The sequence below is a fragment of the Camellia sinensis genome, chromosome 8 (assembly GCF_055761805.1).
Source record: "Camellia sinensis isolate YWXY chromosome 8, ASM5576180v1, whole genome shotgun sequence".
Lineage (NCBI taxonomy): Eukaryota > Viridiplantae > Streptophyta > Magnoliopsida > Ericales > Theaceae > Camellia > Camellia sinensis.
This window is the reverse complement of record NC_138968.1, coordinates 194,422,582-194,544,477: the sequence shown is the minus strand read 5'-3', so window position 1 is coordinate 194,544,477 and position 121,896 is coordinate 194,422,582. Positions and strand designations below refer to the sequence as shown.

Here is a 121,896-nt window from a genome sequence, read left to right as displayed (position 1 = left end):
GGAGTTCCAACAAAATGCCCAGCGCGTCTACAACACAACCTGGGATAAATTCCAAACACGCTGAAATCGCGTAAGGAACGGGACACTCAAACCACGCTGAAATCGTGAGAGGAGGTCCAACAAACCGCCCAGCGCGTCTACAACGCAACCTGGGATAAATTTCAAACGCGCTGAAATCGCATAAGGAACGGGACACTCAAACCACGCTGAAATCGTGAGAAGAGTGGCTCGAAAACAAACAATCAGGAGCGTGTTCCACGCAACCTGAGATAGCCCCAGAGGAGAATGATCCTAAACGCTGCACAACATGAAAAGATAAACGATACAAGATAACACAAGATGCAAATAAATGCAATAAGTGCAATGATACAATACATGTTACAAGCAATGTAGAGCATGACGTTTAAGGAATGCAATAAACAAACAAAGCGGTACTTTAGAAAGCACCTCATGGAGTGAATGGCGGTAAACCGTTTTACTCTGACGGGGAATGGTACTCAAGGAGAGCACTTCTGATCGCCATTCTGGCTTGAAACAGTGAAACAGGCAACACGGTGTTCTGTTCACTTTGAACATACAGCTCGTATTAGCACGCTGCTCATTCTGAACACGCAGCTCATAACACAATATTCTGTTTAATCTGAACACACGGCTTATAAAGACGGAACTTGCATGAGTTGAAACACACTCAGATGCTCCAAATTTTTCCTCTTTTCTTTTGCTTCACAGTGCGGAACCCATATAGCTTCAAATAGGTCCTGGTTCTACTGTTTTGCCATGACCTGGGTTGAACTTTGCGGTTTTATGAAAGAACAAATCCTGTTTTGCACAAATATGGAGAACGACACAGCACTCTGAGCACAAAACGATTCATTTTTTAGATTGAAATGAGAAAAGGATTCTCAACCGGGTATTGAGCCTACAACTGACCATAGCCAAAACGACTCAACAACGGAAAACAAAGGTAGAACAACCTAAACACAACTCAACAAAGGAAAAACAAGGTAAAACAACCTAAACACATCTGTTGACAATCAAACGACTCAAAACAAGAATCAAGACAAACAAAAACACACAAACACAACACTCAGCTATGTTACAAAAGCAAGAGACCTCTCGATGCACGAGGAGCCAGTTTCTTCGGGTATTATTTCCTACCCTTTTCTCATTTGTGATTCTCACATCACTCGGCCTTCAAGCTCTGTTTTTCTAAAAAAAGCCCTTTTCTCACTTTTTCTCTCAGCGCACATCTCTCTATTCTTCAATCTCTCATTTTTTTTATCCCTCCCCTGAGTGGTTGACGGATAAACAGAAAGTTACGGGCTCTTGCCCCTAGCATTCCGCTAGATTCTTCTTCTTGTTCACAACAGTGAGTTTCTCCCACAGAGGGGCTGCACTACAACTGTGTGTGTAACAAATCTGCAGCTGACATCGGTTGACGATGCTCTGCTGGGGAGTTTAGACGCAATCAGATCTACCCAAACAAGGAAGTGGAATATCTTAGCCAATTCCAATTCGTGCTTCGCACTTGGCTTGATACCTCGTTGCTTGGAGGATGAGAGAGCTTTTTGGCCCTTTCGCTGTTAGCTTCCTCTGTGCCCTTCTTAGTGAATAGGGTGCCCTTTCTGGCAAGTATGTTGACAATGGGGGAAAGACAGAACGCCTAACTCAACTGTGCCCTAGTTCATCATTTTGACCATTTTTTGTTTTGGTTTTAAAACAATTTTGACCAACATGAAAGTTAGATTAACATGCTTGTTCAACTTTTTGATTTTGAAAATCATGCGAGTCAGGCTGTGAGCACTGAAAATTTTCCTTTTTTGGGTCCAAGAAATGGTCCAGTTTTAGAAAAATAGAATAATTTTCTAGAGAATTAGTCAACCTCAGTAAAAATTCTCAAAAATTATTTTTGCAAACGGCCACTGCTCAACGAGCACAGAACCTACTCTTGAGATGCCCAACCTCAGGTCCAAAACAAATGGAAAATTGCCCCTTGTCTGAAGGACACTGCACGGCAACGGAAAGTTGCCCCTTGTTGAATAGCACCGCAGCACTTTGAAAGGCAACGGAAAGTTGTCCCTTGTTTGAATAGTATCGCAGCACACTGGACGGCAACGGAAAGTTGCCCCTAGTCTGAATAGCGCCGCAGCACGTGGCAACCAGTCCTCACTAGCGCCGCAGCACATGGCAACCAGTCCTCACAGTGACAATTACAACCAAATTCTCGGATATAGAGAAGACAAAGATGACCAGAACCATCACATGGACACAGTCGAATTTGAAGTGTTTTACGGCTGGACTTCAGAGTGAAGTTGCCTACGTATCCCAAAGATGGGAATCAAGCCTTACGTAGTTCGGGGTAAGGTACACTCGTGTATTAACCCACACCTTTTGCGCTCTAACTTTTGCTAAGGCCGCCCTTTGTGGGTTTTCAACCTTGCGAGCTATGTTCTTCAATTCTTTTTCATTTCTTTTCTTCTTTTTTCATTTCTTTTCTTTTTTTTCTTTCTTTTTTCTTTTTTCTTTCTTTGCATTTTTTTCTTCTTTTTTTTTTCTTCTCTTTTTTTTTTGCATTCTTTTCTTTGCTCTAACTTTTGCCTAGGTCGCCCTTTCGGGTTTTTAGCCCAGCGAGCCTCTCAAGGGTAAAAGTGAAGTTTTGTCCATGTCAAATGGTTTTGAGATCGTGAAGTCATCTAAATCCAGGAGAATGGCTACTGTTCGCTGATGATGTAAGAGTCCATCCAATGGGGCTGAAATTGCCCCTAGTGTTGTGGATAGGAACTCAGTTGTCCTTCAGCACAAACTTTCTTCTTTTCTCCCTTCTGGGATTTGGCATTCTTGCCAGTCTTCATTGATTTGCAAAATGATCCATCTTCGACTCTTCGAGCACATCTGACATTTTTTTGCCCCTAGGTCGAGGGCTGCTTTGAATCTGGCCACACAGGCCTCACATTGCGATTGGCCGTTGAACATTCTGAGTTAAGGTTCAAGGTTTGAAAGCAAAAGGGGGTCGAGTCTCGAGGCTAAGAACAATCCTAACCTGCACAATCTCAAGAGCGATTCCACACAAGTCTTCGCAGGACTGCGCAAAACATTTTTTAAAATCTTTTAAGAAAGCGACTAATCGCTCGCGCGGAAGACAATGTAGAACCAATCTAGATCAAGCCAGGATCCTTCTCGGTACTCTCATTAACAAACATGATTTTATTCATTAAGGGCTTAGCATGCCTCTTTTTCTCTCAATTGATCAAATTTTTGCAAATCTCGAGGAATTCTTTCCTCTTCGTTTTCATCACAGTGTTCAAAAGGTTTTGAAAAACTTAGGTCAATGCAATGAGTTTGAGGCACAAAAAAGTAGGCGAAAAGCACTGTCATTTCATTCAGAAATTCTAGCACAACTGGCACAAGGCAGAAGCGGACACAAGAATGTGAAAATCACTACTGTTCATTCAAATCTGTTGGCATTACTGGCTCCAAGGCAAAAATAGACTCAAAAGAAAATGAAAAGACAAACACAAAACAAACAAGTGATGTCCAAGGTAACACCCCCGAAATCACCCGACTCCAACAAAATAGGACTGACTCGGTACAACAAGACAGACCCAACTGACTCAGAAAGAAAAGACTGACTCTATACAAAACAACAAGACTGACCCAATACCCAAGTCAGAAAGTACAAATTAACAACATTCGCAAATGTGCTCAAAACAATGCATGCCATCCACCATATCTGGAGTAAACTGAGTGTCATCCGCAGGCGGTTCATCCCCTGATCACATGGTCACATTATCCCCCAAGTTCACCGATCCAGTGCCGATAGACTTTGCAGAGCTTGGCGCGGCAATGACCCCGTCGTCAATCAGATCTTGTATTTCGTGGCTAAGACGAAAACACATGTCATTGTCATGGCCAGCTTGTTGATGGAAGGCACAGTATTTGGCTGGATCATGGGAGGGAGGAAGTTTATTCGGGAGAGGCCGAGGCTCCAGGGGTTTGAGATGGCCTTGTCTTATAAGGATTTGGAAAGCTTTGTACAAAGGCATGTGGAGGGCATGGAAGACCCTCTGACCTCGGGATTGGTACTTCAAAGTTTGTGGATTTTTACTGGATACACCAGCAACAGGATTGATGGGCGCCGACTGGGTTTGCTGATCTCTTCTGAGTGCAGGATTATAGCTGAAAGGAACATTTCTGATACAACGACCCTTCTCCCGGCTTGGCCTTTGATTCAAACTGCTCTCATTCTGAGTGGCAAAAGCGCCATCCACAATCTTTGCAACAACTGCAATTACTTGCTGTTTATTCAGCCCTTCGGCTTTCAAAGCCTCCACAGCCCACTGAAGGTGTTCATGGGGACCAATGCCTGCCCCTACCTTGTTCTTACCACCTGCCTCCACTTTGCCAAGGGTTTGGCTTTCTTCAAATGCAGCCAGTCCCAAGATTGGGGAGCATTTTGTCATGGAATTCCCGGTATGTGATGTGGTCGATGAGGGGGCCAATGTCTCGGAGGCCAGATTTGTCATAGTTCTCTGAAGATCTTCGATCATTCTTTTCAGCTCAGAAGTAGTGGGCTCATGGATTTGAGATGATTGGGGTCCAGGTGCATCCATCATGCATAAGTCCATGTTTTCTGGAATGAACACCTCAGGCTTGGGTAGATGGGTTGGGGTGATGTATATGCTGGGGTTGAAGGTGGATGGCAGTGTATGGATGAGGTTGAGGTGGGGAGGTGACGAGTCAGTACTAACCTGAGGTCCTTTGGGTGGAGCTAGGGTCTCTTTATCAATAAGATCCTGAATCTTATGACGGAGGCGGATGCAACGGTTCGTATCATGACCGTGTTGTTGATGATAGGCACAGTATTTAGCTGGGTCATATCTTGGTGGAAGAGGATTTGGAAGGGGTTGGGGTTCTAGGAGTTCTAGGTTCCCTTCTTCTTGCAGCTTTTTCAAAGCTTGGAAGAGACTCATGTAAAGAGGGTTGAACTTTCGGGCTTGGGGCCGATTTGAAGTGGCAGGTTTTTGGCCATTGAGGGAAGTGGTGATAGAGTCTTCTTCTGAGCATTTCACAGCTGCGCTACCATCAGTAGTAGCATTGGAACTGCGAGCAACATTTCTCTTCAATGGCCCATTATCTTCTGCAAAGATCCCTTGTCGGATGGCATCCTCGATTTGAACCCCCATTCCATGAAGGTCTGGAAAGGTAAACAGTGGTAGTATGATCATTTTCTGCAACAACATGCCATGTAAATTCCGAACAATCATCTTGATCTGATCTTTGTCGGAAGGCCTTGTAGTCATCATTGAGACCTTTGCTCTCCATCTTGTCACGAACTCTGAGAAACCCTCCTTTGGTTCTTGGCGGGTGACTTCAAGATCACGAGTTATGACCTCAATCTGTGTGTTGTAGGAGTATTGAGCAATAAAGGCCTCAGCCAGCTCTTCTCAATTCCGTTTCATAGAGTCCTCCAATTTCGCATACCAGATTGCGGCTATCCCAGACATGGTTCGGCCAAAGAGAGACAACTTCTGAGCTGTGGTCAAACCCATTGGCCTCAAGATATCAGAAACAGGTGGAGGTGCACCCTTGGGTCTCCAGAGCCGTCAAAGCGATCGATATGCGGCATTTTAAACCGCTCCGACAAGGTAACTGCAGATTCAATATCCCCGTTCTCTAAATCCAGGATGGAGTTCACTCCTTGTGCCCACTTGAATAACTCCTTCAGTTTATTGACCTTAAGTGCAGTTGAGTCAACCTTAAATTCAAATGGAGCCTCGCTTTGATGGACAAGAGCTTTAGAGGTCTGTACTAGGATTGGCTCCGCCGGATTGCCTTGAGTCTCTCGAACATTAGCAGTATGGGCAGTGGCTCTGGGTGTCAAGTTACCTATGGGAGGTGCATGAGATATAGAAGCCGCAGCCTGCTGTGGCTGTTGTTGTTGTAGCTGGGTTATCACTTCGGCCTGCGAGCCATGACTTCAACCTGGCAGACTGCGTCCTGCTGCAATGCCTCGATTGTTTGTTGCAGATACCGCATCTGTTCTTCCATACTGGCTGAGGGATACTGAGCCATGGGAACGGGTGATTGATCTTGTGCTGAGTTGAATACAGACAACTGTTCCCAAACCAAACTAGACCTGGGTGAACTGAGGTGTGACTGCTGTAGAAACTGTACTGGTGAATTCTGCCCAAACCTCTTTCGTCTTGTAACCGGTGGGGGTGAGGCAAACACAGGTTGCTTTTGAACTGATTCTGACCTGACAAAGTTTATCAATATAAGTCCAGTGTACTCGGGGGATATTGGAGCCTTCTGAAGCTATGGTTCCAAGACTACCTAGCAAAAGAGAAAACATACAGCATCTCAACCTGATTTCACTAGAACAGATACGAGCATAGCTGAATGACTGCACTCGTTACTGATTTCTGCCCCAAATTCTGTTTGTGAACTGATATCCTCAGGTAAAACTGATTCTCCCAAATACTGATGCCCGCGGGCCTGATACCCAGACTTGCAAACTGTTACATGCATTCCTGTAGGGACACACCCTAAAAGCACATAGTAAGCAAGTGAGAGCCAAAACACCCCTATGTTGGGGTAGGGTTTCCCTGTCCTATTTTGTCAGGAGCTAGGGTTGCACTATGCACGCAGCGGTTTCAAACAACCTATAATCGGGTAAGCAACCTGTCCTAGCTTTGGAATGGTCACTATGGATTCCGAATATGCACTAGGTTGAATGGTCAAAAAGGGTGCCCCAGTAAAAACTGGGATTTGTGTTCCCGTCGTGGCAGAGCCCACAACCGGTCAGCCTTATGGCACGCTTCTCGAAGCGGGCCTCTGGCAAACCGTTCAGGAATAGCATACGGCAAACACAGTGTCCTAGGCGCACCAATGCAAATGCAATGCAAAGAGACACATAAGTATAATCAAAACAAGATATCATGAGTTCAAGTCAAGTTCTCTAAATCCCCAGCAGAATCGCCAGAAACTGTAGACGTCCCCGAACGTCCCGGGAGGGAAATCCCGTTCTGTTCATTTGGGCTCACTACAGTTCAGGACTCAAATGTCACGGTCCTGTATCTAATCTCGTAGAGTGCAATGCAAGACCGATGAATCATCAAAGAGTCCAAATCCAGCAAATCGTTTTTGAAAACAGATTTTTTTTTAAAGAAGTGCCAAACATGGACTGCTTTGCCAGATACAGAGTCGCCACCTAAATATTTTATTTTGGGGAATTTAGGAAACCCTGACTCGTTTGCCTAAGGCCACGTGTCCGTCATTACCAAAGTTGCCTCGGCTCGGGAACTTAGGTACGATTAGGGAAGGTCACTTCGTGAGCACCCCCGCTCTACTAACCATGATATTGGGTTTTGAAAACATTATGCATTCTTATTCTGGTTATTAGCCTAGATTTACTAGGTGATGCGCACGGCATACAATTATAGACTAAATCGCCTGAATTGAAACAAAACATCTCATGTTTGTTTATTTGAAAATGGTTTGATGGTGCTACTCGTAAGTAGGCTAAGATGTGGATTTGCCACCCTCGGGTGGGCTTAGAAAACATGGTTTTGCCGTTATCTAATGGGCTTAAAACTCGCAATCAATGAATTATTCCAATCTAAGTAATCCAACCTTCACCCACAGGCATTCAAGCAGTTATATTACATAAGCAGTTAGCCTCATGGTAAGCATGCTATCATGGTAGTCACTCACACACATGCAAGGATGCTAAAGCATAAACACTTATCGAGTACTCCGAGTCAAAGAAAAAAGCTAATTAGGAATCATGCATGAATCCTAACTATGCTGACATACCTAATGCAACACATGCAAAAATACAACTAAGATAGGCTCGGCTATTCTAAGATGGCATATGAAATACAACAATTGATACACGTATTCAACTTGGAATTGAAATACAATGCAGTTAGTATGATACGCCGAGCCCGGTGCATGCAAGACAGATGAATGATGCAAACATGCAAGCATAAGTATGCTAATTGAAACATGCCCTAATCTAACCATCATAAGCCGGTAAATAAAAGAGAGAAAGACGTGGGGTTGGAAGACATGCATCACACACACGCACACTTATTACAATTGTGCCCTCTCTCGGAGGGTCCGAATGAATATTACACAACCAATATAAATAACGAATTATTACACAACACTAATTACATAACAAATGAACTAGGTAAGCAAAGTAAACTAGCATGCTATGCTACGTGCAATGGACTGCCTTAGCTCTGCTCGGAATGATGGACGATGTATGCATGCTCAATTTGCCTTGTCAGTAAATTCCATAGCGATGCCTTGACTCGCCTTTGTTTGCAATTGAATCCAGAAACTTGCACAAAGCTCCGAGAGGCTGAAACTCCACTCTGGGAAGCTGTGGAAGGGCCACCGACCAGCTATTGGGCTTGGAGACCACCCATCGACCAGTTTATGTGGGAAAAACCAAAAGGGGTGGTCGGCCTGCCAGAAAAGCTGGTCGGCCGACCAGTTCCTGCCTCCAGTTTCTGGCTTTTCTGCAACAAAGACAAGAGAAAGAGAAAGCAAGTCATTTGCAACACATGTGTGCACGACCACTCTCCCTGTCATTGCACAAGCTCTAGGGAGTGTGGTCCTCGATTCTCGTGCCATCAATCACGCATCTCGATGCATGATGGCCGAGGAATCGAATTGCATGACTCGATGTGAAATGAATGCACATATGAACGCAACAAGGCCTAAACTCCATCATGGATAATCCGAAGCGTCGGTGGCCAGGAATCGAGGCACGTTTCGTCACTTGGAGTACGAAATGTCCCTCGTTTCCCATGTTTGGACTAAACCCTACTCCAAACACAATGCAATATGCACGATATGCATGAATGCAATTCTAATATGCAATCCAAGATGCAATGCCACTGAATGACGCAAACATGCAAGGGATGAAATGCAAACATGCACCTAGCAATGCTAACACTACATGGCATGCATAATGCTCATGAACTAAATGCGACTAACAACCTATGGCATGCTCAATGCGACTAACAACCTAGCATACACAATGCGAGGAATGACATGGCATACACAATGCTAACAACATAACATGCACAACACATTGCAACATGACATACACAATGCAAGGTGGACTTAAACCAATATGAGTGGACCTCAGCCACACTCAAATCAGTGGCCATATGATGGAAATGAGACAACCGAAACACATGCAAACATGCATGATGCAAGGGACCGATCCTAAGGCATCAAACGCCACTCTACCAAAGCATGGCAAGGGATGAAAGATGGCATACAAACATGCAATTTCCAGCTCTGAAATAAGATGCTCAATGGTCCGAAATCATGGAAACATGTCACCCAATGCACGAAATAAGCCCCGAAACTCAAAACTAGGCAAACGCATTGAACCACAAGTATGCAAAGCAAGCATTATTTGACCATGAGGCATGAAAACAGAGCCAAGGCAGTCCTAAACATGCACCAAATCAGTTTAAGGTATGGCCAAAATGTGCTAGAATCAAGGGTCAACAAAGCATGCAAAGAAAGCTAGTGAACCGTCAGTTACATTACAAGTATGTGAAGCACATGAGGGCTCACCGAACCAGCCAAAAATAGAAGTATGCCATGCTAAAATATCCTCAAATAACCATTGAAACACGGTCAATGCATGCAAAAATGATAGGCTCCTTTGGAGGGCCATGCAAGGGGTTTTTCCACACCTATATGATGGGCACACCAAATGGCAAAACCAACTCTAGAAATAGGTTATGAGGGTCTTAAAACCCACCAAAAAGGCCCTGGAATGGGTCAATGAAGCATGCAAATGAAAGCCCCTTTGAAAGGCCTTGAGGAGGATTGCTCCACACATGCATGATAGACACAAAATATGGTCAAAGGGGCTCCGGAAAGAGTTAAGGAAGACCTAAAAACTCACAAATAATGGCCTGAAACAAGACTTCAAAGCATGCAAAATGGAGCTCCTTTGGAAGGCCAATAAAGCTAGTAAAGAGAACAAGGGGTGAGAGGGTCACCCCTCTATGATTTTGAAGCTCAAAGACACATTTAAGCCATTTCAGTAGCTAAAAGGCCAAACCAAGGCCAATGCAAATGCTCAAATGCATAGCTCAAAACATGAGGAAATGAAGCATGAAAGGAGGTAGATGACCCCTAACAGAAAAATGACCTTAAGAAAACATGTTTATAAGCTCAAAAGAAAAAAAAATTCAGTTTATGTTGAAACCCAAAAATGCTTGCAAATAGGGCTAAACTATGGAGCAAAACAATGTCGAAATAGGAGAAATGGGGACTTACCCTTGAAGAGAAGAAGGCCAGCAGCTTCTAGACCAAAATACTGAGTCTTCAACCTCTGAAAATCAGCCCCTAGGTGCTTAGGTTGATAATGGAGGTGTTTTGCTTGGAGGTATAGTGCAATGGAACCAAGAACAAGGGTTTTTGGAGCTTGGAATATAGAGATATGGAGGGAAAGTGTATGTATGCTCAAAACAGGTCCTGAACCCTAGCAATGAAAGAGGGCCCTTTCCTTTATAGAGGAGAAAGTCTAAAGCTTCTCCAAGAAGCTTAAAAGCTAGCTTAAACATCCTCCATACACGTGTATGGAGGATGCATTTTGAGACTTCCAGCTGGTACAGCTGGCTTCAACTCATTAAGACAAAAAAGGAGAAAGCTGGCCGACCAGTTCAGGTGGTCGGCCGACCACCTTCCCTAGTTTGCTGACCAGGTCAAAAGGTTCAAGTGGTCGTCCGACCACCTTTTCTGGTCGGCCTGCTACTTTTTCTGGTTTTTCAGGATAAAAAATTGGTCTATCGGAAAGAAAGGTGGTCGGCCAGTGATTGGGAAGTCCAAAAGTGGTCGACCAGGTGTCCAAATTGAAGCCCCAAAAGTTAGCTTTCTAATGGCACCAGCCTTGCATCAAAATTCCTCCTATGCAAAAAGTTATGCCTGTTTTGGTGAAGCCGCGCAGATTCGGTCCAATCGGAGTGATGCCTACTTCAATCAACCATATCTCCCCCGTCCGAACTTGGATTTAGGAGATTCTTGAGTGAAAAATGAAGCCCCAGAAGTAAGCTTTCCAATGGTGGTGGCTTCATAGCTTAAATCCAAGTATGCGAATGAATAGGCCTGATTCAGCGAGGACTGCTCGTCCCTCTCTTAACGGTTCATGCCCATTTTCTCCCCCAACTGTCTCTTCTTTTCTTCAACTCCAAACCCCTAAGTAAGGTGTTTTGAAATATTTTTCAAATATCTCATCTCTCTTTCATTCATTTCCACTTTGTCCTTGCTCGGTTTATCGAAAAGCGCAACATTGAACGAAATGCGAGCGTCGGAACATCGTAGGAACTTTATTTTCAAAACATTTTGAAAAAAAGGGTTTCAAGGTCCAAAATCTTTTAATCAAGATTGTTTCGGTCCAAAAGGGGTGTGAAGTTGAGATTTGACTCTCTCCTTGCCGAAGAAACTGAACCTTTGCCTTGCACACCTTTCTCCACCAAGTAAACCATCAGTAGTGCCCAAGTCTTAAGGGCGATCAAAAATGGGGTGTCTACACTCACCATTGTTTTCCAATTTCACAAGAGTAGAGCAAAACCAGCATAACAGATAGATAGCAGATAGATAGCAGAGTTGTCCCAACTATAAATCAGCACAACCCATAGCACTGTAAATATCCACAGATAGTAGAGAAGAACAAATCATTTTACAAAAAACACACCCAGTTCCTTAGATTACACATTGTCTTTAACCAATCCAATTAGAACCAGATCAGGTAAATAAGACAGCCATCCCTTCAGATAGTCAACACTTCCATGAACTACTACAGCCCAACAAACAATTCAAGCACACTGCCTAAAACTACAGCAGCCCTTCAATCAAACCAAGCACCAAGTGCAACAATAATCAACACAGAATTGCAGAGCTTCATCCAGCAGATCAACACATCAGAGGCAGCATGAATGTAATCAACAGATCAGACAGGCAAGCAAAGGCAGCAATTAGAGGCTTTCAACAGACCATGAAAGACACAACTGAACATTGACCTACTGAAAGCATCTGAAACATCACCCAAAAGCCAAAATACAGACTCAATAGCAACAGATGATTTGCCTCCAATTGAGAACAACATCTACCGTTGAGAAAGGAAAGTCCTTGAGAGAATTTTTAAGCCAAAAAGCTAATCTGAACTTAATGAGATCCCACATATTAGCTGGGTTCGGATTAGCATTGGAGAAGACACATTCATTTCTAAGCTTCCAGAGTGACCATAGAACTACAAGTGCAATAGCTCTCTAAAATTTCTTGAGAGGGCTCTTAAATTTGACACCCATCTACCAGCTGAGGAGATGTGCCACTGATTCTGGGATGCACCATTGAAGCCTCCATTCAAACAACACACGAGACTAGATGGACCAAGAGAATGGGCAATGGAGTAAAATATGCTGAGCAGATTCAGGGGCAGAATTGCAGAAAAATAGCAGATGGAAGCAGAGATAACAAGGATGCCAAGGTTTTGCAAGAACTCAGCAGTTTTGACTCTATTTTTCCAGGCCAGCCACCCAAAGAAATGGACTTTGGGTGGTAAAATGTTACTCCAAATGAATTTACTAATACTAAGATTAAGACCATGAAGAGAAGTGCTGAAGGAATATAGAGAAGACACTGAGAAAGAGCATGAACCTGCAGATACAGAATCCCAAACCAGACTATCAGCACTAATTGGGTTCAGGGAAGGAGCAGAGGATAACAAAGCAATTAATCTCACTTCATCAACCAGCTCCCAAGCATACAGTACTCTTCTATAAAGGAAGTGTCAATCAGAGTTGCTGGTTTTCCTAGCAAAAAAAATGTTGGAGAGAACCATTCTTTTCTATAGAAAGGTTGAATAGAGAGGGGAACACCTCCTCGAAACAAGAGACACCACACTACCTATCATGCCAAAATTTGATTCTACTGCCATTCCCGACCTTGATTTTATAGTTCCCCAGGAAGAAGTTGAAGATGTTACTATTCTGAGACCCAATGAATGAAATATCCTTCCACACCCTAGAGTGTTTGTAAAAAGAAATGACAGGAGGATGCCAACTATGTACTTCAATTTTGTATTTGCTGCACACAATTTTCCTCCATAGTGCATTTATTTGATTCCCAAATTTCCACTACCATTTGAGAAGTAGGCATACATTCACATCTCTAATCCTCCTAATACCCAGACCTCCCTAGGCTGAACTCTTTGTGACCTCAGTCCATTTCACCAAATGAACTTTTCTTTTTAGTTCATTACCACCCTACAAGAAAGCAGCTTCAATCTTTTCAAATTCACGAGTCACACTTTTAGGTATCTTTAAGAGAGAAAGGTAGTACACAGGGAGGCTTGATAATACAAACTTGATCAAGGTTAATCTTCCAGCAAAGGATAGCACTTTCGTCTTCCAGACTGATAGTCTTGATCTAATGATGTCAAGCACTGGTTTAAGAGTGACTTGATCAACGTCACTCTTATTGCTACTTAATAAAAAAATCATGAACTAATTATGATAATTTTAAATTATATTTAAAACTTAAATAAATCATGAAATAAATCATTATAATTTTTAATTTATATTAATCGATTGTTTTCCATATTTAGTTGTCCTCAAATTTGAATTTTGAAATAGATTAGTATACATTTTAATTTTTTTAGATTTGAAAGTCATAAACCAAGGGATATTAATTTTTATTTTTCTTATTTTTTTGCTTGAATGAGAGCTAGCCTATAGAAAATTATTTAAATTTTTAAAAATCAAAAAATTAAGAAATTTGGATTGGGATATTGGAGCTTTTGGATGTCTTATAGGTTAGAAATCTCAATTTCCTTCTGTAATATATAGATTTAGCTACCTATAAAAAAAAATGAATGCATTATTAATTCTCACTAAAACAAATTAAAGTTTTTGAGACAAATTTAAAGATTATTGTCAAAAGTATCTTTGTATTTTTTAGCGACAAAATTAAACATTTAGTAATGAATTAATAGTATCATTTTGGAATCAAAATTTCCATCTAAAAAAATAAATATTTTACTATAAAATTATTTTATTTTAAAAAGTGTATTTAATAGTAACATCATCAAAATTTTGTCAACAAAATTTTGTACCCAAAAAAGTCATTGTCTCTGTCCCACACACTTGCACAAAAATTTAATGACAACAGAGAATTATACCAATCATATCAATTAGTAAGAGCGGCAAATAAAATCAGTGCATTAATGTTCTCCAAAAAGGCATTTGTAGCCAAAAGCGATTACTGTATGAAGGGAATAGACGGAATGGAAAAGCTACCTAACGTAGCACTAAAACTCAAACCCAAGCATCTAACAAATGAAGAAACGCCTGATTCACCTAACAAAACCACACTTGGTCCCAGCACTACACTTCATGGCTTTGCAAATTTGAAAGTAGTGCATGCTCCTACTGGGAAAGTATCATTGCTTCTATGCCCATCCCCTCTTTTGTTTACATAACCTGGATAATCATATCTTGAGAACCATGCTTCCTCAACCAAGCACAGACCAACCTCCTCTGCTAACTTATCTATTTCCCAAAGATTGAAAGGGTGAGCCGTCTTGTGCGTCACGTGCACTTCTCCATTGTCTGTCAACATCCCACTGGCGCTACTCAAGAAGCCCTTCACCACATCCTGGTGAAACCTGAAAATGCATTAAGGAATTTGAAATAGATGATCTCAGTGTCCTCTTGATAGTTTCACTTTCAACATATGTTAAAACAAATAAATATAGAACACAAAATCCAAATACAGAACTAAATAGATAAATTTTTTGAAATGTAGGTTCCGTCAATAATCTTGTAAAATGTTGTCTATTCAAGTGTTTTTTGTGTCGGGTTCTGCATTTGGTTTTTGCGCTCCTTGGACACCAGAATATCAAACAATGAAAGAAAAAGGGAATGATTAGTGACCATGAGGCCCTATTACTTTTTAGTTTAGAAGAGAACTTACATAATTTGGATCGATGAGTGTTCACTTAAAGTGAATCCTGCGTGAGGGAAATTAAACACAATTCTGTCGAATAACTGGAATCCAAGTCGAGGGTGTAGGCTCATGGTGGTGCCATCAATTTCATGTAAAATGGTGCAACCAAGGTCCTGTAATTGCTTCAAGTTGTCGCTCGCAGTTGGGTACTTCATCATCAGAGACTCTTCGTTTTCGTATTTGTATATATCTCAGTTAATCAATATTCAACATCTTGTTCATAAATATATATATATATATATGGAGATGAATCATAAAAACTTGTGACTATATTGGCTTTTGAAAAAAGTTCAAATCTTCACAAACACAGACTATTAATTTTTGTGAGTCCCACAAAAATCAAAGAGTCAGAATGTGTTTGTGACATTGTCAGTGAATGTCGCTAATGGCACTGTATAACTGCTAGGTATTGTAGTGAACCTAAGGCATACCTTGAGAGTCAAGAGAGGTAGCCACCATGTTGAGAGCAGAGCCAAAAGCAGTGGCTAAGCAAGCAGCAAATGAAAAATCTCCCTCACCAACTAGCAATATCTTCTGAGAGCTGCTATAGTGTTTTATCCATCTCTCTTCTTCTTTGTTAGTACTATAATTTTGAGAAAAGTCCAATTCCATTTTCTACTCAACTTAAAAATCACAAACTCAACCTAAATAGCTGCTGCTGCTACCGCTGCTGATAATGCTATTGTAGTATGAATTTATAATAAGAGTTGAAGGAGTATTTGATTAGCCACCAAGGATTTAACAATCATTATTGGGATTGTGAATTTATGGTGATATATCAGCCTCTTTGAAATCAGAACTTAATGATCAATTCATTCACTATTTCCAAAGAGTTTCTTTACAGTTCCCATCCATTGTGTATCCTTGAGATGTAAAATAACTGATTGATGACTCTTTGAGTGCTACTACTCTGTTTTGCCCTGGAGAGAATCTAAATTCTTGTACTGGCTACAAGCATGCAAATTCACTTCCTTCCATTCAAACATGAAGTATTGATTAACTACGGGTTTTTTTTTATTATTATTTATCTATATATTATATAAAAAAAAATAGAATTTCTAACCCACAAGCCTTGTGGTACATCAATATCTCAATCTTAATTTTTTAATTTTTTTATTTAAAAAAAAAAAAAAACCTCAGCATTTATTGATTTCTTCTCACCCACAAGCCTTTTTGACTTCTCTCACATACCTATTGTTACACAATTTTCAACTTCTTCTATATACTATGGTTAGTGATGAGATTGTTAAATTATTTTTATAAAAAATCTATAAAAAAAATAATTTGTATATTAAAAAACTATCTAAAATAAATATAAATTCTTATTAAATCTATCTATCTATATATTATGTGAGTAAAAAGGGAGTTTCTAACCACAAATCTTGTGGAGTTCCAATATTTCAAACTAAAATTTCGAATTTTTTGATTTTAAATAATTAAAAAAAATCCTCTATAGCTCTCATTCGAGCAAAAAATAATAATAATAATAATAAATAAATAAATAAAATTTAAAAAAATGAATATTTCTTGATTTATTACTTTCAAATGGAAAGTATATCAAATATATAAAATAAAAAATATAAAGTATACTAATTCATTTCAAAATTTAAATTTGAAAGGCGCTAAATATGGAAAGTTGCAAAATATCTATATACTATTATAAATTGCAAAATATTATCATTTCATTAAGGTTGAAAGTTGTAATTCTTTTTTCTCTTTTTTTTTTTTTTTGTTTAATTTTTCGTTAATACGTGTTACAATATGACTGGTCTATAAATTAATTTATATTCTTAAAATAAAATTTCAAATTTGGATTCTTACTTAAATTATGTTATTAGAATTGAAATGAGATCAATATTCATTCCTTAAATTTTGCATCCTTTATTAAATTATAAAATAAAATTTCAAATTTAAATTCTTCTTCAAATTATATTACTACAATTAGAATGAGATTAATATTCACATGTATCATAATAATATATCATAATATTTTATTGATCTAAATATAATTTGTTTTAAATACATGTATTCAAATTATTAATCGCTATTAATTTTTTCCTTTTTTGTTTTAAATTTTATTATAAAAAAAATTATATCCTTCTAACCTATAGGACTTAAACAATAATATTTTTTAATATAATCTCTCTCTTTTTTTAACAAAAGAACAAAACATAACTTTTTTAGTACTTAGCAAACATGGTGGATTTTGTTAGACCTTTTTTTTTTTATCTCAATTGTCAATTAAAAAAAATTAAAATAAAGAATAAAAATATCTTTGGCTTAAATTGTTAAAAAGTTATTTTTGCTAAAATAAATTAGAAAGACACGTTAACTTTTTTTTTATTAGAAGTGATAGTTCGTTAAACCTTTTTTTATTTTTAAAAAAAAAGGTTATAGATGATAATTTATTGTTCATCTATAATTATTTTCAGATTAAATGAAAATATCATATTAAATTTTCTTCTTACCTTTTTTTATCCAAATACTTTTATTTTGTAAAAAAAAATTGTTTTTATTCTATTTAATATTTTATTGTAATTTTTAAATTAAAAAGAATTTCTAAAAAATTATATTTAAATTATTTATGCCATTATAAAAAGTAATTTTTTTTAATATCAAGTTAATGATAGTTTTGTTTTTGAGAGAAACATAGCGATAGTTTGAGAAGTACAAAATAAGTTTACTTTTATACTTTTTACGAAAATATGTACAGAAAAATAGAGATGTGATATGATCCAAAAAAATAATTAAGTATACTTTTTTATTTTTTTACGAAAAAATGTATAGAAAAGTAGAAATGTGATATGACCTAGAAAAGATAAATAGATAAAAAAAAGTAAACTAATATGGCACTTCCCAAACAACTCTTTACTAGATGATTTCTTTCTAAAAAGTGCATTTTTTAAATATTTTCAAGAAAAATTCTATTGAAAATCTTAAGTATATTGTCTTTTCTTTTGTTCATTAATATTAAACTTTTAATTAATTTTATTTATTATTTAAAAAAAATAAATTAGCAAATAATTTGTATATTTATATATTTAATTTTTTTTTTGGTTGCTCAGGTTTTTTGGTGGGTGTTGCCAAAATCCACTTAAATTTAATTTGAATTTTTAAATTCCTGTATAGGTCCTCACTTAATTAAAATTATATTATTCAATTTTTTAAAAATTTTAAGCTCAACTCAAGTTGATTGAGTTGAGTTCACCTAAGTTTATAATTCTAGCAAAAGAAGTTGAAAGTTACACGATTAAATTTGTGATAAATTAAAAAATAATAAATAAATGGGTAAATTACAAATACACCTCTTGAGGTTTGTTTAAAGTATAGATTATCCCCTGTGTTTTGAAAAATTACAAATACCCCCTTGTTAGTCTTTTTTATTTAACGAAATTAACTAAAAAAATGAAATTCATAATTGTTCTCTTATACAATAATAAAATTACCTAAATTATTAATTGAAACATATTTCTAACATTATTAAAAATTATTAATTTACTTGATGATTTATTAATAAAAATGGCGATTTGTTATGAAATTAGAAACCTCAGGAGTGAAATGTAATTTCCAGAAGTACGGGAGGCGATTCGTATTTTAATCAAACCTCAATGGGTGTAATTGTAATTTAACCTAAATAAATTATGATAAAATTATGGGACTTAAATTGTAAATTTCAATCTTCTTTATTTTTATAATTTGGATACAAAAATTTAACTATTTATATTATTTTATATAAAAATATATTATTAATTTTTTTAACATGCCGATTACCACTAGTTTATTTAATACTAAAAAGCCCATTACAGCCTAGCCTGAGAGAAAAATGGAATGGAGGTTTGGGAAAGACCAAAATGCCAACGTTTGGGGAGTGGCTATTTTAGTCAAAAAGTCAAAAAGTCAACTAAAACTTGTCACATCACTTCTCTACTTTTCTGCACATCTTTTCATAAAAAGTTAAAAAATTACTAAAATAATTTGTTCCCAAACGAGGCCTAAGTAATTATTACACACCGACATTAGGTGAAAATGTCATGTGGGATTCTTACCATTTACAAATGATCATACCAATGTTGTTTTTCAAATATATACATAAATAAGATATATATATATATATATATATTAAAGGTACTTGATGTGGGCCAAAAAGTACCACATTGAGATTGCTTAAGTTATATTTAGGAGTTGTTTAGGGTGTCCTAAATAAGTGTATTTTTTGACTTTTTGAACTAAAAAGTTAAGGGAAAAAATATGGTTGTTTGGGTTAACTATTTTGACTTTTTTAGAAAAATGTGTATTAAAAAATTATATAAATTAGTATGTAGGAGAAGATTAGGAGTGTGAGTTGTACAGTCGTACTATATGCTCAGCTGAATTGATGCTAAGAAATGATTGGCTACATTTCGGGCATTGCACTGGACGATGCTGTTCGGCCCGTAGGGGCCATCACGGGTCCCGTTTTGATAATCTGAACCATTCAATGTGTAAAACTCGTCGAGTACTATATGTTTGTAAAACCTCACATTAATCGAATATCGATAGCTATCTGATTAGATTAGTTTTTTTTCAACCGTTACCTATAACACCATCCATTTTTTTATACAAAACTGATTTGATCATTTAGTTAGCAGTATCCGATCAATGTGATTTTTTATAGGCATATAGTAATCGACATGTTCTACACATTGAACGGTTCAGATTATCAAAACGAGACTTATGATGGACCCCAACGGGCCAAACAACAGTGTGTTAAAATTACACCCCAACTATGCAATTTTTCTTAAACAACGCAACCACAGATCTGAACCAGTCAGATCTGTCTTGTAATTTTGTGTGTAACATTAATTTTTTAATATTTTAATATTTTTTTTTGATGAATAATGATAACTTTTTGACTTTTTAAGTAACTTTTTGACTTCTTTTTTTTTTTGGACATGCTAAACTTGGCCTTATAGTCTTTCAATTTTGTTTAATTGGTGGAGATGATGTGTTTTGTGCAATTGTACAGATTTGACAAGAAATCTGTAAATTCAATCAAAAAAGGGGTGCGAAAGCAAATTCTCTGTGCAAGAAACGAAAAAGCCGAGCCAGCCACTTCACCGCACGTGCGGCCCACATGGGTGCTCAACTGCCCACCTAGGGATGCGTGCGTAAAATTTTAATACTCTTTTGCTGGGAATAAAAGGAAAAAGAGGGGACTAAAAGGGGGTTTGAAAAATAGTCTAAGAAAAGGAGAGGCTAGGATTTGAAAATGAGATTTTTCTTCAAGCTTGAGGGACAACTTCTATGGGGGCTTCTTCATCTTCCATCTCTTCCACCTTTTCCCACTTCTCCATGAGTGGCTAACTTATTCTTTTCTAAGGTTTTAATGAAACCCTAGCTATGTAATGAGGTTTTCTTTTTGGATTTTGATTATGTAAATGTTTGAACAATTGTATGGTGCTTTAGAAGTTTTAAATACATATTTTTCATTATCTCTTTGAGTATTCGACTTTCTGTGATTGTTAAATACTTTCCATACAATAGTTTTCTTTTCTTTCATATTCAAGGTATGAGACGAGCCATACTATGAGGGACGAGTCGTTTTACTATCCTAGTTTAGAGTGAACGATTCGTACTATAGCGATTCCGGATTTTGTCCCTTGTTGTACAGTGATCCGGACTTGGTTTCGTGGATGTTAGCAGTTATTTATATCTTGTTTACATCCTTTCGTACTTTGTATTTGAGTTATAGGATGTGTTGGGCGTGTTCTGAACAGGTAGGTTGAGTTTTGGTCTCAAGTGTAGTTGCCCAGGTTTTTGGTGTTACGCTCGAGCAGATCATGCTGCGCTCAAGCAGAGTTTGGTTTTTGGGTTGTTCGCTCGAGCGGGCCTTCTTGCGCTCGAGCGTGGTTTACACCCTTCCAGTATTTCGTGCCCCTGCAAAACTTCTGCAGGTGTGTTTTCTACGCTCAAGCGGGTTTCTTGCGCTCGAGCGGGCTTGTTGGAGCTCGAGCAGATAGTTCTTTTCTTGAAAAGTTCTAGGAGATGAAAATCTACTCTCGAGCGGACTTGTTCTTCGCACTCGGGCGGATGTGTTTTGCTTTTGTTTCTTGGAGCTCGAGCGGGCCTTCTTGTGCTCGAGTGGGTCCAGATTTTTGTGCTTGACGCTCGAGCGTTTTATTCTCCGCTCGAGCGGGTCATACGTATATGAGTCATCCGCTGGGTAATTTTAAATCCTTTTTAGTTTTCCTTTCTCTCTCTTACTTTCCCAAAATCATTTTTGAGAGCCTCTCTCTCTAGGATCTCCCTTCTCTCTAGGGTTTGATCTAGTTAGAGTGTCCCCCTTCCCTTCGGCCTTTGTAAAAGGTGTGTGGATCGTCGAGGGCTTCGTTTTGATCCGTGGATCTTGAAGTTTGGAGCATTTTGTTTTTCTTCAACTTTCCCGTTTGAGCTCTAACTTCGAGGTAGGGATATCCTACTCCTCTTTATGAGCTTTGTCTTTAAATTTTAAAATTTTGATATATTGGGGATTGTTGAGTAATTTTGAGAAAATTTAGGCCTTTGTGTAATTTTACAAAAGATGGGGTTTTATTTATATAAGCCTATATGCATGTTTAGCATGGAGAAATGAGATAAATGTTAGGTTATTGATAGAAATGGAACCTTATGGTTGTTTTGTTAATTATGGGAAATGCCCTAATTACATTGACGAATTAATTTGTGAAATTAATTTTGAGAAATGAGAAGTTGAATTGAGAATATTGAAATTGGGATCGTATGGAATCAAAGGGTGTAGTTGGATCATTTATCACTCACCTAGTTGAAATGTTGATATTTTATCCATTTGGTGCATTTATTTTCTATTTAGAAATAACTGCTTTGGGCTGTCGGTGGAGGATAGTCTTGATTATTGTAGACAATGCATGATGATTAGGCGAACTAAAACTAATCGATTGAGTATGCTATCGAGTATAGAGGTTGGAATAATACATCAACTTTATGTATTGATTGATTGTGTATATGATCTATGTTTATATACATTGTGTGTGGGAGGAGATAGGGGATGTACTCCACGGTTTAGGAAAAGATAGGGGATGGACCTCTAAACCGGATTTCGTGTGACATTGATACAGCACTACAATGTGTATCAAGTGTGGATTATGGAAGTGTTTGAATTGATTTGATATAGCACTAACATGTATATCGTTATCAATTGTGAAGTATAGAAGTGTTTCTATATGTTATTGATACAGCACCAAAATGTGTATCCATCATGAATTTTGAAAGTGTTTAAAGACGAGTCTTAATCTCATTAAGTCATTTGGCTAGATTTTAAGCCTTGTTTTCAAACTCAAAGTTGAATAAGAAATGGAAACTGAAGTGTGCCATGGGCATGATTGCCGTGAAACGGTAATATGTTATACGTTGGAATACAAGTGTGGACCATCTATTGTATGCTATTATTTTAGTCATTGTTTATAGTTGGTTTAGTATATTTCTACTGGGCTGTGGCTCACCCTTTATAGGACATCATTTTCAGGTACAGGTAGCATGCCACCTCCAAGGACATAGCTTGGGAGGCTAGAGACAGACAGACTGTTTCTGTTGTTTTGTATTTTTGATTGTATTACATGTATATCAAGCCAAGGGCTTTCTGTGTATAGAGTTAGTACTCCCTTTTTGTAACCAAGTGTTGACTTGGAAAGTTGTAAGCCCATAGGGCATTTACTTTTGATGTCAACATGTAATACATTTTGTAAAGACTACTCTGATGGAATATATTTATGCTTTATTCACTTATGTTTAAGCATGCTATTGTTTGATGATTTATGAGTTTTTTTTGGGCGTTACAAGTACTACTTGAGATGGTTTGTGCCTATACATTGAACGTGATGATTTTCTTAATAAATGCTTCGAGCTTGTAGTTGCGAAGTATTATTTTCAAACCGTAGCATAATTGATTTCAAATTGAAACCTTATTTACATAACTAGTGGTGAACACATTGCCTTAGGTTTTTCCCCAAATTAGTGCATTCATCTTTATTTATAATTGCTAGTTTAATCTCTTAGTTTATTTTATTTATTATTAAATTAGTTTATGAATCAACCATCTCTTCGATCGAAATTGAATTAGGAATTTAACAATTAAATTAGTTAATTTCACAATTGTCCCTGTAGATCAATACCTGGACTTGCCATTATTCTAAAAGAATTTGGTATAATTTAGTGTTTATATTTAGTGTGTGTAACGACCCATGAAATTTTGGCACCGTTGCTGGGGACTTCTGGCGAAATTAATTAATTTAAAGATATATTCTTATTTTAATTTATAATTTAGGATTTTATTTATTTTTATTCTTGGTTTACTACTCTCTCTCTCTTACTAGTGTCTACTTGTGTAGGATTCTCGCGTGTCTACACAGCAAGTAAACAGCCCGCAAGCCCTGAAGATGACTTTCTTTGGAAGTACCTTTCTTGGTCCTGAGTTTTCAATGAATGAGGATTATTTGAAAAATATGTCGGCTTATTTTAAATGGAAAGAATCGCAACCTCCATTTAAACTCACTCTTCTCAAAAGAAAAATATTAAATTTTACTCAGGAAGAGGGAGAGTTATTTTGTCATTGTTGGGAACGATACAAGAGCTATGTAGATGCTTGTCCACAGCATGGCTACAAAATGACTCAACTCATTGCTTTCTTTTACAATGGGTTGAACTCTCAAACAAGTCAATTTGTAGACACAATATGGGCAACTGAATATTTTGAGATGTTCCCAGCTGAGGTGTGGATTTCTTTTGACCAACTCGTTCAAGACTTTTATAAGAGTGCATGCTGTGAGATTTTTGAAAAAGAGCTGCAAATTGAACCTAGTGAAGCCACCACACATCTCTCCAATGATCCAACAACTGATATGGGGTTGGTATTTTTGTCACCTGAGCCTATAGTTGCACCCATAGATATGACAGAAACTCTGCCCATAGTTTTGGCCCCTTATGTGGAAGAAATTGAAAGGGATTTAACTGTAGAAACTTATAATGATAAAGTAAACCAACATGGATGGGATTTTATTTTTGGTTTTGATCTTAGTGTGTCCACCCATTGTAGACCGCCCGAACTCCGCTCCGCGCGCGAGGGCGTGAATCGTGATTCTTAGTTACTACAGTTCGGACTCATGTCACAGTTCTTAATCTAATCTCACAAAGTGCAATATGAGACTGATAAATCACCAAAGAGTCCAAATCCAGCAAATCGTTTTGGAAAATAGATTTTAATCAAAAAGCACCAAACATGGACTGCTTTGCCAGATTTCAGAGTCACCACCTAAATATTTTATCTTTGAGAAATTTAGGAAACCCTGACTCGTGCCTAAGGCCACGTGTCCGTCGTCACCAAAGTTGCCTCAGCTCGGGAACTTGGGTACGAGAGGGGAAGGTCTTGAAATGAGCACCTCCGCTCGCCCGATCAAAGATCGGCCTCTACTAAACATGATATGTTGTTTTGAAAACACATGTGTTCTTATTCCGGTTTATTAGCTAGTTTACTATGTGATGCGCACAGCATACAAATATAGACTCAATCACGCGGATTGGAACAAAACAACTCATGTTTATTTTTTAAAGTGGTTTGAAAGTGCTACTCGCAAGTAGGCTAAGACGCGGATTTACCACCCTCAAGTAGGCTTAGAAAAACATAATTTTGCCACTTCAAGTGGGCTTAAAACTCACAATCATCGAGTTATTCCAATTCAGGCAATCAAACCTTCACCCACAGGCATTCAAGCAGTTATAGCAGTTAAGCACATAGCCTCATAGCAAGCATGCTAATATGGCAGTCACTCACACACATGCAAGGATGCTAAAGCATAAACACTCACAGTGTACTCCGAGCCAAAACAGAAGTTATGTTAGAAATCATGCATGATCCTAGCTATGTCAAGAATGTCTAATGCAACACATGTAAAAAATGCAAGACTCGGCTATTCTAAGATGTCATGTGAATGCAACTTGATAACATATATTCAAATTGGTATTAAAATACAATGCAGTTTGTATGATGTGCCGAACCCAGTGCATACGAAACAAATGAATGATGCAAACATGCAAGCATAAGGATGCTAATTAAAAATGACCCTAAACTAACCATCGAAAGCTGGTAAGTAAAAGGAAGAAAGAAATTGGGGTTGGAAGACATGCATCACACACACGCACACTTATTACAACAGTTGTGCCCTCTCGACGGAGGGTCCGAATAATAAGCTAACTAACTAATCTAAGCTAATTAAACTAATTATTATAAAACGCAACTAATTAACTAACAAGTTAACTAATTGCAAACACAAATGAATAGCTAAGTGCGTTAACTAATTAAGTACAAAACCAAATAGTTAACTAGCTAAGCAAAGCAATTAAAAGGAGCCTCGGGGCGAGAAGTGCATGCATGCTCGGTCGCCTCGTTTGGAAATCCATCACTATGTCCCAACTTGTCTCTGTTTGCAATTGTTCTCAGGACACTGCACAAACCTCCAGATAGCTTCTACTCCAACATGGAGACTTCCAAGAAGGTTGCCGACCAGAAAAGGGTGATGTAGACCACTTGCCGACCACTTAAGCATGCTGCAGACCAGAAAAAGTGGTCGGCCAGCTAATTTTTCTGATCTGCCGACCAGAAAATCCTGTCAAGCTTTAATTTGCTGCAACAGAGAACAAAAAGGGGCACAGCAGTGTATTTGCAAGGTATGTGTGCACAACCACTCTCCCTATCATTTCTTAAGCTCAAGGGAGTGCGGTTCTCGACTCTCGGGCCACCAACCGAGCATCACAATGCACGATGGCCGAGAAGCCAAGATTGCACAATTCAATATCAATGAATGCACAAATAACACATAAGGGCCTTAACCTCTATCATGCATGATCAAGAGGGTCGGCGACTAAGAAATGAGGCACGTTTCATCACTTCAAGTATGAAACATCCCTTGTTTCTCGTGTTTGGATTAACACTCTATCCAAACACAATGCAATGCAACATGATCGACCTAACAATGCTAATGGCATGCACAAGATTCCAACATATGAACAATGCATGCATAGCATGTTTAAGAGCTAAGGTATCAAGACAAGTGAAGTGTATCACACATGAAGCATGCAAGACAATGCACAAATGGCCAAACCAAACATGGACAGACCTGAGAAACTTCAAAACAGTGGCCAAAACTCAACAAAACCTAGGCACAAAGAGCATGGAATGCACATTCAACTCATGGCTCGCAAGCAAGGCATAAAGGCACAACTCTTAGACGCAATTAAAGAGTGACATGCATGTGAATATGGCAATGCCACATGCTCTGAAATGAAGTGTTAAATGATACCAAATCATCTAAACAACACAAATGAGGCATGTTAGGAGGCCTAGAGCATAAGGCTAGTTAAGAGCAATACACAAAGAGCATGCAATACTAAGCTTAAACCATTAAACCAACTCTGGATAGAGCTTAACCATGCCAAGTTAAGGGTCAAGAACATGCTGAAATGGAGCTCAAGAGCTTAGGCAAACATGCATACACATTGGCTCACAAACAATGCATGAAGACACAACTTTCAAACACATTGAAAAAGTGGAAAATGTGAGAGTGTGGCAATGAAATATGCTCTGAAATCATGTGAGAACTGAGGCTATACCATGCAAACATCACATTCCAAGCATGCTAGAGACTTTGAAACTCAAAGCTAATGAGCAAGATTGCACCATGGCTATACAAAGTAAGGCATACATGACCCAAAACACTTAAAACAGAGCTTAAGCATGGCAAAACATGGATAAAATCATGCTGGAGTGTAGTCAAAATAGGCTAGAATGATGGTCTAGAGTATAGAGCATGTTAGGCTCGCAATGTAGAATTACACTACAAGTGTATGAAGCACTCAAGAGACTACCAAACCAGCCAAAAACAGAGTCATATCAGGTCCAAAAAGTCACAAAAACAAGCTTAAACAAAGCCACAAAAGAATGTAAACACATGCTTATTTGATAGGCCCTCTATGCATACAAACAAGACAAAAGGAGAGGGGACCACCCCTTCTCATTTTAGGCCTCAAAACCACATTTCTACCACCAAAAATCCACTGGAATTCAGTGGTTAAAAGGCCAAGAGAAGGTGATCTCAAAGGCTTAAAGAGATGGCTCAAAAACAAAGCAAAATAAGGCACAAAAGGGGGTAGACCACCCCCAACACTAAAGAGGCCTCAAACAAACATTTTAAGCACTTGAAAATGAAGCTTTTTTTAGTTTAAAGTTAGGCCTAAAACATCATGAAAAGATGGCCAAATGTTTAAGCAAAACAAAGCTTAAAGAGGGAAAACACTCACCCTTGAAGACCAACTGGAAATGTAGAGACCCTAATTTTTTTGTAATTACACTTGAAACCCTGAGCCTTAGGTTAATAGCATTTTAGCCCTAGTTCCGTGAAAGTCTGCGTAAGGGCCCAAGTAAAGAATAATTTCTCCGTGTGTTACCATAATTAAATCATGGAACACCACTTTATAATTGGAACTATCCGAAAACTTGGTTTTATTTATTTTACCTCATAATTTCTAAATTAATTCACAAATTTTATTTTTTATTTCTATTTTTTTTTTTTGTTCTTTCATTTATTATTTATTTGAATGGAATACTATTATTTATTTGAATATATACATAGTTTAAATATATATATATATATATATAATATGTTGGTTGAAAAGTTGATTGCATAACAACAAACCAAAAATAAAAAAACAAATATCTAGATATTTAGTTCCCTTAGCCATTAAGCTACTCTTATACTCTATAAATTGAGAGCTTGTCCAAATCCATTCCTACGTTTTTCAACAGCCCAAGGAGAGGGTGAGAGAGGGAGAGTTGGCTCAAGGGAAGTAGAGAAGTAAGGAGAAGAAAGAAAAAAAAAAAAAAAAAGAAGGAATTCTTGCAGGTAAGAACATACCTCTCCCTTATTTTCTCCAATCCTTTCCTTATCTCATTCTATTGTCTAGTATGCCTATTGTGTTACAAATTAATGGTAAATAGGTTTTGTTTGGTGTGTGTGAAGGTGTGGGTATGATATAGTGTTATTGTCTTGCAAATTTGTGAAATTAGGCACTGTTGCAACTTCTCTAATTTAAAAGAAATATCAAATCTATCTAATTCTCAAATCTGAATTTATTGTAGGATATTTTATGTGTTTAGAGCTTGTGACAATTTTATTAGCTCCTAATTGTGTGTTTTTAGGGCTTGGATAATTTGTTGAAAAATATGGTCCTGAATCTCTAAAAAACAGTCCACTTTTAGAAATTTTATAAAATTCTAGAAAAATCATCTCATGTTGGTTCTTCTGTCAAAATTTAGAACTCTGAGTCCTCTTTCCAACAGATTTTATTTTAGTGAAAACCGCCGGGTAGATTGAGAGAAAAGCTAGTTTTCCCAAAGGGTGACAAATCTGGACAGGTTTTCAAATATAGTTTGTAGATGAATTTTTGGAGGGGCTGTGCAACTTCTGAAAATTGGAACTAAAACTAGACAGATTGAATACTATTTCTGTGCAATTTCAGCCCCTAATTTGACCTAGAAGTATTTTTACCAAAGTGTTCTTGTTAGCCCTGTCGAACCAAACAGTGCTGGAAATTGTGTTCTATTATGTTATTTGTTTCTAAGTGTTTCAAAGCATTTCTAATGTTGTTTTCTTGCCTTACTATACTTATGAATGATGATCATGGACTATATTTCCTCTCGTATGTTTTTCTCATACTCTTTTATATGACCGAATTATCGAATGTGACTAACTTACCTAGCAAAAGATCTAATAAACGAGAAATAATAAGGGGCTGGCAATGGGTGACGTTCATCTTAGTGTTTTAGAACACTTTTATACATATGCATGACATGAATTATGATGAGATTAATACCAAATGAATTAAGTCTTGTGTAAGCGTTTTGAGCAAGCCCCCAGGTTGACACAGACGTATTCAGACTCTATGCGGTGATTTCAGGGTGTAAGCGAGCCCTTTAGTATGGTATGTGCAGGGTGTAAGCGAGCCCTATGCATGATTTGGGGTGTAAGCGAGCCTACTTGTTTGGCCGTCCCTTTTGAGGTCCATCGATATCGCTGACCGGTAAATAACCGGGAGGTGGGCATGGATGGTAAGGTTTGCAAAGCAGCAAAAGGAGGAGTTCTTAGTAGTCTAGTGTTTAATCTTGTGGTTGGGTAGAAGGATCTCTTTGGGGGGTTCTAGATGCCTAGTCTAACTACTAATTCATAAAACCTTAACGTAAGTATGTTATGTTTTCTGATTTGTTTTGTGTATGGTTGATTAATTGATAGAAGATATAGGGGTGTATGTGGTTTTACTGGGCATTCCAAGCTCATGGCGTGTTATGCCATGTGAAGAAGCAGCTTACGACGGGGAGAGTTATTCCGAAGACAATCAAGATGAAGTTTTAGAGCCGTGGTTCACTTGAAAATTTTGAACTAATAGTTTGTTTTTGTTTGCTCTCTCCTTTTACCTTTTGGTTTGACAGTGTTTTGTAAACCTCTAATGGAACTCAAATCAGTTATCTATGTTATAACTCTACTTATATGTGTATATTAAACTATTGTGGTTATCTCTTTTGTTTGAGTTGTACTTTATGTATTTCTCCTGTGGTCTCAAATTTTGGGGTGTGACAGGAAAACAGCAAGCTCTGAGGCAAAAACCAGCTTAAAACCACTCAAATAAAGCTTCCAAGTACCTCAGCAACAAGAGGAAGGTATTTGAGTAGATGTTTGTGTGCAAAGGTATGAAAAGGCAACACTTTAAGGCACAAATATATATATATATATATATATAGAGAGAGAGAGAGAGAGAGTAAACTTTTGCTCTTCAAGTTTCTCAACCTGGAAAAGGGAGAGAGAGCCTCCCTCTTATAGAACTCCAAGCTTCAAGCTTCTTGGAGAAGCTAGAAGCTTGGTGCAATCCCTCCATATATGGAGGATGCAATCTGTACTCTCCAGCTGGCACAGCTGGCATCCACAACATCTGCAGAAAATGCAGGAAAGCTGCCGACCACTTGAAGTGGTCGGCCAGCTACTTACACTAGTCGACCGACCAGGAAAAGTGGTCTGCAAGGAGACCAACTGGTCGGCAAGGGGGAGAATTGGTCTGCACAATGAAAGCAATGTGGTGGCATGGCTGCTGACCACTTTTGGTAGTCCAAAGACCACCAAGACCAGCTGGCCGACCAGAAAACTGGTTGGCGGGGAAGAAAAGTGGTTTTCAGGGAGAGAAACTGGTCTACAACCCATATTCCACCCTCCAAGAAAGGAAAACAAGGTTAGTGCCAAAAACAAACCAAAAAGGATGCAAGACAAGAGTCCGCGGGTCAAGGCACGCAGCTGAAAACCTCGAAAACTAGTCTATGGGCACCAAAAGTAGTCTACGGGAGGGAAAAGTGGTCTACAAGACCTTTGTGTCCCTCTAGACCAAGGCAACAAGGCATGATCCAAAAACCAAGCCAAGAGGAGAACATTAAGAGGTCCTAAGCCAAGGCGCGCAACCGAAGACTCCGGAAACCGAAAACTAGCCTACAGGAGAGAAAAGTGGTCTACGACCACAAAAAGTGATCTACAGACCCCTCTCTCCCTCCAGGCAAGGTCAACAAGGCATGGTCTACGAACCAAGCCAAAACACAAAGAGTTTAGAGGCCCGGAGGCAAGGCACTCAGTCGAAAACTTCGGAAACTCAAAACGAGCACAAACAAGCACAATCATCGAGCACTCAAACGATGACGTCTGAGTCTTAAGGTCGGTCAAAAATGGGGTGTCTACACCCATGAGATTACTTTACACACTATACTTTTCACACACATATTTCTCCACTCTGTGAATCGTTTTCCCACAAGTCATTTACAACCTAGTCTTGCACTGTTGGACGGGTTAATTTATTTTCGTTACAAGGACCCATATGTCATAAATTGGAAGAAAAGACGAAAATAAGTTTGTATTGATATTTGGTTGAAGATAATAAATTTAGCTCTTCGCGGAAGGAAACCTGAGCATTTTAGTTTTATTTATTTATTTATTATTGTGTGTTTTCAGTGTGGTGTGTCAAAAAAAAAAATAAAAAAAGAGTGTGCGTGTGTTTGGTATGTCCTTGCCTCGCTGGATGTACCCCTACGCCGTTTGGTAAGATCCTCTCTCTCTCTCTCATTTTACTATCCACTTTCCACTTGCTTACATTGAGGACAATGTTGTATTCTAGTTGGGGGTGAAGGTTTTTGTAAAAATAATTCATATTTGTATTTGTTGCACTTGATTGCACCATTTCACTTGATTTTCACTTTGTGCCAGTATGGTAGTGATTTGAGCATATGTTAATTGGAGAACATAGTAGACTTATATGAAAAGGATTTATTGGTAGATACTCGCATGTGATGTTTGCACTAGGAGAATTGTTTGTATTTGTGGTATTAGTACACTTATCATGAGTATGCCTCGATTCACATGAATACACTTTCATAGCAGTGACCTCTCTATTCTAATCCCTAGTGTACATCATTGATAATTGCTAGTGTTGCAGAAAAGAATAAATGAGTAGCCAAGATTCTTTAAAAAAAAAAAAAACACTTGACTTGTTTGGGTTCGTAGCCTCTTTAACTCGAGTTATTAAACCCGTAAGGGTGTCTTTACACTTAGTGCCCTAAAAGCGTCTGGTTTGGGAGTCATTGGCCCAATACTTGCTACATGGGTTAATTAGAAAGCTTAAGGGACCTAGACATTGCACAGTTAAGGAAAAATAAGGAGAATAACTTATTCGGATTCGTAACCTTTTTAGCTAGAGTTATTAACCCCGTAGGGGTGTCTTCACACCTAGTGTCCTAAAACCGTCTGGTTTGGGAGTCATTGGCTCAATGCTTGTTACATGGGTTGATTAGAAAGCCTAATGACTCAAGACATTGCACAGGCTTTCCAAAAAAAAAAAATTAAGAATCTTGGTTGCAACAGTTTAGTCTTTCTGTATATGTTAGGTGTTATTGTGAGTTACATTAGCAATTATAGTGGACAGTTAACTAGTTATGGGAAATGCACTTTACACCATGGGCACTTATGATGGGTTTACTAGCATTCACAAGTGCAGGGGACTTAACATTTATATTAATTGAATTGTGGTTTTGACTCAATAGATTCCTTCATGCTTGTCCATTGTGCCTTCAATGACTCGTCATATTTTAATATCACACTGTAGTGGCACATAAGTTGATTGTTAGATGGAATGGTGTGGTTAATTGTTGTTGAACAGATATGAATATGTTGATGATTGTGAGTATCATTTCTGGAAACCCTCACGAGACTATACTCGTCTACCTGGGATAACCTTATGGTTGAAAGGCTTGTTGCATATGCTAAATGTAATCGTGATTCATACGAAAGTGGTTTAGAGTTATTTTACTTCTCTTATTTGTTTTGTTTTGCTCGAGGACTAACAAAATGTAAGTTGGGGGATGTGATGTGGGCCGAAAGGTACCACATTAAGGTCGTTTAAGTTACATTTATAGTCTTTCAATTTTGTTTTATTGGTGGAGATGATGTGTTTTGTGCACTTGTACAGATTTAGCAGGAAATATATAAATTCAATCAAAAAAGGGACACGAAAGCAGATTCTCTATGCGAGAAGTGAAAAAGCCGAGCCAGCCACCTCATCGCACGTTCGGCCGAGCTTCACCGTACGTGCGGCCCACCACTACTCGAGCGGCCCACATGGGCGTTCAAGCAGCCCACCTAGGGATGCGTGCAATAAATTTTAATGCTCTTTTGCTGGGAATAAAGAAAAATAGTGGACTGAAAGGGGGTTCGAAAAATGTTCTAAGAAAATGAGAGACTAGGGTTTGAAAATGAGATTTTTCCTCAAGCTTAAAGGACAACTTCCATGGGGGCTTCTTCCTCATCCTCTTCCCTCTTCCATAAGTAGCTAGTCTTCTTTTCTAGGATTTTGATGAAACTCTAGCCATGTAATAAGATTTTTTATAAGCTTTGATTGTGAATCGGTTTGAATCAATGTATGGATGATTTAGAAGTTTTTAATCATTGTTCTTTTCATCTCTTTCAGTATTTTACTCTATGATTGTTTAATGCTTTCCATGCATTAGTTTTCTTTATATTTGTATTCAAAGTACGAGACGAGTCATGCTACGAGAGACGGGTCGTGTTGCTACCGTAATTTAGAGCAAACGCCTCGTACTACTTGGAATGATTTGTGCCTGTACGTTGAATGCAACAACCCTCTTGATCAATATTTCGAGCTTGTAGTTGTGAAATATTGGGTATTTCAAACTGGATTGCAATTATTGGCCGATATTTAATATCGTTTATATGGTTAGTGATGAATTCTTTGCCCTAGGATTTTTTCCCAAAAATCAATTTCTCAAATCTTAATTTTAATTGTCAATTTAATTTCTCAATTTTATTTAATTCCTGTTTAATCATAACATCTGTCAAACCCCAATGTTATTTTTCAAATATATACATAAATAGGATATATATATATATATATATATTAAAGGTACTACCTCAACAATAGGCAAAATTTGCTCTAACTCATTTGGCATCACTCTACTTTTGCTTGCACAGCTTAATACCACCCAATCATGTCATAGCATCATGTATGGTTAGGCATCACTCTACTTTTGCTTGCACAGCTTAATACCACCCAATCATGTCATCGCATCATGTATGGTTGGAGGTTCTCATGGTTTGTGCATGGCTGTGATACACATGGATAGATTCCCCTAGGGTTCAAAAAATATCCAGAAGACGGCACCAAGAAAATTCTCCAATGGTAGATAGCTCAAATTTTCTTAATTCGAATGACTCAAAACGGCATCATTTTGAACTTAAAACAACATCGTTTGACACATTTAAGCCACTTAAGCCACACAAATTCGGACCACCAATCATTTTTTAGGAAAATTATATAGCATTACCCAAAAGACTGCAAATGATCATAAGTCAATCCTTCTAGATATGCACACAACTGATCCACAAAAGTAATTTACTTCGCTTGCATCTTGCAACACTATACATAATTTGCTCATATAGAGGTCTTCAACTACATACCACTGTGTACACTAAATACCCCAAAGTCAAGTATGGTTTTTACCTCTATATTAGTGTTCTCAACACAATTCTAGCAACAAAAGTGCACAAAAGCAATTCAGCTGTTTTTCACAAACAAGTTTCAGTCCGATTCTCACTCACAGCTGGTGATCAAGACCCAACAAAGTGTTCTGCAACCATGCTGATCTCACAACACTCAGACGTTGAAGCTCTTGCAAAATGTTTATGTAACCGTTCAAGTCTCTTCCCTGCACTTCTGTATATCTACGAAAACCAAGCTTCAGTGCTTCATGAGCAGAATTATACACATCGCAATCAGTTCTTCCAAATGTTTCCAAGATATGGTTGAAGTACTCATGGAAGATCCTGGAGCATTCATTTCTGACATCAACTGGGCTGTCATTCATATATGTCGTGAAATTTGTTTGAGGAAGTCTGGATTCAAAAGAAATTGGCTGTTGCAGTGTTTGAATTGGCGTATCTTGAAGATATCGAGGTGTTCCATCGTACCCTGTGATGTTATTCATACATGCTGTGAAATTTGTTTGATGCAGTCTGAATTCAAAAGGAATTGGCGGTTGTAGTGTTTGAATAGGAGTATCTTGAAGAAGTTGAAATTTTTGGTGAGACGTATCCAAGTTCCTCCGAGCTTTCAGTATTTTCTTAGCAGTCGGTGAGAATCTGAATTTGAAGGTACTGCACTCTCCTAAAGGGAAGGGCTCATCACATCTCAAACCAGCACCCCTCTTATTGTTGTAACCGGGGTAGTCCTCTATTTTAAAATCAACAAGGTCAATTAATGCCAAAGAATTTTGAGCTGCGAGTTCCTCAAGATTCCAGTGGCTAAATGGAGGTGTGGTTTTGTGGTTTACATGGATTTCGCCATCAGCACGTAGCATGCCACTTGCATTCCTGAAGAATCCATGCACAAGACATCTATGCATCCTGTATATTGCATAAAACAGGTAATGAAAACGTACAAAATAAGGGAACCCAGAAAAAAATTAAATCAACATTAAAGAAAGAAAAACAATAAGCCTAATGATACATAAGCAAATTCAATGTTTTGAAATGCATATACTAATTTTTTGTGGATAAATTGAGGATACTTAATGAAATGCCAAACAAAAACACGTGTGCGTCAAGGGTTCATATGCTCTATGACCCATGTCCATATTCATTTTGTTGCATGCTGGAAATCTTGTATTATTGTGAGAAAGTAAGATGCATTAATGTCCTTGTTAATAAATTGTTCGACACAGATGGAAACAACAGGATTCAGTTTCTGTAAGGTTCAAATGTCTTCCCAGTTCCATAAATTGTATTACCATGGGATGGGCAATTGAGATTAGTCACCCAAGCCCCCAACACTTCAAATTTGGCATATGATAATTAACACAAAAAGGAACCACATCATTATCCATAATGTCATAAATGCGAATGGACATATGGACGTGCAAACATGCAGTTTTTTTCTTTTTATGTGACTAAATACGGAGTTATAGTAGATGAAGTTACTGTTAAAACAGATGTATAAAAGAAATAGAAAATTGTATTATTGAATAATGTATGCTTGTTGTGTATATTACAAATGGTGAGTGGCTCATTATATAGGAGAGGGTGAGTGTAGTAGGTGAGGAGTGGGTGAGGAGTAGGTGGTGGTAGGTGATGGTGGTAGGTAGTGGTGATTTACTATTTACAATTTACATTTACATTAACAGCCCCCCTCAAACTCAAGGAGGATAGGCACTAGCCAACTTGAGTTTGGAGAGAGTCACAAAACAGAAAAATAAACTGATAAATATAATAAAACAGGATAGGAGACACAGTATGGTTGTGTCAGACCGTTGTAGAAGACACGGTATGGTCGTGTCGGACCGTTGTAGCAGACAGTTTACGGGGTCATGTCGGACCGTTGTAGTAGACACTGTGTGGTCGTGTCAGACCGATGTAGCAGACAGTTTATGGGGTCATGTCGGACCGGTGTAGCAGGACAGTTTACGGGGTCATGTCGGACCGTTGTAGCAGACACTGTGTGGTCGTGTCAGACCGATGTAGAAGACAGTTTACGGGGTCATGTCGGACCGTTGTAGCAGGACAGTTTACGGGGTCATGTCGGACCGTTGTAGAAGACAGTTTACGGGGTCATGTCGGACCGATGTAGCAGGACAGTTTACGAGGTCATGTCGGACCGTTGTAGAAGACAGTTTACGAGGTCATGTCGGACCGATGTAGCAGCTGACCGGAATCAATGTCGGGACAGTTTATGGGGTCATGTCGGACCGATGTAGAAGATTGTGGTAGTGCACCAAGGGGGTGACTTAGGGAGTGCGCCATGGGCGACTTATACATGATACTGTGTATAACCCCCCCTCAAACTCAAATAGGTGTGAAGATAGAAACCTATTTGAGGTTGAAACAAGGGGATTGATAAAGCTGACCGGTGTAGAAGACACTGTATGAGTGTGTAGATAGGCTGCCCAAAAGATAGACATGGATGTAGATATCGAGTCCTCAAAAGTCGTGCCCTCAAAAAGTGTGCCCGCACCCTCAAAAGGCGTGTCATCAAAAGGCGTGCCCGAGGCATCAAAAGGCGTGCCATGAAAAGGTGTGCCAGGTTGTCGGCGTCAAAAGGCGCGCGATGCGCGTGGCTGCCTCTGTGTCATGGTCTTTATAAACCGAAGCGGAGGAGGCAGAAACTGAGACAGAAAAACTGAGAGAAACCTCTAAAAAATTCTTCGTTTTGCTGAGAAAGAGAGGTCGTTTTGCTGAGAGAGATAGTCTGTAACACTCTGTTGTGAGAGATATTCTGTAACACTCTGTTGCCCAGAAAATGGCCTCGTCTTCCCGTGGGCTGCTTACTCTCTTTCCCGATCTCAACGAGTCCACAGGAGAGAGAACTGGTGCGGTGTCCCGTGAACCTCAACCAAACACCACTGGGTTTGCTCCGTTGAACTTTCCGATGCAGTCGGTGGAGCAAAAAATGGCAGTGCAAACGGATGTGGAGGCTAATCAGTATACTTTGAAGGCATGTGTGGAGTCCATGACGGCGGTCACAAACTTGTCGCACCGGCTGCAGAGTAGGACAAATGAGGTGCAGCAATTAAACTCCCAACTGGCTCTGCTCCAACGCATGTATAAGGATGCGCGAGCAGAGATAAGCGTGCTAAGGGCAGAAAACAAGGAGCTGAAGCGGAAGGCCACCGTGATGTTCCGATTTGGAGGGCCGCCATATGCTACAGTGGAGGAGCAGGGAGTAGTGATCGTGCCCAGTGGAGTGGGAAACACGGAGGCAACACCGGCAAGGGCCGCCCAGGACGGAGGCAAGAAGAAAAGACCGGCGGCAGAGTAGAGAAGAAAAATCCCACTGTTCGGATTTGTGTTGGTTTTGTTGTGGTTTTGTTGTGGTTTTTTTTTTTTTTTTTTTTTTGTGGTGTAAAATGGTGACCGGGATGAATCCCGAGATGAATAAAATAAGTTTGGTGTGCAAAAAAATAAAAAGGAAATGTGAGATTCAAACGTTGTGTTTTTTTTTTTTTTTTTTTTTTGGTGGAATAAAAAAAAAATAAGAATAATAGTAATAATAAGAATAAGATAATGAAAAAAAAAAAAAGGTGATGCTCACTAACGAGTGGTAAAATAATGAAATATTGATGGAAAAAAAAGAAAGATAAAAATAAAATAAAATAAAATAAAAGTAGGGGGAGTGGAAATATATTAGAATAAAAAAAAATATAGATATATATATATATATTAAAATAAAAGAAAAGTATGAAAGTGGAACCAGCCCATGGTTTGGGTGTTATGATTCATTATTTTAAGAGATATATATATATTAAAATAAAAGTGTGATAACGGGGGTGGTTGTGTTGTGTTTTTGTTTGATGATTATGTTTTCAAAAAGAAGATTATGATTCATTATTTTAAGAGATATATATATTAAAATAAAAGTGTGATAACGTGGGTGGTGTGTAAGCCAGGTGAGGTGTCGGTTGCTTTTCAAACAAATGGAGTAGAATAAATATAAAAAAAAGAAAAGAAAGTGGAAAGATAAGAGAAGTTGATGTAAAAATATTAAAAATGTGTTCCTCATTGGGTTTGCAGATGAGCTTGGTAGAAAGGTAGAGCAGCAAGCGGTGCAGGTGGAGGAACAGAGTGGCTGGTGGAGTAGTAGCCGGCGGAGCTGGGGTGGAAGTAGGAGACGATGCCGGAGCTTGGCCTCCAACGCCGGCGACGAGCCAGTACGCGATTGCGAAGTTCATCGAAGAGAAGCAAAAAAGCTCATCTGCGGCCGAATTTCAAGAAGCTTTTGCTCGTTCAGTTGAAGAAGCTCGTCGCATCTGAGAAGCTTGTGAAGGTTAAGAACTCGTTCAAGCTGTCTTCGGCGGCAAAGCCTGTATCAGCCGCTGTCAAGAAGGCTCCTGCTGCGGCGGCGATAGTGAAAGCTCCCGTGAAGAAGACGGTTGTTGCGAAGGCGAAGGCGAAGGCGGTTACGCCGGTGAAGACAAAGAAGGTTGAAGAAGGGAAATTTCAAGGTATGTGCAGAAAATTTTAGCGGACTAGGTTGAGGTCCGGCGGGCGGCCAAGGCGAGGTTGCCGCCCGCCGGTGAAGCGAAAAATACTAAGTTCTTAACTTAGCTCTGATACCATGTTAAAACAGATGTATAAAAGAAATAGAAAATTGTATTATTGAATAATGTATGCTTGTTGTGTATATTACAAATGGTGAGTGGCTCATTATATAGGAGAGGGTGAGTGTAGTAGGTGAGGAGTAGGTGGTGGTAGGTGATGGTGGTAGGTAGTGGTGATTTACTATTTACAATTTACATTTACATTAACAGTTACAAACCCAAAGTAGCAAAGCATGCATTCACAAAATTGCAACGCAGATAAAACAATACTTTTGGATAACATTCAAATCATGGAAGTGTCACCAAGTAGTAGAATGGTACTTTCGCCGTATCAGATGCTTAAAATTGTCAGCACATGCTCAAACCACAGGCATGTCCATAATCAAAAAGTTCATTTAATTACATTGCATGGAAAACAAGAAAAAAAATAATGACTATGCTGAGTATTGATAACAACACGTGAGGAAGATTACATAGGCAAGCTTAATACACATAGACAGATGTGTTTATCATACTTGATAAAGAACGATTGAGGAAATATAAAAGAATTCACAAGAAAGCCACTCACTTGATGAGATGGACCATGTCTTCTTTTCCATGGAAGCCTGCATGAGGAAAGTTAAAAATAATCCGATCAAACTTCCGCATTCGGAGATCGGTATGACGCTTCATTTTGGTTGCATCGACTCCATGTAAAATGGATGCTCCCCACAACTCCAATTTTTCCAAATTTGACTTCGCTTGCTTGTACTTCTTGATCAATGTATCTAGTTAAAGAGATAAATAAAGAATAAAAATGCCAAGAAGAAAATATCAATACCGAGAGACCAAAATATATAAAGAATATGAACAAATGTACTCAACTTGAGAAAGGCAAAAATCAGTAGCACACGAATCAACATCAGATGATGAAATGGATATCTTCCCAACATAAGTCATCTAATTGATACAAAATTTAAAACTAGTCAGCTTCTATGATGATAAAAAATATTTTGAATTTAAGGCATGACATACTAGGGCCTCCATTCAATTGAATATGATATGACCCATATGAGTAAGAGGCAAGTCCTTTTCTAATTTTCTGGACATTAAAACAACACCAAACATGAGAATCAAAGCCATCCTTTTCAGAAGGATGGAAAAACGGGTGAGGGAAACAAAAAAAAAGCCAAAGAAATGGGGTATGAGTTTTGGAGAATGAAACCTAAGCTAATTGTTAGTGGCTTATCCATTAGGCAAGTGACTCTGCTGCCTAAGGCCTCGTATAGAGAGAGCCTCATATTTTTATTAGTTTTAAGTAGCTTTTATTCTTAACAAATCTCTTTACAAATATATGATTCCAAAGGCAAGAAACATAAGCTTTGAATAATAATAAAAATATGATGAAAACTAAAGAAGCCCATTTAGATTTTTGCCTTGGGCCCAAAAAGAGTGGATTATCTGATGGTGTTTTCATTGCCTTGGGCCAGGATGTATGTCTCTGGAAGCTTAGAAGAAGAAAGAATTATAGGCTAGGATGGAGATCTTCTACTCTCTTCACACTGTGTGCTCTCCTAGATGGGTTGAGTATCAGAATATGCGAGATATCTACACCTGATCATCCTCTATATTGAGCTATCCTTAAGATCTTTTTCCCATCAAAACATGAAGAAAAAAAACCTAACAGATGTGAGATTAGATCACCGCTACGCCTGAACAGAACAAACAATAACCAATTTGACTTTTCCACAAAACAAAATCAATTGGCATATTGACCAACATTAGGGAAAATTCAAACAAAAAAATACCTACACAGTTACTACAGTACATGAAACAAGAAGTATTGTATATCACATTTTTGAGAAATGTTAGTTGACAGAAGAATCACCATAGCCATTACAGAAGAGAAAAGTAGCATAAACACAGACATACAACTATACAAATATCTGACGGGTTTTGCCATAATACATTCTTATAAGCGAAAGATCCACTCACTGATCAGAGACGTTAGTCAACTTCTCAGACAATCATCATCATCATAAATTAAAATCTTGAATTTGAAACATGAGATATAATAATAAGGCCTCCATTCAATTGAATATATAATACCCATTCCTAATTTTCTGGAAAAATAAATAAATAAAACCAACACACAAACAAACCTGAGAATCAAAAACCCTTTGAGAAGCAAAATAAAAGAAAGCCAATGAAATGGGTAATAAAAAACCAACATTAAATGAAACAAGGAATGTATCAATTTCTCTGAAAACGAATCACGATTTCCATCACAGAGGAGAAAAACATACATATATATATATATATATATATTATGGGTTGGGTTTTTTTCCATTTACATTAAAGAAAACCCTAGTGGAAACTCCAAGAAAACGATACAAGAATCGCATATCCGTACGTACCGATGAGAGAGAGAGAGGGGGGGTTACCATAGGAGTCGAGAGAAGAAGCGAGGATGTTAGAAGCAGAGCGAAAAGAGTGAGCCAAAGAGAGAGAGAAAGAGAAATCTCCATCACCAACTACAAGTATCTGATGAGAGGATTTGTAATGCTTTACCCATATCTCACTTTCTTCATCTACTTCTTTGACCACTACCACCTCTGCTTTTTCCATTAATGGCTTTTCCGTATCGCACACGCACTCACTCTCTCTCTCTGTCTCTCTCTCTACTCCGCACAAAAAAAGATAGGGAAGAGTTGCAGAGACGAGAGAGAGAGAAAGTACACGCTCGTTATATTGCAGATTTGCGAGTATTAATAAGAAAACGACAAATTCAAATTTGACAGAATGCCCACCCAAGTCTCGTGAGAATAACAGCTGTGCCACTATTACCAAACGTTTGGTGTCTGTGACGAAATGGGATTTTAAAAGGGTAGTTTGGGAAATATCGGATTTTACTGCGCCGAGGAGAAGCGTACGTAAGAAGTTGCTAAGGAAGAATTATTTGGTGCTCCTATGCGTCACCCATTGCTCCTCAGGTGTTTTGGGAAGTTACTTAAAAATTGATTTTTTTAATTTTTTTTTTTTTTTTTGTGTTTTTAAGAATAAAAAATATGAGAGATAGTGTGATGTAAAATAAATTAAACGTTTTAACCAGCTTTTCAAATAAGCTCAATATATTATAGGCCTCCGTTTGGGAAGTGGGTTAATTTTTTAGTTTTTTTGGCTTTTTTGATTATTTTAGTCTGGGGTTAAAAAGTCTGATTTGGGAAAAAAATTTTGAATTTTTTGACTTTTTAGCTTTTTAGTGAGGTGTCTTCCTATTCATTTACCAAAGTGCCCTTGTTGTTCTTGTTGTTTTTTTTTTTTTTTTTCTTATTTTCCGTTTGGATTTGGCTTTTTTTTGCTAACTTTTTTTTTTTTTTTTGATTTTGGGTTTAGGTTTGGCGTATTTTGCTTAAATTTTTTTATTTTGGGTTTTATTTTGGCGTATTTTGGTAAAATATTTATTTTTTTATTTTGGGTTTGGATTTGCCATATTTTGCTTTATTTTTTATTTTTTTTAAATTTATGTTTTTGTCATTTTTTTTTTATACATTAATTAGTTCTTGTTTTTTAATTTACGTTTTTTGTCTTATTTATTTTTATTGGTATACAATAACATTTTTTTTATTTATGTGTTTCATTTATTTGTAAATTACGTGGCGAATGGTAATTTATGTTTTTATGTTTTTTTTTATATATTTTTGAATGAGGCGTATTTTTCTCGTTATTTTTTTTTAATTTACGTTTTTGTCATTTTTTAATTCGTACACATTAATTTGTTTTTATATTTCAAAAATGGGTTTTCATGTGTTTTATTTATTTATAAATTAAATGGCAAATGGTAATTTCTGTTTTTTTTTTATCTTTTTGGATGAGGCGTATTTTTATCGTTCGTTTTTTTTTTTCAATTTACGTTTTTGTAATTTTTTAATTCGCACTAAATATTTTTTAATGAAGCGTATTTTATTTAAAATAATTTATGTATTTTAAGTTTTTTTTTGCAAATGGTTTTTTCATGTGTTTTGTATTTTTATTTTTATGTTATTTTCATTTTCTGTGAAATGATAAAAAGTGAGGTTTTATTTTAGTATATTGTGTAATTTAAATAATTTAATTTTAATTTAATTTTAATTTAATTTAAAATATTTAATTTTAATTTTAATTTTATTTTTATTTTATTTTTATTTTATTTTTTATTTTAATTGTAATTTTATTTTAAATATTTAAATAATGTAAATAATCTAAAAAATTTAATAAGCAAAAATTTAAAATAAATATTCAAAAAAATTAAAGCGTAAAAATTTAAATAATTTAAATATTCAAAAAATTATTTTAACAAAAAAATTTAAATAATTTAAATATTCAAAAAATTTAAATAATTTAAAATGTTAATATTTTAAATTTAAAAACAACTCTACACTCAAATCGTAACCAAACACATAAAATAAAACTCAATTAATAAATTATTTTTAAAACTCATAACCAAACACATAACTTGAAACTCTATACTACTTTCAGAAGTCTACACTGAAATCATAACCAAATACATAACAAAAAAATTAAAATATTTAAAACTTTTTTTTTTTTTGGATGAGCCGTATTTTTGTCATTCTTTTTTTAAAATTTTTCCCTACACACTAATTTATACAATTTGTTAATACATATTTTTTCATAAAAAATCAAAAAGTTAACCCAAATATTCATTTTTTTTTTTTCAATTTTGTATTCAAAAAAGATAAAAAGTATACTTATTTAGGACACCCTAAACAATCTCTTAATATAATATTTTATTTTATTGAATTAAAAGTTTTATTTTTATTCTTTTATGATTATTTTAGGGGGGAAAAAAATCCAAAATCCTTCCATGTCAAAAAATAGTGACAGTGCGTCAATACCCCAAAAGTCACGCTGAGGGAATAATGCCAAGAATAGCTTCTTCTCTTTTCAGGGTGTTTTGATAAATTTACCCCACAAGGGATTGAACCTAACACATTGATTTCTGTTTTGTCTGGACGTGGCTAAATAAGCCTAATTTGTCCGAACGTGGCTAAAATAGCCTCAGTTTTGCTTCCCAAACGGTACCTAGGTTGTCTTGGGAAAATAATTAAAAATTGACTTTTTAATTTTTTTTGACTTTCTTTAAAATATATATAAAAAAAATATGAAAAATAATGTAACATAAAATAGGTTAAAAGGTAAAAGATTGCTTTTACTCATCTTCCCAAAACGAGTCTATTTTGTTTGGGAAGCAAATATATCTTTTCTTGTTCTCCTATCATTTAATATAAAATTATAGGCTCTATTTCTTCCACCAATTACAACACCCTTGAGGCATTACTTGACGAGTGTTCTAAGACTAATCAATAACCTCTCGTTGCTAAGCCCGGTTTGGTCCTGACTTTTTATTTTTGGTAAATTACATTCACTTTGTGAATGTTTGGGAAGTGAATTTTTTTGTAGGTTTTTTTGTTGTAGGATATTATCGGAGAAAAAAAAATTTGTGCTTGGAAAGATAGTTGGATTTTTTTGTGGTTGGATGTGATGTTTGTGAGAGAAAAAGTAAAATGATTATGGGGTTTGATATGATATTTTGTTTGTATTTGTTTTTTTTTATTTTATAAAACATTTGTCTTGTAGTAAAAAAAATAAAAAATAAAAAACCCAAAAACTAAGTTGCCAAACACCGCCTTTGTTTGGTTTTTGTTTTTCAAACTTGGGGTTTGTTTGGGGTGTCCTAAATAAGTGCACTTTTTGACTTTTTGGATTAAAAAGTATAGGGAAAAAAGATGATTGTTTGAGATAATTTTTTATCTTTTTGCGAAAAAATGTGTATTAAAATATTGTATAAAATAACAAAATTACATTTTTACCCCTACATATATAAATATGTATTGACAGTGATGATACGTGAAGACAGTACGGTGGCAGCAAGAGATATAAGAAAAACTTGCCTACGGTGCTGTTTACACAGGGTGGTGATGTTCTGCCCGTGGGGGCTCACCACAGGTCCCGTTTTGATAATCAGAACCGTTCAATGTGTAAAACTCATCGAGTATTATATGCTTTTAGAAAATCACGATGATCAAATATCGATAGCTATCTGATCGAATTAGTTTTTTTGTCAACCGTTACTTTGTGCATCGTTTATTTTTTTATATAAAACGGATTTGATCATACAGTTATCGATATCCGATCAACGTGATTTTAATAGACAAATAGTATTCGACGAGTTATACACATTGAACGGTTCAGATTATCAAAAAAAAAGACCTATAATGAGCCCCTACGGGCCAAATAGTACCGTGTTATGTAATTTTTTACAACTCCCTCTTTTCAAACTCACCATCACTTCAGACCATCACTTCAGACCACTGTGTCACGTTCAGCCATGATGTTGGCTTGTACCTTTTTTTGGGAAATTTATATATATATATTTTAAATAGTCACTTTTTAATTTTTATAATAATTTTTTGACTTTTTTCGAACACTCCAAACCAACCTTTAATTTTTTGAAAATTTTGGAGTTCTTATTTGCTTATTCAAAAAACTAGAGAAGTTTTCAAAATGCCATGGAAGTACCTTTTGATGTGACAATTTTTTTTTTTAATTGTTTCTCCGCCTATGAAGGGAAATTTTTATTTTCAATTGTACATTTTTTTTAAAACCAAATAAATATTCATTTTTAAAATATATTTTCAAATCACTTTTTGAAAAAATAATTCAAAAAAGTGAAATCTAGCATATAGAATATATACATAAAATCCTATGAGAGTACTTTTTGATGTGATAATTTTTTTAAAAATTATCTCTCCACCTATGGAGGGAAATTTGAATTATAAGAGCATCTCCAATGGTTCATCAAATTTTTCATCAAATTTGAATAAAAAAAAAAAGACAATTTCCTCTATTTGATATTGCTTGCTCCAACGGAGAAATTTGGCTTTTTATCAAACTATCAGTCGACTGGCCAGTCAACCAGTCAATGCAAAAAAATGAAAAACCTGGTTCTAAAACAATTGGGGTTGTTGTGTTGTGTTGTATTGGGGCTATTCTGAAACAATTCAAAAAACCTCCCTCACTCTATTTCTCTCTTTATAATCCATTTACAGACGAACCATTTTTATCATACTAGCATCAACTCTTTCCTTCTCTCTCTTCACTACATCAAACTTGAGTGAAAATTTATAGAAGTATGAAGAAAGATTCAGTTTTTGTTTATCGATTTCAGATTTAATGGAGTTTCTGCTTCTGGGTTTTTTATTATATATCATTACGGAGACTTATATGTGTTTGTTTGGCTGATTTTTGATTTCTTCTTTAGCTTTGCTACTGAGGTATACTGTCCACCTTTCTCTCTTCCCCTATTTTTTGTTTATTGAGAAAACAAAGAGGTGGTTGACCGAGGGGTCGACCTCCTAGTGTAAAATTTTCATAAAATTTGGCTTAAGGTGGTCATCTGGAAGGATGTCCGGCTGAACGTCTGGTCGATCGTCCAGTGGGTCTACACTCATCGGCTACGCACAGTAATTTACTGAAAAGTGCAACACATCTTCAGTTTTGTGAAAATTTGGGACTGTTCTCAGTTTGATATTAGTTTGATAAAACCGTTGGAGTCAAAAAAGATATATTTTTTCACCAAATTTAAATTTGGTGATGCATTTGCTTAACCGTTGGAGATGGTCGAATATTAAATTTTGTTTGAAAATCAAACAACTATCCATTTTCAAAATATTTCAAATCACTTTTTGAAAAAATAACTCAAAAAAATGAAACCAAACATGTAGATTAATTTTACTTGATGTTTTCAACAAAAAAAAAAGGAAAATTATCATTTAGGATGATCCAAATAAGTACACTTTTTAACTTTTTACGAAAAGATGTGCAGAAAAGTAGAGAGGTAATGTGACCAAAAAAAGATAAAAAGTACACTTTTGTAACTCTACCCAAACAAAAAAATATTATTTAATTAGTATTAATTTTGATAAAAAAAATTTATCGACTTGTAATTATTTTTATAAAAATACATTGATACGTAATTTTTTTTTTTTTTTTTTTTTTGTAGAAAAATGCATTCAATTTCAAAAGTTTGACATAATTATAATGAATTTTCCTGATTTGTGTTTGTATTTGGACAAGTTTTTAGAATTTTTTTTTGGCAATAGGCTAACATCAAAATATCATTACAAAAAAAATCTACTATTATCTCTATTTGTTGACGGGATTGACTTCCCTCCAGTCCAATTACTCCTTCTAGTTCAATTTGTGATCGGATTGAAGGGTGATGTTTGGCCCGTGAGGGCCCACCATGAGTCTTGTTTCAATAATCCAAACCGTTCAATATGTAGAACTCGTCGAGTATTATATGCCTGTAAAAAATCGCGTTGATCAAATATCGATAGCTATTTCATCGGATCAACTTTCTATCAACTGTTTATTTTTTCATCATCCATTTTTTTTAATACAAAACTGATTTGATCACGTAGTTATCGATATCCAATCAACGTGTTTTTTAATAGACATGCAATACTCGACGAGTTTAACACATTTAACGGTTTAGATTATCAAAACAGAACCTTTGGTGGGCCCCCAAGGGCTTAACAACACTCTCCAGTCCGATCACAAACTAGAGAAAAGTTAAACCCTTTTTCGACACATATTTTTGTAAAAAATTAACTAAAATAATCAATTTCCAAAATAACCATTAGAAAGGAAAAGAAAAGGTGATCCAAATAATTCAAACATAACTTTAATATTTTAATTTATATAATACTTAATATTATTTTTATTAATCATACAGATAAAAAAAATATCAGAGCAAAATAGGAGAAGCGTACGCAATAAGTTGCAAAGGAAAAATTATTTGGTGCTCATATGCGTCACTCCTTGCTCCTCAAGGTGTTGTGGGAAGTTATTTAAAAATTGACTTTTTAGATTTTTTTTGTCTTTTTGAGAATAAAAAATATGATAGATGATATAACTTAAAATTGATTAAAAGTCAAAAAGTTGACTTTCAACCAGCTTTCCAAATGAGCCCAATATATTAGAGCATCCCCATTGGTTCCCTTAAATCATTCCCTTACCTATTTTAAGGGGTTGGAGGTCTCTGATACCACCCCGTCAGCTCCTTTATAAGCTACCCTAAACTAATATTTGTTATAGTGACTCTCTATTTGTAGAAAGTCACTGTAGCTCCCTCATATCTAACAATGGTCATCCACCCGGATGTCCCAGATGAGTAATCTGGGCAAAACTTGCTTCACCTGTTGTCCACCTGGATGTCTGGTTGGTCAACCTCCATGACGTCTGGCCGGTTGACTGGCCGATCGACCACGCATTTTTTCTCCTCGACTGAGTTACAGAGAACCCCATGCATAAGCTTATGTATAAATCATTTATGTGTTTACATTTTCAATAATGCTAGGGGTCATAAAAAATATATCATGAAATTCATCATGAATATTTTTCATCCCTTGATTAGCGTGTGATTAGTGTGTGGTGTTTTATTGTATGGATAATCTAAAGGCGGAGATTCTTTCATAATCATCTTCATGATATTTTTTTCATGATTCCTAACATTACTCTTACATTTTATACTTTTCATTGCAATGATGTGTCTACACTGTTTACTTTCCTTTGTGATTGGTTTAGACCCCATTGATATTAGCTGCAATGAAGATTTCCTACGTTGAAAGGCCGATTCAAGCTGGATAATGAACATCATCCCCAGTTAAGAAGATGAAAAAGTGAGGGAATAGTGAAAGAATATTTTAATAATATTTTAAGGAAAGAATAAGGAAAAAATAGGGAGTTTGTTGAGAGAAGTAGATAAAAAAATTATTCCTAAAATAGAGAATAAATTTTTTAATAATATTTTAGGGTAAAATATAAGGTTATTGATGGAGATGCTCTTATGGGTTATTTTGAGAAGATAGTTAAAAATTGACTTTTTAGTTTTTTTGGATTTTTTTAAAAAAAATTATAAAAAAATATAAGAAATAATGTGACATAAAATGGGTTAAGAGGTAGAAGATTGCTTTTAACCATCTTCCAAAAATAAGCCTATATCTTTTGTTGTTCCCCTATCATTTAATATAAAATTATAAGCTCTATTTCTTCTTCCAATTACAACACTGTTGAGGCATTACTTGACAGGTGTTCTAAGACTAATCAATAACCTCTCGTTGCTAAGCCCGGTTTGGTCCTGACTTTTTATTTTGGTAAATTACATTTACTTTGTTTGGTTTCTATTTTTCAGAATCAATTTTTTGAAAATTTTAGGTTACGTTTGGTAGAACTTTCTAAATATGATTTGAGAGTAGGAGTTGTATTTTGAGTTTGTGAGTTTTGAAATTATGATTTGAGTGTGAAAATTTTGTTTGGTGAAAGAGTTTTGAATTGAGTGAGAAATTTTTGATGTGACATATAATATTTGATAAAAAAACTTACAACTCATAACCAAACACACAACTCAAAATTCTATTAAATATGATTAAAAAAATTTAAAAATTCAAAAAATATTTTTTTTGAATATATAAAAATTAACATGTGTGAATTGCAGAAAAATAAAAATAAAATTGCACTGTGTAGCGATCTGAATTTTTTTCATAAGCCCTTATTTATTTATTATTACATGATTTTATTTTTGGCTTTATTAATTACGTTAGTATATAAGAATTTAATGTGATGTTTAACTAATTTAATTGTGTTATTTATTATATATAATTAATTTAAATATTTATATATATATAAAGGTGTTATGTATATATTGAGTTTATTTAGGATATTTATATTTATATTTATATATGTTATATTTAGGTCAAGTTTGGCATCCTCCAAAAAATCTAAAAAGTCAAAAAGTCACTATCCTATTTAAGTCACATCATCTTATTTAAGTCACATCAACTCTCTAACACATCACTTCAAACCCAACCCAAACCCAACTCATATTTCATAAAAAGTCAAAAAGTGCACTTATTTAGGCCAAGTTTGGCATGATTAAAAAAAGACAAAAAGTCAAAAAGTCACTATCCTATTTAAGTCACATCATCTTATTTAAGTCACATCATCTCTCTAACACATCACTTCAAACCCAACCCAAACAGAACCTATATTTCATAAAAAGTCAAAAACTGTACTTATTTAGTCTTCCCAAACTAGGCCGTCTTCCCAAACTAGGCCACCTTCTCAAACTTGGCCTTATTATAAATTAAACTAGATTGTTGTAATAAAAAAGGTTTAGAGAACTTTTTGTTCAAAGTAGCAACCACGGAAAGAAAGGGAGTGCGCGCGCGAGAGAGAGAAAGAAAAAAAGAGTGTTTAATCAACAAAGAGAGTGCTGTGTGCAGCGTGAGAAAGAGAAGGACGGCGGGAGGAGAGTAGCAAAAGAGAAAAAAAAGATTAGGGTTGTATTTTTGGGACACTATTCAGTTTGGTTGGTTGTGTTTTTTTAAAAATATTTTTTAGAAAATTTTACTTTCTTATTTTTAATATTTTTTTGTTTTTATAAATTTTTTTAATATTTTAAGTAATTTTTTTTACTTTTTAAATATACCTAAAAAGTAAAAAATTTGTGAATTTTTTTTTAAAATTCACTAAATACTAAAAATATAAAAAAAAAATACGATAATTCAATACATTTTTTTTTTATATTTTTGGTATTTAGTGAATTTTTAAAAAGTTTTTTTCACAAATTTTTTACTTTTTAAATACATCTAAGTAAGGTGGATCTAAAAAAGTAAAAAAATGTTTAAAATTTTAAAAATATTCACTAAAAACATGAAAACCAAAAAACTGAGTTTTCAAAAAATTTAATTCAAAAAACTCAAACCAAACACACTGATTAATTTTTTAAATAATTTTTTGATCTTTAAAAAAAATTGTGAGTGTAAAACTCACTTCCTTTGATTTATATTTAGTTCGTTGTTTTTATTTATTTATTTTTATTTATTTGATGTTGAATTGATTTCATATTTGCATGGAGATGATTGATTGACTTTAATTATTTTTATTAATTGGATATGTAAGGTTTATGATTTTTAGATGATTGATTGATTTTAATTATTTTGTTTAGTTGTGTATGTAAGGTTTAGGGTTTTTAGTTGATCGATTGATTTTAATTATTTTGATTAGTTGTGTATATCAGGTTTAAGATTTTTATCACACTTATGGTTATATGAAATTAAAATTAATTAGGAACCCATAGATAAATTCCTTATATTCCATCATGACTCCATGGATTGTTATTTTATTTGAGTGTTGGTGAGAAAGAGTGTGTAAAAAAATGTGAGGATTATGAGATTTATTTGAATGTCTTAGGCTTGACATTGTTATGTTTATTCTCTTGAGTGACATGTTTTGTATATGTATATTGTTGCCTCGTTCTCATGAGTAAACGAGTGTTTCGATTTACGCACGTACGTATATGCTAACCATCTGGGGAGTGTGAGTCAAATTCGAGACGATATCCTTGTGCAAGTTTGGCTTCGGAATGGTGTTAGGTATACGGGAGGCACATGAGATATATGTGTAGGCCGGAAGGGAAAGGCTGAAGTGGTGGAGTTAAGATACAAAGAATTTAATTATGAGTTTATTATTATAGTGTGAATTGTATTGATTTGTACATCTTGAAAAATAGTAAACGATATCGATAAATTATGAAATTTGAGCATAGACATGTATACGTGATTTCTAGACAACTTTTGTGTTTTAATTTTTTATTAAAAGATCGATTAGAACTTGTAATCGGATGATATTGGTTATTGTAGTTTTGATTCATTTTAGCAATGCAGATTTTAGAGACTGTTTTAACCCACGAAACGAGCTTATTTTTATTGGATTCATGTAAATTGAAGTAAAACATTATTTTGAACACTTTTTGTGTTTTGAACTTTTCTGAAAAAATCCATCTTACAGCAGTTTCTTTTCATTTTCAGTTCCAGATTTTTCGATCGAAATTCGGTTATGATTTTCTATTAAGTTTTTCTCTCAACCTGTTCAGTTTCTACTAAATTCGTCCGCGCTACATTTTAGAAAATTTGATTATGTACAATTTTTTTTCTTTGAGTTTTGGTCAATTCAAATTATTTAAGCATGAAACAGTGCATTTTTATACTTCTTGAACAAGTTACTTATGATTAAATTATACTAACTTTGTTTTTTTTGTAAGATAGTGGGTTTTACTAATTTTTTTATACAGGGCTGACACACCATATTTTTATTTCTATTTTGTTTATTTTATACTCAATTTATATTTCGTTGTGTACGGGCAATAAATTAAATGTCACCGTGTCTCGAGAAACTATTCATTCGTCTCGGTGCAGTTAGAACTACTTGTCTTGTCCCGTAACAAGAATTAAATGTATTTTTGTTTGTGTCTGGTGGACACGTGGGTGTTAAATCTTGTACTCATACTAGTATACTTGTATACTGACCCGTTTTGTCTCTTGGCAACTCGGGTGCGTTCTGTTTGAGCGCAGCCGAGCTTCCTTCGCAGAATTAGTTGGGGCTACAGTGGCGACGTGGAATAACTATAGTTGTTGGACTTGTCGTTTGGACTTTTTTTGTTTTCTTGAGTTTAGGGTTGATATTTGTTTATGTATTTATTATTTTTTTATGACTTTAGTATTGGGATAATATGGCATAATTTGTAACTGTACATTATTTAAGTTATTTTGACTATTTATTGTTACTTTAATATTGGAAGTATTGGATAGTTATGAGATTATGGTGGATGGTTTGGTTGGCGTTTAGTTTTTTTTGTTTCAGCCCTAGGATTTGGATGATGGAATATTAATTGAGGTTTAGTCATAATTTAATATTCAATTATCCAAATTTTGGGGTGTGACACACTATTCTGGTCAACCGTCGGACGATCGGTGGGACATCCGGTGGGACAATCAGTTAGCCCAAATTTTCCGTCCTTCGACCGAGTTTTCAAAATTAAACGTGGAATTAGCTTTTGAAAATCGTAAACAAACGTCATGTGACATTCCAGAGTTTTACCAAACACAACCTTAGAGTCCTTATCTGGTTATTCAGACAACTAGAGGAGTTTTCAAAATTCTATTAGAGTACCTTTTAATGTGATAACTTTTTTATTTTTTTTAATTGTCTCTCCATTTAAAATGAAAACTATATTTTTTTAATTTTTTTAATTTTTTTTGAAAACCAAATAAATATTCATTTTAAAAATATAGTTTTCAAATCACTTTTTGAAAAAATAATTCAAAAAAGTGAAACCTAGCATGTAGAATATATACATAAAATTCTATGAGAGTACTTTTTGATGTGATAACTTTTTAAAAAAAAAAATTGGAGCAATTTGAGAACTTGGTAAAAAGTCAATTTTTTGGTTTTTTATTAAGTTTTCCCAAAAAAATCACAAAAAAATCGATTTTTTTGTCAAAAAAGTCACCAAAAAGGTCAAAAAGTCAAAAAATTTACTTTTTTCCAAAACACCTCTCTCCACCTATGGAGGGAAATTTGAATTTGTAATATTAAATTTTGTTTGAAAATCAAACAAATATTCATTTTCAAAATATTTCAAATCACTTTTTGAAAAAATAACTCAAAACAATGAAACCAAGCATGTAGATTAATTTTACTTGAGGTTTTAAAAAAAAAAAAAGGAAATTACCATTTGGGATAATTCAAATAAGTATATTTTTTAACTTTTCACGAAAAAATGTACAGAAAAATAAAGAGATGGTGTGATAAAAAAAAAAGAGTACATTTTTATAACTCTACCCAAACAAAAAATATTATTTTAATTGGTATTAATTTTGATAAAAAAATTTATCGATTTGTAATTATTTTTATAAAAATACACTGATACGTAATTTTTTTTTTGTAGAAAAATGCATTCAATTTCAAAAGTTTGACATAATTAGAATGAATTTTCTAGATTTTGTGTTTGAATAATGTAATTGGACAAGTTTTTAGAATTTTTTTTGGCAATAGGCTAATATCAAAATATCATTACAAGAAAAGTCTATTATTATCTCTATTTTTCGATGGGATTGACTTCCCTCCAGTTCGATTACTCCCTCTAGTTCAATTCGTGATCGGATTGAAGGGTGTTGTTGGGCCCGTGGGGGCCCACCACTGGTCCTGTTTCAATAATCCGAGCCGTTCAATGTATAGAACTCGTCGAGTATTATATACTTATAAAAAATCACATTGATCAAATATCGATAGCTATTTCATTGGATCAGATTTCTGTCAACTGTTTATTTTTTCATCATCCATTTTTTTATACAAAACTGATTTAATCACGTAACTATCAATATTCAATCAACGTGTTTTTTAATAGACATGTAGTTAGGGGTGTGCATAATACCGCCGAAACCACATCGAACCGCACCGCTAAGGCAAATTCGTTATTATTTGTCAATCGAACCGCCGGTTTTTGGTAAGAAAAATAGCAAATTCTAGTGACACTTTTATCAATCCGCCGGTTTCTATTTTTCTTCCAAACCGCACCGACCCCCACCGCTATTAAATCATGTTTTATAGGATTCTAAAAATTCTTTTTTATTTAAGTTTGCTTATTGTTCTATACCTTAGAATATAGTATTACATTACTGCTCGAGGGAAATTTTATGTATTGTATTTGATCATTGTAGCTTCCACAGATGCTTGTAATGAACTGATGGCATAGTCGTTGATATTATCATGTTGTTGCTACACTTGCTGCATCAGAAGAAAGTTTCGCAAGATGCTTAACATCACGATATCTCTCGTCTTTTTTTTACTCTTTGATTTAAGTTTTGTAATTTGAATTATATTTTTTATAAACCACCAATCCGCCCGAACCGCCAAGGCAAATCCGCCATTATTTGCCAACCAAACCGCCGGTTTTTTATAAGAAAAATGGCAAATTCTAATGACACTTTTATCAATCCGCCACCCGCCATACGGTTTCTATTTTTCTCTCAAACCGCGCCGACCCGCACCGCGCACACCCCTACGTGTAGTACTCGACGAGTTTTACACATTTAACGATTTAGATTATCAAAATGGAACCTATGGTGAGCCCCCACGGGTTTAACAACACCCTCTAGTCCGATCACAAACTGAAGAGAAGTCAAATCCTTTTTTAACACGTGTTTTTGTAAAAAATTAACTAAAATAATCAATTTGTAAAATAACCATTAGAAAGGAAAAGAAAAGGTGATCCAAATAATTCAAACATAACTTTAATATTTTAATTTATATAATACTTAATATTATTTTTGTTAATAATTTATTAATCATACAGATAAAAACAAAATATTGCCGCTTTTTTTATATTATTAGTATGTTTATATATCATTTGCATTAATTATATTTTAAGCTTATTAAAAATGGGTAAGAGTAATTTACCCTTTTTGCTTTCTTTAACAATTTTTTCTTCTATGTTATAAATTTATTTGCTATGGTTGGTTTGGGAATAGGTTATTTTAATAATTTTTTGGTTGGTTTGAGAATAGGTTATTTTGATAATTTTTTGATTTTTTTGTTAAAATATGAGGGGAAAAAACTAAGTATGTTTGATATAATTTTTTAATTGTTTACGAAAAAATGTACAGAAAGTAAAGAATTTTTTTTTTTTTTTTTACTTTTTGTATAGTTCTTCAACTTTTTTATATTTTTAATTTTTTGACTGATAGAGTTAAGTTTGGTTCCAATAGATTATTGAACACAATTATATATAAATTAATATTTATTTTTTAAAAATAATGCTCGCAAAGTAGTCTTCAGTCATTGTTTTATATTAAAATTGTGTAAAAAAATAATTTAAAAATGATGAAATTTTTTAATAAGAAAATTTTTGAATCAAAGAATATAGATTATTTTTAAAATCTGATTAAAAATTATTTATTAGATGTGAGATTTCTAAGATAGCAATTATATGAATATTTTTAAAAGTCGAAATTGTGAGACAAAATTTCAAACAGTTGTTCTAGCTTTATGCTCAATACTTTCTTAGTGACTAAGCATTGACACAGAAACAGAAGAAAAACAAAAAAGTAATCAGCTATCTGGACAGGAGTACCGCGTGGTTGATCATATAATCCATATACAAAATAGAATCAAAGCCGTCCGTTATGTATCAATTCAACGTTTTAATGGTCAAACACAAAATCCATCAGCAGAAATTCAACAAAGCACAAACAGCTTTGCCCTTTTGTTTCGAGTTATTCAAGCACTGCTTCAACTACAAAAGCAAAATCAATCAATTGAGTTGTCTCAATTGGTCAGAGTTTATAACTTTAATGAATCAAATTAAAATTTTAATTTTTTTTTTCTGATGAAGACTTTTAATATATCGATAATTACTTAATATACATGATATATATTGAACAGAAAACTACATATTATTATGCATTAATTAAAATAAAATCTAAAAAATCGAAACTTTTATTTCTATTCTATACACTATTTTTTGCTGGTCCATATACCCGTTTTAGTTCAGCTATCAACTACAAAGCAAAAAAATATATTCAAAAAAATCAACTTTCAAATAAAGATTTATGGTTTAGATATCAACTTCTAAACCAAAGGTATAGCCAAACCATGAGTTTTTTGTTCGAAATTTGACTTTTAAACTGTATAATTTTATTCGGTAATTGATAACTAAATGAAAAAATATTTGAACTACAAAAAGATGGTGTGTGGAAATTGGAATTGAACAAACCCTCAGGCTGCACTAGAGCAAAGCAAAAGCAAAACAATTCAAACACAAACACAAACCCCTATGTTGCTCAACTTTAATTCAGGCCCCACCTCCTTTTGTAAATCTCAACAAAACATATAATATTGCTCCCACTACCTCTGATCTATCAAAGAAAAGCTTCATTTTTCTTTCACTTTCCTCAATCCCTCCACTTCCTAGCTTATTTCATATTTAATACCCATCTATGTTTCATGTCCTCCCGCATTACTTTGTTTCACAGGTTTTGCTTCAAAAAACACTTCTAAAATGCCTTCCCTTCCTCCTCCTCCTCCTCCTCCAGCCCCAAACCAAACCACCACGTCCACTCGTCTCAACCAAATTGTGATACCAAAACCCGTGAAACAACAGATTACTTCAGCACCAGAAATTCCACATGTCAGCACAAGAAAAGTGATAGAGCAACCGATTATCCGGCAGCAGCCTCGCCGGACCAACCCGGTAGTGTGGTGTGGAGCAATCCTCTGTATGATTTTCAGCATCCTCCTCATCTTCTTCGGAGTTGCAACTTTGGTGGTCGTCCTCGTCATCAAACCGAAAAACCCAGTGTTCGATACCCCTGCCGCCCGCCTCAATCTCATCTACTTTGACACGCCTGTGAATTTCAACGGCGATTTCACCTTCCTTGCAAACTTCTCCAACCCAAGCCGAAAACTTGATGTCAGATTTGAGTACGGAGATGTGGAGCTCTACTTTTACGACAGTCTCATCGCAAGTCAAGCATTCCAGCCTTTTACACTGAGACGAGGTGAAGCAAGGTTGGCCTCAGTTCACATGATATCAAGCTTGGTTTTTTTGCCCCCAAATCTGGCACTTGAGCTTCAACAACATGTACAGAGCAACAGGGTTATCTATGATATAAGAGGAACTTTCAGAGTGAGAGCTAACCTGGGTTTGATTCATTTTTCTTACTGGTTACGTGGGATATGCCAGTTGGAGATGACTAGTCCGCCCATAGGTGCTCTGCTCGCCCGAAGTTGCAGAACCAAGAGATGAAAATGAAGAGCATGTAAATCAGTTCCTCTGTTCTAGCCATTTTCTCTTCCCTATACTGTTTTGGTTTTGGCGTAAATGGCAGTTTTTCAAGTACTAGGGTGTCCAGGGCTTTGTCTGACTGATTTTCAAGTACATGTAGTCCCTGTTTTACATATATTGAGTAATTATTGGGCATAAGCCCCAAGTGGTCTCAAGATAGAGTGTAGAATGAAACCACAGCCATTGATACACCCTTGAGAAGTACTTGGGGACAGTTTTCATGTATCTGATATACCTATATAATATTATAGATACAACAATTCTTTTTGGATTGTACTTGAACAAGGAATGTTCATTTACAATTGCAGAATTAACAACTGGAGCCAAAAAACTTCACTTTTGTATTATATCTTTAGTATGTTTGTGGATTCGAACTTGAAGGCAGCTATTTTGTACAAATTATGTTTAAAGTTGGATATATACTCAATCTATGCCTTCCCCATTCAACGAATGCTAAGCCTGTGTTTGGCAAGTGGGTTTGCAGGCTTTTTTGGCTATTTTAGCCACAAAAAACAAAATAGGCTATTTTAGCCATAACAAACAAAACATCACATCCAACCCATAATCATTACATTCTTCTCTCACAAAAAAACTCAAAAAAGTCAAAAAGTCAAAAAGTCAAAAAGGCCTTCCCAAACCAAGCTTTTAAGCCCAGGCTAAAATAGTCAAAAAAGTCAAAAAGCCAAAAAGTCAACCCACTTCCCAAACGGAGGCTTAAAAATCTTTCTTACTGGTTCTAGTTTAAACAATCACCAGACAGATTTAGGGACAAGAAACCAGATTATTTCATCTAGATGAGCCCTCTGATAATATTGAAAATTATTGGGGGGACTGGTTTGAGGAAGTATTTTACAACCTACTTTTTGAACTGTAATTAACTTGTCAGAAATTCAAAGCCTTTTTTATCATTTTTAGTTGTATGACATCTTTTGAGGGTTCAAAGAGCAGGAGTTCAAATTATTAAAAAGACTAGTCAGTGAGAGGAATCAATAAAGATTCCCATACTGAAAACTTTTGTCATTTCTTATTCCATAAGCTTTCATTTTATATTGATTACTTTGCTATTTATTATTCCTAAAGTTTTAATTATATTACTTAATTCACTAATGGTGTATTGTACAATCTACTTTTAACGTCTATTATGTCTATTAAACCCAGAAACATATCCAATAGTACAGCTTGATCTAGGATCTCCAAAGAAGATACTTAAGCAGGATCATATCAAGATAAAGCACATGACCCAATTTAGAACCACTTTAATCGTAAAAGATTTTCTCTAGATTCATTTTAATCCCTCAAATTTATTTTAATAAACTAATATTTAAGTCGTGTGATAGTCACATGATGAATTTCCATCCATCTTCTACACAGATGTTGACGGTTTAAAATTGCATCTTAACCATTCTCTGCACATAGGGTCACATGATATTCCGCATACACCTATTTCATCTCCATTCCATAATTGTGTTACTCTCTTTTCTGCATGAAGAATTCCACAATAAGTAAATAAATATATGTGGATTATGGACTCTGCACATTCGCTACTAATAACAAAATAATTAGCCATAAAACCTCACATGCCACAGTAGCTACAGCCATGCCAAATTCACAAAATTATGTCTCAAGAACAAAGCATACTAACAGAAATGACAAATATCAACAGAAATATGCCCTTTTTTTCTCAGTTATATACAAACATGACTATACGCGAGCAAGGATCTAGAAAAACAGTACACATTTCCAAAACCACTCGATGGAGTTTTTAGGCTTCTACAACCCCACAAAGAAAGAGGGGAAAGCAGTCATCCAGTGGGAAGTTTGGATGATTTGCTGGCTTCTCCAACCTGTTAACTGAAGGTTACTCCAGGCAGCATATAACAATTTAACTGTTCCGATCCTACTCTAGTAACATTGGGAAATATGACACATGGTCTCATATAGAAAGAAATACGGCATAATCAACACTCAAAACACAGGCTGTGGGTCTAAATACATAATAAGAAAAGATTTACACATCCCCATCTTAAAGAATTGAACAGGTTTCCAAGCAAATAAATATCAATAGGAGGTTCACAGGTCATACAAAGCTCAGAAACAGGTGAATAAGCCTAGGTGGCAACAAATACTAAAAGAAAACAGACACAAGGAGACAATGGGTAGAAAAAGAAACAGAGATTTTAAAGGCCCCCATAGTTTTCTGAACAGACAACTGTAATGATTATAGGTGTTAAGAGCCAAATAGATTACTTCTTAGTGAGAAAAGTGGACTGCCTAAAATGCAATGATTGTAAGGTGATTCTTGGAGAGAGCCTGACCTCTCAACATAGAATTTTGGTACTAGATTTATGTTTTAGAGGGCAATACCAAGTTAGGAAGGATGGTGGGCATCGTAGGACAAGATGGTGGGACCCAAAAGGGGATAAATTAGAAATATTTAAGAATAAAATGGATAAGGAAGGTACTTGGAACTTGGAAGATAATGCTAACACTATGTGAAACTCGATGGCCAATTGTATGAGGAGAATCTCGAGGGAAGTGCTTGGAGAGTCGAAAGGAATGGTACCCAGCTCTAGGGAAACTTGGTGGTGAAGGGAAGAGGTTCAAGCGGTAGTTAAGGCAAAAAAAGAGTGTTTTAAAAAGTGGCAAAAGGATAGAACTGAAGAAAACTTCAAGAGCTATAGATTGGCTAATAAGGAGGTCAAGAAAGTAGTGAGAGAGTCTAAGTTGAAAGCTTATGATGACCTATACACTGGACTAGATAGTAAGGAGGGAGAGAAGAGGGTATACAAACTTACTAAGATACGGGAGAGGAAAATAAGAGATTTTAATCAAGTAAAGTGCATCAAGAGTGGGGATTCTAAGGTTTTGGTAAGGGATGAAGAGATTAAGGAAAAATGAAAGAACTATTTTGAGAAACTATTAAATGAGGAACATAGAGATACAACAATAGGGAAAGACATAGCCAGTAATACGATAAACCAAGACTATAAGTTCCGTCGCAGGATTAGGAACTTTGAAGTGGAGATTGCACTCAAGAAGATGAAATCAAATAAGACTTTAGGACCAGATGACATCTCTATTGAAGCTTGGAAGTGTTTGGATAAAAAATGGTTGCTTGATTGACTAGGTTGTTTAGCAACATTTTGTTGACTAGGAACATGCTAGATGAGTGGAGGAAGAGTATTTTAGTGCCAATCTATAAGAATAAAGGAGACGTCCACAATTGCAACAACTATAGAGGAATCAAACTAATGTGTCATATAATAAAAGTGTGTGAGAGGGTGATAAAACGCCGATTGCGAGATATAACAGAAGTGTCAAAGAATCAATTTGGATTTATGCCTGGCAAGTCAACAATGGAAGCGATCTATCTTTTTAGAAGAGTAATAGAAAAGTATAGAGAAAAGAAAAGAGAAGAGACACTCATATGGTGTTTATTGGCCTTGAGAAAGCATATGATAGAGTGTCCCAGAATATAATATAGAGGGTGTTAGCGAAGAAAGGGGTGACAAAAGGTTACATTGATGTGATTAGAGACATGTATGAAGGGGTGGCGACCACTATTAGATCGCCTGCTGGAGAGACAAATGAATGTCCTATCACTGTAGGGTTACACCAAGGATCTACCTTAAATCCTTATCTTTTTGCTTTAGTTATGGATGAGTTGACGAGAAATATCCAGGATGACGTGCCATGGTGTATGTTTTTTGCAGACGATATAGTGCTGGTGGATGAGACTAGGGAATGAGTTAATACAAAGTTGGAAATTTGGAGAAAAGCTCTTGAATCTAAAAGATTCCGGATAAGCAGAACTAAGACAGAGTACACAAAGTGTAAATTTAGTAACAGTAAAAATGAAAGCAGAGGAGAAGTGAAGATTGAGAACCAAGAATTGCTTAAGAGTGAACATTTTCATTATTTAGGGTCGATTATCACAACAGCGGGGGATATTGCTGCGGATGTGGCCCATAGGATTAAGGCGAGATGGTGTAAGTGGAGAAGTGCGTCTAGGGTACTGTGCGATAAACGAATACCCACTAGACTTAAAGGTAAGTTCTATAGAATGGCTATTAGACCAACGGTGTTGTATGGGACGGAGTGTTGGGTAACTGAGAAACAACATGTAGATAAGATGAGTGTGGCTGAGATGAGAATGCTAAGGTGGATGTGTGGCAAGACTAGACAAGACAGAATTAGCAATGCGTGTATTCGGGAATGGGTAGGAGTAGCATCGATAGAATATAAGTTGAGAGAGAATCGATTGAAAAGGTTTGGTCATATTCAACGGAGACCAACAGAGGCAATAGTGAAGAGATGCGATGCTGTAAAGATAGATGGAAGTGTTAGGGGACGGGATAACGTTGGTTAGCGTTGTAAATAGAGATATAAATCTACTTAATTTGACTAATGAAACGGCCTTTGATAGGGCCGTGTGGAGAAGAAAGATTCATGTAGCCGGCCCCATTTGATGGGACTCAAGGCTTGGTTTGATTTGGTTTGGTAACTGTAACAACAATAAAAAAATCTTGAAGGGAGTTTTTTATTTCTTTTTTCTTTTTTTTTGGGCAAGTAGCTTTATATTACCAGAAAAGGAAATGCAATGAAGCTCAAAACTCGCCCCAAGACACCCAACTCTCACAGAGACAAATAAACCAAACTTGAAGGGGAACATGAATCAGATTAACAATAATGGAACAAATTTTCTAAAAAAAATTCAGTGTGTGTGATACGTGCCAATGAGGATGCACAAGGTATCCAAATGCAAACCAACTGTAGAGGGTCAGAAATTAAGCTCCAAATTAAATATGGGCCTAAGTGCTGAGGTCGCCCTTGGAATGAAAAAAGAGCATGGGCTAAAGCCCAAGAGAAGTGGACCAACAGAGGGCCGAAGAAGGTCCGACCCGTTAAGGGGTCCAAACGGACTCCACGAAGGAAAATGCCGAAGTCAAGTTGCAGAGGCAACACATGCAACAGTCAAGCTGCGGAGGGAACACTTGCAGCGGTCAAATTGCTGAGGCACTTTGCCTCAGCGCCGCCATTACGCAATAATGTTGGTTCAGCCATCATCTGAAGTTGCTGATGGAAAGAGAAAGCCAAAGCAATTAAGTTGCAAAGGCAACACTTGCAACGCCCAGTTGAAGAGGCACGTTGTCGGCGCCATCTCCAATATTGTCGGTTTTGCCATTTTAACTTGCCACGGGAAAAGGCTACCACAACAACTATAGCCGCCGCAACCAATTTGCGAAGTGAACAACCCGCCAAGGTGATAGCAGCCTTCGGGAAAAGCTTCCCCTCTGCAAGAAGAGGCTAATGCTTGGCGCTGATAGCAGGCCCCAAGACTTACTGGTTGGAGCTGATAACAAGCTCAGAAATACCAGTATACCGCAGCGATCCCACGAAGATGGGAGCAAGATAGCCTGAGTGTAAGGGACTCCCTTTCCATTACCCAGGTCATGGGAAGTCCCCCTGGGCTTGGTACTAAGGCACAGCATGGCTGATAGCAAGCTTGGCTGGGGCCTTCGCCCTGAGAAGCTGGGGAGTTTGTGGTTAGGTGGCTAAGGGTGGAGGCTTCACTGAGGTGAGCACAAACATAGTTGATAGCAGACTAATGGAGTCCTGAGAATGCATGTACTGGCCAAGTAGACCTGAGAAGGCAAGTATCACAGCAAGGTTTACCGCTGCAAGTGCACTTACTGAGGTTTGAGCTGAGAAGGCAAGTGCAGCAGCAAACGCTCCCGCCGCAACTGCACTTGCTGAGGCTCAAAAGGGAGTTGCAGCGCCAAGCACTCCCGTCGCAACTACACTCGCTGAGGTTCAAAAGGGTAGTTACAGAGGTAAACAAATAGGACAGAGTATATGTAGAGAGACACGTGGCACCTTCAGCCTGGTGGCTCAAGGCAGAATATTCTATGTGATCCTTAAGGACACATGTCTTCTCTCTATTTGGCCACTTGGTGTCCTCTTAGTACCAAGAAAGAGCCTATAAATAGGACCCATTTCCCAAGGTTCAATCACAGGGAATTTTGGAGATTTGGAGGAGATGCTGCCCATTTGTGCACTACTTTACATTTCTTTTTGAGCTACCTGCTTCATCCTCACCCAGCTACACACTCTCCAACTCCCAGAAAGTTGTTGTTGCTCATTCTCCAGCCACTTCCACCATTGTTGGACCATTAGCATAGTTTCGCCTCTCTAATCACCTTCCTAACCTTGAACCCCCTACACCAACTAAATCTATGTTTCATTGAGGGATTTAAGGAAGAATTTGGAAAGGTAAAAAGAAAAATGTGTGAAATTAGGTGAAATATAAGTATATTTTATTCACATTTTACCTATCTTTTTTCTTTTCCTTTCCAAATCCCCCAACCAAATACAGCGTAAAGAAAAATTCAGCAATAAAATTTCAACTACTTACAAAAAATAAACTAGATCTAAATGAAATTTCAAAGAGTGGAAGTGATCAAAAATGTAAAAGAACGTCACCAACAATGAAGAGCTCCAGTCATATCATCATACACTCTGAAAAAACTTGGAGGAAAAGATGTGAGATACGAATACCAATGAGCTTGGACAAAAAATTGTCCAACAGTATAACCCTTCTCAATGCCGCGCTCAAGCTACTCCTTCACAGAGTACAATTATGTCAAATATCAACTCAACAAATGAACTAAATGGAATCCAGAAGAGCCTAAAGCTCAAACCATTGCCACCCATCAAGCCATATGAATTTATTCCTTCACAAGGTTTACAAACATAATAAAGACTATTCAGCAACATATTTACAAGTCTAACGCAAAATGGATATCAAGAAGCATATCTAAATTGGTATACAATGTAATATTTGAAGATCATAAAAGATGACACATCACAAAGATACTCTGAAATGGAATTTATTAAGCATTAATATCAACCATACAATGCTATCACATCCTCCAAGTTCTATAAGGTACAATGCTTGTAAAAATTTAAAGAGCATAAATTGATCACCGGACTAAAACGAACAAAAACAAAGAACTGAAAAAAAGGAACCTCTCTCGCAAAAAAAATTCACCTCCCATCGACTTCAGATGGTGTCTTTGCCTCAATTGACAATGCGTGCAATCCACTCTGCAACTCATCTTGCAACAAATCATAAATTAGCCTATGTCTCTTAACCAAACTCTTGCCTTCAAACTCTTTCGACACCACTTTCACATTAAAATGTGTTTCACCATCACTGCCCCTAACACCAGCATGCCCTGCGTGCTGATAAGATATATCTTCGACTTGCAACTCAGTAGGCCTAAGCTCTCTCTTCAATTTCTCCTCAATTCTCTTTCCTCTACCCCCCAACCCAACACCACCGTCTGAATTCGATTCTAAATCATCAATTGCTGATTCAGAACTCAATCCAGCTTTCAAATCCCCAACACCAAACCCATTTTTCGAGCCTGAATTTGAATCCACGACCGGGTTTTCTCCGCTCCCCACTGCTTCGCTGCCCGATTCACTGGCCTTTTCAGCTTCCACATAAAGCTGTATAGCCTTCTTTTGCATCAATTTCAACATATTCAAAAACCCATTATTCCTAGATGGAGTCAAACTCTGTTGTAACCCAAGAAGCACTACGAAATCAGGCGAAACCCTCAAAATCTCCCCAACAGGCCGGCCCGAAAGCCCCTGAACTAGCAAAGCCGCGAGTCCCTTGGTGAGAACCGAGTCAGAATCGGCCTCAAAGACAACATTTTTCTCCGAATCGAGATATGCTCTGACCCAGACCTGAGAGACACAACCCTGAACCTTGTTCTCGCTGGTCTTGAATTGGGTATCGAGGGGATTCAAATTTTTCCCATAGAACAAGAGCTGTTCGTACTTGGCCTTGGGTTCTTGGACGGCTTGGAAGAGCTTCACGATTTCTTGGAGCTTCGGAGGGAGTTCTTCAATGGGTTGGAGAGAAACAGAGGCTGAAGATGATGATGATGAAGCAAGAGGTTTTGTGGGGAGTCTTTGAATTGAGATTGATTTGAAGAAAGAGAGCTTTGGGGTGATTGGTGGTTTTGATAGAAGGAGGGTTTTGAAGATTGGGGTATTGGGGTGGAGGAGAGATTGTGGGAATCTGGCATAGAATAGACGAAACGAAGCTGAAATTGCCATCGCTGAGAAGAGAGAGAGAGAGAGAGAAAATGCTGCGCACAAGCGAAGAGAGAGCAGAGTACAGATTCGGATTGAAATTTACTTTGTGAAATTATACTTTTCCCCCTTGGTCTGTTGTGAAATTATTTCGAACCCCTCACCTTTTTTTTCTTCTTCTTCTCTTTGTGTTCTACCCTCGTGAAAAATGTCTTGCAATATTTGTTTTCTTTTTATTTTAATACCTACTTTTTTTCTTTCAAATTTGGTTGCGTTTGGATTTGTCATACTCACAACTAATCATAGAACGGAAATTGATGGATATAAAATTTTTATTAAAAAAAACTTAATTAGAATTATATCTCACTAGTATTTTTATTAAATTACAAGCTACAATGGCCAATGTTTTTTTTGTTTAAAATTAAACAATACAAAAAATCATATTATTTCATATAAAAAAATTTCAAAACAAATTATTTGTATAATATTACTTTAAATGAAATAATAAGAAAGATTAGGAGAGCCCAGTACCATATAAATTAACTTGGTCCATATAACAATTTACTTTGGGGCACTTACCAGCCGGTCCCATGCAAACAAATTAATACCCACCAAGTCCTGGCCTATTTTAGTTTCCAATTTTACCCCTGAATGTCACACCACATGCGTGAATCAAAGAGCATATCACGAGGTCTACCCTGTGCGCGTGAAACACACGCTCCTTCTCAAATGTTCTGATTTGGAAACTATTCTGAAGCGATTTGGAAACCATTCTGAGGCGATTTGCAATTTGAAAATCAAAACAAACGAAGAGATTTTCCCTGTATCTCCCATCGTTTCCAAAAAAATCACCTCTGTTTCGATCAATAATCTGATTCCGAACAGATTTCCAGCAAATCCTTCACCGTTTCGATCTACATTCCCTGTTTCGTTCATCTTCAACAAACATGCGAATGAAACGTGAGTCGTATTCATCTTCCGTTCTTCTTTTATAACTGTAATTAAGTGATATTGAACTTCATAATAATCACATCTTCATGTTCATTTGCTATACAATAACAGATTTGCTTATTTTGCCCAATTCAGTGAGAAAATTTGCTATAAGAATGATAGATTTGCTTAATTTTCTTAATTGAGTCATAAAATTTGTTATAATGATGGATTTGCTTCCCTTCTTCGTTCATAACTGTAATTGAGTTATAAAATTCGCTATATAATGATGGATTTGCTTACTTTTGCTAATTCAGTGATAAAATTTGATATACAATAACAGATTTCATTACTTTTCCCAATTCTGTGAGAAAAATTGCTATAAGAATGGTAGGTTTGTTTAATTTTCCTAGTTTAGTGATAAAATTTGTTATAATGATGGATTTACTTCTCTTCTTATTTCATAACTACGGATTTGATTCCCTTCTTCTTTCATAACTATAATTGAGTAATAAAATTCGACTTGAAACTATTTTCAATAATAATCATATCTTTATGTTCATTTGCTATACAATGATGGATTTGCTTACTTTTGCTAATTCAGTGATAAAATTTGATATACAATAACAGATTTGCTTACTTTGCCCAATTAAATGATAAAATTTGCTACAACAATAATAGATTTGCTTAATTTTTCTAATTCAGTGATAAAATTTGTTATAATGATAGATTTGCCTCCCGTCTTCTCTCATAACTATAATTGAGTGATACAATTCGACTTAAAGCTATTTCTAATCTGTACCATACAGTATTAATTTATGAGCGATATTCAACTTCATAATAATCACATTTTCATGTTCATTTCCTATACAATGATGGATTTGCTTATTTTTGTTAATTCAGTGATAAAATTTGCTATACAATGCCAGATTTGCTTACTTTGCCCGAATCAGTGAGAAAATTTGTTATAAGATTGACAGATTTGTTTAATTTTCCTAATTGAGTGATAAAATTTGTTATAACGATGGATTTGCTTCCCTTCTTCTTTCATAATTATAATTGAGTGATAAAATTTGACTTGAAGCTATTTTAAATCTGTACCATACAGTATTAATTTATGAGTGATATTCAACATCATAACAATCATACCTTTATGTTCATTTGCTATACAATGATACATTTTCTTACTTTTGCTAATTCAGTGATAAAATTTGCTATACAATTGTTCTCATCTTCATCATGATACTTCATGTTCTTTTGCAATTTGGAATCTAAACTTTGTTACACAGTTATATATTTGCTTAATTTGCATAATAGATTGATAAATTCTACTTAGTTTGCCTAGTTCAGTGATAAAATTCTTCTTAATTTTTAATATTCATGCTCAATGTTTTTGTACAGATGTTGCCAGCCATTATAAAAGATTACGTCGTCGAGAAACAAGTTTCTCAAAGAAGAAAAAGATTGAAAAAGTTGAGTTTCTTATAGAGCCAACAACACATGAAAGTGAAAATCAACTAAAAGTTAAACCTGAATCTAACATTGACAATGAGGAGCCCAAACAGGAACAACTGAAACAACCTACAGAGCTCCACAAACCAAGAGGGAAGAAAAAAATTGATGGAAGAAAAACTAGGACTGAACAGATACATGATAATGAAGCAAAGTATGTCTACCGTTCCAACATTCAATCTCTTATCAAATTTTTCAAGACAACAAAACTCAGAGAGGAGCATTTGACAGTATTGAGAAAGACACCTTTTTCACTTCTGGTTGATACATTGAGTGAAAACAAGGTTAAAAGAAGAGATTTAATTAAATATGAGCAGCCCACAACAAGATGACATATCGTAAGTTTATCAATAACAAAACACTATTATTAAAAAAAAAAAGCAACAAAACCAAATTATAATATTTTGTTTTCAAAATGTTTTTGTAGGCTTGATTGCGGAATCCTTATTTGCTACATCATAAGGAAATATGTTTCCAATAAAAACATAATGCCTACTTTTACCAAGGAAGAATGCAATCAACTGAGAGCTGATATGTTAACTGTCTTCTTAACTGACCAACAAGCTGCTCAATGACAAATACCTGATCAAAACATTGATGACTTGCCTTTGCAATAATCAACACATCTGGAATAGAAGAAAACAAACGGACAGTGTTACCTGTATTTTGATATGTTACAGTCTTACCTGTATTTTGATGATTTTGGTTCTTACTTTAATCCAATGAATATTACAATGCTTGGTTGTTACAATGTCAAAGTTATGGACAATGCTTGGTTGTTACAATGTCAAAGTTATGGACAATGCTTGCTTGTTACAATCTCAAATTTGCTTCAATGAAACATTCAGTCTTTTTTAGCCATATCGTTACCAGACCTGGTTTTTCATATCAGTCTTGTTATCCAAATTTCATTCAAAAAATTGATTCTAATCTGAGTATTGAATTTAAAGGTTAATAACAGGTTTGGAGTCACTATACTGATAAGTTTATTTTTTATAGTGTTTTGTTTACCCTGATAAATTTATCACTGTTTCAACAAATTTATCACTGTTAACACTAATAAATTTACCAATGTTCAAACGAAAAAACCAGCGACTCTCCTCTCATTCTTTTTCCCCAATTCAAGTAAACAAAACACTATAAAAAATAATAAAAAATTTACCTAATTAAAAATTAAAACACAAGCACTATTACATTGTCCAAATTGAAAATTAAAATACTGTTACAATTTGTAGATATTCCCAACTTTGATAATGAATGTAAGAACATGCCATCCTTGGTGATTTCTGAATAATCAAAACCATTTGATACTTCAGTTAAACAACTCAAACATCCAAAGCTAGTTTCTGAGTGACCACAAAACAGTATGCAGACTAAGAACTTATTGCTAAACCAAATAAACATGGTAGTTGATTTAAAAAATTTTGCTTTTTAAAGCAGTTAACACAACAGATATGCAATTATGTATTCTAGAGATTTGATCTACACCTTTGTATTGTGGAAATTTTTCCTGGGAAAACTAGATAACTCTATACAATGATAAATTTATCACTGAAGAAAAGAACATTTGCTTGGATATGATAGTGATAAATTTATCAACCACTGACATAAATGTAATAAACCATCAACTCTTCCCACACAATAAGTGATAAATTTATCATTCTTCAAAGTAACAAAATTCAAGAACCACATTAATGGTACATTTATCATTCTTAAAAAAAATAATAATTCATCAACTTGTCCAAACCAACCAGTGATAAATTTATCACTTTATAAAACACCAAAAAAAAGCAACTACATTTAACCCAAATCAAATAACATAAATATGTGAGACTTAATCCTGTAAAAATATCAGCAAAAAATATAATTTCTGATCAACAAATTCCTCAATCATTCAATGCGAGTACCAAAATGATACATCTTTCAAAAAATACTCAATCATTCAATACAAGTAGCACCTCTCAACTCTCAAACAAAGTAATTCAATTAAAATCAATACAACTAAAACAAAGCTTGTTTACATGTCTTCCGATTATGAGTTCCCATCTTTCCACACCTACTGCATTTAATTCTCTTGATTTCGCCGTTAGAAGGTATTCTCTTCGTTCTTGGACGTCCAGCAGGTCTCTTACAAAAAGGAGGTAAAACAACGTCATCATCAACAACTACATTTGGCTTCCACATATTAGGAACTGGATAGATAGAATGTGAATAAGAATCACAATAACTACTAACACGGTAATAATCATCAAGAAAGCAATTCAGATCCTTCCCACTCCTCTTTATAGCACAAAAACCATGTTTGCAAGGAAAAGAATCAATTTCCCACAATCGACAAGAACAACAACGTTTCCCAATATCAACCATAATTGAATGATCCAATTGGATTTCATAAATGTCATCGCTACATTTCTTAACTATCCATGATTTTGTATCATTAAAAGCTTCTTCCAACTTTTTCTCTGCAAAAGAACAAACAATACGATTCCACTTATTCCCAACTTCTCTCCTTCTTGAAAATTGCTCCATTAGTTTCACCCGTATAGCATCAACAAGACTAGTTGAAAACAAATGGCGTTCATCCCTAATCCATGAATTAAAAGATTTTGCAGCATTTGTGCACATTTCACCATACCTCTTGCTTTGAAAATAAGCGTTACACCAACACTCATTAGGCAAATCCTCAAGAAACCTCTTAACACTGCGACCACAACGACCCTTAAATTCTTCAAATAGCTCATTAAACAACTCAATAGTAGAAGCATATGCACATCTACTAAAAAGAGTAAGCAAATACTCTTTTGATTCACGACTCTTCACTGACAAATAAGTCTTCAAGTTTGTCTTCAAATGCATTAGACAAAAAGAATGACAAGAAAATGGAAAGACCTCAGCTAAAGCTTTCAGCAAACCTCCATGTCGATCAGTAACAAACGCAATATCCCTCTCCGGAGTCAAAATACCTAATAACTTTAACAAGAACCAATGCCAACTGTCATAACTTTCACCATCAATAATCACAAAACATAACGGATACAAACCTACAAACAAAATATATATATATATATACAAGTTATTAGTAACAAATTAAAAAGATTACAAAAAGAAAATCAAAACACAAAGTATATAACATATAGCAATAGCCATAGATAAATTTATCACTATATAAATATAAAAATTTAACAAAAAGTATACAGCATAAATTTATTACTAATAGATTGACCATACTCAATTATCAACACTCTCCAGTAACAAAAATGATAGAATTATCACTATTTCAATAATAATAACACATAAACACAAAATATACCTTGGTTACCATCTTTCGCCGTAGCAGCCAATAAACAACCTTTGCGTCTTCCTTTCAAAAAAGTTCCGTCAAGCATCAACACAGGCCTACAATACTTGAAACCATTAATACATGCCTCAAAAGCGAAAAACAAGCATTTGAAATGTCTTCCTTTACTATCAATATCAAATTCCATATCAAAAACACTCCCCGGATTGCAAGCATTAGCAGCATCAACATACCAACGAAGATCGTCAAATGATGATGAATAGTCACAAAAAACAAGACCCCTTGCTTTTTCAACACCCATCCAAGCTCGCCGATAAGAAACTTTTGTTCCATAATAGTCCTTGAAATTACAAACCACCTCACTAACTGATGTCAAAGCCTTGTTACGAATATCACTAGAAATTAGCCCACCAATCATACTTGAAGTCATCATAGCATGTTTAATTGTACGAAAAGAAGATCCACAAGTATGAACATCATCAAATTGTTTAATAACAAAAGTTTTACTATAATTTTTCACTCTAACATGCACGCTCCATAAACATCCCAAATCAGCCATTCTCTTACAATGAACAGTGACACGATCCTTTTCATTCTTAACAAAATCAAAATTAAAATCGGAATTAATAGAATACTTTGACAACGCATCTCGAAATTCAACAACTCCTTGAGCAAACCTTTGTCCCACTCCTTTCATACAATTAACCCACCCATCGGAGAGCAAAGGTTTCCGTTGATTTGAATACAATGAAGGCAAAAAATCAGTTTCACAAACAACACTACTACTACTACTACTAGCTTCACCATCGCAAATTATATAACCTTCACCCAAAGAACAACACTTTACAAAAACATCAATACGATGAATATCACAAGAAAGTGCCAGTCCAACCATAACCTCCAAATCCTCTTCACTTTCTAGACCACAAGAAGAATGTCCAGCCATTGAATACGATATATTCAAAGAACTACCAACTAACTCACTCCACTTTGCACACAATTTATATACTAAATCCTTGAAATTAAATCTATCATTATACTTGATAACCAATGTCACACCTCTAAACTTGCACATAAGAAACAAATAATTCTCCATCACTATAAATCCTGCAACAAACAACAATTACATTTCAGAAAACAACTCAAACACCCTAAAACAAAATCAAATACAGTGATAAAATTATCTCCTATTCCCATACTCACTCATAAATTTATCACTGTTGAAAAAGTTAATCCAACATTACCCTCAAAATACACAGTGATAAAATTATCACTGTATAAAATAACAAACCAACACTTGTGTTTAATCAACACAATTTCGTAACAAAAAAAAAAAAAAAATCTAAAATTCAATCAACAAATACATATCTCAAAACTTTCAATATCATGATCAAAACACAAATTCAATCGCAACAGAAACAACAGAGTAACAACAATATCATCACAAAATCAAAATCACCAACTCAAACTAAAAAGAACCAAAACATTGAAATTGAAATCAAAATCAAACATACCAGTCGACCTAACTCCACAACACCACAAATCAGAAAATGTAGCTACACACCAAACGCGAAATCGCAAATAAGAAGAATCACCAAACACGCAATCGCAAATCACAAATCGCGAAGCTCCACAAATCGCGAAATCAAAAATCACGAAGCTCCACAAATCGCGAAATCAAAAATCACGAAGCTCCACAAATCGCGAAGATACAGCAGCAAATCGTGAAGTTCCACAGAAATCCAAATCACAAACACAATATTTTGATGGAAAATCCAAACAGAAACGCGCCAGAACAAAAGAGGGGTAAAACGGTACCAAAAAATAAGTCTTAGGACCTATTGGTGCACAAGATCAAAAGTCAAGACTAAGAGGGGAATAAGTGAAAAACTCAGGACCGGCCAATAAAAAACTCATTTACTTTTGATTAACTCACCGGAATTCAGAAGTCTAATTTTTTTACTAAAATCCCCATTTCTTAACTAATTATTGACTCAAATTTAAATTTGAATAACAAACGCTCCAAACCCTTCTTCATTTCTTAACTCAAACTCATCTCCAATCATACCCAATCCAATTTTGTCCATTTCTTTATTCAAATGAAGAATGCTTCAATCTTGATGCAAATGTCATTCCTACACTATGATGAGAATTTTTTTTAAAAGTCAAACTTCTAGTATTGGAGTATTTCATATCACCGTTTGAGTAAATTTGGGTAAACCACTTGAATTGGACATTTGAGTGAATCACCAAACAGTACACAATTCGACAACCAAAAGTGCAGTTGGCAATCTTTACTTTAATGGAAATTTCTATTGATAAAAAAAAAAAAAAAAAACCAACCATAATGGTAGAGGTACACCAACCCAACCCAACTCCATAGCCCAGGATCCATCCCCTTTTTAACACAAAGACGGACTGACTCTCCACTAGTTGGGTTGGGTTGGATTTTCAATAGTCAACCCATATCGTCCCAACACAAAGCTTACATTTAACCCAACCCATCCTTGGGTTTAACCATATGAAAAACTGATAATGTCCACTGCCAAAACACACATTATTGGTCAAACAAGTTCGGCTCACTATGTAACTCTCTGTTAATGATCACTGGGCAACATTGTAGAGGATGAATGGAACAATATAACATTAAAAAAAACTCCCCTAATTGAACTACTGTAGAGGAGGAACCACCGATTGTTGGTGATCATCATCTGTGCAAAAATATCGGTCTCCAAATTCACCCATGCCAGGGATAACACGGTAATCTTTATTCAAACCAATTTCAATCTCCGAGGTCACGATCTTTATTCTGGGGAAGCGTTTGCAAACCACGTGAACTCCTTGAGGTGCCTGGTGACATTAAGGAGAAGAAAAAAAAAACATTGAAAATCATACCATACCTTCTGCGGCAATTCAACATTAGTGAAGTAAAAATGAATTTGTAATAAAGGGTGAATAAAGCAAGGGGCTAATTAACTTACGGATATGAGATTAAGGAATATGATGTTGGACTCTGGAACACCCTTCTTTATCAGTAAAGAAATAGCTTGAACAGCCGAATTCCCTAAGAATGGTTTAATAATTAGAATGGATGGACAAGGGTTGGGGACAATGAGCACTCTTTCCCATGACAGCTGGGTGAATGTTTTATTTCTTTTGTTATTTTTTCAACAAGTACACTTGTATATGTGCACAAATATATATATGTGTGTGTGTGTGTGTGTGTGTGTGTGTGTGGATATCTACAGATATTAAACAAAAATAAGACCAGTTTGACGAGAAATTTTCCACCATGAGAACAGACAAACCTGTGCCTAGGATAGGATCCAAAAGTAGCACATGCCTATCTGAGATGTCCTTCGGCAATTTTTCATATATCAGCTGCTTAGCAATTGAAGCATCAGGATAACAGTCAAAGGATTAGGAAACAAGAATACAGAAGCACACGTGCACATCTCGTGCGCACACACACACACAGATATATATAGAGAGAGAAGAAAGGGGGGGGGGGGGGGGGGGGTTGGTGGAGAGAGAGATGCAAACCTGTTGTCCATTGTCACCTTCTCTATGAATCAGAATCTTTCCAATCTTAATACCTTTACAACATGCCCGCAAAGCATTCTCCATACTCTCACCACTATCACAGTAAATGATATTTGAGTAATTACATGACTCCAAATGTGCATTTATGTTTGGCGTGTTGATTATGGGCTAAAATACTCACAAAAAAACAAATAGGCTAAAAAGCTAATACGATAAAATGTCACATCCAAACCATAATCATTTCATTTTTTCTCTCACAAAAGTCAAAAAAGCCAAAAAACCTATCCCAAACGAGACTTTTTAGCCTCATACTAAAATAACCAAAAAGCCAACTCACATCCCAAACGAAAGCTTAAACTTAATTTTCTTCTATGAAGACAAATAGGACAAGAACAAAAAGAGGGGGAATGAAAAACCAAATATCATTCATAACTACTAAATTTTGATTTAGTTCAGCAAAAGAAATTTGATTTCAATTCTCCCCCCAAAAAAAATTGATTTCATGCTATAAGAATCTCTTCTCTTTTTTTCTATCTTTTGATGAGTATAATAATCTCTAATATGCTAACATATTAACATCATCAATCTTCTCCACAGCAGGGCCTAACGAAATCAACTAAATACTTTCTCAAGAATGTTTAACAGAATCATGCAATAGGGAGACCCAATGTCCTAAGCAAGTTAAGTTTCATGTTAAATCGCTTTCCTTCTTTATGTTTACGTGATTTGTGTGTGAATGACTTGATTGGACCATCATAACATTGTAATTCATTAATTGTCCGAGGTTGGTAATATTTAAATTGGCAATAAGGAATCAAGATTTGGCCTAGTCACCACTCTCTAGGCAGAAACTAGAACCAACTCCACAATTTCATGCAATAATTAAAAGATCATCTCATTCATCATTTTTTTCTCAACATAATTAATAAAATAGAGCTTGCAGAATCTAACTCCAAACCCACAATAAGAAAAGCAAAATGTGTTCATTTGTTATTGTTCTAAGTCTGTTATATATGTTTAATAATTAAAAAAAAAATTCAATTTTCCGTGTTGAAGCTAAACTAGATGCATGCATATGCAGTGGAGATGGTGCCAAATATGGCAATAGAACTATAGCAGATATATGAGTAATTGTCATTTTAGATTGTCATTGGACAGGTGGTAGAAGGTGCAAGGTGACAAAGCATAACAGGGTGGTATACAGGCATACCAAGATGACAAAGCATATCAGTACAAAAATGCCAAACGCTCTCTGATTTTGTATATGATTTAGTAATATATAACCCCATTGTCTATATATACACAACCATATATATATCACATAGAAGCATGCTTGCTACATTTTGTATGTTTGGATGTGCACAGTTTGTCTGAGTTCCATGTATAGGGAAAAGTCATTAACATAAACAAATAAAAAATCTTAATTCAGCACCTCCAATATTGATGCCAGAAATTAAAAGTACCTCCTAATTACGGAGACACCGCATAACCTTTTACAGAAATCCACACCAGTATATACAGAACCTGATTAACACAGAAGTAAATGTCACAAAAACAACAAATTAGTGATAATACTTGCAGGCCACATAAATAATAAATGCTACCCATGCAAAACAGAACACATCGGGGTCAAACTCACATATAAGCAGGCAGAATATGGACAACATTTTTTTAAGTACTTTAACATGGCTGTAAAAGAAATTTAAAGGCCTTCCATTTCAAAAATAAAAAAAATTTAAAGGCCATGCATAATGGCAAATATAGGATAATTAAGTAACAACAGCTTACCAGTTGGAGTGATCACCTGCTTTTCTGTAAATGGCAGATGTCCCAGGCCATGCTCAACAACCTGGGTGAGATGGGATAAAATTGCCGAGTTAAGTCCTAATTATGTAATCAGGAACTATTAAATGGACCCATCTCACAGTAACAAATACCCACCAAACGAATTAACCGATCAGCATAAAAAACAAAGTCATGTTTTGTTGTTTGAGCATCACGTATAAGTGTATGCATGCCCCGTATCTGGATGAAACAAGCAAAAATATAAGAAGCAAATAAAATGAGATGAACCTCCCCCACCTACAGATTAGTGCAACATTTTTCACAAAATTTACGAACAGAAGCTCTTATTTTCATTTTATGCAGAAAAGAAAATAACTGTAGTGAATTGATCCCAAAAGATCATATACTAATTTGAGGCTATCAAGCATAAAACTAAATAAAAGTATAGAACTGCAAAAATATAGCCCTGCGGGACTGATAAAGTACACAAGTGCATGAACTAAATTAGCTAATAGGGCAAGAAAAGCAGTACCTGAAAAGTTGACTGAATGACATAAAGATTAGGATATATTTTACAAAGATCATGTTGACCCAGTTTTGTACGGATATGTTGGACAATCAAATCAACAGCTACATGATTGTCTCCACCACGGGGAATGATAATGTCTGCATACTTCTTCGTTGGAAGTATAAAATCATCAAAAGCAGGCTTCACAAATTTTGAGTACTGCATCAAAAATAAAATTTTAAGAAATAGATAAACTCAAAAATTACTAAATCAATATAAACAAGAGTGTGTGCACACTTGATAAGTGTGGCAGTGTGTTACACAAATCTTAGGAGACCAAACCCTAATTGTTAGACTGAATCTGAAGAATAGAAAACGAAGCAGTTGAGAGAGGGCTGAGGAATCAAAAACTAAAGAAGTTGCTAAAACTTGGGAGACATGAGAGTTAATTAAGGGTGACTCATTTTCCATATTTGCTCCTTTAACAAACGAAGATAGAAATCATTTAAACCATATACAAGCTTCCTTAGGGTAATTTTGGCACAGAAAATATTGGTGAGTCTCAAAAAAAGGGGGAACACCAAAATGGTATTGTGTCAATGTGAAACAAAGACAAAGAAACAGAAGCAAGTGCATAAAAGGCTAGATGATGAAGTATGGAAAAAAGAACTAGCATTTTTTAGCTTGATTCAAGTAAAATAGTGCTAAATAACTAAGGCAAGAAGGGGAATTTTGAAATTGTAGTTAATAAATAATGTTAAAACAATGAAGTTGCATATCTTTCACCAATCCTGAGACACAGATTAATCTAAGGGCAAAGTTCACCAGAGTGGTTATACAGTATAACCTGTTGAACAGTGAAACTTAACATATGATTCCCTACTTAACTCATATAGAATTAAGCTTTTATAAAACTTCCAATCCCTAAGTCTCAACTCCACAGCCTACTTCTAAAATGTAAAAAGCTTGTCATCACTTTCTCCACTAAGCTGCCTTATTTAAATATGATATACCATTATGACTGAAATATTTAGATATTGAATCAAAGTTTACAGGCAGAGCTCATACATGTTTACATGAAAGTAATATATATGAATGAACACACAGATAGCTATAAAAAAGTATCCATTAGTCACTCATGTATTTTTATTTTCACCATATTCTTGCCATATTATGGCCATATTGTTCAAAGTTCCTCCCATATTTTCTTGATTTTCCATTTCAAGTAACTTCTCATGGATTTCTGAATACTCATACTCACCCAAATCTGGTCATATGGGATGACTGTCATTTTAAATCTAAATAAATCTAAGATCATACATTTAAACTCAAGACTAGACTCAAAAGAAGAAGAAAAAATCTGCTAACCTGATCAAGTACCATGTTGATATCTCTACCTTTCTCAACTATGTCACGCCTTATTCTCCTCGCCAGGCGTACATCAGCATCTGTGCTGAAAATTTTCAAATGTGAAGATCATAACTGTAACAGTCCAACTTACTAAAACTACGAAGTGACCTACATGTTGCATGATAAAATAGCTCTTCATACCTCAATTCTAATTTCAAGCCATTGTTCAAGAGAAATGGCAAGAAAAGTACTTCGATTTTAATGAACAAAGATAATAAAGCACTCAAAAAAATTGCAACAAGAGCAGTGGAAGAAAAAATTTGGTCATGCAGGGAATAAGGGGTCAAAAAATACATTAGGGCTCATTCACCGAGTAGTGGAAAAAGATGTGGCCATTTAGTAAAAATAGAATCTCAATGTAATAACAGGTAGCAAAAAAATACGATTGCATTTATATCTTTTACAAACTGAAATACGCACACTGCAGACGAAAATAGTGACAGAACAAAGAGAATTCAAAAGGAAAAGAACTACGATTTGGCCAATAATAAAAGGCACATGATGCCTATGCCATAAGGCTGGCCTCTAGCTGAGGCACAACCTTTCTCATCAGGGAATCGTGCCTAGTGAAAGTGGCAAACGTGAAAGATATTCGTCAGTACACCCTAAAACTATATGCTTACGTGTCAAAGAAGTTCGTAATATAAATTTGTTTAGTACTAAGGATTTGAGATCCTTCGCAGAAGGCAAGTATGTAAAGGCTTCCTATATGATGTTGTGAGCATCTAGAGTTCAAAGACCCATACAAGCAAACACTCAATTGTAATGCACAATATGAATTGATCACAAAATAATTTAACCTTCAATTGTACATGTAAAACTGTACGAAATCTACCAGTCCTAGCACTCTTCATTGGTGAGACCACACTATTCAATGGACTTCTTATATTTGGAGAAGGTGGATCATATTTGTTGGGACACTAAGGTGGATCATATTTGCTATATAAAATAGTCAAAATAGATACAAGGCCAAAGCCAGCATATCACTTTCTTTGACTTTTGGCAGACAAATCTGCTGGGACACTAAGGGCCTGTTTGGTTGTGTTTTTGTTTCTTATTTTATGTATTCATTTTTCAGAAAACACAGAAAACTTGTTTGGAGAACTGTTTCCGAAAGCTGTTTTGGGGAAAATTGTCTAAAACAAACACTTTTTAGGAAACACCAAAAAGTTTTTTTTTCCCAAAACACAAAAAAATGAAAGCACAACCAAATGCCCTAAGTATTTAAAAACGGATGTGATAGAAGCCAGAAAAGATTCAATCAGTTATCACTGTTCAAGTTTACACAACTGAATTCCCCTCATTGCAAAGTTGCATGTGATCTCATATCAAGAATCCATCTGTAAACCATGCCGCTTGCCCAAACAATACCCATGTGACCATTTCAAGAGGGTACCTAGTGATTAAAAGTCCTCTACAATCTCTTATAAACAAAAATAAGAAAAAAAAATAAACTTCAAAATATGAAAACAATCAAACTATAAAACCACACTAATTCCCTAAAACAAATGCAAATATTGTAAATAATATATCTTGGGTTGTGCAATTAATTCCAACATGACATAGAGCCAGTAGTCAAATATGAGAAGCTAAGGAAATAAGGTGTCTGAGCATGAAAAAAGGAAGAACGAACCTGTATCAACAAAAATCTTCATATTCATTATATCCCGGACACGAGGATCATGGAAAATCAGTATGCCTTCCAATAATATTACATCTGAAGGATTCACCTGGCAAAATTTCAGAGCAGCAGTAGTTGGTGTTGGAGATAAAACATGAGGATAACTGTATTTATCCAAAAAAAAAATGAGGATAACTGGTACATGAGATTCCATCAGTTACAACCTAAGAAGGTAAAGGTTCACTAAAGCACCAAAACAAGACCAGTTATACAATAAACTTGTACAATAACATGATTTGGGTTGCACAATATGGGCATGTATACCACATCATGGATGTAAAATAATAGAAAAATAAATCAAAGCAGATTCATTAAATAACATCATCTATATACTCAATCACATGTTTCTTATTCTCCGTGTTTAGAGAATTGTACCCTTCGAGCTGGAAACACGTCGCTTTTGTAACTCTTGAAATCATACTTTGGAATATCTACTTCTTGCCCATGCTTCAACTTCTCCATAGCACATAATAATTGTTCAGTGTCAAATGCATCTGATGAAGTGAAGAATTTACATATTAAAAAAAGCAATAAAACCATTAAAACAAAAACCTCCAGCATGCAGCTGATTTGAGTTACATGAGTTACTAGCACAAGGTGAACATTTATTACATGCTTACTTTCAAATTAAGGACTTAATTACAAGCTTTTGGAACTTCGTCACAACCAAATAACATGTTAGTGGTCCAGGAAATGAATATCCCCGAAGCTTCGAGATGTAAAGTGTCCAAATCAATGTGATCCAGTCTTCAAGTTCCAAATTAATGATCAGCAAGAAAACAGGAAAAAGTAATTAAAAAAATGGAAGCAAAAAGAAGACAGAAACTTGAATGGAAAATTCCACATGCCACAGGTTGTAACTTCAAATTTTAATTTAAATTTGAGAAGTAAATTAACTTATCCAACCAAGAGCACAGAAACCAAGCAAAGAATTCAAAAAACTGTCCAATGACAAAACAGCATAACGTGCCCAATGTGACAGCCAGTTGATAAATAAAAATATAGTTCTTACTAACAAAGTGAGTAGTAATCTAGATGTATATTTTCATAAGCTTACATTCTTTACAAACAATTAAGAGGAAAACATTTTCTTTGGGATTAAGAAGAAACTGAAAAATCAGTTGAAACTTTTTTCACAAAATAAGCAATACCAAATGATGAAATATTAAAAGTCAAGATACAGAACTGACCAGGGTGGTCAAAGTTGTATTCATGAACTGTTGTAAGTTCCTCTGGAGTCAAATTGTGATAAAAGGAATCCTGCCAAATCATCCATAGGAAGATATTTATTTGCAAGGAAAAATAGATCACCTCATCAAATAAATCAAAGATGGCACATATATGTTGTCAATTTTGGCAGGGAACGAATGTAGATGAAACTTCAAATCCATAGCATTTATAAGACATTCAAAAAATGTCAATATGAATTGCGCCATATTAACTGGTGTCTGTGTTCTCCGCACAGCTTGAATTGTGCAATTAACAAGCATGTCATTCTTTTACAAATCCTATTTAGCCATTAGATGATACATAATACTATGATAGCAATGTGAGAAAACAAGTGAAGGTCTACTAGATACATATTTCTTTAGGGGGGAAAAGTTACTGACTCCCCAGCAGCCACATGTATTAGTGTCCATGAGCAAACAGGTAAAAAGGAAGTTTATGATAAGACTCAACATAAAGGGCATTATTTTCAATCCAACAGAAATGTAAAATTGACATTGGAAAATCTACTCATGTTTTCGAAAACTTAAAATTGGAAGAAAAATAATAAGAATTCAAAAACCTGAAAAGAAGAATACAAAGAGGAAAAAGGAGGTGATGACGATGAAAAACTTATACCGACAAACTTTATCTATTTGCTCAATGAAGAAAGAGAATACTAAACTTCAAATAGGAAGACGTATCCGTATTGGATACTAATACTCATTGGATACTTATGGATACGTATCAGATACTTATTAAAAGTATCAGATTCTTCTTAATTAATTTTTCATTAATTTTGAAGTATCAGATACTTAGTTTTGAAGTATCGGATGCTCCAAGTCACATATTATCGGATACTTCTTAATTAATTTTGAAGTATCAAATGCTTCAAGTCGCATATTACTCCTTTTACGAAATTAGAATTGTATCATTTCTTGCATAACATCATAATATAATATAATTGCGAGGATAAATAGAATATTTTTACAATACTTTGCTTAATTTTTTTTTATAAAAATAACATAGTGTAGACACCCTATTTTTGACCGTCCTCAAGACTTGGACGTCACCGTTTGAACACCCGGTGATCATCCATGTTTGTGTTCGTTTGGAGTTCCCGGAAGTCTCGGCCACGCGCCTTGCCTCAGGATCTCCGAACTCGACTGTTTAGTGTTTGGTTTTGGCACCAAACACTTGTGTTTTTGCCTTGAAAGGCGGGGAATGGCTTGTTGGCCATCCCCACATTCCACCGGCCTTCCCCTAGCATCACTGGCTGTTTAGGGGTGCCACCGGCCATGATTTCTTAAAATCAATGACCGGTCGGCACTATATTTGGCCGGCCGGCACTTTGTTTTGCCGGTGACCTCTTTTGCTGGCCGGTGTGACCAGTGTTTTAAAAAGCGCGCTTAGGCGAGCGCCTAAGCTCGAGGCGCAGTGAGGCGCAGCCTTGCGCCTCGAACAGGTCGAGGCGAGGCGCAACTTAGGTACTGAGGCGAGGGCTTTTTTTTGAGGCGCGAGGCGCGGACTTCATGGGCTTTACCTTTTTTTTTCTTTTTTTTTTGAAAAAAAAAAATAAAAAAGTGCTTTTTTTGTGGGCATGCCTATAGGGATTCAAAACTTTTCAATATAAAATGACCAAATGTGGTCAAAAGAGAGCAAAAAGTGATACCTATTATATAATATATAATATACTTATATATAATTGATTCATATATATATATATATAATATTATATAATACCTATAATATCTATTATATAATATATAATATACTTATATAATATATAAAATAGAATATATTCTTATTTATAGTAATAAAAAAATAAACACATGTATGTAAAATAAAATAAAAAAAATTAATTAAAACACATTATGTAAAAAATATAATAAATAAATAAAATAATATATATATTAAAAAAATTAATTATTTTTTTTCTTCTTCTCTTCTCTTCTTATTAAAAAAATTAATAATATACATATTAAATACTTTCTATGTTGAAAATTGTGTTATATTAATATTTTGCTTAACTTTTATAACTTGCGCCTCGCTTTGGTGAGGCACGCGCCTCGCCTCGCGCCTCGGCGCTCAGGCTCCAGGTGACCTTGGCGCCTTGATGCGCCTAGGGCTTTTTAAAACACTGGGTGTGACTCCTTTGCACCCTTGAGGCATGGTGTGTGCCAGCTGTGCCAGCTGAAATGCACCATTACTCCTCCTCGTGCAGTTTTTGGCTGGTGTGAACCTTTGACCCCCTTTTTCTTCTAGAAGCTTGAACCCTTTGGCCAAGCTTCTTGGGGAAGCTTGGCCAGCTGTTTTAGCTTCTCCAAGAAGCCAAGACTCTTTTGCACCCTTTGCCCCTTTCCTTAGCTTCCTTGAGAAGCTTAAGTCTTGGCCTTTTGCCTATATAAGCACTCACCCTCTCCCTTTGTAGAGGGTTAGAGCTTTTAGACCAAAAAAGCATAGCTTCTATATCTATACATCTGATATATCATCCTCTCTCTCTATATCTCCCTCTCTCTCATCCTTAGGGTGTGTTTGGAAGCCTTAAAGTGCATTTTGACCTTACTTTTGCACTAAAACACACGCCATTACACCTTGCTTCCAAGATTGAGAGGCATTGAGGGTTGTTTGTTGAGGTTTTGGACTGATTTTGATCAGTAGAGAGTGGCTGGATCATCTGTTCTTCAAGGCTTCTTCAAGGGTGAGACACTTGCTTTAGTTTCCCCAATATTGCACTAGTTTTCTACCTATCTTGCATGCTGATTTAGGCTTTGTGTTTAACATGAAAAAGTCTTGTATTTTTGTGCTTAACATCTTTCATTAAGGGTGTTTTGGCATTGGGGGTCGAACTCCTCCCCTTAGGCCTCTTTTGGCCTATTTTAGTGCCCTTTTCTTTAAGCTTTGTTTACTTTGTTGTGTTGGTCTTCTCACCACTGAAATCCAGTGGATTTTCAGTGGTGATGGAGTGACTTTGAAGTCTTGTGTAGGGGAGGGACACCCCTCTCCCCTTTGTCCTTCTTTTACCTTTGTTTTGGTTTAAAAGGGCAACATGCATGCTTGTTTTGGGTCATATTATATATCTGTCCAATGGTGGTTTGTTAGCCCTTAGCATGCATTTTATACTTGCTTTGTAATTCTCCATATTGCCTAGAAGTGTGCTATGTGTTTAGCCTAGCATATCCTCTTGTTTTGACTTAACCTTGTGAAGTATTTGGCCATGTTTTGTCATGCTTAGGGTCTGTTGGCCACTGATTTTGTCATGTTTGGCATACTTGATATAGTTGCTTTGCATTTTGGCTTGTAAGCCTTGGTTGTATGGGTCACCAACATGCCTAGCATAAGCTTGTTATCATCATTCAGCATCATTTAATATCATGTTTCGGTCCATATAATGTGATCTTACATTATCATTTGCGTCTCATTCATTACCTTGAAGTGTTGTAGTTTTGCGCCTTAAAGGGTGGTCATTATGTATGCTACCATACTTAAGCATTTGGGCTGCCATATCATGGGGCCGCGGGGACTCATTTCACATGTTAAAAACCTTTTTTTTTGTTGCTTAGTTCATGCCATGAGTGGCCTTGTTAGTGGTAGCAAAGTGCTCCACCCTGTGCCTTAGTCCTTAGGCCTATTGGCATGCTTGTTTGCATTGGGTGTTTGTCCACTTTTTTTGGACATTTTTGGCCACTGTTTATGGCAAGGTTGGGGTCTGCCATTTATGGTTTAAGTCCACCATTGCATGCTTATCATATGCTTGTTACTTACTTGGCTCATTACATGTTGTCCCATGCTAGCCTTAGGGCATACTTGTCCATGTTTGCATTACATTTGCATCTCATATGATTAGCACTTTGCATACTTAACATGATAGGTTGCATCATATTTGACATGTTTTGCATCTTAGCCTCATGTTGCATAACTTGAATCACAAGTGCATACACGCATGACATTGTTTGGTTTGGGGTGTCAAACCAAACTTGAGGGATGAGGGGTGTTTGTACTTCGAGTGACAAAACACACCTCAACCTTCGGTCACCGAGGCCCTTGACTTTGGCATGATAGGATCTTGGTCCTCATTTGTGTGTTGCATGCATTTTTACATTGAATTGCAACCTTGGCTCCTTAGGCTATCATGCATCAAATGCACAATTGATAGCCCGAGGGTCAAGGGCCATACTCCATTGAGTCCGTTACATGATTGGGAGAGTAGCCATGCATACACTTGCTTGAAATTCCATGCCATACACTGTTTGCCCTTGTTGCTGTCAAAAACCAAATTCTGCAGGGATTTTTGGCCGACCGGCAGTATAGAGTACCGACCGGCCATTGGTGAATGGCCGATTACTTCATCAGCAGCCGATGGATATTTTCAATGGCCGGTGGACATTTCCTTCAGCCGATGGTGTTTCACAGTGTTCAGGGGACCTGTCCCAGGACTTTGGCAATTTTCAGAGAAGCAGGGCAGTGTAAACCGAGGCGGCAGTGGTATGGTACGGACTTTCCGGGCGAGACGAGTTCGAGCATGCATCATTCGCGCATCCCGAGGCGGGGGCTGTGGCCACCTTTCTTTTTTGCATTCATTCTATTAATTAATTAGAAATTCTGTAAATAATTAATGTATTATTTATTCGGACTGTAATATTTATTTGAACCCTCCGAGTGAGGGCAATTGTGTAATAAGTGTGGGTGAGTGTGTGCATGTCTTCCAACCCCCACTTCTTTCTCCCCTTTTATTTACCTGCTTATGATGGTAGATTAGGGCATGTTTAATTTAGCATACCTTATGCTTAGCATGCGTGCATCCATACGTTTGTCTTGCATGCACCAGGCTCGGTGCGTCATGCTAACTGCATTTGTACTTCAATTCCGAATTGAATACGTGCATCAATTGATTGCATTTCACATGCCATGTTTAGGTTAGCCGAGCCTACTCTAATTGCATCATGTATGTGTTGCATTAGTTAATTTGACATGAACTAGGACCATGCATGTTGGCTAACTAGTTTTTTGTTTTGGCTCGGAGTACTCGGTAAGTATTTATGCTTTAGCATACCGCATGCGTGTAAGTGTTGCCATAACAATATGATTACCATGTGGCTAGATGCTTATGTGATAAACTGTTTGAATGCCTGTGAGTGAAGGTTGGATTGTCTGAGTTGGAAAAACTCGTTGAAATCCGTATTTTAGCCTACTTGCGAGTAGCAAATTCCAAAATATTTTCCAAAAACAAACGGATATGCAATGCTTATTCCCAAATTAGGCAATCTAGTCTATACTTGTTTGCTGTGCACATAACATAGTAATTCTAGGCTAATAACCGGTTTAAGAGCACTTAACGTTTTCAAAACAGAATATCACGGTTAGTAGAGGCCGGTCTTCGGACCAGGCGAGAGGGAGTGCTCATAGCTGACCTTCCCCGATCGTACCCAAGTTCCCGAGCCGAGGCAACTTTGATGATGACGGACACGTGGCCTTTGGCACCGAGTAAGGGTTTCCTAAATTCCCCCATAAAAAAAATATTTAGGTGGCGACTCTGTATCTGGCAAAGCAGTCCATGTTTGGCACTTATTTTCAAAAATCTGTTTCTCAAAACGATTTGCCGGATTTGGACTCTTTGGTGCAGATTTAGAACCGCAAACAAAATCGAGTCCGAACTGTAGCGCGGGGTTCCTCGCGGACGTGCTACACATAGTAAGCTAAAGTAATAGAATTCGTCAAATTGACAATATCTTCATTGTATCATGCATGTCTCCTATAACTACATAGAAGTAAGGATTAAGAAGATAATATAACAATAGTAAAATTAAATATCAATAAATAAACAAGCAAATAAACTTGCATAGAATATTTTTGACTAGTGCAAAAGGAAAAAGCATAGGGTCAAGTTGCGGATTGTTTTGATATTATAATATCAACATATTAGACTTGATATTGAAATGAAATATTTGCAAGACCTATTGAAAATTAAAAATCTAAACTAGCTACTGCCTTAAATTAATACATAATTCTTAAAGATTAGTATTTTGCATCATAAAGTTACTGTGGTTTCTCAACATTCTTGAGCTTACGTGTAACTCAATGCTAATAATTTATTTATTTTTTATTTTTTACAATCGTATCCTAGCCGTACCCGTATCTTACTTTTTTAGGTTTTGCTGCATAGTCGTATCCGTATCGTATCGTATCCGTACCTCGTATCCGTATCTTCTAGTCTATATTACATGGACTCAGGTGGCATGTTGCGTGCGGGTATGTGTCTTAAGTATCTCGTTCATCTAATTCTCATGTTCAAGGACACTAAGATGTGGCTGGATCTCATACAAGTAGGAAATTTATTTATCTTTTTAGAATAAAAGTGGTATTTACAAACTAATGTAGGGAACTTTATGCAAAAAATTGGAGTCTAATGCATGGTTATATAGTTACCTTGACTTTAAGCATGAGTATTGGGTGCATGTCCAACAAACCATATTGGATATATAACCTTTCTCTATGTTGAGTGTCCGACACGGTTATTTCATAAATTTAAAAGAGTTGATGTAACAAGGTACCTGGTTAACAAGTACAACACGCTGATCACGAAGCTGCTCGATAATCATATCACAAACTGTAGTCTTTCCCGATGCTGCACCTCCAGCAACTCCTGCCCCACAGAATGTTTAATAGAAACGTGTATTAAGCAAAAAAGAGGATCCTTTTAAAGTTCAAAAAAAAATTAAACAAAAAAGAGGATCGAATAGAAAGAGAGAAACATAATTTATAAAAGCAAGGAACAAATTTCCCTCATGATGTAATATATATGTCTGTAGGTTAAGAACAAATCACCGAAGAGAGGCCAATAACAACTCTTGGAAGTAATACAAAAAAAGTAAAGATGTTGAGCAAATTTTAAATGGGGAGAAAAGGGGGGGGGGGGGGGGGGGGGGACATATGGTGCAGCAGTCGAACACTTAGACTGCAATTTGGATGTTTAGATTTGCCGTCTCATGCCAAAGGGCTCCATAGAGCTGGGTCCAGAATGTCCAACTTCAATATACTGAACCCCATCAGGTATATCCACACTTACCACAAGTGGCATGTACAGTACAGCCATGCTCCAATAACAGTTTGATCCTTCAGCCACACTTAATAATACTCCCAATATTTCCACAGCTCAATCTCTCATGCCAAGGATTTTAGTTCTACTTTCAATGGACTTAAAAGGCAATTGGATAAAACAACCATGGACTAAAGTGCTACCATAAAATAAAATAAGAACAAGAAAGAAAAAAAGAAGAAAGGTACTGATGCTGACTGAAATTCCAAGTAGTTTTAGACACAGTTTTTAATATTTGTAAATATTCAATGTGAATTTTGAAAAATTCAGATTCAGATCAGACCACAGAATTCAAACTAACATTCTGGTGAAACAGTTCAGCACAGATTTCAAATATTAATCAAATTTGAGAATCTTTAATTTGAAAGTATGTACTGCTTTATAGTCTTGATTTGTAAGAATTACCCAAACTTCAAATAAAACCAAAGACACTAGGCTGAGTATTTAAGAACTAATCTGAAAAGTTTAAAAGAATAGACTACCGTCTCAATTTTCGAAATTCATGCTCAATGGTGAATTATTAGTTCAAATAAAAAATTCATTATGTAGTGTCCTGAAGGCTGAAGGGCCAGCTTAGCGGTAAAGCTACCCCTTGTGACCTGGTGGTCATGGATTTGAGTGGCAGAAACAGCCTCTCCGCTGAAGGCTGGAAAACCCAGATGCAACAAACAAGACAATAAGAGGGAATGATTAAAATGATCTGTGCTGTGCCTAAACTTACCAATGAAAAAAGGTTGCTTATGCACATGTTCAGCTGTTGATGTTGTCGGTTGATCCACCTCTGAATTTCCTGGCTCCAATCGATCCAAGTGAAATCCAGAAAAATGAACCCCTGATGAAGTTTCTATGAAATCAACAACTGATTTAGAATTAGAACCCATGTCGTGAGCCCTCCTACAACCCTGCATGTTTGAAGAATAAAGGTTAGTGAAGTCGTTTAAGGAATTAACTGTTCACAAAGTCAATAAGAACGGCATGTAGTTCGCACTCAAGCAGGATCACTCAGAACTATAAGTCATAGTGTTTGTTGATTACCAAGAATCACTCAATCTTGACCACATTAGCTTTCAATTCCAATGCAATAATAGTCAAGCCAGGCAATAAAAGGCAACAATTTCATCACTCAATGTTTTTTGAGTTACACATAAAACTTTTTCAGATGTAGGAAAACCATTCATCAGAGAATGAGTTAATAGCAGGCAACCCTTGTTATTGCCGCTGTTTTCATCAAATAAATCCCGAGGCACTTACCCAGAAAATAATCTTCCAAATTCTATTAGTATCAAGTTCAAACTAAGAAGCACCTCTACTCTTTGAAAAAAAAATTCACTCAGTCTCAGGATTCCCCTATGTATAGATTACAGAAAAAAGAAAACATTGATCAATTTATCAAATCGTATAACAATGAAAAGAAACTCAATAATGCATAATCGAACACAGACAATATTGAAAACGAATTATTTCTCGCATATAAGATCAACTAACGTACAAATCAAACCAGTTTCTATTCAAATGAGTATGTAGATCAAATGGAGTGAATGATCATAAGCAATCACAATCTTAAGGTTCAATCTGAAATTGCAATAACGAATGTAAATGATCACCATAAGCAGCATAGACTAAACATATAAACGCATACACACACACACACACATATATATATATGCATCAAAATGTAGAATCATGGATATACTTTGGGACTGGATTTGAGATTTGGAGGGTATTGATCGAGAAAAATGTATGGGAATTGTAAATATATACGCCTTTAGGGCCCTTCTTCCTTTATTTGTTTACGGCTGCGGATTTAGAGAGAGAATTGAATTTATAGGAAAAGTCGAGCAGGAGGGAGACTCTTCACCTGAGATTCATGCTTGGTTACAAATAATTTATTGAATTTTCTATTGTGTGATAGGTGAAAAATTTAATAAAAAAATTTGATAAATTATTTGAATTTTATTATATTTTTTAAGAATAAATTATAAATACACTCGTAATATAGGTTGTCCTTATAATTTGAAAAATTATAAATACCCTTTTATTAAAAAAAATATTTAACGTAATTAATTAAAAAAATAAAATTTATAATTGTTCTCCTATACAATAATAAAATTATCTAAATTATTAATTGAAATAGATTTTTAATATCATTAAAAACTGTTAATTGACTTGTTGATTTATTAATAAAAGAGGTGATTTGTTATAAAATTAGAAATGTAATTTTTAAAACTACAGGAGACGAGTTGTATTTTAATTAAATTTCAAGGGATATATTTATAATTTATCTGTTTTTAATTAATGGTGCGTTTATTTCTTGTTTGGGATGTCCTAAATAAGTATACTTTTTATCTTTTTAGACTAAAAAGTTGAAGAAAAAAATATGGATGTTTGGGTTAACTTTTTGACTTTTTATGAAAAATATGTATTAAAAAATTATATAAGTAAGTGTATAGAAGAAGGTAATGATGAAAAGGCCGTACTGACTAAAGCGTAGGGGGAGCGCGGCAGATGGTAGGGGTAGGAGATCGATTCTCTCCTTTTCGGGCATAAATTGGCCGGTATTGTTCAGCTCATGGAGGCCCATTACGGGTCCCATTTTGCTAATCGGAACCGTTCAATATGTAGAACTCGTCGAGTACTATATACTTGTAAAAAATCACGTTAATTGGATATCAATAACTATATGTTAGTTTTTCTTGTCAACTGTTAACTATAACACCATCTATTTTTTATACAAAACTACTTTGATCATGTAGTTACCGATTTTTGATCAACGTAATTGTTTAAAGCCATATAGTTTTGGATGAGATCTACATATGAACGGTTTGGATTATCAAAACGGGACCCGTGGTGGACCCCACGAGCCCAACATTTCTGTTCAACTTAGTGATTTTATATATGTAATTCTTTTATTTTTCCTCACACGGTGCTAAAGGGTCAATTTAGCCCCAAAAAATTGTGTAATTTTGTTTGATTAAAATATTATGTATATTAATTTTTTAATATTTTTAATTTGTGAATAGTAATAAATTTTTTATTTTTTTGTAATTTTTTGACTTTTTTAAAATACCCCAAACCAGGTCTTGCGGTGGTACAATGTCGTAGTAAAAATGTCTTTAATCGGCTCTTTTTTAGATATCAAAATCTAAATTAGATAAGATTGGAGTATTTGTTAAAGTATTTGCTATATTTATGTTAAATATTTATTAATTTAGAGAGTTAAGGTCTCGCTTGGGAACAGGCTAATTTAGTAATTTTTTGGCCATTTGGCTAAAATATGAACTAAAAAAACTAGAATGTTTTTTATTACTTTTTGACTTTTTACTAAAAGATATACAAAAAGTAGAGAGAAAAGAAAATCTTTGACTTTTTGGTATGAGTTGTTGACTTTTTGGTTAATTTAGTAACTTTTGACTTTTTGACTAAAAATGAAGGTTTCCAAACGAGGCCTAAGTGTTAATTATGTAAATAACAGTTCATTCAAATATATATATATATATATATATATAATAATTATATATTTTTAAAAAGTACAATGAAATATACAAGTAATCTATTTATTCATAACTCTTTGAGACAAATCAAAAAAATTTATTGATTTATTTGAGTTATATTATTTTTTAAAATTTTTTATATATCTTAACTTATAAACTATGTATCTAAAATTTCATCAATAAAATTTTTACTTTTTAAAAATATATATATATATATATATAAATAAATAAATCACGTGACCGCTTCTAACAAATAAGTAAAATAAGCTGCTCAACTTTCCAAACTCAACCTAAATGGGGCCTACCCAATCCCTTTCTCTCTATTCTCTCTTGACAATATTCGCAATGGCACAAGCTCATTGGAGAATAAAAAGATAAATGTTTGTTTGTTTTCTGAACTAACGGCCATGGATTATTTTAAAAGTTAACTATTTTAATTGGATTATTATTTTTATGAAAAAATATTTAATAAATAAAAAAAAGAATTGACTTTTTAAAAATAAATTTTAAATCTGTTAACTATTTTAAGTAGGGGTGGGCGCAAGTCGGTTGCGGTCACGTAACCTCTAATTCGTCATCCGTCTGCCAGATTGGCGGTTTAGAAAAAATCAATCCGCATCCGTCCGCCAATTTGGCGAATGTGGATTGAGCGGATTGGCGGTTTGACGAATGGATGCAAATCGATTTGGCGGTTTCAAATTTTATAAATTTTTAACATAATTCAACTTGTGCACTTCCTTAAAAAAAAGAAAAAAAAAAAAAAGAAAGTATTATAGTCAACGACTTAAAAAAATATTTGGCTCACCCAAAGTAAGAAAGTTTAAAACTTTAGAATATTACAATCACTACATGCCTCATCCATATACTACAATCACAGTATGTCCCATCTACATAAAGTATTACAATCTGTGATTCTTAAAATATAAAAACAATTCAAACTACTAAAACTATGAACAGAGCAGTAGTAGAGATTGTATGTCTCTGTATTGTTACATCTATATTTGTTTTTGAAAACAAAAACCAACAAGCATATATTATATATTATATTTTCTATTTATTATTTTTAAAGATAGATTTTAAAATAAAAAAATATAGATAAATAATACGTTTATTTTTTTCAATTTAAAAAAGATATTCAAGTTGAAATTTTTTTTTCAACAGAACATTTAAACTCTTTTTTAATTGAAAACAAAAACAGAATATTTAAACAAACTGAAAATACAAAATCTTATAAATTACTAGGGGTGCTCGTGGTTTGGCGGTTCGGTTGCGGTCAAAGGAATCTCAAATCTGCCATCCGTCCGGCAGATTGACGGATTGGAGAAAATTAATCCGTAATCGTCCGCTCGTTATCACGCATCCGTCCAAAATGCGACGAATTAGTTCGGTTCGATCGATTTTGACGAATCGATATATCCGCTGTTCACCCTAATTTTAAGTGATTTCCAAACTTATGGTACTACTATGATTCTTAACAACAGCTCAATAATAATAAAATATTTTATTTGTCAAGTTTTTCTAGTTCTAACAAGTAAAAAATTTAAATAAATCAAAAATAATTTTATTAAATATTAAAAAAAGTTTTTTTTTTAAATTAAGGTATTTTAGTCCGGTAGCATAAAAAATGAAATATTTTTTACTAGCCCAAAAAAATACAAAAAAATAAAAATTATAAAAAGAATAATTATCGAACCCTATCTAAAATATTTATACTGTTCATGAAATAAATAAATAAATATATATATATATATATATGATAAATGAATTATAAAATTCCATTGAATCAGTATATGACCACCTAATGTACCATTTTTATGTAAAACTAATTTTTAAAATTTGAAGCAATTGCAATATCTAACCTTTTTTTTCATTAAATTTAAATAAAGGTTCATCTGGTATTGCGTGTTCTAATGAAATAATATAAAATTTCATCAAACCACCAATCGACCCGACAGTGTAATTTTTTCACAAATTTTTACAAGGAAGTGGTCATCCAGGAGACAACCGGCCGAACATCCGAAGATAAAAATGACTTGTAACTACAATAATTACGAACAGTTAATTGATAAAAATTCCCACCTATCCTTAATTTGGTGAAAATTTAGCATCTTCTTGATTTAATACTTATCTAGTGAAATGATTGGAATAGTAAAAGAGATTTTTTTTCGAAGAGTAATGTTAGAGATTTCAAATAATCTACCAAATTTTTTACCAAATCCCTTACATGGGTGTGGGACCTACACCACACTCATGTGTGTTTGTGTGAGTCCCACACCCATATGAGATGTTTAGTAAAAAAATTTAGTAAATTATTTGGAGTCTATAGCATTTTCTTTTTTTGAATAATGTTGTATGAACCAATTAATGTACTAACTAGTGTACCAATTGATGATGTGTCATAATTTAAAAGATTTTTTATATTTGTAATTTGTATAGTGAATGAGGTCAATAATAATGTCATTACTAGTGTTAGTACACTAATTAATACATTAATTAGTGCATGTAGCACCGCCGTTTTTTTTACCGAATTTAGCTTTGATTATTACAAAAAATCAAATATTGAGTGCTCGTTTGGCTAACATTTTGGGACTAAAAAAATATAAAAAGATAAAATAAATTATATAAGTCAATAGGATAAAATATTATTTTTTACTCATAATTATTATAATTTTTTTTTACAAAAATTAAAAAATCTCAAAATAAAAATTAAACGAGACTAAAAAAATTGACTATAACTAATGTCAAATCCCTCAATATGTCTTGTTTGATATGTGTGAGGAGGTTATGTTTATCCAAAATAAAAGGAATATACAATTGATCAAGGATACACATCGGCACCGACTCGGATGTGGGCCGAGCTGACTAAACTAACCGTTGGCATGGTTAAATTAAGGGTTGGTTTGGGATATCCTAAAAAAGTGTATTTTTTGACTTATTGGTGGGTTTGGGTTGGGTTTGATGTGATGTGTTAGAGAGGGGATGTGATTTAAATAAGATGATGTGACTTAAATAAGATAGTGACTTTTTGACTTATTTAACATTTATTATTTATTTTAACCTTTCATTTTTTGTGTCAATATCAGAAAATTTAACAAGGGTGAGGGTACATTTCTTTCTAACCAAAAAAAAAAAAAAAAACATTTTAAAGAATTGTTTAAGCAATTATAAAAGAGTGATGTTATATAAATAAAAATTTTAAATAGTGTCATATGATATTTTGAATTCTTTTTATTTTAAATTAAAAGGGAAGACACTTATATTGTGCCTAATTAATTTTAAAAAATAAAGAAATAAAAAATGTTTATTAAGAATGTGCAAAATATACAGTAAACTAAAGAATCGAACTATTTAAAACTTTTTGGGATTTTGGTTCAATTTTTTAACACATTAATTTAGTTTCAGATTTTCAAATCATCAATCTTATTTACTTGAATTAATTATTGATTTAGATCTTACTTAAATTGAATCAATTGGAGAATCAAGAAGGTCCAAACTTCATCTCGGTTATCAATCATTAAACCAAGTTTTTTCTTGAAGGTAGTACATGTTGTGTCGTATAATATTTGAAAATTTTTACAAGGCTATACAAGTAATTACAATAAATAAGTATATTTTTTCTCACCACAAGTTTTATTAAACTATTATTATTATAAAAAATAAAATAAAAAACAAAAACACAAAAAAGCAGGTATGAAAAAATGTGGACGATAACAAGGTGATGGTTAGGAATCAGGATCCTCTCCTTGCAGCCTCCGTCCTTGCGCCCGTCCTTGCAGGCTTTCGGATCTACTTTTAGACCTAATTTTGATAATCCGAACAATTCATATTTTTTGATTTATTCAGTATATCATACATATAAAAAATCAAGTTGATCGGATATCAGAAAGTATGTGTTCGAAAAATTGAACTAAAAACTATTTTTTAAATAATTTAATAAACAGTTTTCCGAACACATACTTTCTGATATCCGATCAATTTGATTTTTTACAGGTATGATATACTAAATAAATAATAAAATATGAACGATTCGGATTATCAAAATTAGACCTAAAAATAGGTCCGAAGGCCTGTAAGAACAAACGCAAAGACAGGACTGCAAGGAGAGACTCTTGACTCGATGATCCCCCCCCCCCCCCCCAAAAAAAATTGTGATGGTGAGCCTTGCCGTGGCCAAAAAACAAAAACAAGTCAGTCCTTAAATGGCTTTTTGTTTGTATGTTACAAAAAAGTGGGTCCCTCCACTCACATTCCCACGAGAGTGATATGATATCTCAGTCCAAGTTGTATATTTATTTATTGTTTGTTTGCTAAATTAAAAGGGCAATAAATCAACTCTAATAAAACATGTGATATCCCTACCCTTTTTCCATTTTTCCTGTCCGTTGTTTGGCAAAAAAAAAACAAATGTGTTATTCCGAAATTCCAAAAAAGTTTTAGATTCGTAAAATATGACTTCTAAATTTATTTATTACTAGTGGTTACTCATGTAAAAAAATTAATAATATATTTTAATATAAAATAATATAAATAGTTAATTTTTTTATATATAAATTATGAAAATAAAAAAGATTAAAATTTACAATTTAAATCCCATAATTTTATTATTTTTAAATTTGACTCAAATTTAATCATATAACTTTCAATCCCTCTTACTAGAATTACAAACTTAGGTGAGTACAGCCTAAACAACTTGAGTTTAGCTTAAAACTTTTTAAAGATTGAACAACATAGTTTTTAATTTAGTAAGGACCTAGGCAAAAATTCAAAAATTCAAATTAAATTTGAGTCGACTTGGACAGAAATACCAAATAACCTGAGCAACCAAAATAAAAAAATATATATAAATATATAAATTATTTGCTAATTTATTTTTTAAATAATAAATAAAATTAATTAAAAATTTAGAATTAATGAACAAAAGAAAAAGAAATATATTTAAGATTTTTAATAGAATTTTTCTCAAAAATATTTTAAAAATACACATTTTACAAATAGATCATCGAATAAAGGGTTGTTTGAGAAGTACCATATTAGCTCACTTTTTTATGTTTTTTGAGTTACATCACATCTCTATTTTTCTACACATTTTTTCATAAAAAATAAAAAAAATATACTTAATTATCTTTTTTGAGTCACATCATATCTCTACCTTTCTGTACATATTTTCATAAAAAGTAAAAAAATATACTTATTTAGCACCTCCCAAACTACCACTAAGTTGATCTTAAAAATATTTACTTTTTATAATGGTATAAATAATTTAAATATGATTTTTTAGAAATTCTTTTTAATTTAAAAATTACAATAAAATATTAAATAGAATAAAAATAAATTTCTTACAAAACAAAAGTATTTGAATAAAAAAAGGTGAGAAGAAAATTTAATATGATATTTTCATTTAATCTGAAAATAATTCTGGATGAACAATAAATTATCACCTATAACCTTCTTTTTTTTTTAAAAAAAAAAGCTTATCGAATTATCACTTTTAATAATAAAAATAATTAAAGTTTGTTTCTAATTTATTTTAGCAAAAGTAACTTTTTAACAATTTGAGCCAAAGATATCTTTATTCTTTATTTTAATTTTTTTAATTGACAATTGAGATAAAAAAAATAAAAAATCTAACAAAATCCACCATGTTTAGTAAGTACTAAAAAAGTTATGTTTTATTTTTTTTAAAAAAAACATTTATATTAAAAAATATTATTGTTCAAGTCCTTATAGTTTAGAAGGATATAATTTTTTTTTTATAAAATTTAAAACAAAAAATAAAAATAAAAATAATAGCAATTAATAATTTGAACATGTTATATTTAAAAAAAAATTATATTTAGACCAATATATTATGACACAAGTGAATTTTGATTTCATTCTAATTGTAGTAATATAATTCGAAGAAGAATTTAAAATTGAAATTTTATTTTATAATTTAATAAAAGATGCAAAATTTAAAGAACGAATATTAATCTCATTCCAATTATAATAGCATAATTTAAGTAAGAATCCAAATTTAAAATTTTATTTTAAGAATATAAAATTAATTCATAGACCAATTTTATTGTAGTACATATTAACAAAAAATTAAACAAAATAAAAAAAAATGAGAAAAAAAAATTACAACTTTCAACCTCAATGAAATAACAATATTTTGCAATTAGAATAGTATATAGATAAATTATGCAATAGATCATTATCTAAAATTTACATATTATGAGATAAATCATTATAATTTTAAATTTAAATTAATGGAATGCTTTCCATAATTAGTGCCCATCAAATTTAAATTTTGAAATGGATTAGTATACCTTCTATTTTTTATTTTATATATTTGATATACTTTCCATTTGAAAGTCATAAATCAAGATATATTATTTTTTTTTTGGCTTAAATGAGAACTATAGAGTATTTATTTAATTATTTAAAATCAAAAAAATTAAAAATTATAGTTTGGGATATTGGAACTCCCACAAAACTTGTAATTAGAAAGCTCATTTTACTTATATAATACATATAGATAGATAGATATATTTACTAAGACTTTATATTTTTTTAGATATTTTTTTAATTTTTAAATTAATTTTTTTGGATTTTTTATAAAAATAATTTAATAATCTCATCACTAATCATAGTGTATGGGAGAAATTGAAAATAGTGTAACAATAGACATAGGAGAAGACAAAAATGCTTGTGAGTTGAGAAAAGTCAACAAATACTGGATTTTTTTTTAATCAAAAAATTAGAAAATTAATATTAGGATATTGGAGTTTCTACAAGGCTTGTGTATTAGAAATCCTCTCTTCCTTATATAATAGATAGATAGATAGATGATGTGAATTATTTTATTAATTTATTTAAAATTAATAAATTATGATACAATTTCCTATCACAATAGAAGTAAATTTATGAATCATATTTTAAAAATCTCTAACTACAAAAGTTACTTGCAATCCGGGGATTTGGTGCAATCTTTATAAATTTTATTTTTAATGTTTTTATTAGGTTATTTAGTGTAATTAATGTTTGGAAAATTTACCCATAGGTCCTAGTTTTTGAAAAGTTGAACCATTTAGTCCTAAAAATTTTCTTATGCTCCATTTAGTTCCATTTGCATATCAATCTAATGTTCGAAACATTAATCTGATGTTCGAAATCTAATGTTCGAAACATTAATCTGATGTTTGAAACATTGTAATGGGACCTTTCAGTCTATAAGAAAACTTTTAAGACTAAATAGTGTATAAGTTATTAATTTGAGATTTATTGGTGCATTCCCCTTCATGTTTATAAGTTATAAAGAAAAAATATCTTGAATAAATTTTTGAAAAAACGATCATTTAAAAATTAGAAGAATAATACTTTAAAGTTATAGTTTTGAGTTGCCAAGTTTATAATAATTTGCACCAAATACAACAAGTGCATGCTAGTTTACCCTACTTTTTAATTTATAATATACATTTGAAAAAAAAATGGTGATTCCCACGTACGACTTTTCTTCATTACGTGTTTATCATTTAATAATTATTTTTGCGTTTTCAACACTTCAACATGTGATTAACGCACATGTGGCACCCACTAATTTTTATGTATAGCACAAATGGAAAATTTGAACCACGTAGTAGAAGAAAATTTATTTATTATTTTTTATTTCGTTTTAAAATATTTTTATTTGCTTTTTAAAATAAATTTTCACTCTCCTTTTTTCCCAAAACATTTTAGGCAATCACTAGTCACTTGCAGCCATCTAGGGATACAATTTGAGCGGATTCGAACAAAGTAATCCAAATTTGATTTAAATTTGTTTTAGAATTTAAGGAGTGATTTGGAAAGTCAGTTAAAAATTAATTTTTTGATTTTTTTTTTTATTTCATGTGTAAAAAATGTGAAAGGTGATTTGATCCAAAATGCGTTAAAAGCTAAAAGTTTAACTTTTTTTTTGGCTTCCCAAATGAATAACAAATTTTTGGATTCAAATTATATGTGTCTCTATAGAGTATCCATTTAAGAGACCTTTTTTATGTTACATGTAAGACAGGGATGGTCGGTGATTCGAATATAGAATTGCAGAGGTGTTTTATTGTGTCTATGTGTTTGATAATTTTTTCTAATGTCGTATACAAAATTTATTTAGAAAAATTGTAAATTAATTCAACCGTGAAAAAATATGTTTACTATAGATGATTTTTTTGTGTTGCAACTCTAATATACATGAAAAACTTAGAATAAACGAATAAAAAATTTACACCATTACAAAAATACAAATGAAAAATAACTTGTAACTCGAAACTCCCAGGCTCGAATGGCTCGAAATGAAAACGACATCGTTTTGATTTCGATTTCGATTTCCTCCCCCCCGATTTTATCTGTGAAATGCAACAGAGGGAATGAGGGAGAAAGAGAGAGAAGAGAGAGAAAGGGAGGACGAGGCTCATGCTAGTTCTGCCGCTGTCGCCTCCTCTCACTCTCGCCTCATCCCTCTCGCCTCTCTCGCCTCATCCCTCTCACCTCTACGAAGGATGACGGAGGACGACGAACGACGACCCATATTGCCGATTTCTGTGTGTGCCGACGAGGTTGGTGCTGCAGCCAACGAGGCTCGTGCTGGTTTGCTGCTCTGTGTGTGTGTGTGAGTTTGATTTGTGTTTGTGTGTGTGTGTGGGTGGTTTGATTTTCCAGATGTGTGTGGGGGGGGGGGGTTTTGATTTGTGTGTTTGATCTCCAGATGTGTGTGTGTTTCTTCCTCTTCTTCTTTCTTCTTCTTCTTCTCCTTTCTTCTTTTTTTTCTTTTGAGTTATGAAGAAAAGGGGCAAAACAGAAAAAAAAAAAAATCCCAAAACGACGTCGTTTTGGGATTTCGAGCCGCTCAAGCCACAAAAAATTCGAGCTACAAAACGGAGTTGAATAAAAATATGTAAACATAAAATTTCAGAACATAAACCTTACACTTTGGATCATTTACCATGTGTATTATCAAGAGATCAAGACAAAATGACATACCTGAATCCATTGATGAACGGTTAAACGAAAGCGTCTGATTGTCAATAAAACCTTAATATTGACTTTGTTAGAGCCTTCTAATCCTTTCCCTTATGTGCCTTATGTTTCTCCTTGAGAGGATTTAGAAAACAAAAAAGTATTCTTGTTTTTTTTTTCACTCTTGGGAAGGAATATGGACCATAACCTTTTAAAGGTTGTAATTGGTTTTCATAACTGAAAGGTAATGAAAACCAATAAATTAACCATTATTGGTTTCATAACTGAAAGGTAATAAAAACCAATAAATTAACCATTATTAGTTTCATAACTGAAAAGTAATAAAAACCAATAAATTAACCATTATTAGTTTCATAACTGAAAGGTAATAAAAACTAATAAATTAACCATTATTATTATTGGTTTTAAAACTGAAAGGTAATGAAAACCAACTTTAACCAATATGTTTTAATTTCTATTTCTGCCCCTCATAGAAATAGAAATTATACAACTAGTATCTACACATTAGGTCCATAACACATATACCCTTAAGCCTATTAACTAAATTGAATCACTTAAATTGTAGGCTTCTTATAAATGATAACACCACATTTAATTATGTGGTCCCATTGAGACATTATCTAACAATCTCCCACTGGACCACATATGTATCCTGAAAAATGTGCTTAACTTTAGTGAGCTCAGAAATTTGTTATCATAACTTGAGGGTATCCAAACAATCTTGTCCATTAACTATATTAATATAGGATCAAAGCGGTCTTCGTTACATCAATCGTAACTCGACCCACCAATGGTCACGTATACTAATACAGCTAAATGACATAGATCAATCATGGATGCGTAGCATGGAAATTACATGTGATGTGATCCATACATGCCTATTTCCAACTGGTCCTACTTAACTTTATTGAGATCAATACTTCACAATACGTAACAGAGCGTAATAAACTGAATACTTCATTTCTGCAGAAATTAATCTAATTACATAGATAAAACTCAAGACTGACATAAAGCAGTAATATAAATACAAACTCCCACTAAACCAGAATGTTCTCAAATAGAACAACACCCATCTGAGCAGTGTGCTTATGAAAGACCTTGGGTGGTAGTCCCTTCGTAAGTGGATCCGCTATCATGGAGTTTGTCCCAATGTGCTCTATGGAAATCTGTCCACTCTGCACTCTTTCTTTTACAACTAGGAACTTGATATCAATATGCTTTGATTTTGTTGAGCTCCTGTTGTTATTGGAATATAAAACTGCAGACTTATTGTCACAATATATCTTAAGTGGTCTTTCAGTGCCTTCCAAAATACGCAACCCAGTGACAAAATTCCGCAGCCATATCCCTTGGTTTGATGCCTCATAACATGCTACAAATTCTGCAGCCATGGTGGATGAAGCTATGAGCGTCTGCTTTGCAGACCTCCAAGAAATTGCTCCGCCAGCTAACAGATAAATATAGCCTGATATGGATTTCCTACTGTCTTGGCATCCAGCAAAATCGGAGTCGGAATATCCAATGACCTCTAACTTATCCGATCTCCTATATGTGAGCATATATTCCTTTGTTCTCTGTAAATATCGCATAACACGCTTGACTGCTTTCCAATGATCCATGCCAGGATTACTTAAATATCTGCCTAACATGCCAACTATAAACGCAATATCCGGACGCGTACATACTTGAGCATACATTAGACTCCCTATAGCCGAGGCATAAGGAATCTTCTGCATTTCTTGAATTTCAAGACTGTTCTTCGGGCATTGGCTGAGACTAAACTTGTCTCCCTTAGCAACCGGGGTTTCACCTGATTTACAATTTTGCATGCCAAATCTAATGAGTATTTTTTCGATATAGCTCCTTTGTGATAATCCCAGAATACCTCGAGAACGATCTCGGAGTATTTCGATTCCTAATACAAAGGAAGCATCACCAAGATCTTTCATTTCAAAATTCTTAGATAGAAATCTCTTGGTGTCATGCAATAAGTTTATATCGTTTGTGGCAAGCAATATGTCGTCAACATATAAAACCAAAAATATGTGTTTACTCCCACTGAACTTGTGATACACACATTTATCAACAACGTTAGTTTCAAAACCATACGAAGTGAGAACTTGATGAAATTTGAAGTACCACTGACGAGAAGCTTGTTTGAGTCCATAGATGGATTTAGTCAATTTGCAAACCATATTCTTTGGGTCTCCTGACACAAAGTTTTCTGGCTGCACCATATAAATTGTTTCTTTAATGTCACCATTAAGAAAAGCTGTTTTGACATCCATCTGATGCAACTCAAGATCAAAATATGCAACAAGCGCCATAATTGTCCTAAAAGAATCTTTCGAAGAAACTGGAGAGAAAGTTTCTTTAAAGTCAATTCCTTATTTTTGAGTAAAGCCTTTAGCTATAAGACGTGCCTTATACCTCTCCACATTACCATTTGAATCCCTTTTGGTTTTAAATATCCATTTACAACCTACGGGCTTCGCACCAACTGGTAATGAGACAAGTTCCAAAACTTTATTGTCTTGCATAGACTTATATTCTTCATTCATGGCTTCTATCCACTTATGAGAGTTGGAACTTTCCATGGCTTGACGAAAGTTGATTGGATCATCTTTCGACATTCCATTTTCTACCTCATGTTCCTGGAGATATACAATATAATCATCTGAAAATGCAAATCTCTTTTCTCTGGTGGATCGCCTTAATGGCACAGATTCTTGAGTTTGAGGTTGTAGAGTTTGTTCCTTAGGAACAATTACCTCATCTTGAATGGGGGTTTGAACTATATTATCTTGAACAACATTGTCAGGTTCTCGAGCAATGACAGGTATAGGAACCTGTGATTGGTCAAAAGTAGTAGTAGGAAGTGGGATTACTCCTGCTTCCTCCTCAAAGACAATATCTCTAACTGGATTTCTCCCCCCAAACTCAACATCCTCAAAAAATGTTGCAATTTCCGTCTCAAATATTGACCTATTTGTGGGATCATAAAACTTGTAACCCCGTGATCGTTCGGCATAGCCAATAAAGTAGCTGCTAATGGTTTTAGAGTCCAATTTTCGTTCATGAGGTTTATAAGGCCTCGCCTCAGCAGGACACCCCCACACATGCAAATGTTTTAGACTAGGCTTTCGCCCAACCCAAAGCTCATAAGGTGTTTTTGCAGCTGCTTTAGTTGGCACCCGATTTAAGATATAAGTTGCTGTCTTTAGAGCCTCACCCCAGAGGGACTCTGGTAAAGTAGAATGACTGATCATACTTCTTACCATATCCTTAAGAGTCCGATTTCGTCTCTCAGATACACCATTCATGCTAGGTGATCCTGGCATGGTGTATTGTGGGACGATTCCACATTCCTCCAGGTATTTTGCAAACGGTCCTGGACATTGTTCACCTGATCCATCATATCTGCCATAGTATTCACCACCACGGTCAGACCTGACACTTTTAATCCGTTTGTTGAGTTGTAACTCAACTTCGGCCTTAAATTTTTTTTGAATACGTCCAAAGACTGTGATTTCTCATGGATAAGAAATAGATACCCATATCTGGAATAGTCGTCTATGAATGTGATAAAATATTGTTGACCATTCCAAGACGCCATAGGGAATGGGCCACAAATGTCCGTATGAATTAATTCTAAGACATCTGTAGTCCTATGGGCACCATATTTCTTTATTTTGGTCTGTTTTCCCTTGATACACTCAACACAGACATCAAAATCTGAAAAATCAAGAGAGTCCAAAATTCCATCAGACACAAGGCGCTCAACTCTAGATTTAGAGATGTGACCTAGGCGTTTGTGCCATAATGAGGCTGAATTTTCCTTAGTTAATTTACGCTTTGTACCTCGTGATTCCACGTGCAAGATTGCATTATAAGATGCAATAGTTTCGAGCAAATATAGATTATCAAACACATTAAGTAAACCAGTACCAACAACATTGGAATTAATAGACATACTAAACTTCATATTTCCAAAAGAACAATAATATCCCAATTTGTCCAATACAGAAACAGAAATTAAATTCCGTCTAAAGGACGGTACAACAAAAGTGTCTAATAAATCCAAATAATAACCAGTTTTCAGTAATAATCTAAAGTGCGCTATTGCCTGCACTTCTATCGACTTGCCATCACCCACAAAGATGTATCTTTCAGCATCAGTTGGCTTTCGGTAGTTCAGGCAACCCTGCATAGAAACACATATGTGAGCAGTAGCACCAGAATCTACCCACCAAGTGTTTCTTGGTACTGAAGCTAAATTTATTTCAGAACAGACCAAAACATGAAATGGACCTTTCTTTATACGCCAGGCGACGTATTTGGCACAATCCTTCTTTCTGTGTCCGGGCTTGCCACAAAAGAAACAACCATCCTGCGTTTTCTGTTTCTTTGGTTCCAGACCCTGAGGAATAGCAACTTCCTTTCCCTTATGCGTTCTTTTGCCCATATGCTTGGAGGTGCTTGCCAGATGAGCACTTTCAGTCCTTTCTTGCACACAAAATGAAATGAGCTCATTGAGAACCAAATGCACGAGCAAATCATCAGATAGGTCGAGCTTTAGTGCCTTAAGTTTTGAAGCAAGATGAGACATTTCCATGATGTACTCGCGAACATTACCCTTGCCTTTATACTTTATTGAAATCAAGCTTGCTAAAAGCGTGCTTGTTTCAGCCTTATCGTTTTTAGCAAAACGCTTTTGAATTTCTGAAAGAAATTTACCGGCAATGGTAACATCCTCTGTTATTGCACCCCGAAAAACTTCTGGAATCCCACGCTTCATGATCATAAGACTTAGCCTGTTAGAACGATCCCACTTTTCAAAGTACACAGTTTCCTCAGGAGTACTTTGTGCAGTGAGAGCATTCGGTTTTGGCATTCTTAATGCCAAGTCTATGTCCATGCAGCCGAGAACAATCAATATGTTCTCTTTCCAGTCCTTAAAGTTTGTTCCATTTAACATTGGAACATTGTTCATGTTGGCAGAGATTGAAGTAGTCGACATTAAAGCTGAATAGACAAGAAAATAAAAGGAATGCTCACATTAAGTTACCAAACAGATAATCTCTAAATAAAAAAATAACAACATCTCAAGATACCTAGCACAACATTAATACCAAACCTTTGGGTAGTGATATTAACTGTAAGTGGTATTCTTGTTGTAATGATCAAACATTGACAATAAGTTATGTCAAATAACAAATCTATCTTTTGATAGATTTATTATTCACATTAGGTTTTCTTGACAATTGGCACATGTTTATCACCACAAAATGTGTGTGTAATTCTGCCAAGTTTTAATCATGTCTTTGGACCGATAAATACCCGCATGAGATACACAGACATGAACTTCAAAACATTCCATATAAAACAATCTAGACAAGAGAGATCACTTTTGTGACATCTTGTTTGAATTGACTTATATTGAGAATGTTAGAAAATTAAATTTCTGTAGACGTTGTATGAAATTACATTAAATTTAAAGATTTCTAAATTTGTGACCCCGTATATGTTATATAATCTGAAGCAATTCCAATTATATATATACATATATAAATAGAATTGATGGGTCCAAAAAAAACTGCCCACCGAATCATTTTACAATGCCAGAAAATAGATTGCCATTTTCACAGAACAAAACAGGAAAAAACAGAATTTACATCCATAAGAAAATTCAGAATCTGATTCCAGGAAACTAAATAGAATGAATAAAGCATATCAATTCTGATAAGACACATGATATGTTGGCTCTGATACCACTTGTAAACATAAAATTTCAGAACATAAACCTTACACTTTGGATCATTTACCATGTGTATTATCAAGAGATCAAGACAAAATGACATACCTGAATCCATTGATGAACGGTTAAACGGAAGCGTCTGATTGTCAATAAAACCTTAATATTGACTTTGTTAGAGCCTTCTAATCCTTTCCCTTATGTGCCTTATGTTTCTCCTTGAGAGGATTTAGAAAACAAAAAAGTATTCTTGTTTTTTTTTTCACTCTTGGGAAGGAATAGGGACCATAACCTTTTAAAGGTTGTAATTGGTTTTCATAACTGAAAGGTAATGAAAACCAATAAATTAACCATTATTGGTTTCATAACTGAAAGGTAATAAAAACCAATAAATTAACCATTATTAGTTTCATAACTGAAAAGTAATAAAAACCAATAAATTAACCATTATTAGTTTCATAACTGAAAGATAATAAAAACTAATAAATTAACCATTATTATTATTGGTTTTAAAACTGAAAGGTAATGAAAACCAACTTTAACCAATATGTTTTAATTTCTATTTCTGCCCCTCATAGAAATAGAAATTATACAACTAGTATCTACACATTAGGTCCATAACACATATACCCTTAAGCCTATTAACTAAATTGAATCACATAAATTGTAGGCTTCTTATAAATGATAACACCACATTTAATTATGTGGTCCCATTGAGACATTATCTAACAAAATATCCTTTTATCGTTCTTCTGATTCGTAATTGAGTAGTGATTGGATGCACGGATTAGACATCAAAAACAGGTCATGGTAACTTTCTTGTGTTGAACTAGTGTGCCATGGATCACGTTTTGGATAGAGAATTCGAGACTTGGAATTTCCATATTTTAGCAAATATATATATATATATATATGTCATGAAAAAATAAACAAAAAGGTACCAAAAGGAAGTGATATCTCCTGTAGCAGTTTCTTTGAAAAATCCATACCCTTGCAATCTTATAGTCATCGCTAGAAATTATGTAACATATAATAAAAATCGCTGAGATACTTAAAAAATATAGAGGATGAATAAAAATAAATTATGTTTCACTCTAAAAGTGTTATGATCTCACAATAATCAGAAAAAATTATAGACGAGAACTAGATGAACAATTGTCCTCAATTATGTTTACATAATTATTAGTAGAATTGACAAACATCAGTGGTGTAAAAAGGCGGTAGCAACAATAGTAATGATAGTGATAAAAATAATTGCGGCATGGTTAAAACTCTAATTTCAAAAATATTTTCTTCCTCTTCAAAAATAGAAATGTTTTTTTGGATCTAAATTGACTCATTATCACAATGGTGTTAATAATATATACATTTTTTATTAGAGATGGGAGTTGTTGGGTCTCTGTGGGTCAACTACAGAGGCCGCATTGTAATTTGATCAATTAACTATTAATATTCAATTAATATGATTTTTTGCAATAATGAAATACTCGACGAGCTCCACACATTAAACGGTCTGAATTATCAATGCGGTTTACATGGTGGGCTCACGGAATTCAAAAAATAAAAAATTCCGTATTACCCTAAACCCTATTACCCATTATTACCCATTAAATTTCCGTATTACCTTAAACCATATTACCCATTACTACCTACTAACCTAAACCCTACCATAGCAAACAACGACCTAAAGAAAAAATTTGGGCCCATTATTATCCATTACTACGTACTAACTTAAACCCTACCACATCACATAGCAACCTAAAGAAAAAATTTGAGCAAGAAAGAGAGTTTAAATTTGGGCGAGAGACAGAGTTCACATAAAGTAAGATAGAATCTTGAAACCTTTCTATCACAACGGTAGCAGATTTGGGATAGAATTTTAGAAGAAAAACATTTCAAAGTTTATGAGTAAATCATTTATTTTTTAATATAGTGATTATATTTTTAAATTGATTAAGAATGACTGTATTCATTATGTTCACATAAAATATTAATTATTGATTATGATTAGATTGTATTTTATGATTGTGATTAAAACTTTGTTTATTTTTTAATATTTTATTTTTAATCTATGTTTTTTGGGGAAAAAAAAATAGATTGTATTCATTAGGTTCACATAAAGTATGCACTATTGATGATAATGATTATATTATTTTTTGTAATTGGACTTTTTAACTCACAATATTTTTCAAAAAAAAAATGGTTGTGCTTAATTTGTGATTGGGTTTTTAACTCATTGTCACGACCCAAACCTGCCCCTAAAAGTTTAGGCCATGACCGACCTGCACGTAGGCCTCAAAACAAAAATTTGAAATATTTAAATCATATTGGGGCCTAAAGTGGAAGCAAAATAAATAATAGAATGTCCATTGAGCAGTACTTATATGCCAGAATTAATCATGTCATATAAAGAGTTCATATTCACAGTTCTTCTGTATACAGATCTAAGTTATATTGATATATATAAAAAGTTTACAACCCAAAATTTACATATTAAGTAAGTGTTTAACAAAAGCCACCAAAGACTTAACTAAAATATGACATCAAGAGAATTTTCAAACTCCAATTTTTGAGACTTAACAAAACAGGTCCCACAAAAGTTTCCTGAAGTTGACCTAAGGGTGACTCCAAACTGATCACCTACATAAATATATATAAATACAGAATGAGCGAAGCTCAGTGAATAATAGTAAAGTAAAGAGAATCCATTGAAGATGTTTGAATTAAATAAGAACATGTGAAGTAAACCCAATATTTTCCAATGTACAATATTTAGAGCATTCATCATAGTCACGTTAAGTATAGCGTTATTCATAATCACATTTTCAGAACGGCCTCAAGCCCACATGTAACAGAATGGTCTCAGGCCTAATCACGTGTTAATAGAAAGGCCTCGGGCCCACATATGACATAACAGCCTTAGGCCCAATCACATGGTAACAAAACGGCCTTGGGCCCAATCATATGGTAACAGAATGGCCTCGGGCCCAATCATAATAACATAACGGTCTCGGGCCCAACATAATAACAGAAACAGAACGACCTCAGGTCCATTAATATGCTATTGTGATCTAATGTTCAATCATCTCCAATAAAACATAAGTTGTATAAAACATTTCAAAGTACATAAACATAATATATAAGCATAACATATCGTTACACTACTATTACTCACAATGGTTTTCCAGAAATGGTTGACTGGTCCTCAAATCTTGACCTGCAGTCACAATACACATAGCACAATATATCAAAACATAGAATTACTCTCTTGATCAAATTTACTTTTCTTAATCTTTTCTTAATCAAATAAACTGATTCCTTACTTTGCTCTTTAACTAATTATTTATGTTGGTTCTAAACTTATTAGTTCTTAATGGGTCATAATCCGTGTCTAGAAAAATAGGAAGAAACGAAAGGAAATTAGGTTAGGAGAGGGAATAACATGAAACGGTTAGAAAGAAATTCAACAACTGTCACGCCCCAAAAAAATCTGACAAGAACTACCTACGTAACTATTTCGTAAGATCAAATGTTTTACAAAAATAATCTCACATGCGGTTATACATTCATTGATAAACTGCTACATGAATCTATAGCATGTAAAATCATCAAGTCAAAACGAATAAGGCCCTCAAGGGCTTACAAGTTCCAAGGCAATAGCCCGGCTACAAAAATAATGGTCTCTTGGACCCATACACATTAGCCCTTGGCTTTACAAAAATTTACACAAAAATATAAGAGTAAGCACTCTTCACAATCACATCCATGCCATCAACTCGGTGGGATCACCACATCTTTACCTGCACCAAATCCCATAGGGGTGAGCATAAAGCTCAGTAGAGAAATTCTCACAAAGTATATACAGTTATGCTTCTTCCTCAACACAAAAATAAATATAAATGCAATGTCATGCCAAGGTTAATTAATGAGGAAAAATATTCATTTCAATGCATTGTTTCAAAATCACCATGTTCTCAGTATTATCATGTGATTTCATCAATTTCAAACTTCCAATATTAATTCAATAGGGGCGGTAAATACAACACTGGTAATCCCTAGGCTGGTGTCGGCAAGTAGACTCTACGAGTACTACCAAACTATCATTTTTACCGGTATTAACTGGAAGGCTTGACACCTATCTGCGCAATTTTCTGGTCTTTCACCATGGACACTCAGGCCAACTTATCAAATCCAACTACACCCCCTATCCGGACTTACCACGTATTTACCTCATTCACATTTCCATAATTCTCATTACAATATGATCTTTCTCAAGATAAATGTTTTATTTTTTCCAGCGTATGTCAAGATGCACAATAATTAATAACTCAATTGAAACGGGGTGCAATAATTACTATTCTCAAAATATCTCTACAACAGTATCAGTCAATCCCATTTCTCATTTCTTCCCTTCAAGCCATTTTACAAAATACCCATGTGTCTTCAACACACAATAACAATTTCCCCTCATACATGACTCTAATCAATTTGCCTCTTCAAGGCCACCTGTGATGTTTTTCAAACATAAACCTCCAGTATTCATAGTTCTCACAATCTATAATGCACAACAATTTGGTCATCTCACAACAATATATTATCATGTATTTAACTATGGTCTGTGAAACAAAAACTCTCCATTTCAATATGCATAACACAAGATGGTCATTTTTCAAAACACTCACGAAGTCTACACCCATCTACTCTTTTTAACACAAGAAGAATAAAAATACCATAGATGTTCCCATCCCTTTCCAAAATCCCCAATTTCTAGGGCTTTTATCAAAAATCCAACATTTGTCCACTTCAAGGTGAAAACCAACCCAAATCACATTTCATGAGTCAAATGAAAAAAGAGCCCCTTAGGAAGAACAAAAGATTTGAGATTTCAGAACCCATCTTTGAAAACTCTTTTTCTTTCTCTTCATTTAGTGCAAATTAAAACCAACATAACTACTTCATTGAAACTTTAAAATCAACTAGCAAAACATATATATATAACTCAAGAATTCCCTACCTCAAGCTTGATGATGAAGGAGGAGTGAAACCCTAACTTTGCAGATGAGAGGAAGCTTGTTTTCTCACCACCCAAATGAAGCTCTTGCCCTAGGTCTCCAAGATCATGAGAGTTGGTGATGATCTAAACTCAAGGATGTCAAGAATCAAGGAGTTTTAGTGTTTGGGGATGATTTTTAGAGAGAAAGGGGAGTAAATGTGTAATAACCCTCACGCTATCCTAACCATACTTATATGCATTCAAGTGATTCTGTCTTGTAAGCGTGCGTTTCAAGTCTTGTCCTTGTTCGTTTAAGTGTTTCAGCATGTTTTGTACCCTGCTTGGTGTGAGTTTAGCCGAGGGCGTCTTTAGTCTAGAACTCCCTTGGAACCACTTTGTTTGACCTTCACCTTCGCCCTGAAATATTGGCTGAGATGTCATTATCTAGGCCGAGGTGTTCATCACCAAGGCCGAAGTGTGAATCATCTAGGCCAAGATGTTACCTTTGCACCTAGTGATCTTGTCCCAGAGAGGTATGACCTAGACCGAGGTGTGGCACATCTAGGCCAAGGTGTGGCACAGCTAAGTCAAGTGTTGTCCTTCCTGGCCAAGGTCATTGTTCCCTTACTTGCCGATGCCTTGCTGTTAGCCGAGATCATTGCCTATCGACGTGCCTATGCCATCTTGCTTGTTGAACACACTTTGTCATAGTTTTGTCTTGTCACTCAGTCACCTTTTGAGTAGCACCAACCAGCCGCTACCACGTGCCCCTGTAGAAGGTTAAGTCAGCCAACAGACCTAGAAATGTATCATTTTGCTGTATGTCCTTGTTTGTGAGGAGAGAGAAGCTCTAAAAGAAGAAGAAGATTTAGAGTGAGAGAGTGGGCTTCGAGCTTGATTCCTAGAGATCAAACCATTAGATTCGCGTATTGAGGTTAGATTCTTGATCTACTCTTGTCATTCTTATTGATCATCTAGCTGCATTGCATGATCGAACCCGTTTTGCATGTCATGCATCGATTTAAAGTTGGTTTTAGAAAGAGAAAATGGTGTTCATGTGTTCTTGAAAGAAAGGTCTTGTTTGATTTGAAAGTTTGCACTAAGTTTCATGTTTTTGTGTTTGTTCTCACTAGATCCTTGAATATGGGTACCCAGGTCCATGTTTTGAACTCATAACATGAAATCCCAGATCTTTGTAATAGCAAATCACGATCTTTGCATTCATCTCCCTCGTGTTCTTGTTCTTTATGTCCATCATGTTCTTCAGAAAAGGGAAACCCAGATTTTCCCGACTTCATTCCTTTGAATGTGGCCGTCGAGGTCACACCTCGGCCAGGGGATGTGGAACCTCGGCCTAGACCTGGTAATTGCCAGCATGTTTTCCCGAGATCATCTGCATGCACGTGAAACTTGTTTGAAAGCGCATTCAACAGACTTTGCCATGTGTTTGTAGGATTTGGACTTGCCTTGACCCTGACGTTTGAAGAACTAAGTGAGTGGTATTTTTAATAAAGCTATGTTATAATGCTTTGATAAAATTTTTGTTTTGCTTCGTTTTGGAAAGTATTTGTGAGCATGAATGGTTATTCCTAATTGGACAAAATATGTATTTATATCTTGTTTTGATGACATTCTTGGAAGTCCGTACGTGCTAAGGGACTATAAGCATTTGTAGCACAAAGTTTGGAAGTCTGTACGTGCTAAGGGACTATAAGCACTTATAGCACAAAGTTTGGAAGTCCGTATGTGCTAGGGGACTCTAAGGATTAGTAGCACAAGTCCTTAGTGTCCGGGAACTATAATGCAACGACACCTTTGAATTGAGATATCTCCATTGTCTTGCCTTGTCTTGTCTTGGTTGCCACTGACGGTTTACCGCGTGGGTTTTGTTTGCCGAGATGTCATCACTTGTATTATAATGATGTTAGTAAGCATCCTTTGAAACTTGACAGATTTGCTAGATGGACTTGGTCCATCCTTTGACTTGCACTAATTATGTTATGTATTGTTCGATAAAGATCTTGAATACCAGTCATGCAAACCCCTTTATTTCTTATACCATTCACTGAGTATCCAAGCTCACCCTCTCTATATATATGTAGGTGATGAGCAGGAAGGCGGTGACGCCTAGGTGTGACTCGCAAGCTTGTTTTGGGTTTTTGCTATGTCGGCCTAACTTGTATTCACTTCGGCAGTCTTGAAAATCATGCTTCTCGGCTTATAATGCTTGTAATTTACACATGTCGGCTGAAGAAGCCTTTTGATCAACATGTAAAATGTATTTTGTACTTTATTGTATTTGTATCCAAGTTGTAATATTATGTAAAGTTGTATGCCATTCCATGTAACTTACGCACTGCTCTTATGGACCACTTGTATTTTAAAATTATTGCTTCCGCACTTGTGAGCCCCATATATAGTTATACTCTGTTTGTGTGTGAATTTTGGAGGTTGGCCTTCGGTAATCCCGGATTACTGGCCATCACGGTACTAAACTAGTAGGGGCGGTTTGGGGTCGTGACAGATTGGTATCAGAGCATAAGTTTCTTATAGTACGTTATTCACACACTTTGAGTCCTAAAGAGCATAGGATGTCCCTTAGAATGATCTTAGGATTGCATCATAATTGCTTGTTACTTGACAAGGTGTGCATCGTCTTGACATAGCCATTTGTTATTTGCATACATGGTTCTTAGTTCAGTTTGTTTTAAGGTTGCATTTTGCCCACTCATAGCATCATGAGGAGAGGTAGACCATCAGTGGGCCGAGATCAATCAGAGGATAGATTGGACAGACTAGAAAGACTAATTGAAGGTTTAACCCGTGAGTTGAGATAGATGAGGCAACAGAATACAAGTGCTACATCTACTCCGGCCGGACAGACGGATGGCCGACATGCAGCCCCACCTCTTCCAGTGCCCCAAGTGCCTCCACAGCCAGCCTTGTATGGGGAAGGGACGATGACTTTGATTAAAGAGTTCAAGAAGATGAACCCACCAAGATTCGCAGGGGGCATAGAGCCGATGAAGGCCGAGGCGTGGGTTTTGGAAATGGAAAAGCTGTTTGAGATCTTTTCCAGCACCGACACTCAGAAGGTGACATTAGCAGCATTCACATTAGACGACGACGCTCGAAGGTGGTGGATGATGGTCCGGAAGGCTAATCCTGGTTTAACTTGGGCCAGATTTTTAGAACTGTTCTACAACAAGCATTTTCCGCTTAGCGTTCGAGATCGCAAGACCACAGAGTTCCAGACTCTGACACAAGGCAACAGAACAGTAGCAGAGTACGACCGTGCCTTCACCGAATTGGCAAGATACGCGCCTCATATGGTCAGTGATGAGTATAGGAAAGCCAGGAAGTTTGAAAGTGGACTACGGGGACCAATCCAGGATCGGGTCAACATGCTCAACATGCCGACTTACGCCGAGGTGTTAGACAAGGCCATCTTGACGGAAGCTAACTTAAACCAATATCAAAGTTTAGGAGAGAGTCAGAGGAAGAGACAGAACTATGAAGGTCGTCGGATGTCGTTTAATGTCAAAAAGAAGGCGAATGTGGGCAGTTCCAGTAACTCAGATCGGGATGAAAATGCTAAGCCGACGTGTGCGAGTTGTGGGAAGCCGCATCTAGGGGTTTGTCGCTGGGCGACAGGAGCCTGCTTTGAGTGTGGCGAGATAGGCCACCGCGTGAAAGACTGTCCAAAGGCAAGAGCTGATGATGGTAAGAGAAATGGGAGCACCTCGGGCTCTGCACAAGGAAGCAACATCGGAAGGACACAGATGAGACAGGGCAGAGTTTTTGCTCTAGTGCCAGGAGACACCCAGAATGCTGAAACGGTAGTGTCAGGTACACTCTCAATTTGCTCTCAAGTTGCATACGTCTTGATTGATTCAGGCTCTACACATTCTTTTGTATCTGTTAAATTTGCTGAGAAGTTGAACAGACCGTTAGAACCCCTTGATTATATGTTATCTGTATCTACTCCATCTAGGGAAACTATAATTATTGCATCCATATATAGGGCGTGTGTTGTGGTGATTGGGGATGTAGAATTATTAGCTGATTTGATGCCATTGAGCATGACTCACTTCGATGTCATATTGGGAATGGATTGGTTAGTAGCGCATCATGCATCCATTAATTGTGTTACTAAGAGCGTTACATTGAGGACCCCAAACAAAACCGAAGTCTTTTTCCAAGGTAAAGGAGTAGTACCCCCACCCTACTTAATCTCATCTATGAAAGCCTATAAGTTGATCTAAAAGGGGTGTCAGGGCTATTTGTGCAGTATATTAAGTGATTTGAATGGAAGTATTGAGTTAGCCGACATACCAGTTGTTAAGGAATTTCCAGACGTTTTTCCAAATGAGCTGCCTGGCCACTTAGTCGATAGAGAAATAGAGTTTACTGTGGACCTCGTGTCAGGAACGCAACCTATCTCCAAAACACCCTATAGGATGGCCCCTGCTGAACTTAGAGAGCTGAAATTACAGTTACAAGAATTGTTGGATAAGGGATTCATTAGGCCGAGCACTTCACCGTGGGGAGCGCCCGTTTTATTTGTTAAGAAAAAGGATGGCACACTTCGCCTTTGCATTGATTACAGAGAACTTAATAAGGTAACCATCAAGAACAAATACCTATTGCCTAGGATTGACGATCTGCTTGATCAATTACAAGGGGCACGAGTCTTTTCCAAGATTGACCTTAGGTCGGGCTACCACCAGTTGAAGGTTAAATCTGAGGACATTGAGAAGACTGTTTTTCGGACAAGGTATGGCCACTACGAATTTTTGGTAATGCCCTTCGGAGTGACCAATACTCCTGCAGCGTTCATGGACTTGATGAACAGAGTCTTTAAGCCGTATCTAGATGAGTTCGTAGTTGTTTTTATTGACAACATATTGATCTATTCCAAGAGTACAATTGAGCACGAGAATCATCTGAGGCTTGCCCTGCAAATTTTGAGAGACAAGAAGTTGTATGCCAAGTTGAGTAAGTGCGAGTTTTGGCTTTCTAACATCTCATTTTTAGGGCATGTGATTAATGAAGACGGTATATCAGTCGATTCGATCAAGATTGAAGCCATTGTGAGTTGGCCGACGCCGACCAACGTGTCCGAGGTTCGTAGTTTTCTGGGCTTGGCAGGTTATTACAGGAAGTTTGTGAAGGATTTCTCAAGGATAGCAGTACCATTGACACAACTAACTAAAAAAGGAGCAGCATATGAATGGATCGATGATAGAGAATCAGCCTTCCAAGAGTTGAAGACGAGGTTAGTTACGGCACCAGTTCTTGTACTCCCGTCAGGTAATGAGGAATTTCAGATTTTCAGTGATGCTTCACATAAGGGTTTGGGTTGTGTATTGATGCAAGGGGGCAGCGTCATAGCATATGCATCTCGTCAGTTGAAACTTCATGAAAAGAATTATCTAACCCATGATCTAGAGCTAGCAGCCGTGGTATTTGCTTTGAAGATTTGGTACCGCTACCTGTATGGAGCCTCTTGCCAAGTTTTTACGGATCACAAGAGTTTGAAGTATTTATTCACCCAAAAGGAACTGAATTTGAGGCAGAGGAGATGGCTTGAATTATTGAAAGATTACGACATGCAGATTCAGTATCACCCAGGTAAAGCAAACTCGGTAGCCGACGCGTTGAGTAGGAAGTCAGTGGGAAGTTTGGCATGCCTAGCCGTGATTTCAATGGAGCCGACTACTATTGGGGAAGTAAAAACGAGGCAAATGGTGGATGGATTCCTAAAGAAAGTAGCCGACGAGATTACCACCAAGCCGAAGTTCGGTTACACCCTTGAGAATGGAGTACTTAAGTTTGAAGGAAGATTGTGCGTGGCCGACGTCCCAGAATTGAAAAGAAGGATTTTGCAAGACTCTCATGGATCTAGATTTGCAGTTCATCCAAGGAACACCAAGATGTATCAAGATGTGAAAGAGACCTTTTGGTGGCCGAATATGAAAAGAGCGATAGCCAAGTTCGTGTCTCAGTGTTTGTATTGTCAACAAGTGAAAGCGGAACATCAGAGGCCGGCAGGACTTCTCCAACCCTTGCCGATTCCTGAGTGGAAATAGGAAGACATCTCCATGGACTTTGTGATTGGTTTGCCGAAGACACAGAAAGGAATGGATTCGATTTGGGTCATAATCGATAGGTTAACTAAGTCAGCGCATTTCTTGCCGGTTAGGACTTTGTTCAGTGCTGATCGACTTGCTGTGTTGTATATGAATGAGATCGTTAGACTTCATGGTGTGCCGATGTCCATCGTGTCAGATCGAGATCCAAAATTTGTTTCTAGATTTTGGTAGAGTTTACAAAGGGCTTTGGGGACCGAATTGAGGTTTAGTACAACTTTTCATCCGCAGACCGATGGCCAAATAGAGAGAACAATCCAAACACTTGAAGATATGCTTAGACTGTGTAAATTGGACTTCAAGGGAAGCTGGGAAGTGCATTTGCCATTAGTAGAATTCGCTTACAACAACAGTTACCAAGCTAGCATTGGCATGGCACCGTATGAAGCCTTGTATAGAAGAAAGTGCAGATCGCCGATATGTTGGACCGAAGTAGGAGATAAAGCTTTGATCGGCCCCGATTTAGTTCAAAGGACAACCGAAAAGATTAAGCTTATCCAACAGAGAATCAGAACCGCTCAGAGCCGACAAAAGAGTTACGCCGACCAGAGAAGAAAGGAGTTAGAATTCGAAGTAGGGGATCATGTGTTCCTGAAAACCTCGCCGATGAAAGGAGTTTCAAGATTTGGGAAGAAGGGTAAATTGGCACCCCGTTACATTGGACCCTTTGAAATCCTTGAGAGAGTTAACCCGGTTGCCTACAGACTTGCTTTACCACCGAGATTAAGTCAAGTTCATAACGTGTTTCATATCTCGATGTTGAGGAAGTATATACGGGATCCGTTACACGTGATCGATCATTTCGGGATTGTGGTTGATGAAGGCCTAAGCTATAAAGAAGAGCCGATACGAATCATCGATAGGCAAGTGAGGCGATTGAGAAATAAGGCAATACCGATGGTGAAGATTGAGTGGAAAGAGCATTACGGCAAGGATGCTACGTGGGAAATGGAAGAGGAAATGAAAGTCCGATACCCGGAGTTATTCTCGAATCAAGGTAACTCAAGTTTGGGGACCAAACTTCTTTAAGGGGGGTAGGATGTAATAACCCTCACGCTATCCTAACCATACTTATATGCATTCATGTGATTCTGTCTTGTAAGCGTGCGTTTCAAGTCTTGTCCTTGTTCGTTTAAGTGTTTCAGCATGTTTTGTACCCTGCTTGGTGTGAGTTTAGCCGAGGGCGTCTTTAGTCTAGAACTCCCTTGGAACCACTTTGTTTAACCTTCACCTTCACCCTGACATATTGGCCAAGATGTCATTATCTAGGCCAAGGTGTTCATCACCAAGGCCGAGGTGTGAATCATCTAGGCCAAGATGTTACCTTTGCACCTAGTGATCTTGTCCCAGAGAGGTATGACCTAGACGAGGTGTGGCACATCTAGGCCAAGGTGTGGCACAGCTAAGTCAAGTGTTGTCCTTCCTGGCCGAGGTCATTGTTCCCTTACTTGCCGATGCCTTGCTGTTAGCCGAGATCATTGCCTACTGACGTGCCCATGCCATCTTGCTTGTTGAACACACTTTGTCATAGTTTTGTCTTGTCACTCAGTCACCTTTTGAGTAGCACCAACCAGCCGCTACCACGTGCCCCTGTAGAAGGTTAAGTCAGCCAGCAGACCTAGGAAATGTATCATTTTGCTGTATGTCCTTGTTTGTGAGGAGAGAGAAGCTCTAGAAGAAGAAGAAGATTTAGAGTGAGAGAGTGGGCTTCGAGCTTGATTCCTAGAGATCAAACCATTAGATTCGCGTATTGAGGTTAGATTCTTGATCTACTCTTGTCATTCTTATTGATCATCTAGCTGCATTGCATGATCGAACCTGTTTTGCATGTCATGCATCGATTTAAAGTTGGTTTTAGAAAGAGAAAATGGTGTTCATGTGTTCTTGAAAGAAAGGTCTTGTTTGATTTGAAAGTTTGCACTAAGTTTCATGTTTTTGTGTTTGTTCTCACTAGATCCTTGAATATGGGTACCCAGGTCCATGTTTTGAACTCATAACATGAAATCCCAGATCTTTGTAATAGCAAGTCACGATCTTTGCATTCATCTCCCTCGTGTTCTTGTTCTTCATGTCCATCATGTTCTTCAGAAAAGAGAAACCCAGATTTTCCCGACTTCATTCCTTTGAATGTGGCCATCGAGGTCACACCTCGGCCAGGGGATGTGGAACCTCGGCCTAGACCTGGTAGTTGCCAGCATGTTTTCCTGAGATCATCTGCATGCACGTGAAACTTGTTTGAAAGCGCATTCAACAGACTTTGCCATGTGTTTGTAGGATTTGGACTTGCCTTGACCCCGACGTTTGAAGAACTAAGTGAGTGGTATTTTTAATAAAGCTATGTTACAATGCTTTGATAAAAGTCTTGTTTTGCTTCGTTTTGGAAAGTATTTGTGAGCATGAATGGTTATTCCTAATTGGAGAAAATATATATTTATATCTTGTTTTGATGACATTCTTGGAAGTCCGTACGTGCTAAGGGACTATAAGCATTTGTAGCACAAAGTTTGGAAGTCCGTACGTGCTAAGGGACTATAAGCACTTGTAGCACAAAGTTTGGAAGTCCGTACGTGCTAAGGGACTATAAGCACTTGTAGCACAAAGTTTGGAAGTCCGTACGTGCTAGGGGACTCTAAGCATTAGTAGCACAAGTCCTTAGTGTCCGGGGACTATAATGCAACGACACCTTTGAATTGAGATATCTCCCTTGTCTTGCCTTGCTTGCCACTGACGGTTTACCGCGTGGGTTTTGTTTGCCGAGATGTCATCACTTGTATTATAATGATGTTAGTAAGCATCCTTTGAAACTTGACAGATTTGCTAGATGGACTTGGTCCATCCTTTGACTTGCACTAATTATGTTATGTATTGTTCGATAAAGATCTTGACTACCAGTCATGCAAACCCCTTTATTTCTTATACCATTCACTGAGTATCCAAGCTCACCCTCTCTATATATATGTAGGTGATGAGCAGGAAGGCGGTGACGCCTAGGTGTGACTCGCAAGCTTGTTTTGGGTTTTTGTTATGTCGGCCTAACTTGTATTCACGTCGGCAGTCTTGAAAATCATGCTTCTCGGCTTATAATGCTTGTAATTTACACATGTCGGCTGAAGAAGCCTTTTGATCAAGATGTAAAATGTATTTTGTACTTTATTGTATTTGTATCCAAGTTGTAATATTATGTAAAGTTGTATGCCATTCCATGTAACTTACGCACTGCTCTTATGGACCACTTGTATTTTAAAATTATTGCTTCCGCACTTGTGAGCCCCATATATAGTTATACTCTGTTTGTGTGTGAATTTTGGAGGTTGGCCTTCGGTAATCCCGGATTACTGGCCATCACGGTACCAAACTAGTAGGGGCGGTTTGGGGTCGTGACAAAATGTGACTTTTAGAGTGAGAGAAGTGTGTAGGAAATGAAACAAAATCGGCCCTAAAGTGAAAGAAAAATAGAGCCCCGAACTGCCCATATTGCCGTACGTACAGTTGTAGACACCCCATTTTTGACCGTCCTCAAGACTTGGACGTCACTGTTTGAACACTCGGTGATCATCCTTGTTTGTGTTCGTTTTGAGTTCTCGGAGGTTTCGGCTACGTGTCTTGCCTCAGGATCTCTCGACTCGACTGTTTTGTGTTTGGGTTTGCACCAAACACTTTTGTTTTTGCTTTGGAGGGCAGGGAATGGCTTGTTGGCCATCCCCATACTCCACCGGCCATGGCTTGAGGCCACCGGCTGTGTTTTGTTGCCATCGGCCAAATGTTTGGCCGACCGGCACTCTAGATGGTTGACCGGCCATCTATTTTGGTCAAATTGCGTTTTTGGCTGGCCGACCACTGTTCATTTACTTTTGCAAATATTTTTATGCCAGCTGTGCTACTTGGCATACACTTTGCTCCCCTCCATACACGTATATGAAGGGATCTCCCTTT

At 35.5% G+C, this 121,896-nt stretch overlaps 6 protein-coding genes, 1 long non-coding RNA gene and 1 pseudogene across 15 annotated transcripts; 3 read left to right on the top strand and 5 right to left on the bottom strand.

The window, feature by feature from the left end:
• Positions 1–14,246: 14,246 nt before the first annotated feature.
• LOC114283254 (uncharacterized protein At4g26485) lies at positions 14,247–15,657 on the bottom strand. Its single transcript, XM_028226072.2, has 3 exons — positions 15,477–15,657; positions 15,013–15,211; positions 14,247–14,704 (listed from the first exon to the last, which is right to left on the bottom strand). The coding sequence occupies exons 1-3, from the start codon at positions 15,655–15,657 to the stop codon at positions 14,431–14,433; spliced, it is 654 nt and encodes a 217-aa protein (XP_028081873.2). The 3' UTR covers positions 14,247–14,430.
• A 12,221-nt stretch (positions 15,658–27,878) lies between these two features.
• On the top strand, positions 27,879–33,133 carry LOC114283270 (uncharacterized). Of its 2 annotated transcripts, none has more exons than XR_014338960.1 (2): positions 27,879–27,989; positions 32,638–33,133. It is a non-coding gene; the product is annotated as an uncharacterized LOC114283270 (long non-coding RNA). The 2 variants fall into 2 exon arrangements; XR_003636509.2 differs by lacking the exon at positions 27,879–27,989 and adding an exon at positions 29,718–29,828 and having other exon boundaries at positions 32,638–32,860.
• Positions 33,134–34,060: 927 nt separating this feature from the next.
• Positions 34,061–41,540, bottom strand: LOC114283269 (uncharacterized protein At4g26485). The gene is made up of 3 exons (XM_028226084.2): positions 41,197–41,540; positions 39,342–39,540; positions 34,061–35,087 (listed from the first exon to the last, which is right to left on the bottom strand). Exons 1-3 carry the CDS (start codon positions 41,378–41,380, stop codon positions 34,280–34,282), a joined length of 1,191 nt encoding a protein of 396 aa, XP_028081885.2. The 5' UTR covers positions 41,381–41,540; the 3' UTR covers positions 34,061–34,279.
• LOC145797457 (histone H1.2-like) lies at positions 35,405–38,838 on the top strand (annotated as a pseudogene). Its single transcript, XR_014339003.1, has 2 exons — positions 35,405–35,434; positions 38,268–38,838. The product of XR_014339003.1 is annotated as a histone H1.2-like (transcript).
• Positions 41,541–56,318: 14,778 nt separating the features above from the next.
• Positions 56,319–57,814, top strand: LOC114303273 (uncharacterized). Its single transcript, XM_028248396.2, has one exon. It carries the CDS (start codon positions 56,715–56,717, stop codon positions 57,459–57,461), a length of 747 nt encoding a protein of 248 aa, XP_028104197.2. The 5' UTR covers positions 56,319–56,714; the 3' UTR covers positions 57,462–57,814.
• Positions 57,815–64,374: 6,560 nt separating this feature from the next.
• CPSUFE (chloroplast sulfur E) lies at positions 64,375–65,875 on the bottom strand. Its single transcript, XM_028248395.2, has one exon. It carries the CDS (start codon positions 65,631–65,633, stop codon positions 64,548–64,550), a length of 1,086 nt encoding a protein of 361 aa, XP_028104196.2. The 5' UTR covers positions 65,634–65,875; the 3' UTR covers positions 64,375–64,547.
• Positions 65,876–69,918: 4,043 nt separating this feature from the next.
• Positions 69,919–73,494, bottom strand: LOC114283273 (uncharacterized). Of its 5 annotated transcripts, none has more exons than XM_082884516.1 (3): positions 71,362–73,494; positions 70,687–71,092; positions 69,919–70,513 (listed from the first exon to the last, which is right to left on the bottom strand). In XM_082884516.1, exons 1-3 carry the CDS (start codon positions 72,443–72,445, stop codon positions 70,489–70,491), a joined length of 1,515 nt encoding a protein of 504 aa, XP_082740642.1. In that variant the 5' UTR covers positions 72,446–73,494; the 3' UTR covers positions 69,919–70,488. The 5 variants fall into 5 exon arrangements, with proteins under 5 accessions (XP_082740642.1, XP_082740641.1, XP_028081891.2 ...); XM_082884515.1 differs by having other exon boundaries at positions 69,919–71,014; positions 71,362–71,447; positions 71,583–73,494; XM_028226090.2 differs by having other exon boundaries at positions 69,919–71,092; positions 71,362–71,447; positions 71,583–72,445.
• A 148-nt stretch (positions 73,495–73,642) lies between these two features.
• LOC114283272 (uridine kinase-like protein 3) lies at positions 73,643–90,469 on the bottom strand. 3 transcript variants are annotated; one of them, XM_028226087.2, is made up of 15 exons: positions 90,272–90,469; positions 89,300–89,480; positions 88,034–88,125; positions 81,467–81,536; positions 80,652–80,770; positions 80,229–80,325; positions 78,554–78,633; positions 77,210–77,404; positions 76,834–76,917; positions 76,681–76,741; positions 76,356–76,416; positions 74,893–74,986; positions 74,658–74,730; positions 74,331–74,413; positions 73,643–74,199 (listed from the first exon to the last, which is right to left on the bottom strand). In XM_028226087.2, exons 2-15 carry the CDS (start codon positions 89,457–89,459, stop codon positions 74,020–74,022), a joined length of 1,449 nt encoding a protein of 482 aa, XP_028081888.2. In that variant the 5' UTR covers positions 89,460–89,480; positions 90,272–90,469; the 3' UTR covers positions 73,643–74,019. The 3 variants fall into 3 exon arrangements, with proteins under 3 accessions (XP_028081888.2, XP_028081889.2, XP_082740643.1); XM_028226088.2 differs by having other exon boundaries at positions 90,068–90,274; XM_082884517.1 differs by lacking the exon at positions 90,272–90,469 and adding an exon at positions 89,830–89,967.
• Positions 90,470–121,896: the final 31,427 nt, after the last annotated feature.

What these genes read in the sequence shown, in the direction of transcription:
- LOC114283254 (XM_028226072.2), bottom strand. Translation starts at nt 15,657, where the DNA reads ATGGAATTGGACTTTTCTCAAAATTATAGTACTAACAAAGAAGAAGAG. An exon ending in TACCTCTCTTGACTCTCAAG is followed by an intron (nt 15,212 to 15,476) that starts GTATGCCTTAGG and finishes ACGAAAACGAAG; the next exon opens with AGTCTCTGATGATGAAGTAC. An exon ending in CACTCATCGATCCAAATTAT is followed by an intron (nt 14,705 to 15,012) that starts GTAAGTTCTCTT and finishes ATGCATTTTCAG; the next exon opens with GTTTCACCAGGATGTGGTGA.
- LOC114283269 (XM_028226084.2), bottom strand. Translation starts at nt 41,380, where the DNA reads ATGGAAAAAGCAGAGGTGGTAGTGGTCAAAGAAGTAGATGAAGAAAGT. An exon ending in TTCTTCTCTCGACTCCTATG is followed by an intron (nt 39,541 to 41,196) that starts GTAACCCCCCCT and finishes CTCTTTAACTAG; the next exon opens with ATACATTGATCAAGAAGTAC. An exon ending in GACATGGTCCATCTCATCAA is followed by an intron (nt 35,088 to 39,341) that starts GTGAGTGGCTTT and finishes TGCAATATACAG; the next exon opens with GATGCATAGATGTCTTGTGC.
- LOC114303273 (XM_028248396.2), top strand. Translation starts at nt 56,715, where the DNA reads ATGCCTTCCCTTCCTCCTCCTCCTCCTCCTCCAGCCCCAAACCAAACC.
- CPSUFE (XM_028248395.2), bottom strand. Translation starts at nt 65,633, where the DNA reads ATGGCAATTTCAGCTTCGTTTCGTCTATTCTATGCCAGATTCCCACAA.
- LOC114283273 (XM_028226089.2), bottom strand. Translation starts at nt 72,445, where the DNA reads ATGGAGAATTATTTGTTTCTTATGTGCAAGTTTAGAGGTGTGACATTG. An exon ending in GGCGAAAGATGGTAACCAAG is followed by an intron (nt 71,093 to 71,361) that starts GTATATTTTGTG and finishes TTTTGTTTGTAG; the next exon opens with GTTTGTATCCGTTATGTTTT.
- LOC114283272 (XM_028226087.2), bottom strand. Translation starts at nt 89,459, where the DNA reads ATGGGTTCTAATTCTAAATCAGTTGTTGATTTCATAGAAACTTCATCA. An exon ending in AAGGTGACAATGGACAACAG is followed by an intron (nt 74,731 to 74,892) that starts GTTTGCATCTCT and finishes ATTGCTAAGCAG; the next exon opens with CTGATATATGAAAAATTGCC. An exon ending in GGATCCTATCCTAGGCACAG is followed by an intron (nt 74,414 to 74,657) that starts GTTTGTCTGTTC and finishes AACCATTCTTAG; the next exon opens with GGAATTCGGCTGTTCAAGCT.